We start from the raw sequence: 144,179 nt of genomic DNA, 5'->3' as shown, positions 1-144,179 counted from the left end.
AGAAAGAGAAATTCCAGATAATAAAATAATGGTATTCATAGGAACTTAGTTTACATGCAATTCAAGGAATGACCAGTTTTCAAAGAATTTGAGTACCATAATATACTACAGTGAATGTCAGGGTTATGTTTTGTTTTGAGAATTCAGAGCTCTTAATACCTTTATAGTGCCTCTGTTATTGTGAACATCTGTGACCTTTTGTAATGGAGGATGTTGACAGTTTCAGATCCCCTCACTGGGAGGTGCATCCAGCCTAGCTGTTGAGAATGTTAGCTGATAACCCATAGCTACTTCCTTCTCTAAAGAATTGCCCTTCTTATGAATAGTACTGCCATACCTAAGAGGTTATGGCCCTCGCCATCAGGAGGGCATCCCACAGCCAATGGCTGACTCTTGGATACAACAAGCTAACCTTTGACTGAAGGTGAGCTAAAGCCAGTGTCCATGTAAGACTACATCCTTGCTTACCTATCTTCTTCCCTACTACCCTAACCTGTTTCCCTTAGTCATGGAGAGTCATCTGTAACAAATCATTTACACCAGAATCCCCCTCTCAGTCCCTGCTTCTAGGGAACCGTCCTTTTATAGATATATAGTAGTGCCAATTTAATGACCTACTACTGTTACTAAAAGTTATTCTATCTCATGCCCAGCTGTACTTGAGTTGATAATAACAACACAGAATATTAACCAGTGCTTTTGATAATTCTCTACATTTTCATAGGGCATTTCATTTTTGAGAAGCTTAGTATAATACTTCAGTCAATGGTATTCAATAAATATTTGCTAAATGACTGAATAGATATGAGTGAATGGTGTGGTTTTCAAAACAGTTCTTTTGGGTAGGCAGAGAGATTTTATGTATTTATTTTTTAAAGTTTATTTATTTATTTTGAGAGAGAGTGTGAATGGAGAAGAGGCAGAGAGAGAAAGAGAGAGAATCCCAAGCAGGCTCTGCATTGCTAGGGCAGATCCCAATGTGGAGCTTGAACTCACAAACCATGAGATTATGACCTTAGCCTAAAACCAAGAGTTGGATGCTCAACCAAGTGAGCCACCCAGGGGCCCCTAGAGAGGTTTTATTTAATGTTTAGGGTTAATATACTATGCATACCATTTTCTATATACTTTGATGTTGTTCTCAGAACCTACCTGTGATGTTATTCTTCCCATTTTAATGTTGAAGACAATGAAATTCAATAAGACTAAGTGACTTTTTCAAAGTTACAGTGAATAGGTAGTGGAATTGGAATATATAAATAGATTATCTGACTTGAGATTCATATACTGTAGCATAACTACTTTTTCTTAATAAGAATAGTGACCCTGTTGAGAATGACAGAAGGGAAGGCATTGGATTTCTGTTCTCTCAAGTTTCAGATCAGGAAACAGAGAGGACTGATAAACTGTTCATGGAATGAAATAAAGGCAAACCATCTGAGTTACTCTTTATTTCCATAAGGACAGAATCAATGTGTGATGGTTAATTTTATGTGTCAACTTGGCTAGGCCACAGTTTCTAGACTAGATTTGGTGAAAAATTATTGTGGATGTTTCTGTGAAGGTCTTTTCTGAATGACATTAACATTTATTTATTTATTTATTTATTTATTTTTAATTTTTTTTTTAATGTTTATTTACTTTTGAGACAGAGAGAGACAGAGCATGAACGGGGGAGGGTCAGAGAGAGAGAGTGAGACACAGAATCTGAAACAGGCTCCAGGCTCTGAGCTGTCAGCACAGAGCCCGAGGCGGGGCTTGAACTCACTAGCCGTGAGATCATGACCTGAGCCGGAAGTCGGACGCTCAACCGACTGAGCCACCCAGGCGCCCCTGAATGACATTAACATTTAAATTGGAGATCTTTGGGGCACCTGGGTGGCTCAGTTGGTTAAGCATCTGACTTGATTTCCCCCTGCTTGGGATTCTCTCTATCTCCTTCTCTCTCTCTCTGCTCCTCCCCTGCTCGCTGTCTCTCTCTCTCTCTCTCTCTCTCAAAATAAATAAACTAAAATTTTTTTTTTAATAAATCAAAAAAAAAAATAAATTGGTGGTCTTTGAGTAAGGTAGATTGTCCTCCATAATGTAGTGGTCCTCATCCAATCAGTTGAAGGCCTTAATAGAACAAAGACTGTCTTTCCCTGAGTAAGAAGGGATTTGGCCTTTGGAGTCAAACTATAACTCTACTCTGGATTTCTAACTTATGACATAATCCTGAAGATTTTGTACTTGAAAGCTTTCACAGTCATGTGAGCCAGTTGCTTAACATAAATCTCTTTTTCCATATGTATGGACTCCATATAGACATGTGTATATGTATGTATGTATGTAAGTATATGTGTGTACACATATGTGTACATCACGTATACATCCTTTTGGTTCTGCTTCTCTGGAGAACCCTGATTGATACATCATGTTTACCCACAGAGGTGGGTAACCAAAAAATAAAAACCAACAAAGTAACACCAAGAATATTCTCTGGAAGAATTCAGAATCTTTATGTAATCTTTGCCATATTAAAATACCCCATTGGCTGCTTTCAGTTGTTAGGGATCTCCTTTGTTTCTCTCCTGTTTTTAGAGAGATATGTATTTCACCTCTTTGTGTATCAATTTGGACACTGTAGAAGAGGAAAACTATGGACCAATTTCAAAAAATAAATTTTTGAAGATCTTAAAACTCTTCTTGCATTACAACTTTATTCTAGAAAGGCCAAGAAAAATTTACTAAAAGACTGTCCAGCATGGATGGTTGGTTAGCTAAACCAAGGACTAGAACTCAGGTCTTCTGTCTTCTGGCATTTTGCCTTCCAGGCTATAATTTTGTGTCTCATTATATACACAAATGTTTACATAGTTCAGCTCTAGACATTAAAAAAAAATGATGTGACCTCAAGGAACTTAAAATATAGTTAATAAAGCAAGAATATGTGAAGAATATAATGACACATGACAAACAGCAAATAAATAGCATGTTGGATATAATTAATGGCCAAATGAAAGATATAGGAAATAAGTATTAAATATACAAAGTAGAGAGATTATCAGGGGCTGGGTTTCCAGAGAAGGATTGATGAAGAAGACTGGATATTGAGAATGAAGGCCTACAGATGTGTATAATCTAGATGAGATGATTAGATATAAAAAATGCTGCAAATACAAGGTCACACACCCAATGCTACACTGCTAGAATGAAAAGTTTAAGTCAAAAGAGGCAAAGGATCTATAGGGGAAAATGTCAACATGGTTTGGAATTGGGAAAGTTTCTTGTAGGAAATACATTTTGTATTTATTCTTAGCAGATGTAGAGGATTATGGCAGGTATTTTGGGTAATGGGTTGATTGCAGGATAAACAGAGGGGAAAAAGTAGCAATGATAATTGTCCAGGTCAAAAGACAGTTAAGAACATGTTGAAGACGGAAAATTAGTTAAGTAAGTAGTTACTGAGCAGCAATTGTATGTGGGAAATTTATATTAGGCCCATATCACAGAGGATCATGAGTGTGAGGCTTTCAAACTAAAATTTATTTCATAAACAGTGAAACATCTTCAGCTTTGATGATTTTTGTACAGGGTAAAACATTTTTTAAAAAGTATAATTAAGATGAATATTTCTGGTAGAGACAGTGACCAAGGTAATCATTTGGAAGGAACCAAACCTAACAAGATGATGGTCTGGCCCATTGTTGGTAACAGAATTGGTAGATTCAAGGGTATGGTTTATAATATTTAATATTACTATTGTCCAGGGCACAAGTGTACAAATCTTCCCTTCCTAATTATGTCAGCCACCAAAGGGTGGCTTAAGCAGATCACCCACAAAAAATACTAGTAAAATGTGAAACAAAATGCTATTTTTTTTATTATTGGTTGGGAAAATGTCTAATACTTCCATTGTTAGAATTATAATAAAGCTTAGTTGGACTGTATAGCATAAGCATTATATTAGTCAGCTTGGGCTACCATAACAAAATACTGTAGATTGGGTTTAAACAACAGAATCTTATTTTCTCACAATTCTGGAGACTGAAGTCTGAGATCAGGATGCTGGCAAGATCAGGTTATGGTGAGGCTATCTTCATGGCATATAAAGAACCAACTTCTTGCTGTTTCTTCCATGGTAGAAAGAGAAAGATCTCTCTCTGTCTTCCTCTTCTTATAAGGCCACCAATCCTATTAAAGTAGGACTCTCACCCTTATAACTTCATTTAGCCATTATTGCCTTCTAAAAGTAATAACTATATTCACGTATGGTAACTTTGGGGGATTGGGCTTCAACATATGAATCTGGGGGGGACACAATTCAGTCCATGGCAGCATTTATGTAGACATAGTATTGGAAAATTAAAAAGTGACATACAATGTGTATGGCAGTGTAATTTACAATGACTTCTCTTATTGTTAAATGTCACCTAAAAAGAGTGTGTATGCAAAAGATGAAAAAATAAAGCAAAGTGTGTCTTAATATAAGTATGGAAATTTAAGGGTACAATAGATATTTCAGGGGAAGGAGTCAACATGGCAGAGAAGTAGGGGGACCCGAAGTTCCCTCGTCCCTCCAACACAGCAGTATTGAGGCTAGAAGACTTGTAATTCCAGGAAACCAGGCTACAGAGTGACAGAAACATCTCCCGGGACCCACGAGGACAACTTGGAGGGCCATAGGTGCATGATTATGGAATTGGGAGAGATAAAATGGGTGATGTAGGCACAGGGGGGAGGATACCTTAATGTGGAGAGACAAAAGGAAGAGAAAGAGAGGCTACGGAAGTGTAGGATTGTATTTGGACAAGAGAAAAACCATGGACCAAGGAACTGAAAAAATGGAGAAAGAACCAGTTTCTAACTTGATCCAGTGTTGTGGCGCTTTCTCCAGACTGAGGCCTGCCGCCCTGTACATGCACCTTGTGCCATGCTCATGGATCAGAAGAACAAATATTGTTAAAATGTCAATACTACCCAAAGCAATCTACACATTCAATGCAATCCCAATCAAAATTGCACCAGCATTCTTCTCAGAGCTAAAACAAACAAACAAACAAACAAAAATGTATGGCACCGCAAAAGACCCCGAATAGCCAAAGTAATGTTGAAAAAAAAAAAAAAACAAAGTGGGAGGCATCATAATCCTGGACTTTAGCCTCTACTACAAAGCTATAATAATTAAGACAATGGTTTTGGCACAAAAACAGACACATAGACCAATGAAATAGAATAGAGAACCCAGAATTGGACCCACAAATGTATGGCCACTAATCTTTGACAAAACAGGAAAGAGTATTCGATGGAAAAAAGACAGTCTCTTTAGCAACTGGTTCTGGGAGAAATGGATAGCAACATGCAGAAGAATGAAACCGGACCACTTTCTTACACCATACAAAAAGATGAACTCAAAATGGTTGAAAGACCTAAATGTGAGACAGGAAACCATCAAAACCCTGGAGGAGAAAACAGGTAACAACCTCTTTGACGTCAGCTGCAGCAACTTCTTTCTCACTATGTCTCTGAAGGCAAGGGAAATAAAAGCAAAAATGAACTATTGGGACCTCATCAAGATAAAAACTTCTGCACTGCAAAGGAAACAATCAACAAAACTAAAAGGCAACCAACGGAATGAGAGAAGATATTTGCAAATGACATATCAGATATAGGGTTAGTATCCCAATCTATAAAGAATTTACCAAACTCAACACCCAAAAAAGCAAATAATCCAATGAAGAAATGGGCAGAAGACATGAATAGACACTTTTCCAAAGAAGACATCCAGATGGCCAATAGACAAATGAAAAGATGCTCAACAGCACTCATCATCAGAGAAATATAAATCAAAACCACATTGAGATACCACCTCACACCAGTCAGTGTGGCTAAAATTAACAATTCAGGAAACAACAGATGATGAGGATGTGGAGAAACGAAAACACTCTTCACTGTTGGTGGGAATGAAATAGCACACTGCATACACTGTATGTTAGCTAACTTGACAATAAATTGTATTTACAAAAATTGATATTTGAAAGAAAGAATTCACAGACCTCACTGATGGGTCAGATGCATTTTTTTCATGTCATTCGTATGCAATTCTCTACTTCTTGAAGTATGAAAGCAACTTCTAGTAACATCGTTAAAATATAATTTAACCATTAAGAATCTGTGATTAAGAATCACAGATATAGAAATAAAGTTATAATAAACACCGGATTTAACATATATATGTATATATATATGTATGTATATATGTATGTATATATATATATATATACATACATATATATATATATACTTAATATGTGCTCAATAGGTATTTGTTGAAAAGAATTTATCTGTCAATTTTACCCAAACTAAGATAAAATGGCTATTATAATTAAGGATTAACCATAATTCCAAGACTTTCTGGCAGTTAAGGTTACCCAAATTGAGAAGGAACAAACTGAGTCACAGATCTTTTTATCAGATATTAGGAAGTATTTTGATTCTTCAGGAAATTTTCCTCTAAAACTGAATTATAAAAGCAATTTATGGTGAGAGAATAGAATCAAAGGCAAATTAGAAAATGAAGACTAGTCTGGATGATTAAAAGAATGTAAATACTAGTGGGAGAAATAGGGAGATTGGCAAAGAAGTTCATCTAAAACAAAAATATAGATTTGGTATTTTATAATAATGGGAAACTTTACAAAAAGTAAAGCTAAATGTGGTATTTTCAATAATGCATGAAGTATATTTGTCAAAGAGAGATTTGTGTTGCTTTTTTAGAAATGAATTTTTAGTCATTGTGTTTTTAGTAGATATTTCTGTAGCAAGATATGAAGAACTAAAATTTGGGGGGCTTACTAACAAGTGAAATCATTTGTATATGGGAAGTTACAGAATGAAGAAAATGAGGTCTTACTGAGTTAACTGTCACAAGATCAGTGGGTAGATTTAATCATCATTTACAACATAAGATTCAACATTAAGTGAACAAACACACATTTCCAAACCAAATGTGGTTTCCTATATTGCCTCAAAGTTATAAGTAAAAATTCTTTAAAACTCTAAATAGTATTTTCACCATTGTATGAAAGCATTTTGACTCTCTTAAGTAAACATAAAAATTAAATGGTAAGTTAAAAAAACAACTTATGATAAAAAAAAAGATTAAAATAAATACAAAAAAAAATTTTGGTATGGAATTATATAAATATCTGTAAACTTTTCCTTATCTATCTAGCACAATATAATGAGCCCTCCTTTTTTAATTCAAAAACAAATATGACAATAGTTTATATTCAGTCAAGATTTATCATTAGGGGCGCCTGGGTGGCTCAGTCAGTTAAGCATGACTTCAGCTCAGGTCATGATCTCACGGTTCGTGAGCTTGAGCCCCACATCGGGCTCTGTACTGACAACTTGGAGCCTGAAGCCTGCTTCAGATTCTGTGTCTCCCTCCCTCTTTGACCCTCCCCTGCTCACACTCTCTCTGCTCAAAAATAAATAAACATTAAAAAAATTTAAAAAAAAAGATTTATTATTAAATTCTCAACTGAGACTTGTAGATTCTGGATTCAGATATATTTTTGCAGTCTGAGTTGAAATAATTAATATAGGGTTTATACTTTCTATTTCCACATAGTAAAAAAAGTAAACATGATTGGTTCAGTATTGAGGTATGTGGCATATAAATATGAAGTCTAAATATTTGAGGTTTCAAATGCTTTTTTTTTTTTTTTACTATTTTTATTTCCAAAGATCTCCTAGTAGTACCAATGTGGCCAAGAAATTTAAAGTAAACTTTATTTTGAAATTAAAAATGAGGCTTAAATTATTTATCCTTTACAAATAGACCTTAGAAATGCAAAAATGCAAAAGAAGATTCTGTGCTGGAATTTTTGTTTTTTTTCCACAGTGAAGCATATTTATAACAAACACATTATAGTTCTTCCTAAAAGACAACAACAAGGAGAGATTAGAAAATTACTCCTCACGTTCCAACTGACGAACATTTTGGACAATAATTCTGTGACGTGTTGCTAAAAATTGTAGCAGCAGAACAGTGTTAACACAACTCTAGAACAGAATTGACCTATTTGAAATCAGTGTGTCCTTCAGAAGTTTGTTTAAATTGAACACTCTTCTTTTTTCCCAAGAATTTTGCCAATTTATAAATTTTATATTCTCTTGGTGATGTCTGATTCCAAGGACATAGTTTTGTTGGATTATCAACCTTACCCCTGGTGCTCGGTCTTCATTCCCCATGCTCCTGATGATCCCAATGTGGAAGCCAGACCCATTTCTGTTTTTGTTCCCTCAATACCATTCTCAGAAACATCTGCACGTATAGATTTGTGAAAACTTAGTATTAAGAATAATACACTGAAACCACAGTTTTATGGTACTTAGAAACTAATATATTAAAGATATAGTTAAAGTCACATATAAGCTTCTCCAGTTTGCATGCAACACAGCTATTAAATTTTGGTTTTGAAACAATTATTTTATTTAAATCTTTATTTTTATTATTATTTGTTATTTTAGAAAGAGTGTGAGCACACTCAGCATAGAGCCTACTTGGGCTCATGACCTGGCCAGAAACCAAGAGTTGGATGCTCAACTGACTGAGCCATCTAGGTGCCCCTTAAATGACAAATTTTTTTAAAATTTTTTTTTTTAACGTTTATTTATTTTTGAGACAGAGAGAGACAGAGCATGAACAGGGGAGGGGCAGAGAGAGAGGGAGACACAGAATCTGAAACAGGCTCCAGGCTCTGAGCTGTCAGCACAGAACCCGACGCGGGGCTCGAACTCACGGACCGTGAGATCATGACCTGAGCCGAAGTCGGATGCTTAACCGACCAAGCCACCCAGGCGCCCCAATGACAATTTTTAACAAACTTATGACACAGGTGAACTTACCACTAGGTGAAATTAAAACAGATATCTGTGCCACATCATTAATTAATCACAATTTTTTAATCATTGCAAGTTTTCATTTTAAGTTAAATCACTTCTTCAAATTTTAGAAAATAGGAGATAAATATCTCCTTTTTATTATTTTATTTTTTAAATGTTTATGTATTGTAAATGTTATATAAAGAGATGGAGTGCATGTGCAGGTGTGGGATGGGCAGAGAGAGGGGGAGAGAGAGGATCCCAAGCAAGCTCCACGCTGTCAGTGCCCCGGGGCTTGATCTCACACTGAACCATGAGATACTGACCTGAGCCTATATCAAGACAATGATGCTTAACTGACTGAGCCACCTAGGCACCCCTCCTTTTTATTATTTTAGATGTATTTCCAGATAGAACTTTCATAATAACCAAATGATGTTTCACATTTTTTCACATCTCAGCCCAATATTTCACTCTTAAGCAGCAATATCTTCTAAGAAATTTACTCTAATTTATAGTAATACAGGATATATAATTGAATGAAATTTAATATTATGTCTTCCAAGTAAAAAGGTGAACATGAAGAAGACAGACTAATGTGTTAAAATTTAATATATTTTGTGAATCCCAGGATACTAAAAATTTATAAATTGATAGAATTAGATATGAATGCCATTTGAATTTAATAGAATTTAGAAAAACTTACAATAGGATTAAGTCAAATAATGTTTCATGCTATTTTTCTCTAGGGAAAGGAATGTTGAATTCACTTTTTTTCCTCTTCTATAAACTATTTTTATCATTTCTTAATCCTTCAATTCCCTTTGCCATTTCTCAATTTCTCAAGTCAGAAATTCTATTTGACTGCTTGCTCAACAGCAGCTTCCAATGTAATTTGTATTGATGTTAAGAACTATTGCCTGAAATCTCAGAAGGCAGCAGTGTTGGTGACCATTCTTGCATAATATTTTCTGGCTGGTTGTGTTTTTCTGCAGAGGTATTTGACTGGAAATTCATCTCATTCACTAAATTATAGGAATTGTTTAACAAAAAATAATGAAAAATAACAGCAAAATAATGGCCAAAATCTCAAATTAAAAACCCATTTTGGAGGCACCTGGCTGGGTCAGTGGGTTAAGCATCCTACTATTCATTTGGGCTTGGGTCATGATCTCTTGTTTGTGCATTCAAGCCCCATGTCTGGCTTTGCATCACACTGACAGCACAGAGCCTGCTTGGAATTCTCTCTCTCTCTCTCTCTCTCTCTCTCTCTCTCTCTCTCTCTTTCTCTTTTTCTCTCTTTACCCCTCCCCTGTTCTCTCTCTCTCTTTCTCTCTCAAAATAAACTTTAAAAAAATTAAAAATCTATTCTGATTTTAAGAAGTACGCTTATTTCTAATAACATAATGTAATCACAACTGATTTTAGTTTTCTGTTGTACAGGAAAATAAGGTCAAACTCAGAGAGCTAGGTGGTAGAAAGATGATTATGTGGGAAAAAGAAGTAGTGCAGAATAGTGATTAGACCTTTGGTCTCTAGAGCAGGACTGGCAAACTACAGTCCATGGATCAGTTGCCTGTTTTTATAAATAAAGTTTTATTAGAATATAGCCATCCACATTTATTTACAAATGACTGTTTTTCCACGCTACTGGCAGAGTTAAGTATTTACAACAGAGATTGTGTGGCCTACAAAGCCTAAAATATTTGCTATCTAGCTGTTTAAGAAAAAGTTTGCCCATCTACCCCTACATAACAAACCTGAATTTGTACCCTTCCTTTTCTTGAAAATGGATTGAGCTTCTGTGAGCCACCCATTCTACACTTGTAAGATATAGATAATAGTAGCTTCTTACAAGGTTCCTATGAAGATTAAATGTGGAAGTTCAGGTGAAGCACTTAGTACACAGGTGTTAACAAATGTTAGCTGGAATTATGAGCTTGTGTTAGGCCACATCTTGTTTTGTATTATCTCGCAGGTATATGTATAAATGCTGCAATTATTAGCCAACAAAATTCATGATGTTTACTAATGTTATAATGGATAAATGGTTAGCCTAAGTAGAATATTTTCAAATCCCCAAAATATGCCATATTTATTCATAAAATTTAATATATAATACATAATTATGTTTCTTTTTAAAAAAAGTTTTAAGTTTATTTATTTTGAGAGAAAGAGAGGGAACAATGGTGGAGGGCCAGAGAAAGAGGGAGACAGAGGATACGAAGCAGGCTCTCTGCTGACAGCAGAGAGCCTGATGTGGAGCTTGAACTCAAGAACTGTGAGATCATGACCTCAGCTGAAGTTGGACACTTACCTGACTGAGCCACCCAGGCACCCCTATAATACATAATTATGTTTCTTAACGCAGGTAGTTTTATTCTGATTTAAAATATTGTGAAGAACCTCCAGTACTGGTTAAGGACTTTCTACCCTGTCTCTCCCACCTAATACAACTAAAAATCCCTGTCCAGAGGTATGAATCAGCTGTATGAAGACTCTGAAAAATATATGGTAGCAGTGAGATTGGGGCAGAAAGGCACTACTCAGAGTATGAACAATTTGGCAATGAGTTTCCTATTATTGTTTTTGTTAACCTCCCAGCCTGAACTCAAAGGCAGTGCAAATCTCAGAACTGTACACCAGCACGGACAAGAAAGAACTTCAACAGAAGCACTATCTTTCTGGTTTGAGGAGTGAGAAGGGGAGTGTCCATGGAATAGAGAGAGTAGGGGAGCCTGTTGGATGTTTTCCCTTCTGGCCCTACCATCAGGCAAGCTCCAGTCCTAAAGCTACAGTCTCATGGTGGCAGAGCTATTGCAGAGGCCCAGAAAGCCCTAAATCTCTGAAAGAGGTCAATCCTTGCTACTGACTAGAGTGACTATGGTTGGAAGACTATGGACAGATCCCCATTGCTTTTGTTTTTTCTCTCTATCCTCTTGCCACAAGTCACAGGATGAATGTGGTAGAGTAGGGAGACTAAGACAAGATTACTCAACATAAACACACACACACACACACACACACACACACACACACACTCACACAAGGAAATCTCAAGAAACTTCAAGGGAAAAGTCTAACAGACAAATTCTGAGATGACCTAGATATTGAAAATAATCAAAGACTTTAAAGCAACTACTATGACCATGCTCCAAGAAATAAGGAAAATTACCAATGAATAGAAAGATAGAAAGTCTCAGTAGAGATAGAGAAGCTATAGAAAAGAATGAACTAGAAATTTTAGAAGGGAAAACAGAAGTCGCAATCAAACTGCTGAAAACCAAGCAAAGTAAGAATCTTTAAAACAGCCAGAGAAAAAGATTAACTACATGTGGGGGAATAGTGATTTGAATAACTGAATTTTTCATCAGAAACCATGGAGGTCCTAAAGCGGTAGAAAAACAATTTTAAAGTACTGAAAGAAATGACCTGTGTTGGTTTCAAATTCTCTAGGAACTTCCTAGGTATAATCTGAAATTGACCCCCATATGTGGAGGGCATAGCGAGACCAAAAGACACAGGCCACTCTAGGTTGTTAGGTGGCAGTTTTAATAAGCAAAGAACACTTACATATGAGGCTTATCTTGGGTGGCAGTAAAATGAATGGATCCTCATACCTGCCCACCAAATCTTAAAAGTTTATAGAGAACCCTCAACTGGGTTCAGTCACATATGCTATGCAGGTATTCTCAACAGCACATCACTATCTCAAGGCTAAGTCTTTGGAACAGCCTCTGGGAGCAAGAAAGGTAAGTAGAATCTACACTCTGCGTTCTCAGGTCCGGCTCACAAGTCACTTGGTGGTCACATCTTTTCGATGACATTCCTCAACAACCTGTCAACATAAAATTCCACATTCAACAAAAATATTATTCAGGAGCAAAAGGAAAATAAAAACATTCATATATGAAGGAAAACTTAAATAATTTGTTGCCAACAGAATTGCTCTAAAATAAATGCTAAAGGAAGTTTTTCAGGTGAAAGGAAAAGATATTAGAGGAAAAGTTGGAAGCTCGAAAGTGCAGGAAAAGCAACAGATCTGATAAATCTCTGGGTAAATATAATAGTAGAGTAATTTTCTTCTCTTAAAGTCTTTAAAATACATATGATGATTAAGAACAAAAATGATCACAGAATTTTCTGTGTTTATAGGTGAAATACATACAATAATCACAATATAAGGGGGGAGTAAATGTATCTCCAAAGTGGTAAGATTTCTACATTCCACTTGAAAGTGGTAAAATATTTTAAGTATAATGTAATAAATGTAATAAGCAATTGTATACATTATTATCCCTAGAACAACTATAAAATAGTTGTACAAATATTTACAGTCAAACCCAAAAATAAATTAAAATGGATTACTGAAATGTATTCAAATAATCCAAATGAGAACAGGAAATGGAAAACAGAATAATCAACATAGGAGACAAACACAAAATAAAACAGGCATAAATCCATATTATAATTACATTAAATGCAAGTGGTTTCAATATACCACTTACAAGATAGACTTAGAATCAACAAAAAAGAACCATCTATATGCTACTTACAAGAAATCCATTTTAAATATGGTGGTTTAAAAGTAAAAGAATGAGAAAAGATAAACCATGCAAACACTAATCACAAGAAAGCTTGAGTGCTGTATTAACAACAGGCAAAGTATACTTCACAGCCAGAAAAATTAGAAGGAATTGAGTGACATTATATAATTATTGAAAGTGTTAGCTCACGAACAAGACATAACACTTAGATTGTGTAACTAACAACAGAGCTTCAAAATGCATGAAACAAATACTGATAGAACCAAAAGAAGAAACAGAAAATTCAAAATTAAGAGTTAGAGATTCCAACTTTCTTCTATTAATTAATAGAACAAGTAGACAAAATAATCATCAAAAATTGTTTTAAAAAATTGAACAGCCAATTGATTCAGTCAGTTGGAACCATTTGACATTTGTAGACACTCCACTCAACAATAGCAGAAATGCAAATTCTTTTCAAGGCAGTTGGAGCATTCACCAAGATAAATGATAATATTAACAAATTTGTAAGAATTGTAATCATCAAACTATATCTTTGACCATAATGAAATTAAATTAGAAATCAATAATATAATACACGGAAAATCCCCTCATAGTTGAAAATTAAATAATACATTTCTGAATAGCCCATGGGGCAAATGCAAATAAAACTACAATGAGATAGCACTACACAATATCGTACATTTCCTAGCATGGCTAAAACAAAAACAGAGGGTAGTATGGATACAAAGCAACTTGAAATCTCAGATTTTGTTGAGATTCGCAAAATGCTACAGCCACTCTGAAAAACAGTTTGACAGTCTCTTATAATGTTAAATATAGATTTAACCATTTGACCTAGCTACTCCTAAGTATTTATCCTAGATAAATGAAAACTTATATTCACACAAAGCCTGCAAATAAATTTTATAGCAATTTTATTCATAGTTGCTAGAATTGGAAACAACTCCAAAGTCCTTCAGCAACTTAACAGATAAACTGGCATATCCATACAATGGAATACTACTCAGCAATAAAAAAGAACAATGATTGATGCACTCAACAGTATGAATGAAACTCAAGGGCATTATACTGAGTAAAAGAAGCCAGTCTCAAAAGATTACATTCTATATTATTTTATGTATTTGACATAGGAAAGGTCAGTTTACAGGGACAGAGAATGGATTATTGGTTGGTAGGGAGTAAGGGTGGAAGGAGGAGAGTATGTTACTGTAATGGAATGGCACAAGAGAGTGTTTTGTGGTGATAGAAATATTCTGTATCCTGATTGCTACAGTGGTCACATAAATCTGTACATCTGTGAAAGCCCAGAGAACTACACCAAACAAACAATTTGCATATAAGTTTTTAAAAATTGTGACTGTAAACCAAAATACCAGTTTGTGATTATTTTTCATTTACTTCATTCATTAGAATAGAAATAACTAGGAAGCAGACAGAGATTAGGTCAAAGATGAATTTATTGTTTCTTCAAGTAGATTAACACACCTAGTTGGCTGACCCTTTGACAACATGTTGGAATTAAAAATGTACTTTTTAAATTGTTGTAATGGATCTGAAGATGAAAAACAAACGTTATAAGTAACTTCTTGATAAAATTTTTCTCTTTAGTGGTCATATTTGGGATTTCTTGGTACGTATGCTATTCCACTGTAATTCAAATATTTTATAATAGTTTTAGTAAAAAGTTATTTTAAATGTGAGGTTCCTTTCATAGTACATTAGACATAACTGTTAAACAGTGTATGCCAAGAGGCTTGACATTAGTGATCTCGTTCCTTTTGAATTCTTGTACTTCTAGCCCACATTCTATCACTAACTAGCCAGGCAGTCCTCGAGCAAATCAATCAACATCTTTGTCTTCAGTTTCTTCTTTTATGAAACAAGGATTTTATACTAACTCCAGGACCCATTCCATCTTAAAACATCAACATTTTGTGATTCTAGTAGTATTCTGTAGCCATTTATGAAAGGAATAGCTCTTGGGTAGGTTTTCCTTCAACCAAAAATATCTTGTTAAAAGCCTATCTTTGCATTGTTTGATGTATTGCTACATTAGGCAGTAGAAAGCCAATTTTAAGAATTATTAGTAATATCTTGACTCTGAGTCAAACTGTTAAGGTAGGGCAGATTATCTACTTCAAAAGGCTTTTTTGATTAAATGCCAAGTCTTTAGACAAGGACAGATCTGTTAGAATCATAATCCTATCTATCTCCAGTGACTTTTCACAACTTCATTGATTTCTGTTTGTCCGTTTGTAAGCAAAGGTAGTAATAGCTCTTCAAAAGGTTGCTGTGAAGGCTAAGTCAAGTAATACATGAACATACCTAACAGAATGTCTGACACATAAGCATTTACTATCATTAGGCTCATGTAAACTCCAATTTCTATTTTTTCTTGAAGTTAAGTAATTGAAAACTCAGAACAATACTCTGTATTTTCACTACTCAAGAGTGATGAGCGTGTCACTAATCAGGATTCATCAGTAAACAAGGTACTACTGCCTCTATATTTATGGAGGAGGAGGCCAGGCAAATGTGTCTATTAGAAATGCAATAGAACAGTGAGAAAAACCAGGTGAACAAATCAGTCCTTTAAAAGGGAAACTTTACTCACCTTTTCTGTAGCACCAACAGTGGACAGAAATACAAAAATCCAGGAGTACTTTGGAAAACTCAACTGTCACTAACACTAGGCCATCTCTATCCAACTGCAAAATTTTGCATTACTCAGAACACACATTTCTTGTATATAGCTTTCAGTTTCCTAGCCATAATTATTTATGTATTCTTTATTAATAACTGTGATGATTTGAAAAGAAGCTCATCGGTATTAATTTCCTAGAGCTGCTGTAAAAAATTACCACAAACTGGGTGGCTTAAAACAACAGAAACTTAGTTTCCTCCCCTACATCCTCTATCTTCCCCTTCCTTCCATTCCCATTAACTATACTTGCCCATTCTTATTTTTGAGGGTAGAGATCATGTTTTTATATTTTATTTCAATCCCTCATTAAATCCAGCACCATGCCAGACCCTAAGCATGAATTTATAATCATTATAATTTTATTTTATAGTTCCAACAAATTTCATTGAGTTGAATTAAGCATCAAAAATCTTTGAAAAGGGATATTTTGAGGAACCTGTGAGGGAGAATTTGAAAGCTAAGAGGGGGGAATAGTATATAATGATAACTAATCTGTCCATGAGACAATGGCAGGAGTATTGTGAAGATGATGCATTTTGTCCAACTCATACATCAAGATGCAGAGCTTCCCATATAATAGTAATTCTCCATTTTTGAGTGGGAGCTTTGTGCCAGGCATGCTACTTAATACATTACATATAGTATTTCAGCTAATCCACCAAGCAATCCCATGAGAGAGGAACTATTTATTTCTCAACTGTGGCTTAGAGAGTTTTCTCAAAGTCACACAATTAACAAATGACAGGGCTTGATTTCAAAGCTCAGTAGTTGACTCCAGCAGCACATTTTGTCTAGAAAATAAGAGGATAATATTGACTTGCTTATTTATAGTAGCCTGCTTCCTGGTCCAAAAGCTGGGAGAATTGAGAGGTAAGTACTTTGTTTAACTGCTTCTCTTTCTGTTGTCATTGATTTAAATACATATTTATTCCATTTTTGTAGATAAAAGACTTCTTTATAGTTGCTCATCATTTCAGAAATGTCAATAGGTAATTAAATTGGTATTTTCCAAAATTTCTTATTAAGCTTCAGACTTTTGAGAGTTAAAACTATTGAAAATATTTCTTTTTAAGTAAAGACTACTGTAATTTTTCTATTTGTGATTACTAATTTGTATTTTATTAAAGTTTCTCAAGGTAAACTTCAGGAAAAAATAGAATAAAACAAATTTAGCCATGTGCAAACCGATTCATTACTTCTCTCAAAAACAGACTTACCATTTATTATAGTTCATTATCTTTATGTTAGCATATAATTTTTCAAATGTTAGGAAATGCTCTCAAGAATCATTTTCAGATTGTGTACTAGATTTTCAAGCTTTTGGTTAATTTATATAATTCATAATCTCAGAGGGAACACAAAATTCACTTCTGCTAGAGTAAATAATTCATAGTTTACATTTGACCTTTATTTATATTTTAAGAGTATTTCAATTCCTTAAATCCTTTAAGACTGAATAACATGGGGTATTTAGAAGTACTTAAACTTCTTGTGAATAATTTGTGTTGAATTCAGTTTTATTTAAACATTTCTAGTAACTTGGAAAATCTTGAGGAATACCAATGAATTAATTGATTGTAAAACATTTATAGAGTGTTAATATTATGCAAATAATATTAATAACCAGAGCCAGAGAAGAAAATGAAATGATGTTTGGTCACCCCCTAGTGGTTTTTCATTGGGAATTAGTATTGTTTAGCCTATGCCCAGAAAGAATTATAAAAGATTACATATAAAGTGCTGCTATGATTTAGAGTTTCCATGGTCTATAAAAATACTCTGTTGTTTCAAAACCTGAGAACTTTCTGTGAAATGGAAAGAATAGTAGATATATAATCTTTGCCAATATTTATATAAAAGAAGGAAGGTAAGGAAGTTATTTAAATGGTATACTTGGATTATTCTATTTATTACTGATTTCTTTAGAGCAAAAAAATTGGAGCATGGAGTTAACAAGAATATAGATAAATCTTAGAAGAATATTTCTGTACTATATTTTTAGTATAGAAATCCTCTGGTGGCACAACAGTTATTTAAGAAACACATGCTCAGTTCTCATGGTTATATGAAGAGTAATCATAGTGGTAACATAGTTGTTAACAAAGCTCTAGGCATTCCCATTTCTGATAACCTGTGAGATTTTTTTCTCTTAAATATCATGTCATGGTCCTAAACAAAATATGTAGTACTTAAAATTAAATCTATTAACATCCCCCCTGAATTCTTTCTCCCTTCAGAGCTTCCCCAGTTTCTGTCAGTGATTAGTACCATCCTTCAAGGCTAGAGGCCATGATTAACTTCAATTGTTTTTTTTTTTTTGCCTTATGGTAAAATTATTTTGAAAATAAGATTTCATATCTATGAAGAGTTTTGACTATGTATTTTAAAAATCCTACATGACATAAACTTGGATCTATATAACAAAGGGGCTTTCAAACACATTACTTTCTTCTTTAATTTTCTTTAATTCAGAAAGCATATGTAGCTGATACTATATCAGATGGTTATTAGGGATAATTCAAGTTTGTAAGTAAATCAGTTTGAAGTACTAAGAAACACTGTAACTACCACTAAATTCATACCAGGAAAGGAAAATAGCTTTTTATACATGGATAGTCAATGTTATGTGTTAAAATAAAAAAATTAAAATACAATTATGTTTCCATTATCCCTCTCTCCTAATACATGGAAGAAAACCAGAAGGCAGAATCTTTTAGAATAATATGGCAGACTTAGAGCTTTTCCTCCGTACTGAAGTTTTCTCCCTCATAATCATACATACCATAAGCATGGCTTTGAGAATAGTTTCAGGAACTGTAATTCAAAAACATATCAGAAAAATTGAGTAGATCTGGAAAGGTTCAGTACAGAAGTCGAAGCAAGGAAAGAAACAAAAAAAGCAAGGGCTATGTTGCTAAAAACTATCCAAAGGTAAAAGGGCACACACACAGTGTAACTTATAGGAGATTATGATAAGGAGGATAATGCTAAATTGTATTCAGTGTCTTTCTAAAAATATTTTGCTTTATCCTTAATATTTTTGGATAAAAATAGTTTTTCTCTTCCGTTCTTTTTTTTTTTTTTTGTCATTATGTACAAGATGTGAGGGCAAATCTGGTTCCTGTGGCTCCATCGTGGTCAAAAGTAAAGTCTATATTAACAATTTGGTTTAAAATATGTGTAACAAATTTTATAAGCCAATGTGATAGAGATTTGTTGATCTAGATTTAGAATAATAGGTAGTAAAGAGACCCTTATTATTTGTTTAATGTACAGTCAGTGCACATGAATATTCTTTGCAGTACCCTGACCCCATCTCTTCCTGTTCATGTTACAGAACCATCTTGTCATGTTTGTTGTGAAACAGTGCCATTCTTGGTTAATGGCATGTCTCGCATCACAATAATTGTTATGACAATGCCTTGGCTCTCTGAAAATTATATTGAAAATATAATAGGTCTTTTTGCCTGTGCTTCCCAAATATAATTTTAAAACCATTATGTCATTACTCATGATGCTGCTGCATCACTCATCTTGCTAGTGTGAATGAATATGTGCTTCTACTCTCTCTCTCTCTCTCTCAGTTTTTTACTATGCTTCATTGATAATGCTACAAATTCAAAGCTTAATCAGAATATGCAGGAAAATGTAAACTATATACATTTCTTGTTCATCTTCAATTTAACATATTTTTAATTTTATAACATATACTAAGCACCATATCTTCCAACCATGTCTCCTCTTGAACTCTTTACACAGAAATCAGTGCATTCCTAGAATACAGCCTCTTCTGATGTTGACTATATCTCTGCCTTCTACACATCACCCCCAGTGGTAAATACGTTCAGATTTAGAAGATTTGTCCATTTGGACAAAACAAAGGTTCATTCTTTCTCTGTCAGCATGATGTCACACATTGGTCAGAGACAAGAGAAGACACAAATTAGTAGAAAGTTTTCAGGGTGTATGTTACAGTCAAGCAAGTATGTAGAAAGCTGAAAATCAGAACTTTTGAAGAAATAGAAATTGAAATACTAAATCCCACTAGCTTTTTAAAAGAAAGCTACTCTTAAAGCCTTACTGAGTAAAATTAGATCAGTAAACATTAAAAAAGTGTCCCTTGGCTGGCTTAGTTGGAAGAGCGTGTGACTCTTGATTTCAGGGTTGTAAGTTCAAGCCCCACATTGGGTATAGAGATTACTTAAAAATCAAATCTTTAAGGAAAAAAAAAAAGCGTCGTGTGTGTGTGTGTGTGTGTGTGTGTGTGTGTGTGTGTGCACGCACACGTAAAACAGTATGTTAGACATGGGTTTTTTTCCAGAAGAAATTAGATATTACAGTCACTCTCCTCAAAGAAACTTACAAGTTGGAAGATATATGTGTACACAAATACACAAAGAAACAAACACATGCCAACAGTGGGAAGGGAGGGAAAAGAGGAGGATTTGGGTAGACTGTCTTTTTCCTAATATGCTTTAGACTGTCAAAGCAAGAGATACTTACAACAAAAATCTGAATAGTTTATGAATAAGAAATAGATCATAAACTGGATGTCATGTTAGTTTCCTATTGCCAAAATTATCGCTCTACTATGGCATGTTTAAGTGTCCTCCCTGGAGCTGTTGTTATAGGTCCTTTTATGGAGACTCAGTGGGGGAACTGAGTTTGAAGAAACAATGGTAACAGTTACTGCTAAATATAAACCTGATACTTATGCGAGCCATTATACCAAGGGTAGGGGTAGCTGTTTAATTCCTTTCTGTGGGACATGTACAAGAATATTTCTAACAGAATGAACTGAATTTTAGCATGCAATCCACCATTAATAGTTGATAGCTTTGGAAAAAAGAGCTAATTCTATGTCTTAATCTCCTAGATGAAAGGGGATCAGAGCATTCAACACTTAAAGACCAGGTGCAGAGACCTTTAATCCACATTGGTCCCCCCTCTGCTTTTTGACTGTAAATTATCCATTTGTAACACATTTATTCTCTTCAAGTTGTCCTTGATAATTCATTTTATTCTGTTTCTATCTGTATCATTTTAGGGGCTAAGAAGAACATACCTCATAATTTTTCTAGCAACACTCACTGGATGGCTCTTTTTATACTCAAATTTTATAGTTCACAAAACTTGCACAATATTTAATCTGTGACAGTTCCAGAGCAATGTGACAGGGTATGTTCAACCACAATTGGAGTCAAAATAATTGCTTCAGACCTTTAATATTATTTTATCCCGTATCCTCAGGATAGTAAATCTTTTGAGGCAACTGTAGATACGAGTTTATTTCCTGGGGGAAATACTTTCTGTGTATTTGTAACAGAAGCTCTGTTACTAAACTCTAATGTTATTCTCAATAGGATAATTTTTTTTTATAAAATAACCAAAATTAGAAAAGAATAATAATTCTGTTATTCTTTAAATTAAGCTGTTTTCTAAACAAGTAGCCTATCCTAATAGGCAAACTGGGACATAAAGAGGCCATTTGGTGGTTTGTTTAACAGACAAAGGCAACTGCAGGACAGCCAGGAGACACATTTAAATTCTGTTAAAAATAGCAGGAAGTATTTTGGTTCTCAGCAGTATACACCACTTGTGGTTTCCTTGAGCACACAAGACAAGTCAGCTCAAGCCTGTGAATTTTTTGGGTGAATGGAAACAACTCCCTTCTGTCCTTGTTTTTTACTGGAATGCTGACATGTGCAATGCTTGAAAATTCAGATCATTTACTGTAATCAGCCAGAGTTTACCCTGGCACTTGAAAAGGAGAAACTATTTCAATAGTACAGCACCGTCCATTTTCCTGTTAGCAGAAAACGTATATAAAAATGTTTAGAAATGTGAGATTTGATGGTTGTGTTACCTTTTGGGTGATACAAGTACAGTATGGTAGGTGAAGAGATGAGAAATCTTGGTTAGCTGTTACATTCCTTAAACTTGGCAGAAATGGTAGACAAGAGCAATCATTGAAATACCATCCCTTATACTAAAATTCTAGAATATAAAGAACTTATGAATCTTAGATTAAAATTCTTCATACGTTTCACTAGTACTCCACAAATTTAAACCTTTCCAAGTCTGACTATGGAAGTGGTTTGGTTTTTCAAGTGCTTATGGGTTTTATTTGTGTTGGCTACCATGAACACAAATGCTACCCAGTAAAAAATCAAGTGGAAAATGGAGGTATGTGATTGGCAGTTAAAATAAGAATAAAAATTTATTGAGAACCATGGATGGGTTTACATTCAGTCAAGTTAGTGTTAGGGTCAATGGTGGTTACTAAGTAGAATTGTATATCCTTTAATCAAAGCCACTCCCAAAGATAGCCAAAAGAAAGAACCTGTTTGTCCCAGGCAGGCAGAAAGCCAAACCCAGTTATGCAAATGAGAAAAAAAGAGAAGACAATAGCTATCTCTGGCAGTGAAAGGATCAATAATCAGTGGGTCTGGATTTGGAAAGGAAGGGGCAACATGAAATTTTATTTTCCTCTTTCAAGTGGACACTACAGACAGATGTAGCAAAGCTGATTCTGGTGAGAATTTTTGCCCTCTGCTGGTTTTGGTATTTACCAGAATTTCCCCTTGGCTATTTAAGGGAATAACATAGCAGTTTATCAGAAAATCCTTCATTTTGATAACTCTGAGAGGGACCCATATGGGGGCCCTCCTTTGAAGGTAGATAGGGGATGTCTTTAGGTCCATTGACTTGGCAGACTTTGGTTTATGGTTTAGTCTTTTTGGAGTAAAAAAACAATTTAGACAGGGAATGAGTACTTAATGGAGGGGAAAAGGAGGAACAGTAAGAGTTACATTAATCTTACTGTCTTGTTTTAGGTATCTCTTACTTTTTTTTTTAACGTTTATTCATTCTTGAGAGATGGAGAGAGACAGAACATTAGTGGGGGAGGGGCAGAGAGAGAGGGAGACAGAATGTGAAGCAGGATCCAGACTCTGAGCCGTCAACACAACCTGATGCGGGGCTAGAACCCACGAACCATGAGATCATGACCTAAGCCAAAGTCAGACGCCTAACCAACTGAGCCGCCCAGGCACCCCAGGTATCTCTTACATTTTTAATTTTTCATTAGCTTTTTGTAATGAAACTTTTAATGAAAACTATTTTCAAATTTGGAAAAACTTTTGGAGATTTCTGCTTGCCAATTAAAACAGGTATCCCATTCTGTTTAATTTGGGAACTGCTGTTTTTAAGTGCACTCCTTAAATGATTTTATCTAATTGGAATGTTTTCCATAATGGCCATTATATTTCTAGGTTGTAATTCCCCTAAGGACTGGCAATAGTTTAGTAGGATCCTGGCTGCAAATGGAGTTAGCTCATATTTTTGTCCAGCCATATCTAGATGCAAACAGGGTGCAATTCACATTTCTGTCTGGCCTTATTTTAGGACTTCCAACCTGACAGTTACTAAGCCAAGTTCCTCAAAACATAAAACAAGTTTAGTAAGATTTTGCTGTTTTTGCTAGATATCTGCAACTCCCTGAACATAAAATAAGCAGATGTGCTGGCAGGTGGCATACTTGGCTCTTTAGAATTTAAGGATCCCGTTAGCTAAGCCTTTGGGCTTTTCAGAGCTGAAATAACACCTAAAAGGGACATGCTGCCAGGTTGGGAGTTGTGTGTGTTTTACAGTGTACCTCATTGCATGGAAGTTTCCTCGAGGTTGGTGGCTGACCTAGTGTTAATCTAACCTGTTCTGAGACTAACTTATACTATTGTGGGAAACTTCTTGAGGTGGTGAGTGCTCTAACAGCCTTTAAATACTCTACCCGTGCCCACCAATTTTTGAGACTTTTTGGCCTCCAAGATCCCCCACTAGCAATAGCCTTTATTTACATAAAATAAAACAAATGTGCATTTTAATGTGTCGGCAGTAACCAAGAGATGTTACTGAGTGCTGGCCACGAGAAGGCCCTGTGTGCACCAGCACCATTTCCTGTGGAACATTGCTGAGGTTTTCTACCTGGGGAATTGTGGTCTGAAAGGCTAGGAGCTTAGCTCTGGGCATATCCTTCTGCCAGTTCAGTCAGGCTCCAGGCAAAACTGCCAGCTCAGTTGGCTCCAGGCAAATAGGCCAGCTCAGTTTTCTCTGGGCAACCAGCTGAAGTTGGTCTGCCTTGTAAAGGAAAGCCAATTATATAGGGAGCTCAAATACACACAAAGTAGAACTCAGAACCAGAGGAGTTTACCCACAGCCCTCAGAAGTGGCAAGACAGTGAATTCAGGATTCTGGGGTGCCTGTGTTTTCTTGTTGTCCCCAAATGCTGCTGAAAGTTCACTTCCAATCCCATCACTGCCACTAAATCTGTTAAATAACAAAAATTCAACTGAATACATTTAAAAGATTTAATTGGCTTTATTAATCAAATCAAGCAGCATCTCATCTAGCAAATAGCTCCAAAGGGCTACAGAAAAAGAAAAGTTTTTAAAAGTAGAGAGGAAGTACAAAAAAGGAAATTATTAGCAAAGAATCCATTGTTTTAGGCAAGGTTGCCCTTCCATGGGGAAGGGAGATGGTCTATCAGTAAATTTCCTAGTGCTGACCACAAAATTCTCATGTTGACTAGTTAAAGTTTACATTCCTGGGGAGTTGAAACTACCCACCGTTTAGGTATTAAGTCTTGGTTTACTGACTTGGGGTCTTAACCTAAGTGATGCCATTTTGGGCCTGTGGTTTTCTTTTTAACAAGTCATCATCTCATTAAAAAAACAAACAAGGGGCGCCTAGGTGGCTCAGTCAGTTGAGCATCTGACTTTAGCTCAGATCATGATCTCATGGTTCATGAGTTCGAGCCCCACGTCGGGCTCTGTGCTGACAGCTCGGAGCCTGGAGCCTGCTTAAGATTCTGTGTTTCCCTCTCTCTGTGCCCCTTCCCTGCTCATGCTCTCTCAAAAATAAATAAACATTAAAAAAAATAAAAAATAAATAAGTAAAAAATAAGAAACAAAAGTGTCACGGAAGAAGTATAGCAATTAATTCAGTATGTAACAGTAGCCTTTGTACATATTAACATAAATTTAATGGAAGAAAAGATTCTATACACTATAATAAAAATGAAAATCAGCCAACCATTCCCCACCAAAATATCTCAAAACCTGGAGTGCACTTGAAAAGAAATGTCCAAACCTATTTGGGAAAAACTATAAACTGCTCTTATAAGATGCAAAAGAAGGATTAAATAAATGGAAAACAGATTACGTTCTTGAAAACAGTATCAAAATGATGTCAACTGAGTTAACATACACATTTTACATGATTCCAATGAAAATATCATCAGAATTTTTTTCTGGAGCTTAAATTTTTATTATAAAGTTAACTTGGAAGAACAAATAAGCAACAAGTAGTGAGGGGAAAAAATGGGGGAATGGGTGCAAGAGTGTATATGACAGACTAATGGCCTTGGCAGATGTTAAAGCATAGTATAAGATCACTATAATTAAAAGGGTATATGGTTCTTCACTGTGTAGACATACAAAAAATAGAAGAGAAAACAAACTTCAGAAATAAACTAAGTTGTATATGAATATTTAATATATGGTAATGGTGGCATTCCAAATGTATGCATATTATCTTCATAGTATTTAAAAAAAAAGGCTTTTTAATAAGTGGTGTTGGGATACCTGGGAAGCCAGATCCTATCATGATACATTCTACATGTTGTAGATATTTAAATATATTATTATATTTATATACATATAAATATATTAATATACTAAATATTTTAAAAAGTGAAATCACAAAAGAACCAGAGAAGGCATTAATTCATCTATAAATTGGGAATAGGAAAAACTCTCCTATGACTCAAAATCCAGAAGTAATAGTGGAAAGGTTTGATACATTTTACTACATCAAGTGAAAATATTTTTACGTGGTAAAAACACCAGAATAAAAAATTTTTAAATGACATTGTGAAAAATATTATACATTAAATATGTTAATGTTTTGTTTGTGACTTAGATCAGAAACAAAATACTGACATATCTAATATATAAAGAGATTTTCAAAAGAATAAAGTAAAAGACCAACAATACTATAGAAAAATGGGCAAGTAATCTATATATTTCTAAGAAGAAGAAATACAAATGGCACACACACTTAATGAAACAAATTAAAGCTGTACTACGATACCATTTCTCATCTAAAATACTCTGTTGGCAGTCTGTGGGAAAATAGGCACTCATACATTCCTGGTGGAAATGCAGAATGGTTCACTCCTATTGAGGCAAATTTGTCACTATCAGACAACATTATATATGCATTTGCACTCAGATCCAGAAATCCTATTTATAGGAATCTATTCCTAAGATGCATTGAAAAAAAAATACAAAAAGATGTGTCCACAATATTTGTTGCTGTACTATTTGTAAGAGCAAAATATAGCAAACTCTGCAGATGCCCATCAATGGAGGGCTGTTTGGTAAATTGGATGATATACCCAAATCAAAGGAACTCTGCAGATATAAAAAAGAATGTAGACTATTTTTATATTCTATATGAAGTAATATTCAGCAAGTATTGTCAGGTGGAAAGAGCAATGTGGAAAAAAAAAAAAGTGTGTATCTTAAGTGACCAAATACAAACACACATTATTTAGAGGAAAATTTTAAAAATACTAAAAAAAAAAAAAAACTATCTATAGGTATAGGTTACCTATTGGAAAAATAGAAAATTGTATGAAGGGCACAAAGATAGAGGCTTGATTTCTTTGAACGAATTTTGTTTTAGAAACATATATACAAAATTAAATCAATGTGAAATTAAAATTAAAACAATGTAAATAAATGAGCCTAATTGTGTATGGAATTGATGACATAATTACACAGAGAAGAATAATTTCAAGTGATTTATAAGACATTAACTGTACATTCATAGTAAGCTATACACTAAGGATAAGAAAACTTGTATAATCCTACATTCTTTTTCAGTAATCATAGTGTCTGTGTGGTTGTGTGTATGTACATATTCTACATATATGAATAGCAAATTATTTGCTTTGACATATTATATATAAAATGTCATTAAGAAAAAAATTTTAGTATAAAAGATGCAAATATCAAAGAAATTAAGTAAACACTTTAATTTTAATTTTGAAATGTAAATACCAAAATGAACTTATGATGTACTATCTTTGTTTAGTTATTTCTTGTCTCTTTTCACTGATGTCCCTATGAAATTATGCCGAAGCCAGTAACATTGAGCATCCTTAGCCATTTAGCACCAAGATCATGGTCTTTAAATAGAGAAATGGCAGGACACTTGGGTGTCTCAGTTGGTTAAGCTTCCAACTTTGGCTCAGGTCATGATCTCATGGCTTGTGGGTTCAAGCCCCATGTTGGGCTCAGATCCTGGAGCCTGCTTCCGATTCTCTCCCTCTCTCTCTGCCCCTCCCCCTGCTCATGCTTGCTTTTTCCTTCAAAAATAAATAAGCATTAAAAATTTTTTTTAAAATAGAGAAATGGCTAATTCAAGATCTATAGCATAAAAGGGAAGCCTGCAACATCTTGTTGATGGGAAGCAAAAATTTAACAAAGACTGCTGGGGTCTTGGTAAAAAGAACTCTAAAGCCATTAAGGAAGGATAATAAATGCACTGTGTGAACACACAGTAAATATTCTAACACTTATATGTGTATAATGTCATTTTAATATAAAAGGATATAGAAAAGAAAAATTTCCTGGTCACTTGTGCATGGGAAAACTGCCAACATAGTTTGTTTGAGATATGTTCAGTTAAATCTAATGTCCCATTTTATAAATGGGACAGAATTATCCAGAATGTTGTGTCTATCTTGGTCAAAGTTCCATGTGATCTTGAGAAGAATATGTATTCTGCTGTTGTTGGATGTAGTCCATAGATGTCAATCAAATATCTAATTGATTGTTGATGATGTTGAGGTCAACTATGTCCTTACTGATTTTCTGACTACTGAAACTTCATTTCTGATAGAGGAGAGAAGTCTCCAAGAATAATAGTGGATTCATTTCTTTCAGTTCCATTAGTTTTTGCCTTTCATAGTTTGATGCTCTGTTGTTAGGCTCATACATATTAAGAATTTTATGTCTTCTTGGAAAATTGATCTCATTGTTATTATTATGTAATGCCCTTCTTTATTCCTGATAACTTTTTTGATTTGAAATCTGCTCTGTCCAAAATTAATATAACTACGGTTGACCCCTGAACAACACAGGTTTGAACTATGCAGATCCACTTTTATGCAGATTTTTTTACAGTATGGTACTGTAAGTGTATTTTCTCTTTATGTCTTAATAACATCTTCATTACCTTACTTTATTGTAAGGTTGTAATATATAATACACATAATGTACAGAATACGTTTTAATTGACTATTTATATTATTGGTGAAGTTTCCAGTCAACACAGGGCTATTGTTAAGTTTTGGGGGAGTCAAAAGTTACATGTGGATTTTTGACTCCATGGGATTTGGTGCCCCTAACCTCCACATTGTTCAAGAGCCAACTGTGTTTCTATTTCTTTTGATTAGTGTTAGCATGGTATATTTTTCCCCATCTATTTATTTATTTATTTATTTATTTATTTATTTATTTATTTATTTATTTTATCTATATGCGTCTTGATATGTAATGTGGATTTCTTGTACACAACATATTTGTGTCTTGATTCTTGATGCACTCTGAAAATCTCTATCTGTTATTAGGTGCATTTAGAGCATTAACATCCAGGATAATTATTGATTTAATTGAATTAATAACTATTACATTTATTATTGTTTTCTATTTCTTGCCTTTATTCTTTGTTTCTATTTTTGTCTTCCACACTATTTCTGCCTTTTGTGTATTTTTTAAATGTTTTTATTTATTTTTGAGACAGAGAGAAACAGAGCATGAGCAGGGGAGGGGCAGAGAGAGAGGGAGACACAGAATCTGAAGCAGGCTCCAGGCTCTGAGCTGTCAGCACAAAGCCTGACGCGGGGCTCGAACTCACAGACTGTGAGATCATGACCTGAGCTGAAGTCGGACGCCTAACCAACTGAGCCACCCAGGCACCCCCCTTTTGTGGTTTTTAATTGAAGATTTTATCTGATTCCATTTACTCTTCTTAGCATATCGATTTATACTCCTTTACTTTTTCTCTTGTTACCATTTTTAGTAGTTGCCCTAGGGTTTGCAATATACATTTACAATAATCCAAGTCCGCTTTAAAATAGCACTATATTGGGGCACATGGGTGGCTTAGTCTGTTGAGTGTCCAACTCTTGATTTCAACTCAGTTCCCAATCCCAGGATCCTAGGATTGAGCCCTATTCCGGTTCTGCACTGAGTGTGGAGCCTGCTTAAAATTCTGCCCCCCCCCACCTCTCCCTCTGCCCCTCTCTCTTGCTCATGCACCCTCTCTCTCTGAAATACAAACTAAATAAAAATAAAAAATAAATAAAAATAAAAAATAAAATGGCACTATGTCATTTTATGGTTAGTGTGAGTATATTATAGTAACAAATAATTCTAATTCCTCTTTCTTGTTGCCAAATCAAAACATTATTGCTATTATTATTTTAAACAAGCTGTTATCTGTTAGATTAAGAATAAGAAAAATAAAAGTTTTTATTTTACCTTCACTTATTTCTTCTTTGATTTTCTTTCCTTGTGTAGATTCCAGTTTATGATCTTTATTATTTTCCTGTCTCTAAAAAACTTCTTTTAACATTTCTTGCAAGACATGCATGTCTGGGGCGCCTGGGTGGCTCAGTCGGTTGAGCGTCCAACTTCGGCTCAGGTCACGATCTCGCCATCCGTGAGTTCGAGCCCCGCGTCGGGCTCTGGGCTGATGGCTCGGAGCCTGGAGCCTGCTTCGGATTCTGTGTCTCCCTCTCTCTCTGCCCCTCCCCCGTTCATGCTCTGTCTTTCTCTGTCTCAAAAATAAATAAACGTTAAAAAAAATTAAAAAAAAAAAAGACATGCATGTCTACTGGCAACAAATTACCTCATTTTTATTGTCTGAGAAATTCTTTATTTCTCCCCTTTTGAAGGATAATTTCACAGTTCTTTTTGTCAGGTTTCTCCTTTGTAAAGTTATTCTTTTGCTTTCCCTTTTTCTTGTCATGAATAAATGAATGTTTGTCCTTGGTAGCCAAATATATTATTTCTTTTTATGAATTTATTGTTTCTTCAATTGTTTAAGAGAACATTTTTCTATGATAATACAACTCATTCTCAAAACAATAGTATAAGTATAATAGTATAGTATAAGATTTGAGTTCAGTTAATTTAATTATTGTCTATTACTTACATTAAAATAATATCCACCAATCCTTTCCCTTCTGCAGACCAACACTAATCAAAGGAACACTATGAGATATGTGGAATAATGCATGAATATTTTCTATATCACTTTCCCAACTAAATCCTCATGTTGCAATCAAAAGTGTAAGTGCTAGCAGTGCCTGAGTCACTCAGTTGATTCAGCCTCTGACTCTTGGTACTGATTCTTGGTCATGACATGACACCCGGTCATGATCTCACGGTATGTGAGATCGAGCCCCATATCAGTGCAGATCCTGCTTGGGATTTTCTCTCTCCTTCTCTGCCCCTCATCCGCTCTCTCTATCCCTTTCTCTGTCTCTCTCTCTCTCTCTCTCAAAACAATAAATAAATAAACTTTAAAAAAAGTGTTATAAGTTCTTAGTCTTGAGTCAATTAATCTAACAATTTCAAAATTAGATTTTGTCAAATTAATTTTAGCCACTAAGTTTGTCTATTGAAACAAGTGACTTCTATTTAAAAATTATTCTATGTCATAAGCTTATAACTTAGGTTAAATATTTATTAGTGACATGACATATAACGTACTTTACTCTTATTTCTACTGAGGAAACTCTTCAGAAATTGACTCAGATTTTCATAAATCATAGTTTTAAAAATTGCCTCAGTAAGTTATTATTTTGACAAAACCTCCTGCATTTCTGACATGGTTTTAGTGAGCAATACTATGTTCCTGTCAGGGCATGTTTGGTACTTCCCAGGTTTTATTCTATTGCCAAGTACAGGTGCTTAATCAAACAAAGAAGCATACGTTTCTAGGCCATATGTGATTGACACAAGAGACCTTACATCAGGAGGTATATATCAGGAGGTAATATATATTATGAGGAATATTCTGTTTACTAATAAAGGCATATTGCACTCTAACCTTTGGATTTTGAGGCTTAAGGGAAGATATTTGTAATAAGCATATTAGAGTTACCAGCTAAGCTCTTTAATTTTATCAAAACTGGTTTTCATGAGGACTCTTTGGAGTTTATGTGCATATATTTATGGCTTACAAGCCAATTGAGTCTAAAAGGGAATTCTGTTTCACAATGTTCTTGGAAGGCACAATGTCCTATTGGCTGCCCCTGCTGCTTTTTCCCTTCTTGGTACCAATCTGACCCATCATTGCTTTCCAGAGTGAACAGCTTTCTAAAAAAAATTCTGAAACAAAATCACTGTTGTGTTTTAGAGACACAGGGTATTTTTTTCCTTTTAGAACTGCATATGGCCACCAGGAGGCAGATATCTATTACTTATTATTTATCAATATTTAGAAATACAAAGTAGAAAATAGAAATATAGAAACATAGAAAAATATAAAGGTATATTTTTATTTTTCACTTGAGACATGTACAAGAAAATACTAGTTTAACTATTGTTAAATAACTTGATTTTCCTATCTGACTGAGAAATGTGCCATAATATAGAAATATTTATTCAAGGGCAATTATAGTCAGTCTTTGATTAACCAGAATATTTATTACAGAATTCGCTTCAGATTAAGAAGAAAATGCTTTTGGGGCATGTGGGTAGCTCAGTCGGTTAAGCTTCTGACTCTTGATTTTGGCTCAGGTCTTGATCTTATGGTGGTGGGATCAAGCTTTGGGCATGCAACCTGCTTAGGATTCACTTTCTCTCTCCCTCTGCCCCTCTTCCCTGCTCACTCACTCTCTCTCTCCCTCTCACTGTCTCTCTCAAATAAACATTTCTTCTTTTAAAATACAAATTTCTTCTTTTTAAAAAGAAGAAAATGCTTTTTATTTAAAAATTATTATTTATAGCAATAAAATTTTAAAAGTCTGCTTTTCTGATTGAGTAAATAGACTGATATGCTTCACAACCCCTGTGTATGCTGGTTGAGATTCTGAGGAATTTGGGACCTTTTTTCTTTTTCTTTTTTTTAAATTTTTTTTTAACATTTATTTATTTTTGAAACAGAGAGAGACACAGCATGAACGGGGGAGGGGCAGAAAGAGAGGGAAACACAGAACCTGAGCTGAAGTCGGACGCTTAACCGACTGAGCCACCCAGCCGCCCCGGGACCTTTTTTCTTTTATTAATCAACAAGAAAATAACTTTAGTATGTATGAATAATGTGGGTTAAATTAATCATGTAATTATTACTGTATGGTGGAAATAGATATTTATTTTTTAATTTTTTTAAGTTTATTTTTATTTATTTTAAGAGAGAGATAGAGAGCAAGCAGTGGATGGGCAGAGAGAGAAGGAGACAGAATCCCAAGCAGACTCCACACTGTGGAGGGCTATGCAGGGCTTGAACTCAGAAACTGTGAGATTATGACCTGAGCCAAAATCAAGAGCTGACACTTAACCAACTGAGCCTCCCAGGCACCCCTAGATACTTATTTAAAGATAGTTTTCATGATATATCTAACTAGTGGAAGAGAAAATTCTTAATCTAGGAATTGTGATAGGAGGAAGTCTATAGATTAAAAGGGAGAATTACCTGGATGGTGTCTCATTACTCTTCAGAGGATCTTATGAATAATGGGAGGACCTTGAGATTCTGGACTAAAGTCAACTAGATTAAAAATGAGAAACCTTCCTTTAGTAAGCCAATCAATGTATACTCTATATTTTTCTTTTCTTTGGTCTCCTTGGTGTTTACCAGACTCTGCCTGATCTCAGTTTTATCAAGGGGAACCAAGAGGATATACTTTTGTCTGTACTTGAATCAGAAGACTAAAGAGAAAACAGCTCTCAGAGGTGCCAGTAAGAGTTGACAGAGGAAATCAGTGTCATCAAATGACTAAGCCTGTCTGGTGGTTCCCCCAGTCCTTCTAGTGCCAATCCCTCATGGCTTTGCATTTTATTTTGTTATGAGAACTTATGTCTCCTTCTACTATTTTTTTTTTTAACATTGTGACACTCCAAAGGTAACAGGTGTAAGAAAAAAAATAGACATGAACTTGAATTCACCCTAAGGCAGTCCTGAAATAGTTTCCCTTTCTCTCTTTTCTCCTGATTGGAATTTTGCTCTCACAATTTGGCTTTCCTCATATAGGCTAGAGGAAATGCTCTAAGTATTCCACTTGCTAGGATCCAACTAAGCCAGGCTTTACCAGTCTGTGAGCTCTACGTGGCTGAAGATCATTCCCTATAGTTAAATTATATAGTTAGCATCCTGAAAGTACCTGCTACATAGAAGAAACTCATTCATATTTGTTCAGTGGATGAATAAGTTAAATCTTTGTGCCATTGGGTGGCACTACTCATTAAGAGGTAGAAGAAGTCATTTGACTATGTTCTCTGAGTTATCTGAGACTGGATATCTCATATAACAACAATACACCAACAGTAATGTTAATAGCTAACATCTACACTAAGTGCCAGACACTTTTCTCAGTGCTTTATGTGTATTAACTAATTTGAACCTTTAACATTATTTTTAATATTTTTAAATGTTTATTTATTTATTGAGAGAGAGAGAGAGAGTGAAATATCACACAGGGAATGGGCAGAGAGAGAGAGAGAATCCCAAACAGGTGCCACGCTGTCAGCATAGTGCCCGACCCGGGGCTTGATCTCGCAAAGTGTGAAATCATGACCTGAGCTGAAACCAAGAGTCGGACACCTAACTGATTGAGCCACTCAAATACTCTATGACATTACTCTTAATATTATTCAACATTGCTAACAGATGCTATTATTATTTCTTCTTACAGACAAGAAACTGATACCCAGAGTGGTCGAGTAAATTGGGGGAAATGATACATTTAGTTAGTAAGGAGTCTGGGTTTTGAGCCTATGTTATTAAATTCAGTCTCTCTTAAATGTATTTTCCAAGTGTTACCTAAAATTATCAATCATTTGGAGTTTCAGTGAATGGACAAATGAAAAATTCAGGGTCTCTCTGATATTTGGAGTGGTTGGCAGCTGGTGGCAACTGGGTATCCTCTACTCCCTCTCCTGTTGTTGTTAAATGACTTAGTGGAAATCTGTAGTGATAGAGGTGAAAATTACTCTTGCCCCCAGTGTTATTTATGTCTTATGCCTTTATTTTTTGTTTCTTTTTTTTTAATTTTTTATGTTTATTTATTTTGGAGAGAGAGAGAGAGAGAGAGAGAGCAGGGGAGGGGCAGGGAGAGAGGGAGACACAGAATCCGAAGCAGGCTCCAGGCTCTGAGCTGTTAGCACAGAGCCCAATACGGGGTTTGAACTCCAAACTGTGATATCATGACCTGAGCTGAAGTCAGCGCTTCACTTACAGAAGCCACCCAGGCACCCTGCCCATTCTTTTTTTTTCTTATGCCTTTCTTCCTCCCCAATGCCTAAGGGTTGGTTATTCCCATACTTCAGGCAAACTTCAGATTGGTCTTAGAAGCCTAGATATGGAACTCCTTTCCTTTTTTTCTTTTTCCCACATAAAGTTAGGTAGGGCTAAGTAGAGTGTAGAAAGTGCTAGGCAGGGGGCTTAAGGAGAAAGCTGGACTTGGGAGGATGGAGAATGGAATGCAATTCATTGAGTATTCTTGAGGATTGTGAGAATTATGAAGCAATAAAATGGAGGAAAGTAGTGATATGTGAGCAGGAGGAGAGGAACGTGGAAAGACAAAGTGTAAGTGAAGAAGCTCAAGTGGGAAACTTGTGGAATGAGGCAGGTGGGCCGAGAAGGAGGGAGTCAAGGAGGAAGACAACTGTGTTAAGATATTGTCAGATTGAGTCATGAAGAGAGAGAACAGATGGTCATGTTTTGCTATTTTCAGCTGCAAATGCTGTCTTTGCAAAGTCAGACTCATTCAAAATATTCTTGTATGGGCTGGAAGTACAACAAGGCACTGTTCTGAGAGCAGGGAAGAAAACAATACTGTGAAGCAATTGTAATTCCAACAAATGGCAGGCCGAATATTGCTGGATATTTAATACTTTGAGAAGTTGTTTACTTAGGACTTATTGTAGCATGGGACTCACAGATTCCATTTGCTTTTATATTTGCTCAGGTTGGCTGGAGTTAGGAAATGTCTTAATGTTTTGTTTTGTTTTGTTTGATTAAGCCAATGAGGGAACACCTGTTGATGACACCAAGTTTACCTTTTGTTAGAAATGTACCTAGAAAGAAAGAAAGAAAGGAAGGAAGGAAGGAAGGAAGGAAGGAAGAAAAAGAAAGAAAGAAAGAAAGAAAGAAAGAAAGAAAGAAAGAAAGAAAGAAATGTACTTTAAATCATTTGAACCTGGGCAGGTAAAAGACCAGTGGGAAAAACAAATGCTGTTTCCAAAGAACTGAATTTTATAAGACCAGAGGATCTGTGTGGTAATGAGAAGGGCTGGAGCAGAAGGTTGGGGAATTATGTACCAAGGAAAAGGACATTAGTTTGTGACTTACATTAAAGCCTGTTTAGCAGGAAATTGAAATCTCTATTACTGGTGTCACAAAACTGTTATCCATTTGATCTTTTGCTAGTGAGAGAAGTAAAACTCAGATGAGAAAATGGGTAGATTGTGCAGAAAAGAGGGAAGAAGACCCAATCTTTGGGATCATGCACCTAAAAAGGGCTGCATGGAGACAGAGCTAGCGGTTTAAGGCTGAGTGGAGATAGTACCTGTGTGAACCAGGGGATATAATGGTTTGAAGGACCTGTGTTTCCTTGGGTAGAGATCCTCTAAGAGATAGATGGGTTGGCATGTGGTTTGTTATTTCTGGGGCTACCCACTGACCTGAGAATCCCAAGCATAGAACCTTGCAAAAGAGCAGCCTGCAAGGAGCATTAGCATATTAGGTGACAGTTCTGGGCTGAACTCCAGGGCCTGCTCTGTAAGAACAGATGGATGTTCACCATTTTATTAGTTTCAGGGGATGCAGCCCTTTGCAGGAGGTGGTGACCGGAAGAGAACCTGATGAGGACTTCTAGAGTATTGGAATATTCTGATCTTTGATCTGGATGATGGTTACCTGAGGGTGTTTGTTTTATTGAAATATGGAAAACTGCACAGTTATGAGCACTTTCTAATATTTGTTATACTTCAACAAAGTTAGAAGAAAGTTGACGTCTTACCTTGCAATAGAGTCAAAATAGAGATGAGGCTAAGTTCTTAATATGTTAAAAGTTTTTCTGGTGATTCTGACAGGAGGCCAGAGTTGAGAATCCATGAGAAAGAACTATACACGAACATGCACCCCCTACACCCCTTTGCCTCAAAAGTCAGTCCTTTCTCTGCTTAATCCATGGAAAACAGAATAGGGCATAGAGTTTATGCTCTATGATATGTGCCCTATGGTATGGATGTCCCATAAAGTAGCTAGCCCACTTGAAATGTAGCTAGCCTGAATTGAGATATAGGCATAAAACAGACCCTGGATTTTGAGGAATTGGTACAAAAAATGTGTTATTAATTTTTATATTGATATATTTTGGTGCCAGTATTTTTGAAAGCAGTTGTTTACCTTTATTATTTTAATGTGACTACTAGAAAACATAAAAATGCATGTCTGTTTTGTAGAATTGTTCTATTGGACAGCTCTGGTGTAGTCGAAGGAGCATGGGAAATTATTATCAGAGAAGTTGAACATAGGTTTCAGTCCTGGCTTTGCAATACAAAAACTGCATGACCTTGGACAAGCCACTTAACTTCTCTGTGCCTTAGGTTGGTCATTTATAAGGAGAGAAGTATATCCATATTTCAGAGTAATTGTGAGAAATAGAGGCAATTTAATGAAGCATCCAATACACACTCAGAACCTTAGAAAAGATCATCTTTCTGTGGTGCTGTAAAAAGACCTCTTTCTCTTATACTTGCGCCACATGTCAGCAGAGAAGTATGGTGCCTTTAAAAACTGAGGCGTGTGTCAGGGCCTGAGTGGAAAGCATGGGTAAAGGACAGCAGCAGCTGCTGTGCCTCTTGTATGCATTTCTGCTGCTTCTCACTTTTCCTCTGACGTTTGGTTTTCTCAGCGGCTGGAATCTTAACCTTGGAATACGTCCTTGTGTCTACTTTCATCTGTTAGCCTACCTTCAAAAACCTAACTCTCAAGTTCAGAATTCTTCCAGTTCTATGTTAGGCTCCTTGGCATGGACCTCCTCTTTGTCTCAGGGTCTTTGTGCCTGGAACCTGCTCAGATGCCCACACTCTTCCCTCTGAGTGATCTTGTGGAAGCTGGTCTGTCAGCTGCCAGGCACACCCTGAAGCCCTCAGTGGCTTTATCAGCTTCTGGGACTTCCAGGTCTTCCTCTTGAGGGTCTCAGATTTCTACTTCTCTGCCTGACCCAGTGTCTCACCTCAGACTTAACACATGTACTGTGTTCTAGCTAACTTGGATTGTTTGAAAAATATATGACCCCATGTTTTCCTACCTGTTTACCTCAGTTTACGTCATTTTTTTATTCTATGTACAGTGTCTGATCTCTTTTTCTTCAATGAAATAAGTATTTTAAGGAATCATTCTATTGCATCCTTCTCCATGATCTTTCCTGTTGAGTGACATTTCTCCCCCAGCATATGCATGAGATGTTCCTGGTTCATCTGTTATTGTTAATCATATTAAGATGAATATGTGATTATGTATGTACTTGTCTTGCCATTGCTATTTGATGAGTATACTTTAATAAGTCGTAGGGTCTCATGTGGCCCTGTCTTTGAATGGAACCACATTTTAAAAAATCTCATCTAAAAACCAGAACTAATTGAAAAGTATTCCCAATATTTGCATGTATCTCTTGGAAGGTCTAGTTCACAACGTATAGAAATGCTGTTTACTATCCTTTCTAAAATTTTCCTTGTTTCTTCATTGAAATCTCCTGTGAACCCTCTCAAACTGTCTTTTAGAAACCCCAGTGTCCGGGCACCTGGGTGGCTTAGTCAGTTAAAGCAAATGACTTCAGCTCAGGTCATGATCTCAGGGTTCGTGAGTTCAAGCCCTGCATTGGGCTCTGTGCTGACAGCTCAGAGCCTGGAGCCTGCTTCAGATTCTGTGTCTCCCTCTCTCTCTGCCCTTCCCCACTCATGCTGTCTCTGTCTCTCTCAAAAATACTAAACAAACATTAAAAAAATTATAGAAACCCCAGTTTCATTGCTTTTGTAATTTCCCAATTCTTAGCTTTTTATTATGCAAACTGATTTAAACATATTAGCTTAAATCTTTTTCTGGTGTATCTTCAGAAAAGAACAACTCTTGTGTTGATTCTTCATGAAAAAAATCTTTTTCCTCTTATCAAGCTAACCTGTGTCTAGATCTATTCTTCCAGTTCTGTGTTATAAAGGCCTAGGAATCACCTGAGCAAAAATAAATTCTCACTACACAGTGGAATTGAAGGAAAATTCCTTATAATAAGTGATAAAGTGACAATGGGAAAAGGCTGGGAATACTGACAGAAAAAAAAAAAAACAAAACTATGGTTACTGTCACATGTTCCAGTTTCTACTAGTCAAAGATTTTGTGGTATTAAAAAAAAATTACTCCTTATTGCACCTAACACAGTGACTTAAACTTACTAAATGTTCAACAAATATTTCCTAAATAAAATTGATGATTTACTGGATTTTATTTAGGACTATGCAGGAAGATAGATTCTGTTTAAGTTGTTACTGCCTAGCTATAGCTATTTTTACATAACTTTTTGCCCTTAAAATTCATTGTTATATATTATTTTATGGATTTTAAAGAATATGTGGGATAAAAGAAAACTTAAAAATTAAACAGGACAGTCATACTGGTCACACTATCCTACTCAAGTGAAACGTGTAAAATTAATCATGGTAGCCAAAGTGCAAACATGTGTTCTGTTAGGAGTAACCTATATCATTTCCTTGGCCATTCTTATTTCTTAGTTTCAGAGTCCAAAAGCACACAGTCCTTCTTTAGTATTGCTAGATTTCAGTGTTAATTTGGTTACTATTTTTCTCTGTTTTCCAAAAGATACAGTGTTCAGGAAAAAGACCTTAAGTTTCTGTACATAAATATCAGTGTCCTTTCCTTTACATGTTTCTTGGTCCCTTCGTATTATTTTCTCCTTTTTATTCTATGAATTCCTACCAAGTTCATCATATTCTATCAGAACGTTCATTTTTTTTAGCCTATTAGAGTACATTATATTTTATTAGTGTAAAGCATATTCTTAAAAACTTGAGTGTCCCCTTCTGTAAAGACCAAAAATCTCCCCAAAGATCTTGTTCTCTGACTAATGTGTTGCTAAGACTAGGAGACTATGATACAACATCCTTTTTTTGGGGGGGGGGAGGTATTCTTAGTTTTTGCAAACTGAAGGGAATTTATACTACAGAATGTCAAGAAATACCTTTACCAGGATCACTATTTAGCTGGAAGACTTACTCTGATTTGCTAATTTGTATGTATGTTTTCCTATTGGACATCTCTTATCTGTATGTCCTATCAAATCTGTGTGAGAGTGTGTGTGTGTTTGTGTAAATGTGCAGCATACAGTTTGAGAACCAAATTTAGAAATAGTTACGTTATTTTAATAAACTAGAAAAAAAGTGATAGAAATTAAGTTTTTATGTTCTAGAAGGCAATATGACACAGATTTCACTATTTTCAACTATCAACTGTATCTCTGAATTGCACGTTTCCCTAATCAGTGTGTAAATTTTGTTTGACTACATTGTGAGCTTCAGAAAGCAGACATTCATTTACAAATATTTATTGAGTATTAATAGACAATGAGGGTACAGAGATGAATAAAAAAGGGCTGTTTCCATCAAAGAGCTCATATTCAAGTTGGAGAGATACACATGTAAACAAATAGCTGTGATCTAAGGAGATACATTTGCAGATAAGGTGTTAGAGAATCAAGAAGTATAGAATAGCTAATTTCTAGACTGGGGCTTCAGAATGGGAATATAAGTCAAAAAGGCTCCAGAGAGTGAAATGGGACAGGGTCTGCAGGGACCAGTGAGAACTTGCAATAAAGCATAAAGAAGAACATCTTAGGAACAGAAAAACAGCTAACACAGAGCAAAGAGTTAGGTAAAAGTAAAATGTGGCATTTATATCAAAAAGTTTTATCTGGCTAAATTTAAGAATTTTTAAAATTAGGGGAGTGAAACAATCAAATTTATGTTTTAGAAAGATACGTGTGGTTGCCAGATGGATAGAAAGAGTGCTGGACAAGGCAGGTCCTAGTGAGCAGGCTATTGCATTATATTAGATAAGTGATGATTTAAAGGATTGTAATACAGGGGTGCCTGGGTGGCTCAGTCGGTTGAGCATCCGACTTCGGCTCAGGTCATAATCTCACAGTTCATGAGTTCGAGACTCACGTTGGGCTCTGTGCTGGACTCTGTGCTCAGAGCCTGGAGCCTGCTTCCGTTTCTGTGTCTCCCTCTCTCTCTGCACCTAACCCACTCGGGTTCTGTCTCTGTCTCTCTTAAAAATAAATAAACATTTAAAAAAATTTTAAAGGATTGTAATACAGACAAAAAGAAGTGAGAAGTTTCAAGGAGTAGTAAGAATTAGAATTGATGGACTGAAAATCAAACTGCAGAAAGAAGAGTTAAGAGAACTGTAAGAATTTGGATTTTTAATTTGGTTTGAATTTGGGAAACCAGTGCCTCCATATATGAGATCTACAGCATATTAAGAAAAGCAGTTTTGGGAATGGGGTCATATATTGGATTTGGTGTTGGAATATTGAATTTTAAGATGTTTTTGGGAAATCCATATTGAGCTGGATCCAATAAGTCAGCTGATCAGGAGTGACCTCTGGGATTTATCATGGTAAAAGTGGTGATTGATTGTGTTGGTCACGAATAAGTCATGTGAAGACTGGGATTGTAGAAGAGGAATAAATATATAATCCCAGGGAACCACAGTATTTAGTAGGGAGGTAAAGAAGGTTGAACTTGTCAAGGAAAGTAAGCAGTTGCCAGAGAAAAAGGAACAAAGGATTAAATGCATACATACATTCACCCAGAGGGTGGGAGGTGGGGTAGGAAGGTAAATGAAACATCTCAAAAAAGATTCCGTGGTGAATAGGATTAAATGCCATGTGGTAGACTATAAAACATACATGACCTATCCATTATATTTGGCTATTAGGATTGATATACTCACTTAGGTCTAATTCAGAGAACTAGAGTGGGACTAGATACAAAGAAATTGAGTGGTTTTGCTTGTACATGGCTGCTGTGGAGAGGAGCTAGTGATACCACTGGCAGTCATCCTGGAGTATAATATAATGGAACACAGAACTCTAAAACATCACATCCTAATCTTGCCCATCTCTCCATATCCAGTCTCCAGGTTAATGCCTAGATACGTGCAACCACCCCTATGTAGAAATGAGCACTGTAGGATCTGGGGGTGTGGCAAAAAAACCTTATGGAGAGAATATTCTGGAAGAGAAAGGGCATATCTATATATAATGGAAGACTTGTGAATCTGGAGAATTTGTTTCTTAGGATACATAAATTCTTTCCTTTAGGAGGCTTTATTATGTAGCCACATGAATATCAATTGGAATTATAGAACCACTATATTTTATTTTAGGAGAAGTTTGAGTCCTTTGGAACATCATCACTTTTTAATTTCCACATTGGCCAAAGCTTCAGTGACAATTACTGAGAGTCCAGGTGCTACTGAAGACATTGTTGGTAATAAAAATTTGATTGGAAGTTAAATTGCAAAAGGATAAGAAATAAGGAAGAAAGACATGAAAACAGACAGCAATGATGCCTATTTTCAGAAATACAAGTAGTGAAGTTAAGAGGGGAACTGAGAACTTGAGTACATTTGTGAAAAAGGGTAAAGTCGGTGAAGAAAAAAGGATAATTAACAGACCTCCTGAAAGAAAATGTTTAAAAAACCTCAGATGTGAAAACCTGTATCTTAGAAGTGGGAAACTTCCTGTGTACTGAGAGACATGACAAAAAAAGCTGTGCAGCACTTATGACTAAACTGAAGTTGCAAATAATGAATGAGCATTGTTATAAACTTTTTACAGTCACTCTGAAGAAAGTAGAGTGAAGGCAGATGGCTTGAACGGTTTTGATTGGGCAGAGATGGCACAAAGACAAGAAAGGAAGAAAAGCAGGAGCATTGAGAAGGATTAACAGTAGATTCCAGACTGGAGGAGAGTTGCTAAGGAAATACCGATCTTGATAAAAACAAAGTAGATGTGGTGCAAACTAGAAAGTTAACCAGTTATAGTCAGATAGTTTTGTTAATTTTGACTTTATAGTGAGAGATGGCCAGGATCCCAAATCCTCACATTCTGGCCTAGATAGAGGCAACAAATATACACAGAGAAAAAAACACCAGAGACAATACAAACTTGTTTTGCACTGGCTAGCATTTTGTTACAAATCCCTGTGTACTGTTTTATCCTTGTGACCTGAGTAAGATGAACTTAAAAGATTTACATCCTCTTTTACCCCTTCTGCCTAAGACCTTGCCTGAACTCAGGCTGTGCGTTATTTGATGCTTACTTTCTCCCGAGTCCCACCTTGGATTCTGCTTGGTTTTTGCTGCCTTTATGTGATAAAAATAATACAACGAAAAGAGAGCAACATCAAAACAAAAGAAGTTAAACACTCTGCTTTTCTACCCCAAGATGTTATCCTTAATATAGTAAAACCATGGGTGTCTGTGAGCACTCCATTTAGTTACTGACTGATTTTAAAGATTTTTAGTCAGGTGAATAGGGCTGGTGCATCTGGAAACTGCATTTTTTCTAGATCAGTGATTGACAGGTTGTAGAGGTGAGGGTGTGGGCAGAAAAAGATGCCAAAGTTGCACAGGGAGTTCTTTCAAAGGGGAAGTGTGTATGTGTGTGTGTGTGTGTGTGTGTGTGAGAGAGAGAGAGAGAGAGAGAGAGAGAGAGAGAGAGAAAGAGAGAGAGAGAGGGAATGTATATGGGTGGAGGAGAGAGTGTTGTAAAACTTTCAGGGGATTCTGATAAACACTGGTCTTTCTGCTGACTGAAAATCTTTTACTGCCCTACAGATGAGCAAGTAAGAATGATAGGAGTGATATTGGGGCTTACGATTTAACAGTTGGGTCTGGCAGATGATGAAGTCCAGGAAGTGGGCCACCAGAGTGGAATGGAGGTAAAAATTATTGGAGTAAAATCCCAGAAAAAGAGGCTAGAATGCCGGTATGTCCACCACAGGAAGGCTTTAAACTTCTCCTTTATCACTCGCAGCACTTTCTCAGGATCAAATACATAGTGTATGTTCAATAAATACTCTTCATAGACTATGCACATTTCAGAAAAAAATGTATTACTTTTAATATCAATTATGTGAGCATGCAACATTACTAAATACAAAAGTCATACAAGCTCACAATGACTTCAGAGACTGCCACTCTTTAATTAAAGAACAATTTGGGGCCTATTAAGACATCATAAATCATAGATGCTTTCTTATTTTTACTTGGTAACTATACATTGTCTTCCTGTTACTACAAGCTTCACTCAGAAGCTTGGCTACCTGGCAGTTACATTTCTTTACCCTTTATTGCTTCTCTGAAGAGAAAGAGCAATCTCATTCATCTTCTAAAATGGTGCATTTTTACTGTGTCTGAGTAAGACTCAAGTGTAGGGCATTTGCAGCGAGCAGTTTTGGGGGTGTTGCCTAAAAATTGAAGGCTGCCTATTACCTATTGGAAAAACATTTCTATAAATTATGATAGCAATATGTTGGCATAGGATGTTTACAGTTGATAAAAGGTAAATTTGACAAGTTCATACTTATTGCAAATGAGTTGAAAAACTGAAACTGTCATACATATTTCTAGTTAATTAAACAAAGCGAGTAGCATGGGACATAAAAAAATCTGAACCATGTTAAATTTATAGACTGCATGCCAGAAAAATATTTTGGGGCAAGTATAACACAAAAAGTAAATTCTAATTGAATTTCTTTTTTTTTAAAAAAAGTACACTTTCTGTGATCTAGTCACATCTGTGTCATTACTCATCTAGGTAACCTTGAGAAAGACAATTCCTTCTTTTGAGACTCAGTTTCCCTCTCTAAAACAATGGAGGATGAACCACTTCATCTCTAAATGTTCCCTTATAAATAAATATGCTCTATAAATTGGCTTTAGTTTTATGGCATGTGTAGTAGAAAGCTCCTTGGAGACAGACCAAGATAGGTTCAAATCTTAATTTCATCATTTATTAGCTTTTTAAACTTGGAAAAGTTATAGTTTATTGAGACTTAATTTCTTAATCTGTGAAATGGGATAGTACTACCTTTTTAATCAAATTGTCTGAGAAACAATTAAATGGAAGAAAATGTGCTGAGAAGTTATTAGCATAATGTCAGTTGGTTAGTAGGCATTAAGTGCATATTATCAAACCTAATGTCTTAGTTTCCACCCTTTCCTCCTTAAAAATTCAATACCATGTATATTATTGACTTGCAAGAAAAAGATACTACAGTACAATTTGGGAGACACTGTGAACTTTTGCTGAGCAACATTTGTAGGTTGTAGGCATTTTGGAAAGTAGATTTTTATCTTCCAGCTTGGGAATGCCTCTGGGTTTGAATATAGCAGACAAAGTAGCAGTAAGAGGTCAAAATAATTCAAAAAGCTCCATATGACTTTGCAATTTAGCACTATTATATATTCAAAGACAAGCATGACACCACATGCATTAATAATAATATATCACATAGGAATATAAACTCTCCACATACACTCAGCACTAGTCTTACCGAAACTTTACAAAACTACATGAAATCAGTTTGGAATTCCACAACTTTAAGGATGGAGAGAACTTTACCTAGATTCACAAGAAAGCTATGAGAATAGTAAATGAGGATGTTGAAAGAGTGATTTTATGGGTTGGATGTTTTAAATGGACTATGAGAGATTGTCTAAAAAAGCCTCAGGAACCTCTTTTCCCACTTGTAAGATTATTAATAGGTGGATTTATTTGAATTTTAACTGGGTACTTTGGACCTTAATGGGTTAGAATGAAGTACTCTAATATTTAGTCTTCCTTCTATTTTCTGAGAGACTCACCCTATTGACATTTTTTTCTAGTAATACATGATTGAGGACAAATGATACCAATGCCCTTATCCCACTCATTTGGAACATACTGTAAATTTCATCCTATATGCAGCTATAGAGGAGAGCTGAGTTCCCACTATGTCCATGGAGATTATCTATGGAGATTCTGCTTAACCTACTTCATATGGGACTCTATCTAAGACCTCAAGGATAATTAATTGGGCTCTTTATTATAAAGGGTCTTTCTGTTACTTATTTGTCCAGTAATCCATGAGCCACTGGCATATTACTGGTTCCTTATTTATTACCACTGATAAGTGATTTTATAATACTGACCAGAGGGATTACACAGCTCACAGAAACTTTCCACATAAGAACCATGATGTCAAAACACAGCAGAGCCTATCAACAGTATTACTGAGGATTTTGTTAGCTTCTAATGATAATTATTATTGTATCAGAATGCAATTCACACTAATTATTAGTAAAAGTTTACAAACATTAAAAAGTGCATAATAACATTTGTATCTGATAGGGCTGAAAAAAGACATGGAAAACACAATGCAAGGGCTTTACTTTTGTGATTGGTGGCCACATGATTGCAAGATAATTTTTTCCATCTGTTACAGCTCCATGCAGATAAGTTGTCCTCCAAATTTAAATAGTACCATACAGCACTGAGAAATTTGATTCCATAAGAACAAAATATTTCCTGTTCTTAGAATTATCTTGTATTCTCTTTCCCACCATCTTGATTCTCCAAAATCCTCATAATTAAAAAATTTTTTAAATGTATATTAGTGGGAAAAGTTCAACAATGGAAAATAAAACAAAATTTACAGATTGAATTCTGGTCTGTGCAGACACCAAACAGACTGAATTCAAGTAAAATTCACATTAATGGATATTTTCAAATGCCTGTTTAATAAAGCAAAGGACTCTTGGTGAATTGGTTAGACTTAATCCATCAACAGTGAATCAAAGGGAAAGATTAAGTTAAAAAAAATTGTGATCTATCCTGTGTACACCACCATACTGTGGAGAAGGAAAAAGGCAGCCCTTTTAAAAATGAGTGGTATAAAAATTCACAGTAACGTACATTGTTTTTGTTTGTCATTAGCAATCAAAGAAGGGGGCAGTGCTGAGTGTCTATATTGTACAATACAAAACAGTGTAAATAACACAGCAGGAACACACAGATACATAATGCTAAAAACAGTGCTTTCTGGATGGTTCTTTTACTGGATGAATACTTGGACCAGAGATATTTAAACTCTGGGGTTCAACCAACCTTTTGCAATTAAACACAATTAAATCCTCTGACATTGTGAGGGGCCAGATGCTACAGGAAGAATCATCATCTAGGTCTGTGCTACTCTCTACAAGCATTTTATCATATGGTCAAGTGAAAGGATCCATTCAAAAATGACATCCAAACACAAGCCACATGATTTCAACCATTGCTAAAGACAGAGGTAGAGAAAAGTCTGTCTGCAGCCACAGCCTCTGCCCCCATTTTTAATATGACAATGAGCAGATTCCTACAATGCAGCACAGCCATTTTTTTCCCCCCCTTTTCACTCTTGGAAACAAATTCATTCCAGCCAGGCCTGGAGATTTGAGACATTGTCAGCTGTTGATGAAGTTATCAAAGTGGGGCATTAGCTTTCAGATTTTGCTGCTTCCCCTTGGGCTTCCCCACTTTGTTCTGTGGAATTTCGTTGTGCATCTTCTTCACCTTCTGTAAGAAACAATGAAAAAAGGGTAAAGGCAAATAAAAGCTATTGCTTATATTTACCAACTCTTAATATATCATATTGAAAATTTCAGAAATACTCAAAAAGTCATAAATTCTACAGAGACAAGTATATTTTATTGGTGATCAATTTCTCATGAAGAAAACAGTATAAGAGTTTCAAGGGATGGCTAATTCTGGTGCTAAGAACTTGGGACAGCACAAAATAATAACTCAATTTTTATAGTTGTTAGTGATCATCTATGCTTTTGATAAATAGCCAGGAAATCTCAAGGTCAGGTGATGGCACTTAATAGTTTCACAGATTGCAGAAATCAGTAGTGATTTTAGGCAGAAATCAGAAATAAGAAGCAAGTCTACCATTTCACTCCTGTTTTATTTTAAGAAATATTTAAAAATTTCATTTTACATTATTTATAGTACTTGTTGATAACCAGCTGATTTCTCGGAGGTTTAGTTAATTAAATTAAAAGCAACAGTGGAGTATGAAAGGACATTATGTCAGCTGGTCGGTCCCTTGCTGAACAGTTATGATGGCCTCTGGTCTGCCCTTATAGAACATATGTACAATGCCAATAAAACCAGCATCCTCAGCAGCAATCTCAGCTCATGACATAGCAAGCACTGAAATTGAATAATGCTTTCTTTTCACATAGGTAATTTTATCTAAAGTTCAAACTTACAAGCTGTAGGCAATCCTTGATTCAAAGATTCATATGTTTGCATGTATTAGTTCATCATTAAGCAACCAATAAATATTAGTGGATAAAATATTTTTGGGCGTTGCAATAACGTAAATTATATCAATGTTTGCTAAATGTTTGTTACCATAATTCAAATGGATAGAAGTAAGTGGACTGTTCCATTTCTTTAGATGGAAATGTTGAAAGGCAATTTCTCTTTTACTCTTAACAAGTATACACAAAACATTTCACTATACACCATACTTCCAGAAATTAAAAGCAGTTCTACATAAATTATATCTATATCTATATTCTTATATAGATATATTCTGTTCTAAAGGGGTTCTCGGGGTTTACATTATATATTATATATCATGTTCATAAACTACTTTCATTATTACAACAATGAACAACCTCCCAAGATGTGCAGATGGCCTGAATGTGAGATGTGTAGATTAGCATGCAGCAAGAACTTGATAAATAGGAAAAGCTCTTAATAACCAAAGGAATGAAGTCAAATTAGGGCAGATGCAAGACAGTAGAATATTTAAGGATGAAAGTGACTGCATAAATACAAGATGAGGAACTTGGCTCCCATGAGGCTTGTGATTTCTGGGTGTCTGGGGACACTTCCCAGGGCTTCTTAGCATAATGCTGCAATTACAGAGGTGTGGCTAAATAGATGCTTTTTAACAAGTCATGTAAACATGGGACAGCAATATTGTTGAGTATAAATTAAAAAGAAGTTGAAACACTCATGAATTACAGAGGAAGTCCCTTACAATACTCAGCTACTGATATTTTGTTTGTCATTATATGTCAGTGTTGTACAGTTACTATTTTTAGTTCTTTGTACTTAGAATAATAAAAAAAGTTACTACCGCTTATATTTTGCCTGATTCTGGACTTTAGGATTTAAAAAGAAACAGAAAAATTTTTAGGAGCCTGGAGAATGGCAATTAACACTTAGAAATGTTTAGAAAAGAAGACATTTAGAAGCATAATGATATTTGAATTATTTTAAACTGTTTAAAAATATAAAATATAAAATTATTTTATTATATTTGTTAATATAAAATATCAGTTTATTATTTCATTTGCTATATACCAAGTTAATATATTCTCTTGTATAAGAAAGGTCTTGATGCTGTTGAGTTTCAATTTCAGTGAGGAGAAAAAGAAGAAATGTAACTGTACTATGAATATATTGAGGGTGGCTAAAAATAATGCATATTATTTAGAACAGAATATTAATATACAAATAAAAATATAAATCTTATAAAAGAAATTAATTAGCAACTTCTCAAAGACCACAGAAAAAATTTTACTTACCTCATACCACCAAATTGCAATAATTCCCTAAATCCTTTCTGAAGCAACTTCTGGTAGTAATAATAGGGAAACAACAAAACCTAAAGTATACATAGGTCTGTATATTCCAAGGTGGTGATGTTAAGTTTTATTTTCAATCTGAATTTTAAAAGACCAATCTGTGACCTGCTGACCTTTAGCCATTGAATAAAGTACTGTCCCTAGGTATTTTAGGGTAATGTTGCTGTTTCATTAACATATACTCTGACTCAGTTTTCCAATAACTGGAAAGCTCTTCCATAAAAATTCTAATAGCAAAGAAGTACTGAATAGTTATCATGAGTCAGAAGCTGACTTTTCACGTACACAACACTGTGGTTCCTTAATTGTGAACTCCTCTTTTAATTTTAAAGGTTATTTTTGCACAAGATTTGTCAGAGAAATACATTTAGCTTTAATACTTGCAAAAGCTGTGGGTGAAAGAACTATTGGGATTCATTTAAATACTCAGAAGTACTTTGACATCTACATTTGCTTTACTTTTCCATTGGTAAAGTTAGATTGCTTGGGTAAGAAGAGCACCAAGGCCCAATAATAAGACAAATTTTCCACAAACCCATTCTATTAAGAAAAGAAAACTGAAAGATCTTATTACCTAAGACATTGATATAACAAACTATTTTACTCCCATTCTCAATAGAATTGATCCTGGAGACCCTTTTCCTTTGAAGTGGTTATTGAAATGTTATAGGTGGCCAATATTGTCAAAGGTAGGAGCTCCAACTTTGTTAAATATTCTACATAGAAATTTCAGAGCTTTTATAGAGATTAGGATTTTTTAAAACCCATGTGCTTTATTCATTGCATTAGTAAAATCAGATTAAGGATTCTGCATTTGAGTGGGAACCCTATAAAGAGAAGTCACTGAAAATGAAATAGGAGTGACTAAGGGATTAGTCTCTGACTTTTATCTTGTCTAAGATTGTTTATAACTCTACTAAATTATTTTCAAAGGTAGTTTTTCATGTTTTAATCCTATGCAGTGAAATGGTACAAATCATCTCATGTTCATAGAGAGATGTGTGTCAAACAACTCACCTGTCTTGTTGATATCAAGACCTGCTAATTTCAAGGCTAATTCATTGCTGTTGCCACTTGCAGAGGAAACCAGGATATCATGTATTGCATTTCTTCTACCTGTTCTTCCAGAAGCAATGAAATCTGCATATGTAGTTTCCACATCAGTCATTGCTAACAAATATCCACATAGCAGGGACTACAAAACAAAGAAAAACTAATAGGTAAATATAATGTTGGTCGATGATAACATTTAACAAAGATGCTTGTTAGCTTACTGGTCTACAATATGAATGTTAAATAGTTGTCTTGCTTTCATGTTCAAAAAGCAAGTAATGCTTTAATTCTTGATCAAAGGTCAGGGAATTTTTTCTGTGAAGGCCTGACGGTAAATACGTTAGGCTTTGAGGGCTATATGGTCTCTATTCCAACTACTCAATTTTGTGATTATAAGGCAAAAATAGTCAAAGTAAATGTGCTAAATACATGTAATAAACAAACTGTGTTTGCAAAAATAGGAGCGAGAGCAGATTTGGCCTGAATACCATAACTTGTATTGGTTTAGATCATAAAATTCTCCTTCTCTAATATCACTTTAGTCAGTCTTCAACTCCAGAGAGAACTTGAGATCAATGGCATACCAAAATTGGGGGTGGAATCGAAGTGGTCCATCCTAGACATAAGCAGAATGCAAGTTACACTGTCTACAGACTCTAAGAATGATAATGAAATTGACCAAAATTCAGTTTGCTTTTTATTAGCACTATTAACCAGCAAGTCTAATCAATGTCAGTGACCAAATAACTGCCCCCAGTCCAGGAGAACAGCTCCCTTATGGTCCCCCTTGTTAAGTCATTGTTTGAGAGGAATAATAATATTCTTGACTGAATCTTCGAAATAAAATTTTCAAGTTTAAAAAGGAGTCAATGAAAGTGAGTTTCCCCAAACTTGTGATACACATACTTAATTAAAGACTTAATGCAAAAAATATTTTCAAGGTAAAATATGATATGTGTATTAACAGAAGACCACCAAATGCAAATCTTTTAATATTTTCTGTTTAAATTTATGTCCTTCCCTAAAGGTCAAAAGAGGAATGGGTAGTAATATAGAAAACAATAAACTTCTGTTGTACTAATTTGTTGAAACAGAACTTGAAAATAACATAATTTCCCTCCTATTCCTAAACATTCCAATTACATTTTACTGTAGTTTAAGATTAAAAACGCATCAATAGTCAAGAGAAAGGAATATTTTCAAAATGTAAGAAATATGGGGGAAGCAAAAATGGTGGACCCCATACATCATCATGGGCATGCACACTGGCACTCTGAAATAACTTGATGCTATCTACACTGTAATTTAGGATGGCAGTCAGTAAGTAGCACATTCTTTTAGGTTTAGTTCCCCCAAAGCATATTGAGGAAGGAGCTGTTCTTTCAATCTGGAGAAAAGTTACATTTTGCTTCTTTAAGAGGAAGCTGAAACAAGAAAGAGGGAGGAATAGCATAATGTACTTTTGAAATAGGAAATACATGTATACTACATGCTTACTGTGACTATATTATGGATAACATTGCTTTCCATTCACTCACTATACGTACCATTATTTTGTAAGGGAATATGCTTTAATGGTTATTATTTTATTAAAATTTCAAAATTCTCCCCAAAAGATCCTGGGTTTAGTCATGGAGTGACTTTTGAAAATCACATGACCTCCTGGTCTTCCATTTTCTAATAAGTAATGGGAGAGCTGAATGGCATGATAGTTAATAACAGCTCAAGTGAAGCTGTAAAAACAATGATCACTCAAAACTATCGCATTTCTAAAATTATGAATTTGGAGATTCCCTTTGTGGTCATAACCACCTGCCATTTTTTCCCCTCTTACTCTTAATGAATCTGTTCTTCACACTGGTAAAATCTTTAATTCCTTTAACTTTTTTTTAGCTTTCTTTAGGTCCAGTCTGGATCAATTGCTGACCATTTCTTATTAGCCTCAAGAAATCCGTTTGACCTACTCTCACCTTGATTTTCCTAAGCCTCACCTAGGAAAACAGCATGGTGCACTTTCTCTGATCTCATTACCTGGGTAGCTAAATGTTACCAGAAAAAGTTACAAAATTGTGCCAATTGGCTCAACTGAAAATTTTTGACTCTATTATTAGTATACACTCTTGGTTGTTCAGAAATTCTTTTGTTCACCTCTAGTTGACTCCTCCTTATGCTTTTCTCTGTGGGAAGGATTCCAAATGCTTCGCAGGCCACACAACCAGATACCCCCTGCATTAAGAGATGATTTTGCATCTTCTTTCTCTGAGAAAATGTAGGACATCTGCTGTAAATTCTCTTAACTTTCTTCCTGTCTCAAACACATTTCTCTGTAAAACGCTATTCTTTCTTTTCTAGATGAACTAGCTGCTCACTTTCTAAGGCATTCTCTTGATTCTGTTTCTTATCACCTCCTGTAGGACCTTGCTCCATCCATAATTTTTTTTCGTCAATAATTTGAGTCTTCTTTCTCCCCTGGATTTCTCCTGTAAGTTTGTAAGCATGTTCAAGTCCCCTTACTAAAAAAAAAAAAAAAAAAAAAAAAAAAAAAAGCAAAAACAAAACAAAACAAAAATCAAAACAACTAAACCAATCATTTAACCAAATATTCTTTTCTCAATCTTTATAACTCTTTGCACTACCATCTCTTTCCTTTATTAAACTTCTCACAAGGGTTCAGCTACTTTTATTTCACATTTTCCTTGAACAAACCTTTAGAATTGCCATATTCCATTGGCTTTTATGTAGAATATTTTATGGACATTACTTTGAAATGATCTGTATTAACATTAAGTAACTGATTAATTATAAAATTTCTTGCAAGTGCCCATCCTGTTTGAACTCTCTACAATATATGACATTGCCAGTTACATTCTCCTTGAAACTCTCCCCTACCACTTACAGCAAACTACAGAGGCAAGATTATTATAGGTATTGTCATAAGTATTATTATAGCCATCTGTATTTGAATTTAGATTTTCCATTTAGTTGTTATGCTATATTTAATCTTCCTGTACTTAGTGTTTCATCTATAAACTGTGATAAATATACTTAGTTTTCAAGGTGGCTATGAGAATTTATGTGGATCATGTATCTAAAGAGCCTAACACAATGTTTGGCACATGGTGGGTAGGTGCTGTCATCTTACTCTCCTGGTTTGGCACCTGGTGGATAGGTGCTGAAACAAACAAACAAACAAACAAACAAACAAATAAAACAGTCTGTCATCTTACTATCCTGGTTTCATCCTATTTTGACTTTGGTATTCTTCACAAATTTCTTTTCCTAGGGGACATTTTTATAGGAACTTAGGTCAGTCCTTGACCTTTTTTTTTTTTTTTTCTTTCTAACTTGAATAACTCATCTAATCCTGAGGCTTCTGATTCCTCACTATGGATAATGCAAAAGTATGCATCTCTTTTTCCCAGGCTCCTCACACACAAGGTCAACTGCCTGCTAAATAGGTATTTTCACCTGGTTTTGCATAAGCATTTCAAATTCAATAAAAAAGAGCAACAAAACACAAATAGAGTAAACTGGCCTCACCAATACACTGTGTTGGAACATACTTTTGCTTATTTCTCTCACTTGATATCCATGTCTAATAACTTGCCAAGTCATATTGATTTTTATTTGATGTCACTCATATTTACTTTCTGTAAAACAGGAAAAGCTCGTCCTGGGGTTATAGCTGAGTTTTTCCATAATCTGGAAAGAACCCACTTTTGTTGCTTTAACTTCAACTACTAGCTCTCATACTTCATATGTTGCTGAATAGCATACACTATTTCTCCAGAGCTTCTCTGCTGGTGTATTGCTCAAGTCTGTTATTCCACCTGGAATGCCTTCTTCTAACAAATCTGCTCAGTGAAATGGATTTAGCCCTCAAAATTCAGCCAAATGCCATCTTCTCTCTGTCTTCTTTCCCCTGTCTCCTCAGCTGGCATTCCCACTGGCCTTGATTTGTGCCTGTACAAGGCACTTAAATTCTAAGTAGCACTGTCTTCTTCTAGACAGATCACAAGCTCTGACAAGACAGGAACTACATTTTAATGTTTTAATTACATACAATTCCTAGTAGAGTCCTTTGCACAAAGTCAGTGCTAGATAAAAGTATGTTGCATAGAATTGAACAATGAAGAAGAAATATATTACATCTTTCATTAGTAGCCACAGAGAACCTCCCTCTTCCCTGTTTATACTAAATTACCAAATCCTAAAAATCCAGAATTTTTCACATGTACATAATCTGAGGACTTGAGAGTTCTATGGTCTGACCATCTTCACTTAACAGTTAGTTAAGTTCTGGAATGAAGGTCTAGAAAGTCCCAGTTTACTTTTTCTGTTTTACCAGATTGCCTGTATGCGAGTAAGTTATGAGTTTGGATAAAGATTTTGACCTTGGAGTAGTTTAATGTTACTTAGTTATAAAGATATTTTCATTATCTACTCTACCACCAATTAACCAACACAGTATCTAGGTTCTACCTTACTTTGATGATTTAGAGTTTCACATGCACATCAACCTAATAAATGTTATGTCATAAAAGTTTCAGGAAAGGTGAGTTACAGGAATAAATTCATCCCACAATCACTGTTACTGTCTTTCACTCTTAGTCTCTTTATGGCTTTTTAAAACTCAGGCTTTTAAAAAAGCACAACTGGTATTATTTCCCAAAAATATCCTCATTTTCAGATGAAGAAAATAAATCCCAGAAATAGTAAGTGATTGCTAAATAATACACAGAACTATGACTTAACCCAGGTTGATGGGTTTTGCATAAAAAGGTACTGTATTTTGCAACAAAATCCTTTTTTTTTTTTTTTTTCCATTATCATTTTTCTTGGTAGACTGTCATAATAATACATGTGCCTGTGGGGGTTTAGTATCTTATTCACTTTGCTAATAGTAGTTTGAAGGAGATTTGAAATGTCAAGAATGAGACAGAAAAAAGTGGTGACATTTTCCATGAGAAGATATGAATTAAAAAGAATGTATACTGTGTAATGATTTGTATATCTGGGAATGTTAAAAGATCCTGGCAGTATTTCTATTTATAAAGGGGGGAGCCAACAACTTAATTTGAATTTTCACATGGTATTCTCTTAAGTACCATGAACATGAAATAAGAAACAGGGTTATGACATATGTAAATGTATATTGTGCTCACCTTTAAAATGTGTATATATGGCTTTCAATTGGATTGAAAGACACTAATGATGATTGTGAGAAGAGTTTATTCCTATAAACTTCTCCTCTCCTTAAGCACTTATGAAACATATTTACTAGGTTGATACGCTAAGTACTGGACATTCAATTATGGTAGCCATTATAATTATTATTATAACAATAGTTATCACAAAAGTAGCATTTCATTTTTATTACATTTTATTTCTCCGGACAATAGACTTATTTTTCAGTAAAAAGAAAAATAGCTGACAAATAGCATACATATAAATACATGAATGAAGAATACAATTATATTTTTAGACAAAATATATAGATGCTATGGACTCTCTTTCTTTTTCTCTCTCTCTCTTTCCATGACTATATTTCTTTTAGTGAATTCCCCTTAGGTGCTCAAAAAGAGTTATTTTTACATGCAGGGTAGCTATGTTATTTTTTCTTTCAGTTAAACATTTAGACACAGCTCTTCAGTTTAGTCCTATGACTATCAGAGACCGGAAATATCTTTTACACTGAATACTCCACTGTATAATGACTTGTAGTTTTGCTTAGATATTTTGGGGAACCTATTGCCAAATGATTATGTCTAATTGATACCTACCAAATAATGATAAAAGTTTTAAAAAAATCTAATAAATATCAGCAGCTGGTAGACGTTTAAAAGAGTAGCAATTAGCACACATGGCCTTATAAAAAAAACTAATCAGAATAAAACCTGCAAAATTTACCAAAAGTGGGCTTCACTAGAGTTTCCTGTTTATGTTGCTTTAATTAGAATTTTGTAGATACCACAAAATGGTAGTACTGGATACAAACAAGATAAAATGTTATTTTTTTATCCAGTTATACAAAACAGCCAATTATTTTAATATTCACAGTCTGATTAGAGAGAGAGAGAAAAAAAACATTTTATTACTTAAATGCACCATTTAAAGTTAGATTAAATTATAAAACATAAATTTCCAAATACTGATATCTAAAAATCCAATAAAAATTCATAACTAAGAAACAAGCTTGCTTTTTCTTTCCCCCTTCTTAAAAAAAAAATCTTACTTTCTCACTCTTTAACAAAAGAAACAGTATATTGGTATTCTAAAAATTCTTCATTTGTATAATGGATTTCTGAACTGAGATTCAGATTCATGTTGGTCTTCCCCTTGTTTATGCTCTTTACCTTTTTAAATATCATATGGACAAATTATTTGCAAAAATAAACCAAAAGATTTTACCTTAGCAGATTTTACAGATTTAGACAGATTGCAAGAGGATAGGAAAAGTATGTACTTACGTCTCCTATATTAAACAAATTGAAGCATTCCACACAGATGTGTATCCTAAAAGAAGTTGGGCCTATGAAGCTGCTAAAATGATTTTTATAGTGACATTGAGTCATGAGCCAAATGGTGACTGGATAACATGCTAATTTTACTCCTGTAAATGGGGACACATGAAATGAGACTCACAGACTTGGAAGAAAGAATGGAGAGAATGCCATCAGCAAGCACTGAAGTCTTCTCTCTAATATGAATGGTATGATCTCTTTTAAGTTTAAAAGAGAAAGAAAATTCTTCCTGTCCCATATACAAATACAATTACATAACTTCTCAATTGTTCTTTATGAAATCATGCAAAGTGTGTTAAAAGCCCCTGAGTAGTTTACTGTGTGCTTAGGGCTTAGTCTACATTAGTGTTTCTGAAGCATTTTGGTCTCAGATATCCATTACATTCTCAAAAATTTTTAAGAACAGTAGTGAGTTTTTGTTTATGTGGTTATATCTGCTCATATTTACCATATGATATTAAAACTGAAATTTTTAAAAATATTTATTAATTCACTTAAAATATAAATAAACCCATTAAATGTTTCCATAAATAATATATTTTTAGTGAAATATATATTTTTGAAAGCGAAAAAAAAAAAAACTAGTGACAAAGAATGGCATTGTTTTCCATTTTGCAATTCTCTGGCTTAATTTTGTAAATGTCTGGCTTTATAAAAGACATCTGGTTTCTCATGTCTGCTTCTGCATTCAATCTGTCTCAATATGTTGTTTTAGTTGAATTATATGAGGAAAATCTGGCCTCATACAGATTTTTTTAGTTGGAAATGTGAGGAGAGTTTTAATAGCCTTTTCAGATGATTGTGGATTTTTTTTTTCTGCAATGTGGAATCTGTAATCATATCAATATACTTTCCATACTCTTTTATTGAAAGTTATTGTCTACCTTGTACTTTAAATGGATCTTTGCTTATGCTTATTAAATATATATATGTGTATATATATATATATATTTTTTTAATATCAAGCATTGGTCATTTGGAGGATATTGGTTCACTAGGTTATACAAAATTGCCAAATGGTACTACATTGTACAATATCACATTTGTTGGTAACACCACCTAACTCATTAGCAAAGTCTTCAAGAACTGGGAAACTGACAAGGTCACAGGGACAGATAATAAGTTTTTCAAAATTATAATTTTTGTTTGAAAGCTCAGATTTAATCATTGGCAACAGACACAGTTGGAGTTTGCTCCCCTTGAAGTGACAAGCTCACTTTGTTCATTTTCAAGAATATCTCTGCCAAATATCCAAGTTTGAAAAACCACAGTTTGCCTGTTAGTTGTTCTTTCAAGTAAAAATGGTGATTTATGAAAAGTGGCTAGTTCAGCTCTCAACCCAAGTAGTCACCCAAGTACTTGACTTGAGACAGCCATCTACTTTGGTACCTGGCAAAAATGCTTCATGTGACTTTCCATTTCATCACAAAGAATATTCAACAGATCTGTATTCGAGGGCCAAGATTTGACAAAATTAATATTTTTTTACTGCTTCATCAAGTATATCTGTAGGTAAATCTAGTATTTATAAAATATTAACTGTGAGTGTATGGTGGTGTATAAGAATACCAGGGTTACTAGTGGAGTTTGGTGTTGCTGACTTGATTCGTGCTAAGGTGCCAGCAGTTTTTCCCACCATGCTTTTGCACCATTTGTGCAAATGTCTGCCAAGTAAAAAAAGCAAATATCATAATTATGAAAATAATTTTGAACTTGTGAACCTACTGAAAGTATCTCAGAGACTGACTGAAAGGGTTTAGGAGACCTACAGGAAAGTTTCCTAGAAGGAAACTCTATTGTAATGAATTGTAAAGAATTTTGCAAAGAATTTAGCAAGCAAATTGTTCATTCCTAAAATATTCTGGAAATATCAGCTGTTTTATTTCCATGCTAAGTACTACCGATCTTTTTCTCTTTTCTTTTCCTGTATAAAGGTACTAATTATTTATCTAATTCAGGGTTAAGATTCTAGTAGCTTATTCCCAAAAAGCAAACCCTTAATCTCACAAAATCAGAGGGCTTCAGACTAGGTCTCTTGAGCTCAAAACAGAGTTCCAGAACTTGATGCTGCCTCAATTACCTTTTTCCTTGAATTGCACTATATTCTAGTTACACTTGGAGCGAATCTCAGCAAGGAAGAAATAAAAAGACCACAGCCCTATAAATAGACACGATTTTAAAAATTCCACAAAAGTCTCCTCTCTTAAGGCGTAATTCTAATTTCTGCACCAAGTCATGACATTACATGCTGTAAAGTATCATTTGGTATAATAGGGACAGGTATTGCACTTCAGAAGAGTTTGGATAGTGTCCTATCAAAAGCTTACTTTCAAAAAGTAATCTCATATACTGATTTATATCACAGAGAAGAGGCAACATGTATTAACTAGGTGAAGCCAAACCTTTTTTTATTCTGATTCCAAGGCAGTGATCTTTTCATTACATTCAAAACATTGCTAGAATGCATTTTACCCAATATGAGAAAAAGAATAGAATGTCTTTTGATGGTTTTCACAATAAGATTTTGACTATTAGAGATGCTATGCCATCGACCTTCATTGTAGGAAGTTCTTCAATTTCTCCCTGATTTTCAGTATATAAAAAAATTCTCAAGTTCAAAAAGTTTCCAATTATTTGCTACTAATGATTTTTCTTCTCATTCTTCTCTCTGTTCATCAATTCATCTCTGATCTTAGTGATGTGATAATTGTTACTCTTATGCCTTCATTCAAGGTTCTATATATAGAGAGAGATACAGATCTCTCTGTATAGATAGATAAACATAGATATATATATACTTCCTTTTTTAACATGGGCAAATTTTTACATTGTTTTTGTAAATTCATAATCTAGTAATTTGTATCATTACTTAATTTCTTGTCTGATTCAAATCTGTTTTTTTTTTTCCTTTCCACAATACTTAGCAAATCAAAACTTTGTAATGAGAAATCTAAGCCTAAAAGTGTTATAAAGCCAGAAGCACAGGGTATATTCCTTTAGGAAATAGTTTCACTAATTAGGCAACAAGTGACTTCAAAGCCACTCATAAATCCCTTTGTTCATTTCTTGCTGACCTCTTTATCATCCCTAACAACAGCAGTTTCTTTATTTGTCTGTGTTTCTCAAGTCTTATTTATATTTCAAATTCTTTCAAATTCTTACTCTTCATAGAAAATCTTGCCTAATGACTCTATGAGAAGATCAAGGTCATCCTATATAATTTTCTTCAATTCCTCTTTCTTTATCCTCACATCAAAACTGTCCATCTCTTTATTCAAGAGTCTTTTGCCCAACATTAATATCTGACTGGTGTTTTTGATTCTATCTTCTCCCCATTATTGTTCCTTCAATTTTGCTTCTTTTCCCTATTTCTCTAATGCCTATAAAATTGCTTACACTTCCCCTGTTGTAAAATATATTCCATTTTTTAACGCTGTATGTTCTTTAAGTCACTCACTTGTTTTACTTTCATTTCCTCCCAAACTCATAGGAAAAGAGGTAGATACTAATTTTCCCTGCTTCCTCTATTTTTCTTTGCAGTTTGACTTATGTTATTTATCAATTTACCAGAACTGCTTTCTCAAAGAAAAAAACATAGATTAATCACAAAATTCAAGGTTTTTCACAGTAATCATCCCTATCAAACTGTATACAGAATTTTACATTGTTATTTCTCTTGAAATGTTTTTCCTCCTTTGGCTACTGTAGTTACTGCTGTTAGTTTCCCCATAATCTTTTCCTTAAATTTCATCTTGCTGTTTCCCCCACTTATCTCTTAAATAATATTTATTCTTCTTGTTGTTGTTCTTTATGTTCTGTTTGGTAATCCCATTTACCCCAGTAGTTTTTTTTTTTTTTTTTTTTAATGTTTATTTATTTTTGACAGAGAGGGAGACAGAGCATGAGCAGGGGATGGGCAGAAAGAGAGGGAGACACAGAATCTGAAGCAGGCTCCATGCTCCGAGCTGTCAGCACAGAGCCTGACACGGGGCTCAAACTCACAGGGTGTGAGATTGTGACCTGAGCCGAAGTCGGACGCTCAACCGACTGAGCCACCCAGGCGCCCCTACCCCAGTAGTTTTAACTGCCACTTGTATATATAGATGACTATCAAATCTATAATTTGGGGGCCTGATATTTTTCTAAAGTATAGCTTGAGAATTTTTATTGCCTATTGAAAATCCACCATGATTGTCTTCAAAAACACAAATTCAGTAGGTTCAAAATGGAATCCCTTTGCTGTATCTCCACCTCCACCTCCAAACTATTCATTCTTCTCATTATTTTAGTGTATATTACCACTATTTCGTCAGCCACCTACGACAGAAATCTTAAAATTGTCTTCAATTACTCCATCCAATAACTACTCACATCTCATCTTTGCATCTAATAATTTTTCAAACCTCATTATTTTAATTCTGTCTATTCAATGTCTCTCTTACATTCTTCATTTCCATTTTTTCTCTGGTCACTACCTTCATCATCTGTTTCTTGACTATTGGAATTATATGCTTACTACTTACTTATCTAAACATATTCTTCTCCAATTTATGCTTTCCACTATCACCAGAATTAACTTTATAAAACATAAAGTACTCAAAAATCTTCAATGGTTCCTGGAAACCCACTAAACATAGTTAAAATTTTTTGCATGGTCTTCTAGAATTTGAAGCCAACCTACTTTACCTTTCCCTACAACTACCTCTCTCATGCATATTAAGTTTCATTCATAGCTAACATTTGCAATATGTCTGGTGTTCTTATGGTTTTCTAATCCTGTTTTCCTAACCTAGAATGCCCTTCTTTCCCAATAACAAAACCCTGGTGATCTCTCAAACCAAATTTATAAACTACACCCTTTTCCCATCTCCAGGTATAATGAATAATGTATTACAGTGTTCATTTAATTTGGTGCTATGCAAGAATTATTATTTAATTATTTTCATATCACTCTTCTCTGTATATTATACTTTTCCCGAGATCTGGGTCTTTGAATTTTTAGTCCCTAACAGTGCTTGGCACAGGATTTTGTATATTGTTCTTATATCTATAAGAAATATTTTGTAGATTTTTTAAAAATTATCTTACTCAAAATCCTCATTAGTTAAGTAAAATTATCAAGGTTATATACCATTGTCAATAGTAAAAGTAGGCTGAGGAAGCACGGTTCCTTATTTTTATTCATTTCTTTTCCTGTCTTGAAGACTTTTCATAAATTTAAGGAGGTGAACTATAATCATTTCCTGTAATACACTTTTTTTCTTCTGTATATTCTTAATTATAACAGGATTTAAAAAAATAACAGCAACAAAAAGCACTCTAGAATTCCTAGTAATCTATCCTATTTTCACTGTGCTGAGGGTTACCTTTTTTCAAGGTTTTTTTTTTTTTATATATAAACATATATAATTAAGTAGCAAATTAATGCATGGAATGATTTGTTCTGTCCTCTTGTTAGAGCTTTTTACATCATTTACTTAATATTTCAAAGGGTTTATAAATCATTTATCAGCTAATCTTTGCAACATCCCTGCTGAGACAGTCAATTAGCTGAAGAAATACTGCTGGTTGGCAAGTGACAAGTAATATTACTTGCACATTATAGATGAAGAAACTAAAGCAGAGAGAGGTTAATCAAATTGACCATGTCTTACATAGTCTCTGGTAGTACTGATGTCAGAATGGAAGCCTGGGGTTATTCACATCAAAATTATAAAAGCATTAAAAGCCTGGGGCTGGTGCTGTTCTTTGTTATATAATACTTTCTAAATCTTTTGTCTTTTCTCCTCCTTTTCTGGGTCTGTATGATTCCAAGGAGGAAAGATAATTTGAAAACCTATACCTTCTTATTGAACTAAGACTGTTTTTTTTTTCTATATCGAATAAATATTTAGCTTTTGAAAGGATGTTAGAACACTGACACATTTCTTTTCAAAATAACTCATTCTTAACTTTTCCATCTTTAAAATAACAATGAAAGGTCAAATCAAGCTCAGTCGTATTTTCTGGTCTGCTCCAAGTTGTAACAATGACCATAAAAAGAATGAAACAGTTATTGTTTACTACTGTTTTATCAGTAATAACAAAATATCAGCTATTTGCCAGATTCCATACTAAACAGTTTATTAGGATTATATAATTTAAATTCTCAACAACTCTATCAAGTAGAGTATTCTCATTATCTCAATTTAAAGATGAAATAACAAGGGTCTGGAAACATTAAGTCATGAAACCGGTAGGTAATTTAACCACTTACAAAACCAGTATGCCATTTAAGAGCGTAAGAAACTTAATTTTCTGTTGATGGTTTGTCAGCAATATTTCTTTTAAAAGTATGTAAACAGTTCACATACTGTTTTGAGGCATTACTTTATAGGATGGCATTTTATTAACATCCCTACAGTACCTTGTTTTTTAATACTATCATCTGATACACACATTAAATGACACTACCATCCCTTCCTTGGTTTCTATATTTGTTCTAGAAACATTTTGCATTCCAGCTCCCACAGATCTGGTCTACTCATGCAGGTAATGGTCCTCATCTTTAGCCACCTCAGTCAGGGCTGTTCAGCCTTGTGACACTTCCCAGCGACACTTACCAGAGTTTGAAAAGGACTTATTGAATTGACACCTTAAAAAAATGGTTTCAAAACATGAAAAAAATCTGCAATACTGCGATAAAAACTTGTCTAACTAGTTTTTTTGAACACTAATATTTGTGCAGCTTATCAACTATAGTGTTGCTCAACTCTCATAGAGTTATCAATAAATTACAGTGACTATGTGATATGGATACTTTTTTTTTAAGTTTATTGTGTGTGTGTGAGAGAGAGAGAGAGAGAGAGACAGTGAGAGTGGGGGCGGGGCAGAGAGAGGGAGAGAGAGAATCTCAAGCAGGCTCTGCACTATCTGAGCAGAGCCTGATGCAGGACTCAATGTGGGGCTCAAACTCCCTAACAGTGAGATCATGACCCAGGCCGTAATTAAGAGTTGGATGCTTAACCAACTGAGCCACCTGGGAGCCTCTGATATGGAAACATTTTAATACAACTGATAAGATGTCATGTGAAGCTTCCAAAAGTGCAGTTGCCTAGGACTGAGGAATCTTTAAAAAAGGCCCTACTCACAACGAGCTGGAAGTGACTTCAGTAGGAGGCTAAGGCAGAGATCTTGGGCCAGGGAGTGAAAAAGCAGGCCTACATTGGAGAGAGCTGTCTAGTATAGGAGAGCCAGGAATTTGACTTTTTGAGTGGGGAGCATGAAGGTAGGTAGGGGGCCCTTCAGTGAGAATACTGGGATTGCTTCTAGAATTCTAACTTAGATGAATGACAAGATGGCATTCTTTGGTGAATGCTAAAGGAAAAGCAGCAGCAGCAAAAGTCTAAGAATGGCACGTTAAGGTATCACAATGCCACATTTAAAGTAATTTGGCATTCTTTTCCTTTCTGCATGAATGAAAACGCATTAACTGAAAACCCACATTTACACACATGCTAATATCTGCTCTTCGGCAATCAAGTATTTTCTGCATAATGTCTAAATATCTATTCCAACTGAAGTAGTACTTAAGCACTCCAATACTCCTTTTTTCAGCCAAAAAGAAAAACAGGTGCTATGATTATGTTTCCATATATTTAAGTATATATATCATCATTGCCAATTCATCTGCTTTGCAGATATGAATTTTCTATATGGTATTCAATATCTCCCTTTATTGAAAATGTCCTGTTCAGTGTATTATAATAAATGTTTTTCATATTTATTATATGTCTGAATGTTATCTCTTTATTAATGGAATGAACTTCAGCACAATGTTTCATACTGTTTTTCTCTACCATCATTATATTTTAAGATTTTCCATACATTACTATGAGATTTTCAGATTTATCAGGCTTTTTGAAGTCAGTGGGATAGGCTCCAGAGAGAAAAGTGAATGCTAAAGAACAGCAACATGCATTAAATACTTTAACAAATTAAGAAAATATTAATGTAGCCATTGAGAAATATATGTGATATTTATGCCATATACAGTGGATATATAAATCGATAGTTTCAAAATGAGGTAATACACAGAACTATATTAAAATATGAATTTTAGGGGCACCTAGGTAGCTCAGTGGCTTGAACCTCTGACTCTTGATTTCATATCTTGAGGTCATAGCTCACAGTTCCTGAGATCCAGCTCTGCATATGGCTCTGTGCTGACCATGTGGAACCTGCTTGGAATTCTCTCTCTCCCTTTGTCTTTGTCCCTCCCCCCGGCTCTCAAAAATAAATAAATAAACATTTAAAAATAAGATATAATAAAATTTTAGTAACTTTTTATAAGGTGAGAAGACAAATAATAAGTGCCTTTTTGTCTAGGAGACAAGTTGTTATTCTGGAAAACCTCATGACATTTTGTAGATTATCAAAATCATTTTGCTATCAATATCAAGCATCTCTAATATCAACTCTATTATCAGTAGTTTAAATTATCATTATTACTCAATTGCATTATTAGTAACATTTAAGAAACTATTTAAAGTGGTAAACATTGGTTTTAATAAATAAAATACTACTTATGAAGTTACAGTAAACTGAAACTAAGAGATCTCAAGAGGGTGGAGAGTTTCTATTTTTGTTCATCTTCCAAATTTCAGAGAAGGATTATATGTACAGTGTAGGGTACTAACTAAATATTTAACAAATAAACTTTTAGACTTTATTACCTTGTGGTATAAATTAGGATTTCTTTTGTATTGACATAACTAGAAGATTTTTTATTTCAGCACTATGAATTATTAACGTCTTTGGCTAATTTCCAGAATGTCTGTGTCATCCAAATTTATTTGAGTGTTAATTAGGAGACCTCATGCTTATCTTCTAGGCTTTCACTTTTGCAAATCACTTCATTAATTCACACCAACTTTTGATAATTTATAGTACAGCCAAATAGTATAAAAACACATAGAAGCATTTGCCAAAGAACTCTAAGTAAAACAGGTCTCAGAAGACAAATACCATATTCACTCATATGTGGAATGTAAAAAAAACAATTGAATAAACAAGCAAACATAAAACAGAATCAGACCTATAAATACAGAGAACAAACTGATGGTTGTCGGGGTGAGTGGGCAAAATGGATGAGGGGGAGTGGGAGATACAGGCTTCCAGGTATGGAATGAATAAGTCACCGGAATAATAGGCACAACATAGGGAATACAGTCAACGATATTGTAATAGCATTGCTTAGTGACAGATAGTAGCTACACTTGTGGTGAGTATAGCATGATGTGTAGAGATATTGAATCACTATGTTGTACACCTGAAACTAATGTAACATTGTATGTCAACTATACTCAAATAAAATAAAAAAGAATAAAAAAAACAGATCTCAGATATGAAAATAGAGCCATGCTTGGTTATACTGCCATCGAAGTGCTTCAGCTGAAGTGAGACCTTCAATCCTGCTGTGTGTATAAATCACCTAGGGTGGCTTTTAACCTCACCAGTGGCTGGCCCCACTATTATATCTGATTTTTGTCTACATGACAGTAATAATTTTTTGATTGAAAACTTTATTTCATTGGTTCCAAAGGCAGCACAATAGTTGATAGGAAATGGGTGTAAAGTCACAATCTCTAGTGACTTTAAAATTATGGGACAGGGTTAGGGCACCTGGGTGGCTCAGTTGGTTAAGCATCTGACTCTTGATTTCAGCTCAGGTCATGATCTCATGGTTTGTGATATTGAGCCCCATATCAGGCTCTGCGCTGATAGTGCAGATTCTTGGGATTCATTCTCTCTCTCTCTCTCTCTCTCTCTCTCTCCCCCCTCCCCCACTCATGTGTGTGCATGGTATGTGCACACACTCTCTCTCAAATAAACATTTAAAAAGTTATGGCACAGGGTTAATCATAAATATTCAGCTAAATTCCATTTGTCAGCTTATTAAAGTGCAAGCCAACAGAGAAAATAAAGACAAGTCTTGTTTTTTTATTTATTAAAAAAAAAAGTCTTGTAGAAATCATTACGAATTTAATACAAAATAGTGGAACACAAAAATTGTGTTGCTTTGTTTACTCCCTAGTCTATGGCAATGCAAACAACAGAAGTTAACCTGGAATTTAAATTAAGTTCGGTTATACTGCATTAGGTATAGCCAAACATTAACTTGCCGTTAATTTTTTCCAAACAAATCACATTTTTGTTCTCTTCTTTTTCTCCCCATCTCCCTTGGAGTTACTACTTACTCTACTCCTTACCATATTGCCCCTAACACTTGTCTCCTCTACTAGAATGTGTTTCTATGCTTATTACTATTCAATAATTCAACAGTAAAATACTGTAAATGTAGGCAGAGGCATTTTAAGAAGCAAAGAAAATGTCCTTACACATTTTTAACATAGAAATATCATATAGAAAAATTTTAAAAATTTAGCATAGCTAAATTTTACAGATTGTTGTCAACCCTCTTAAAGAAGTAAGAGGGATAAGGCATAGAAAGAATGTGTTGTTGAGGGTGATGAAAATAAGCAGGTATTTCTTTTTTTTTTTTTTTTAACATTTATTTATTTTTGAGACAGAGAGAGACAGAGCATGAGCAGAGGAGGGTCAGAGAGAGGGAGACACAGAATCCGAAACAGGCTCCTGGCTCCAAGCTGTCAGCCCAGAGCCCGATGCGGCGCTCGAACCCACGGACCGCGAGGTCATGACCTGAGCCGAAGTCGGACGCCCAACTGACTGAGCCACCCAGGCGCCCCGATAAGCAGGTATTTCAAACTACTACCTGCCATCCATGTTCAGTGGATTTAGAAGACAGAGGTTTGAGTGCCATCATTATTACTTATTTACCATTTGATGCTAAGCAAAATACTGAATTTCTTGGGCTTCAGTTTACATGACTCCAAAATGTGGGTTCCCAAACTGAGAAAATACTTCAAAGCTTTTCTAGGCCTAAAAGTCACCGACCTTAGTGTCCATGTGTCCTTTATAAAGGCCAAGTTTTCACAAAAGATAGTATACTTCTAAAAGCTTTTAGAGAAAGGAAAGGCTATATTTAGAGAGTCTGTTGAGTGTCCCCGGGTGTTCTCAAGTCTTACTACTATTTTTAGCCAGGTGTAGGCCAGTAAGACAACACATTTGCTTTAACTAATGACTGTCCAGTTTTCTTAGAGTCAAAGGTAAGTTTTTCATTATTCCAAATTGTTGAAAACAAGAATTGTTTCAATTTTTTTACTGAATTGGCCTGCTGTTCCATGGCCTGACCTGAAACGTGATTTAGAAGGTTGTATTTTGGTTTGGACAGACAGTCTTTATCCTGCTGTTTCATTATAGACATCTTACAGGATAAACACGTGCAACTGTTTTGAGTTCCTGAGTCCAAGTGTTCCTTATAGTGTTTTGTTTTGTTTTGTTTATGAATTGCAGGCCAATTTACTCCAATTTGAATGCAGGTAGGAATTTATAAATTTCTTCAAGAACCTATTTTCATTCTTATGTATCGTATTGATTTTATTTTAATACAGAGAAGACTTTGCCAGATTCATAGATATTTGATAGAGCAAAAAACAAAAGAAAAAAAAAAACATCATTAGGAAAAAACCCCAGAAACCTCAAATGGAAAGTGATATAACCAACAGAAGTATATAGTGCTAGTAAGAGTAATTAGCACATGTAGACTGAGAAGCAGACTATCATTGAAAGTTTTAACTATGCTAGTTGCCAGCAGGAGGAGGATTACTTGACTCAGAAATCTTTTCCTTTATCTTTGTAATTTTTTTTAATAATCTCAAAACTAACGGAAAAGTTGAAATGACAATGAAAATAATTCATCACCCAACCCATTTGAGAGTAAGTTGCCAACATAATGCACTGTCACCCTCAAAGACTTTAAGATTTCCTACAAACATATATCCAAGTATAATCATGAAAATCAAAATCAAGAAATTAACATGACACATTACTACCATGCTATCTAATCTAAAGTTTTGTCGACTATCCCAGTCATTTCCTACAAAATAACAGAATCAATCCCAAGTCCACATGTTGCATTCAGTTTTCCTATCTCTTTAGTTTTTTAATCTGGAAAATTTTCTCATGCTGACCTTCATAACTTTGAAACTTTTAAAGATTACAGATCCAGATATTTTGTGGGATTTAGCTGTTTGTATTTGTCTCATGATTAAATTTAGGATATATGTAGTTGGAAGGAATATCACAGTAGTAAATCTCTATTCTTAGTGCATCCTATCAAACAATTTTGGCAAACTTTTAATTTATACCCTTACTAGGATATTAATTTTATGTGTTTGGTTGAGGGGTGTCACCCAGTCTTCACTATAAAGTTATTTTTTCTCTTTCCCTCATTCATAAGTTTTATGGTAAGGTACTTTGTGAGTATGTAAATATCCTGTTTCTCATCAAACATAATTTATTAAATTTAATTATTTACATCAGTATGAACTCATAGAGTCCTATTTTATTCAATGGACTATAATTTGTTTCTATCATTATTTATTTTGAGACTTAGATTGTTCAAGATTTGCCCTGTGGGAACCCCTTCAATTTGGTGTATATGTCTTTGGGTGTTTCACCGTTCTTTTTTTTCTTTTTTTTTAATATTTATTTTTTGAGAGAGAGAGAGAGAGAGAGAGAGAGAGAGAGAGAGAGACACAGAATCCGAAGTAGCCTGCAGGTTCCAAGCTGTCAGCACACAGCTAGATGTAGGGCTTGAACTCATGAGCTGTGAGATCATGACCTGAGCCAAGTTGGACGCTGAATTGACTGAGTCATCCAGGTGCTCCTCACCATTATCCTTTAATATCTTCCTTACTTCTTGAACCCATAATATGGTCTACAGTCATTTTATATTTTCTGTGCCCTAGCTTTGGAATCAGTCATTTCTCCAAAAAGCTTTAGTTCCTTCAGTTGGAGACCTGTAATTTGAATCAAAGATCTGGACACTCGGTGTGCTCATTGCTATTGGCAAGCAGCAGCCCCAGGTACTTCAAACAGACAGAACTAGAGCATTTATGTACATATATACGTACACACATATGAAAAAACATATTCATAAACATTTATATGTTCATGTACACATTCACATTATATCTGTGTTTATTTCTCTGTCTGTGTATTGAAAATCATGAGTTCACATTAATATCCTTGATCCTCATTCAACACCACAAAGTTCATTCTAGTTTCCGTCCTTTTCCTATTTTAACACCTTCCTCAGATAATGAGAAACATTGATTACCGTATCCTTAATATCCTTACTTATTGGATCAATCTCCCTGTTAAACACATTCTTATAGCTGACATTCTCCCATCCCATACATTTTCCTCACCTAGTACAAGTTATGACTATCTGTATTGAGTGGTTGCCATGACCACTTCTTCATAAGGATGTCCTTCTCATGCCAATCAGACTTCAACACTCCACACTTTTGCAGACATCCTTCTCACCCTTTTCAGGCTCTGAGACACAATGCCAAACCACTGTGGTTCCCTGCATGCCCACCATCCCCACACCAACAAAGGCTAACTTGATCTCATCTAATAGCTTCTGGACTACATTTTTCAAGAAGGGAAGGGATAAGGAAGTGGATGAGAAAAGAAATAGACAAGTATTTTTCTTCCCAAAACAATATTTGAAGAGGTTCTTTATTCAGAGAATTATAAAGACATTATGAAGTATCAGCTGAAGAACTGAACCTAGATTACATATTTTTACATATCTATATCCTTTAGCTATATCTATGACACACATGTACACATAATTTTATAGCAAAAAATATGTAACAAAAATATATTTTAATACACAACAACACACGTATATATAGTGCTATTTGACTGTTAACTACCAGTCCATTTCTATGAATGGATTTGCCAAACTCCTAGCTTGGGATAGCATCTATATTGGTTCTTATTGGATGCTCTTCTTCTTTTATCACTTAGGTTTTAAGTTCATCTGTTTGGTGAGTCACAGTTGCATCTCATTAGTGAGTTGTACGATCATTGGTAATCATGTCTGGTCTCCATGTATCTAAGAAAATACACCAGCTCGGTGTCTCTCAAAAGGCTGTCTGCAAACCATTTGCAACAGAATCAGTTGAGGTACTTGTTAAAATTCAGGTTTTTGGATCCTGTCCTAATTTCCTGCTCAGCATCTCTGTAGAGGGTAATGGATATTTGGGAAACATCTCAGCTGATTCTTATGCATTAAATACTGAGACTACGGTGTACCTCACATGTCTATAATTCTTTAAAGCTCACTGTTTAAAACACATAGGTCTTACTAACTATAACAATTTTGTTTTAGCTCTGTTAGTTCACATTTGTTATTTAACCAACTTAGACATTGATAGATATATGAATAGTCTCCAAAGTAAAATATATCTATCTTATGCAAAAATATCTTCTACAAAACGTCTCCACAGAGTGAAATATAAGTGCCTTCCAAGATCTTGTTTGGAGGAATCTTACCGATTTTCCAGATTTTAGGGAGTGGCAAATGCAAAGGCCCTGATCCTGGGAAAACCATTACAAAAAGAAAAATCCTTAAGAAAAGTGTGTGAGGATAGTATTATAAATGAAGAAACATTGAATGCATGTAGGAAGTGTACAGCAGCTTAATTTTTACTCTAAGAGTGATGGAAATGGGTTTTTAGAAATAATGTGATCTGATGTATGTTTTTTAAGATTGGTCTGGCTATTGTACTGAATAATAGACTATAAGGGTTGGGGCAAGAGAAAAAGCCAGGAGACCATGGAAGAGGCTGCTTATTGCATTAGATAAGACAAGCAATGGTGTCTTGGAGTGAGTTGAAGATGGTGAGAGGTAGGTAGATTCAGAATATATTTTCCTGTTAGATCTGGCATGAATTTCTCATGGACTGGATGTGGGAATTGTGGGGAAATGAGATTTTAAGGATGATTCCAACATTTTTGGTCTGAAAAACTGGATGAGTTATGGAGCCAGGAAAAACTGGAGTGGAAGGGGTGAATCAGAGGAAAATATTTAGTTTTATCTGCTGACTTTGAAATGTCTACTATGCATAGAGTGGAGGTAGTGGGAAACTGAAATAACGAGTCTTGAGCTTGGATGAGTGGTTAGGGTTAGAAGTACAAATCTGGGAACCACAGTCATCTACCCATGAAAGTGATGGGACCAGTTTAAAACTCATGAGTAGTGAGTGTAGATGGAGAGTGAAGAGGGAATGAAGGTTAGGACATTCTAAAGTTAGACACTCAGGATGGAGTCATGACCAAAGTATACTGGTAAGGACTGACAAGTGAGAAAGGAGGAAATCTAGGAGAGTATGTAACATTAGAAATCATGAAAGCTCATTTTCCAAAATTTCCTATGTTAAGGATAAATTAATGCTTGATATTGTAAAATGAGCTTTAACAAACAGAAAAGCAAATAGCTCATGATTGAATGCAGTGTCATGGGGAATGGAAAAGTTGTGAAAAATTAGGTAATTTTTAAAATTTTAACAATTTTAAACAATTTTAAAATTTTTAAACGAAAGTATCCATTTTAAAAATTAGTGCACCATATTTATACATATTTCGTCTTTGTGTCTACTGCAGCTATAGTATGCTATAGGTGAGGGATGAAGAATTATAATTTATATATCAAATTTATGGGAAAAGGGGGAAATCCCTACATTTTTTATAGATTTTTTGTAGAATTCAAGAGTGTAATAGACTTTGAATCTCTTCATATTCAAACACAATTTTCTAAATAATCATTATGATTTTAGAATCAGAACAAATCTTATATATAAAATGACTTACTTGAATGCATTTATTTCATTTTTATAGGTAAAGACTGGACTCAGATTTTTTGGTTACCAAGTATAATTTCTTATCATAACACATTATTTAAAATATATAAATAATTTTTTAAAAGGAGCTTACCAGAATATTTTAAGTTTTTTAGAAAATATTAAGTAATTAAAGTCAGAGGAAATAAATCTCATGAGGATTCATTTACAGAAAGAACACAGAATAGGGTTAGAAAAAGTAGGAGATGTATTTCCACATGGATAAATATGAGATTTTTAGGAGAAAATAATTGAAACTACCCTTAGAAGGGCGTAATACTAGCTGAATGAAATAAAGATAACTATCATGGGAATAGTCGATAATTTTCAAGGTGGATTTTGAATATGAAGGCTGATACAGATTAATATGTGATTATAAGAAAGACCGAAAAGGTAGTGGAACAAGGGCATCTTCATTCAATCATAGTTTACCAGTAGTGAAGGGAACTTTTGATACTGTGGTATGTGCTACTTTAGGACAGTAAACACTTAATTAAAGAAGTATGTTATGTAAAATATAAATAAGATTCAAAATATTTGTGAAAGGGGGTGCCTTGATGGCTCAGTTGGTTAAGCCTTGGACTCTTGATTTTGGCTCAGGTTATGATCTCACAGTTTTTGAGTTTGAGCCCCGCATTGGGCTCTGTGCTGACAGTGCAGAGTCAGCTTAGGATTCTCTCTCTCCCTCTCTCTCTGCCCCTCCCCAACTCACTCACACACTCTCTGTCTCTCTCTCTCTCTCTCTCTCTCTCTCTCTCAAAATAAATAAAATTAAAGAAAAATCATGGATGGTGAAAGCTACGTGGGATTATTTTAAAAAGTTAGGGATGGATGGTTTAAGTGACTTTTCTTTTTAATAACAAGAATAATTGTCACATATAAGACCTCACTATAATTAAAAATTATTTAATTTTTTAATAAAATTAAAGAAAAATCATGGATGGTGAAAGCTACGTGGGATTATTTTAAAAAGTTAGGGATGGTTAGTTTAAGTGACTTTTCTTTTTAATAACAAGAATAATTGTCACATATAAGACCTCACTATGCCACTGACAAAAAATCCTGGGACTGCATGGCTCCACAGTCTGATTATCTAGAGTTACGCTGTCCAGTATGATATGCATTACCCACATGTGGCGATTGAATACTCGGAATGTGCACTAGTTTGAATCAGGAACTGAAATCTTAATTTTGTTGAGTTTAATTTACATTTAAAATTTAAAAACATGTGCAACTAAAGGCTATACTGTTGAATAACACTAAGAACATTTCCATAATCACAGAAAAATCTATTGACCAGAGCTGACCTAAAATTTTAAAAATTACATTTATTAATTATATTTATTAATTACATTAACAAATTTTACATTTATTTCTCTTTGCTAAGAAAATCTTCTCTTATTAATAAGCAGTACTAGCAAGATGGTTAGATATAAGCTCAAGATGCAAAAACCTTTTGCATTTCTATAAGCCAGAAACAGAGTTCTTAAAAATCATTTAAAATTTAAAGTTCCTTAGGAATAAGCCCAAATAAAGATGTGCAAGACATTTGTGGAGAAAATAATAAAGCCTATTGAAAGATATTAATGAAGTCCTAAATAAATGGAGAGATACACCTTGTTTATTGATAGACTCATCATAATGATGTAAATTCTCCCCAACTTCATTTATATATTCAATACAGTTTCAATCAAAATACTTAACAGAGGTTTTGTGGAGCTGCTACTTCTGAAATTTTTATGAGTGGTCAAATGGCCAAGAATAGCTCAGAAACACCTGAAGAACATTAACATGGAAGGATTTACTCAACAGATATGAAGATTATTATAAGCCTATATTAAGACAGTGTGGTGTTGTTTCAGGGTAATCAAATAGACTCATGGAACAAAATAAGAATTTCAGACTATAATATACAGTATTTGGAAATCTGACATATCACAGAGAAGTCACTACAGATTATTCAGATAAGGACGGACTATTTTGTAAACAGTCCTGGGAAACTTAGTTATTCATCAGGAAACAAAGAAATTGGATAATGCATACAAATACATTCTAGATGAATTAATGGCTTGAATACAGAATAAACAAAAAATAAAAATAAATTTTAGAAGAAAATCTGCTATATCTGTGTAACATCAAGCTAGGAAAGGATATTTTAAGACAAAAAGGCACTAACCTAAAAGTTAAATTTGATTTCATTCAAATTAAGAGCTGCAGTTTATCACAAGATCAAAAAAGTGAGAAGACATAACCTATTTGTACCATGTATAGCTGATAAAGGATTATTAATTTGTATTTAAAGAATAAAAAGAAGCTAATAAGAAAAGGATAATACAAAAATGGACCAAAGATATTCTCTGGAATATCACAGAACAGGAAACATAGTAACAAACAAATGAAAGGATTCTAAACCTACTGGTAATTAAAGAAGCACAAATTAAAACTGTTTTAGATGGAATTGTAGTCCCTAAAATTCATATTCAAAGTCCAAACTCCCATTGTGGCTGTATTTGAAAATAGTGCCTTTTAAAAGGTAATTATGATTAAAAGGAATCATAACAGAGGACCTAATCTGACTGGTGTCCTTATGAGAAGAGGAAGGCACATATACAGTAAAAATGGTCAAGTGAGGACACAACGAGAAGGTAATAGTCATCTGCAAGCCAAAGAAAGAGGAGTCAGGAGAAACCAAACCAACCAACACCTTTTTACTGCACTTCAAACTTGCACAACTGTGAAGACTGAAATTTCTGTTTTTTAAGCCACCCATCAGCAGTATTTTGTTAGGGCAACACTAGGAGACTAATACCAAGACCAAATGAGATTTTATACCAAGGAGATTGGCCATTCTAACCTATGAGATATAGAACAAAAGGACTTCCAATTGATTCCATAACTTGGGAAAACATTTTGTCATTTTCTTTAAAGTTGAATATATAATTCCCTATGACTTAGCAACTCTACTTTTACTTAAATATGGTTAAAATAAGTCTTGCACATGTGTACCAGGAAACATAAAATAAATGTTCATGGAAGCAGTGTTCATAATATGTCCAAAACAACCCAAATATCATCAATAGAGTAATAAATAAGCACATTTTCTTACATTTACAATGAAATACGGTGGTGAAAATTAATGAACACTAATACAACACGCAAAGATGAACCTTAGAAACATAATGTTGAGTGAAAAACAAGCACAGAAGACTATATAAACTGTGAAATCAATTTTATAAAAATCAAAAATAAGCGAAATCATATATATAGTAAAAAAAATACATAAAAATTAAGTGAATGTTGAACATAAAGCCAAAATCAGAGTTATTTCTTTGGTGAAAACTGGAAGGTGGGATAAGGGTAGAACAAAATGATTCAGCAGTTTGATTCCAGTTCTCAATTTTAGTGGTGTGTTTGCAGGAGTTTATTATTATACCTCATAACTTAATGTATTTGAATATTTTCTTTTGCATGTATTAATTATTATATAATAGCATTTTAAAAATTAAAATCCTCTATATATCAACGATAACCCTTAGTCATTAATTATAGAAAAGGGAATCTACTTTGACACAACATACATATTTAGTAGTTAATCTTTTACAGTTGAAATCTTTCAGCTATGAAAGTTTTCCCTCTTCACATGAGGGCTTTTTTTTCCATATAAAGACATCCTACTTTGGGATAATTTATTGTCATTAATTAAGTGATACTAGTCCTGTGGCTGCCTAGGAATGTTAAAAACAACTGATAACTACATCTCCTGCCTCAAGAGAGTACAGAAAAAAGATGGAGTGGGGGAGGTAATATCATACATTATTGATAAATACATATAAATACAAAAGCATTACAAAGCTATTTCCCCATTAGCAACTTAGATTTTATTAATAAGTATATCAGAATATCATATATCAATTAAAGAATAAAATAATTAAGTATGAGTGGATTTCCTCTTATTTTGCAATGAGTTCCAAGGTGGTATTTTAGATGGTTACTTCCTCTTCATATCTGAGAGAGAGAGTACATGTGGTTTGGTGGAAGCTTCATTATGCTAAAATTTACATTTCTTTCTTTAATGAAATGACTTTTGTTGTCTCTTGGAAATGCAGAAGATAGCAACAGCAGATTATAGAGAAATAGCCACTCATGCACTACTGTGGCTATCCTACCTACCTGTGGAAAAATATAAATACCAATTTTAGAAGTTAATGATTCTGAAATTGCCCTTATCTTTGTCATTTTAAAAATGCTCCAGAAATCATGTTTTGCAAATAATATGGCACAGAAGCTTATCAGGGGATATTCTATCCATAATTGAGTCATTTAATAATATGTCTAATGTAATGGGATGATATGTAAATAATTAAAACTAAATAAATTCTCTACAAAGCTGTAGTAATCAAAACAGTATGGTACTGGCACAAAAATAGACCTAAAGATCAATGGAACAGAAGAAAGAGCCCAAAAATAACCCCACAATTATTTGGTCCATTAATCTATGACAAAGGAGGCAAGAATGTACAATGGGAAAAAAGTCTCTTCAGTAAACAATGCTGAGAACACTGAAGAGCTACATGCAAAAGAATAAAACTGGACCACTTTCTTATACCATACACAAAAATAAACTCAAAATGGATTACAGACCTAAATATGAGATCTGAAACCATAAAAATCCTAGAAGAGAGCATAGGCAGTAATTTCATTGACATCAGCAGCAGCAGCAGCAGCAGCACTTTTCTAGGTATGTTTCCTAAGGGAAGGGAACAAAAGCAAAAATAAACTGTTGGAACTACATCAAAATAAAAAGCTTTTGCATGGTGAAGGAAACCATCAACAAAACAAACAGGCAGCGTACTGAATGGGAGAAGATGGTTGCAAATTATATATCCAATAAGGGGTCAATATCCAAAATATATAAAGAACTTGTACAACCCAATACCAAAAAGAAAACCAGTCCAATCAAAAATGGGCAGAGAACTAAATAGACATTTTTTCCAAAGAAGACATACAGATGGCCAACAGACGTATGAAAAGATGCTCAACGTCATAATCATCAGGGAAATGTAAATCAAAACCACAATGAGTTGTCACCTTACACCTGTCAGAATAACTAAAATCAAAGACAAGAAATAACAAATGTTGGTGAGAGTATGTGGAAAAAAAGGAACCTTTGTTCAGTGTTGGTGGTAATATAAATTGGTACAGCTACTATGGAAAACAATATGGAGAAATACCATATGATCTAATAATTCCACTACTGGGTATTTACCAAAAAAAAAACCAAAAAAACACACACTAATTGAAAAGATATGCACCCTATGTTTGTTGCAGCATTATTTACAATACCAAACTATGGAAGCAACTTAAGTATCCATCAACAGACAAATGAATAAGAAAGATGTGGTATACACACACACATGCGCACGCACACACGCACACGCGCGCGCACACACACACACATATATGCACAGGAATATTACACAATCATCAAAAAGGATAAGATCATGCCATTTGAGACAAAATGGATGAACCTAGATGGTAGTATTAAGTAAAATAAATCAGGTTGAGAAAGACAAATACCATATGATTTCACTCATATATGGAATCTAAAAAACAAAAACAAATGAATAAATAAGAAATAAAAAGAATCGAAACTACAAATACAAAGAACAAACTGACAGCTACCAGAGGGAATGGGAGTAGGAGAATGGGCAAAATGCATGAAGGGGAGTGGAGATATGGGCTGCCAGTTATAAAATGAGTAAGTCAGGAATAAAAAGCACAGCATGGGGAATATCGTCAATGATATTGTAATAGTGTTATATGCTGACTGACGATAGCTACACTTGTGATGAGCATAGGTGAGAGATGTTGAATCATTATGTTGTACACCTAAAACGAATGTAACATTACGAATGTTACAACTATACAACAAATGTGTCAACTATACTCAAAAAAAATTAAAACTAGATAAATTCTTCAGCTATATCAGTAGTGTGAGATCTAGACTTTCAACTAATGGATACTTCTGTCATAGACCTTCGCAATATGGGGTCTGTCTTGGTCTTATAATTATCCTTAGAATCATGGGGACTGATCCATTCTTGCAACAAATTTTATTGCTTACATTCAAAGTGTCAGTTACAGTGCTGGATCCTGAGAATACAGAAGTCGACACACAAGGAAATATAAGGATAAAACACATTTTCTAACACATTAACTTTTCTCATTCATTCATCCATAAGTCATTCAACATGGGTCTTATATTGAGTACTGAGTACAGACCAGGTGATATGGTAAACGCTGAATATAACTGCGAATGAGATGGATAGGCCCTGATTTTGATGTCACTACTGTCTTTTGTCTTGCCATACAATGAGATATCTTTATTAAGTTTGCTTTAGGGTTTTATCTGAAATTGCTAATGAAAAATACAGTGGTTAGTGCAGTTTTGACATGCATAGGTAAATTCCCATGCCCCATTTTCCTCCCTTTTAACTCCCTATGTACACTTACTTTTTGCCAAGACCAAAACTAAGTGTGCCCCAACAAGAACCTTCACACCATTGACTGCAGCTGTTCCTTACTTAGACTTGTTGTCATCATAGCCCTTAATTTTGATAAGTAACTAAAAGGTCATGAAGACAACCTAGAATATGATTTGTCTTAGGAGAAAGTAACAAAAAGATTAATCTGCTGCTCCACATGACTAACCTCCCAGGATTAAACCAGTCACCAAGATCACTATATGTACTAGGCAACAGTGAGCTAAAAATGGAAAAAAGCATCATACTGTTATTGTATTCATTTCCCTCCAAGGTACTCTCTGATAAACACCATAGGGAATTGCAGACAACTTCCTTGTATGTTATATATCCATCATTTTCCAAATAGTCATGTCTTATCCAGCCATCAGTATACTTTTTCTGAGGTGGTTGAATGTGAGACTAAGTGTTCCTACCTGATTGGAAACCTTCTTGTCCTTAATTCATTGGCTATACTTGATTTTTTTCCCCCCTTGGGTCAGACTTTAAGACTTCTATCAGAAACTGCTCCTTTGGGGAAACCAGGCCTTCCAGAAACTCAGGAAACTAAAATGGAGACAGCAAGAGAAAGGGACATTTATTTTTACTTAGAGATCTCAATTTTTTAAAATTTTAAGTAAATGTCCAAATGTAGGGTTCCTAAGCAGTATAAACTTCTACGTTATAAGTTTATATCCAGTTTATAAGTTTGCTAACTCAGAAGTGAATATGACAAGGGTTTAGGTTGTATTTTGCCTTCAAGCCAAGCAAAAAGAAAGCCCCGTTATCCTTTGATCATTACAACACAAAAGGCAAAAAAGGCAAGTTTTCTGTTTCTGTAAAATTTACTTCCTTTCTTCAGTCTTCACCTAGATCTTTAGTAAACTATTACTTTGATTAAATTATTCATAAACATAGGAACTTAGAGAAGTATATTTCACAGAGACCTTTAATGTATAATATTCACTGCACACATGTACCATGAGCTCCTCTTTTCAAGCACTGATGGATACATAAGAGTGTGAATGTCTCTGGGTAGCACAAGGATGTGTCTTTTCTTGAGATGGGGAGATGGGGAGAGAATAAATCTGTTGAATGCTAGTCAGTGATTTAGAAAAAGAGATATTAGGATAAAAGGAAAGGCTGGCTACAAGTGAAGCAATAAAGTCCTAAAGCTGTGCTTCCAAAATAATAATAGCAGTTTTCTGAGTAGTTGAGGAAGCAATCTCCACAAATTATAGTCACACCTGTTACAGACCATCTGCTGATAAATTCCAAAGCATCATTAATGGAAAACAAATGGCACTATCTAACTTACCTTCCCTTTATCCATTGACCATTCTCATATAAATTATTTTTCTCTTCAAAGTTATGTTCTTTCCTATCTGTTTATAATAGGATCTAGGAAGAGTGACACATAATGTGCCATGCCTTGATACTTTTACAGTGAGACTCTGCAAGGACTAGTGAATCATTACGAGGCTATAAATTGTTTGAGATTGAATTCCCTTAGAAGCAGAACTTGAAGAGAATTTGAATGCAAACTGTTTATCTGGGAGGTAGTCCCAGGAAACCCAGAAGTGGAGTGGGAACTGAGAATAGAGGCATGGGAGGAAGCCAGTAGTGGTGCTTTACTGAACAGATTACTGCTGGGGAGAACTGCTGTCAGTCCTTCAGGGGAGTTCTGTGAGACTACAGAGTGTGATTCAGTTACCCCAATAGTGGGTGAGAAACTGTCATTGGTTGAAAGCTACAGCCACATACATCATCTCTTGGGCACTTCTGGCCTGTACAGGGTAGATAATTGCAGGTGATAGCATGATTCTATCAGTCTTTACTGCAATGATGAGTGCTGGGGAGCACCGACAGCATCTGATACAGTGGGGATGGGGATATTAATGACTAGCTAGAAAGTCCAAGTGGAAAACCTTAAGTTCTTGGGTTAATGGTTTTACTTTGAGGCATTTAAGCACTAATAGATCAACAATTTCCATTATTAAATCAAGTCTAAGATCTCAAGTCCCCAATCTTTTTGGAAAACTGGGTGTCTTTGATAGATATTTAAAAAGTGAATGATTAAGATTTCAAGTTGATCATTCATTCATTCAACAAGCATTTACCGAACACCTAAAATATGCCATAGGTATACTAGACACCAGTGTTACCATTATTAAAAGCATTATCTTACCATCTGGAATGCAATGCATTAGGACACCCAGATAAGTAAATCCATAATTATAACATAAGTTATTACAGCATGTTATAGGAAGACATAGCAGGACCATAATTCATGCTGTGGGCAGTGGTATGTGAGTATCAGCAGGGTTTATTGTAGAAGGCACTATGTGAGATGGGTATGTAACATGAATGAGGAGTGGTTTTTGAGATAAAGAGGAGAGAAATTCATGGTAGCAAGAAAAAGAATAGTTAAGGATTAGACTAGAAAGGAATTACATATACAATCAGTATACTCACTGGAGTATAATAAGAACATGGAGAAAGAGTTAGAAACCAAATCACGAATGGTCCATGTAGTAGTGCCATGGTATGAATGTTTGTGTTCTCCCCAAATTCATGCGTTGAAATCCTAATCCCCAAATGTAATGGTATTAGTTGGTGGGGCCTTTGGGAGGTGATTAGGTCATGAGGGTGGAGCCCTCTTGAATGGGATTGGTGATTTTGTAAAAGAGACCCCACTGAGCTCCCTACCACTTTCTGCCACTTGATACAATGACAAATTTGTGACCCAGAAAAGGACCCTCACCCAGCCATGCTGCCCTGATTTTGGACTTCCAGACTCCAGAACAATAATTCCATTGTTCATAAGCCACCCACTCTGTAGTATTTTGTTATAGCAGTGCAAATAGACTAATACAGTTAGAATGCAAGATTTTATCCTAAGGAAGAGGTAAATGCACTGAAGGATTTTAACTGGAAAGTTAAAGTTAGAAGAGAGAGAAAAGTTGATTTTCATAACATAATCAGAAGTTTTTGTAAGAAAAATTTGCCTGTGTTTTCTTTCAGTGGCTGGATTGTTGGGGAAGGGTGATGGCAATTCTGGATATAGAAAGATTACTTAGTAGTCCATTGATATAAGTCAAACAAGAAAGTAAATATAGAATTTCTGAATTTGTGACTGACATTTCTTTCAGTACTTGAAAAATATTATGACAATGTTCTCGCTCCAAGCTTCAAATTAGAAATATTCTGGGGGCGCCTAGGTGGCTCTGTCAGTTAAGCATCCGACTTCAGCTCAGGTCATGATCTCATGGCTCATTGAGTTCAAGCTCTGCATCAGGCTCTGTGCTGACAGCTCGGACCCTGCAGCCTGCTTCAGATTCTGTGTCTCTCTCTCACTCTGTCCCTCCCCTGCTCACGTTCTCTCTCCTCTCTCTCTTAAGAATAAATAAAACATTGGCACAAAAACAGACACATACACCAATGGAATAGAATAGAAACCCCAGAACTAACCCACAAACGTATGGCCAACTAATCTTTGACAAAGCAGGAAAGAATATCCAATGGAAAAAAGACAGTCTCTTTAACAAATGGTGCTGGGAGAACTGGACAGCAACATGCAGAAGATTGAAACTAGACTACTTTCTCACACCATCCACAAAAATAAACTCAAAATGGATAAAGGACCTGAATGTGAGACAGGAAACCATCAAAACCCGAGAGGAGAAAGCAGGAAAAGACCTCTCTGACCTCAGCCGTAGCAATTTCTTACTTGACACATCCCCAAAGGCAAGGGAATTAAAAGCAAAAATGAACCACTGGGACCTTATGAAGATAAAAAGCTTCTGCACAGCAAAGGAAACAACCAACAAAACTAAAAGGCAACCAACGGAATGGGAAAAGATATCTGCAAATGACATATCGGACAAAGGGCTAGTATCCAAAATCTATAAAGAGCTCACCAAAGTCCACACCCGAAAAACAAATAACCCAGTGAAGAAATGGGCAGAAAACATGAATAGACACTTCTCTAAAGAAGACATCCGGATGGCCAACAGGCACATGAAAAGATGTTCAACGTCGCTCTTCATCAGGGAAATACAAATCAAAACCACACTCAGATATCACCTCACGCCAGTCAGAGTGGCCAAAATGAACAAACCAGGAGACTATAGACGCTGGAGAGGATGTGGAGAAACGGGAACCCCTTGCACTGTTGGTGGGAATGCAAATTGGTGCAGCCACTCTGGAAAGCAGTGTGGAGGTTCCTCAGAAAATTAAAAATAGACCTACCCTATGACCCAGCAATAGCACTGCTAGGAATTTACCCAAGGGATACAGGAGTACTGATGCATAGGGGCACTTGTACCCCAATGTTTATAGCAGCACTCTCAACAATAGCCAAATTATGGAAAGAGCCTAAATGTCCATCAACTGATGAATGGATAAAGAAATTGTGGTTTATATACACAATGGAGTACTACGTGGCAATGAGAAAGAATGAAATATGGCCCTTTGTAGCAACATGGATGGAACTGGAGAGTGTGATGCTAAGTGAAATAAGCCATACAGAGAAAGACAGATACCATATGGTTTCACTCTTATGTGGATCCTGAGAAACTTAACAGAAACCCATGGGGGAGGGGAAGGAAAAAAAAAAGAGGTTAGAGTGGGAGAGAGCCAAAGCATAAGAGACTGTTAAAAACTGAGAACAAACTGAGGGTTGATGGGGGGTGGGAGGGAGGCAAGGGTGGGTGATGGGCATTGAGGAGGGCACCTTTTGGGATGAGCACTGGGTGTTGTATGGAAACCAATTTGACAATAAACTTCATACATTGAAAAAAAAGAATAAATAAAACATTAAAAAAATATTAAAGAAATGTTCTGTCATTGGAACTGATGTTTCTCTGTAAGTAGTACATTGTTTCTCCTCGTCTGCTTTCAAGATTTTTTTGTCTTTATGTTTTCTAAGTTTAATAATGATGTGTCTTGGCAAGGATATCTTTGTGTTTATCCTATTTGGAGTTTCTCAGATTCTTGAATCTTCAGGTTTATGTCTTTTACAAATTTGGGTACCTTTTAGTCATTATTTCTTTGAATACTCTGTCAGTCCTACTTGCTCTCGTTTCTTTCTGGGACTTTGGTAATATGAATGTTAGCTCTTTTTTTTTTTTAACATTTATTTTTGAGAGAGAGAGAGACAGAGAGAGACAGAGCATGAGTGGGGAAGGAGCAGAAAGAGGGAGACACAGAATCAAGAGCAGGCTCCAGGCTCTGAGCTGTCAGCACAGAGCCCACATGAGGCTCAAACCCACAAAACATTTAATCATGACCTGAGCCAAAGTAAGACACTTAATCGACTGAGCCACCATGTGCCCCGAGTGTTAGCTCTTTTTTTTTATTGCTCTACAGGTTCTTGAGATCCTTTTCCTTCTTCACCTCCATCTCCCAGTCTGGTTTTCTGTTTCTCAGATCTGATGAATTCTATTGATCTATCTTCAAGTTAATGATTCTAGACTTTGTCATCTCCACTCTAAAGCCTATCTAATAAGATTTTTATTTTGGTTATTGTATTTTTCAGTTTTATCATTTTCATTTGTTTTTATTGTTATAATTTCCACTTCTTTGCTTACATTTTCTATTTTTTCCCCATTTGTTTCAAGGAATACATAATTGCTTACTGGAAGCATTTACATGATAGCTTATTTGAAATCCTTTTTAGATAATTCCAACACCTGATTTATCTTGGTGTTGGTGCATGTTGTTTGTATTTTTTCAGTTGTTTTGTGATTTCCTGGTTCTTGGCCTGATGAGTAATTTTCAATTATATTTGAACATTTTGAGTATTATATGAATCTGAATCTTATTTAATCTTATTATTTTAAGCAGCAAGATCCCTATATTGAGATGTGGCATGAAGACTGGGGTGGGAATACGTAGGTACAGCTTTCCACTGGGCCCTATTGACAATACTTCAGCAAAAGTGGGCACTGATTCACATGGTTCACTGCAGACAGATGTGATATAAATTCAGCTCTCCTCTCTCCTCCTGCCCTGCTGATACCTGTCCCCCACCACCCCAAAGTAGGACCATTCATAGCATCATATTTCCTATAAGTGGGATGGAGGTTCAGCTCCCCAGCAGGTCCCCTGACATTAGGGGAGGTGGAAGGGAAGTGTTAATTGTCTTTCTTCATACCATCTCTTTCCATTGATGCTGGTTGTGGGCAAAGGCTCAGCTCTCTGCTGACACCAGGGTGGGAAGAGAACCAGCCCTGCTTTGTGCCACCTCATTCTATCTTAGTGCTTTAGGAAGAGAATAGGCATTCTGCACCCTACTGGGTCTTACTGACACCAGGTGACAGGGTGGTGTCACCCTGTCAAAGTAGAGTGTCAAAGTAGAGTGTCTATTAGCTTCAACTTGCAACATCCTATTATTGATTTCAAGTAGAGGTGGAGGCTAAGCTCCCAAACTGGACCCTAAGACTGTGTGAGGGCAGTCCAGTGTTAACTAGCCTTGTCAGGCCACCTTCTTAAGTCTCTTTGCTGATTGATAGGGGTGGAGGCTCAGCTCACTGCTGGGCCACACTGAAGTAGCCTGGTAGGAGAACCAGAGTGCTGCCTGCTTTTGGAGGGCAAGAGTGGGATGGTATTGAAAATCAGGTCCTCGCTTGGTCCCACGAAAACCAGGGGGCATAGGTGGTGAATTCAACTTTTCCATTGGTATTTGGCTTGAGCAGTGTATGTATTACCAAAATGATTTTCTGGTGTTAGCAACCCTTTTCCTCAGACTTTGGCTCGGTAGACCAGATTTTCCTTGAGACTTTTTTACGTCTCTTGTTCTGTTGGTGGTTATGGGTCAGAGGTTCCTGCAGTGTCCTCTGCAGGATATATAGGGAGCAATAGGAAACAGGGAAGTCATTGCCATATCATTCCTCAAGTCCTAAGGTTCCTAGTAAGTCCACCTTATTTCCATCTTTAAGTGTCTTCCTATGCTTGTTTTTTATGCTGTGTTCAGGGTTTTAGTTTTAAGTGTGAGGACCTGGGAGAAATGGGCTACCCCATCTTATTGGAAGCAGATGTCAGGTAGTCTATTGATGTTGAAAATGTGGATTTTCATACATTTAAAAGTCAAGTGTTTTGTTGGATTTGAAATTTAAAAATAAGCAAGGAATGAGGCAAGAATGATCTATGTGGTAATAGATCAGAGATGGAAACTTCAATATACATTCATGTTTCACTTAATATTGACACACATGATTATGTACAGAAATGTTTATAGATAGGTGTATATACATGGCTAGTATACACACATCTTTCTCTTTGCTCAGTCAGACCTAGAAGCAATGACACCCTAGCAGGAATGAGCATACCTCCCCCCAGATCTTAGTGTCTAATACCATTCCCCAATAAAAGGATCTAGGGCTCCTTGGAAAAATGGCTGATTCTCAGACTGGGACAGTTAAATATAAAAGATGAGCCTAGACCCTCTTTCAAAAAACAATGAAGTACTAAAAAATACAGACGTATATGGATGGGGACATAGCAAAGTCGCACAAGAGCCAACTGAAAGTGTTCAGATTGGTCACAACCAGAACAATTTCGGCAATAAAGTAGCATTACATTATAACCCAAAGTATAAAATAAAAATCCATGAGTTCTTACTGATAAAAACGAATAATGGAATGCATAATTAAATGGGGGAAAACAGATAAATCTCCAATGCAAAATTCCAAATAGTTTATGCAGATACTCCACCTTAAGCATAACTCCTCACTCCTTAGTTGTGGGCTGAGCATAATGATGTTCTTCCAACATGTACAATATGGAATTGGGGAAAAGAGTAACTTTACCTGAAAAATACTACCTCATACTACGCCACCTTTATATGACTAATATGTACCATGGGCATGATTCCACTTCAAAGGGCAGAGATTATCATAAACATTGATTGTAAGCAATGTCTAAAGTACAGTGAAATTTAGAGTACATAATGTCATTGAACGTGATTCTACCTCTAATATGGCTAATCTCAGATTATTTTTATTGGTGAAAAATACAAAAATCATCAGGGAATGTTATGCTTAACTTTTAAGAACAGTTAAGGTATGTTATTTAGCAAATTCTCCTTCATGCTTTTGAAAACAGGGCAGTTCTTCTACTCTGACACTGGGCACAAAAGTGAGTTTGCCATTTTTTTTCCATTGACCCCTTTCTCACCTTTTCCCCTGTGTTATATTTGTTCTACTTTCTCAAGAACTAGTATTTATTCTCATTGATATAATGATATAATTTATATAATAAATGCACTCATTTATTCATTCAATTATTTATTAAATGAATCTTTACTGAACACCTACATAAGGCAAAAAAAAAAAAAGGCAGAAAACTAATCTGGGTTGCACTGAAAAATAATCAACTCAGTTAAAATCTTTGCTAATAACAAGTGTTACTCAATTTACTGGAAATTACATTTCATTATGGGGGCTCACAGACTCAGGGAAAAGCAAAACCTAAATAATAAAAAAGTAATAAAAATCCTATCCATATATTGAGTGCCTGCTTTGTATCTGACTCTGTAAAAGAAACTCTAAAATGATTAGGGATGTTTTGAGGATTGTCTGTTATAATTGGAATCTCCATTTTATAGATAAAAATAAAAAGACTCACAGATTAGGTTACTCGCCTATAATGAAATGGCCCAGAAACAGCACAACTGGAATTAGAACTTTAGATTTTATGATGCCACAGCCTATGCTTCTAATCACAATGTGTGTGTGTGTGTGTGTGTGTGTGTGTGTGTGTGTGTGTGAGAGAGAGAGAGAGAGAGAGAGAGGAAGTGGGAGAGAGTGAGAGAGTAATAGGGAACTTCTGAGAAATGGTGAGTACTGCCAGGTATCCATCAATAATTTAGGAGCTCCTAACTATGCAAATAATTGTTAATCATAAGGCTGAACTAAGGATCTCTCACTTTTGAACTAAGAGCTTAAAAGGTTTCCATAAGTTGAGTTGAAATTTTACACTTACATAAGATACTTATTGCAGACAGTCAAAGTATAATTCAGTAACTGAAGAGCTCTGAAAATACTGGAGGCATTCATATCAGTGCGGTTTCATAATGTGGATAATAGAGGATTTAAGAAATTGGCAGATGTACCTGGAAGACTCATTTGTTTCCATTTCTGTGAAGATAAGTGAATAAAAATAAGAAAAGTAGAAATGAATGGCTAGCAATTTTAAGTAGTTTTCTTAATCTCCATACTAGGAGAGACTAAGCAAAAAAAAAAAAAAAAAAAAAGGATCTTGAAATGATATTTTTGAAGCACTTACAATTGCATCTGGTCTTTTTATATCAAATAACTTGGAATATGAACTATAAAATAAATCTAATCCCTGATGATAGAATTGTTGACTTGATCTGAAAGTATGAAATGTAACATGATGTGGTAATCAGAAAGTCTTAAGAAAAGTGGTAGAAAATTCCTCACTGCTTCTCTTAAAAAGTAAAATTATAAAAAGAACCATGTTAAATATTATTTTGAAACAAAAACAAAATTCTCATACTGTTACAGAATTTTAAAATTTTTATTTTGGTTTAATTTATAATAAATATTCATATATTTACATAGTTGTCACAAGGTAAACATGATTTTGAAATCAGATTTCTTCATTAAGCATTCTATTTTGCTGCATTTTCTTGTAATTATAATAATGAATTTTCTACTAAGGAGATATAACTAACTAAAATATTTTCTTATTGTTGACTATTAAAGATGTTTCAAATTTTTTGTTATTAGGTATGACCTGACAATGAACACCTTTATATAATAATTTTCTAAATATCAATTATTTATTAAAGCTTCCAGACTTAGAATTATTATGTAAAACCTATGACCTTTTCATCTTGTGAGATATTGCCAAATTACTTTTCAAAAGATGAAATCAACTTATATTACCAAGATCTTTGTCAACACAAAATATATATAAAATTTTTTATTTTGTTATATTAATAAACTGAAACCTCACATTCCATTTCTTTGAATTTTTACACAACTATTGAGGTTGAATATCACATACATATTTCAAATACTAATCATGTTTTCTCTCTTTTTTTTGAGTTTATTTATTTTGAGAGCAAGAGAGCATGAGTGGGGAAAGGGCAGAGAGAGAGGCAGACAGAGAGAATCCCAAGCAGACCCAGCACTGTCAGTGAAGGGCCGAATCTGGGGCTCGAACTCATGAACCTCGAGACCATGACCTGAGCTGAAGTCACATGTTTAACCAACTGAGCCACCAGGTACCCCATAATTGTATTTTCTCTTCACTGCCATCTTTAACTTTTCTACCTCTTCATAACTTATAGCCAGGTAGTTGGAGAGAAAAATTACATGGCAAAGGCAAATTGGTATTCCAATAAATTAAAGATTACCAATTTCAAATGGGGTTTTCAAGACTGGAAATATGGCTCTGACTTACTAGTAAGTTCTTTTTAATTGTCCTTAAAGGACTAATTTTTTTTTTTTTACAAATCTTCCCCAGTCTCCTGAAATTTCCCTCTATCCTCTCTATCTCCCTTGTTCTTAGGAGATGAGTTGTCTCATATCTCATTAAGAATATAGAAGTCACTGGGGCACCTGGGTGGCTCAGTCGGTTAAGCATCCGACTTCGGCTCAGATCATTATCTCCTGGTTCCTAAGTTGGAGCTCCACATCAGGCTCCGTGCTGACAGCTCAGAGCCTGGAGCCTGATTCGGATTCTGTGTCTCTCTCTCTCTTTGACCCTTCTCTGCTCGCACTCTGTCTCTCTCTCTCAAAAATAAATAAACATTTAAAAACATACTAAAAAAAAAGAAAATAGAAGTCAGTAAATAACTCACTGTCGAATCCATTAATTCATTAGCATTCGTACAGATCTTTGTATTCCTTTTTGTTGTAAGAGTTAAAGTAAAAAGCCATTTTCACTATACATAGCGGGTATTCCATTTTCTCTCATCTTCTCAAGTACTTTGCAGCACTGCATTTTCCACAACTTGAAAACTCCTTACGAATTATTCCCATCAAAATTCAACTTCTAGACTAAGTAACTCCTACTTAAAATGTTAAAAAATATACTCAACATCTTCTCTTGATCCCTGCCTATCTTCCTTATCTAATTCATGGCTGAGCTTTTCAAAAGTATCTTCATATACTGTTTCCATTTCTTCACATCCCATTTATTCTATAATTTAGTTCCATCTGGCTTCTCTCACCCCAACCTCTTTGCCCACTGCCTTGAAATTTTACTTATAAATGTCACCAGCTATCTCCATGTCAACACAACCAATGGACAGTTTTGGTCCTCATATTTCTAGGCTCTTTCTTCCTTAAAAAAGAAAACAAAAGCAAAAAACTTTGTTTTTATGCTTCTATGCTTTTATACCCTCGTAATCTTCTATCTCGGTATATTTTAGTGGCTCCCCTTCTTTAATCTCATATCTAAATATTCTATTAGTTTTAGTTATCTTCATGCAATATACAACTAATGAGGGATTGTTCTCAACATTTAGTTTTCATAATAATGCTAATAGCAGTAATCAATACTTCTATAATGCTTCCATGAGCCAGACACTATTTTAAGACAGTTTTGTATATATATATATATATGTATATATATGTATGTATATATATATATATGTATATATGTATGTATATATATATGTATATATATATAAATTTGTATGTAACAGTATATGTATATATATGTACAGGTACATATATATACATATACTGTTACATACAAATTTATATAGTAAATTATATACAAATCTATATAATTTATACATATTTATATACTGTTATATATATATACCATTATATATATTTATATACATTATATACATTATACACATTATATATGAGTTTACCCTCCTCATAAACCTATGAGATAAGTCTTATTATTATTCCATATTACAAATAAAGAAACAGGCACTGAGCGGTTAAGTATGATTACCCAGTGTCACATGAGCAGTAATTGGTGACGTCCTGAATTGAGTTAATGCTGGGTAAGTTAAAGAGTTTAGAGAAGGGAAGTTAAATGATGTCTCATGGATTGGCCTTAAAATGAGCAAAATTTAATTAATGACATATAAAGTACCAGAAAGCAATGAATGGAACATTTTTACTGAATGCAAACTACTAAGTCATAAATCAGTAACTAAGTGTGATTGATTCTTATTGAATGAAATTATTTCTCTGTTCTTTTGAAAGAGAAATATTCTTATTCTATTGTTTCACATTTTTTTCATTCATTCACATATTTGCTCATTTATTAAACACACATTTCCTAAGCACTTTCCATGCCCCAGTCTCTGTTGAAAGCCTCAGAGGATTCAATGGTGAAGGAGAAAGCACCAAGTCCTTGCTCTTAATCAAATGCCCCAGAGGTGGGGGAAGAAGAGTAAACACATTGATAAATTTCATATAAGTGACAGAAATATAACTGGATAATGGGATAGAGAGGCACTGAAGAGGCAGGTATCTGGCCAAAACAATAGTGGCCCTTTGAATTGAAATGTTAATGATTAGAGGGATGATGGTCTAGGTACAAGTACCAGCAAATGCAAACCTGTGAGGAAAATGTGCCTGGAACCAGGTGAAGGTTGGGGAACGATAACAAAAGTGGCCAGAGCATACAGTGCTCCTAAGCCTCACTCAATGGTTTATATTTTTCTCTTCACAGTAGATAGTTGTTAGAGGTAAGAAGCAGGCAGTGATATCATCTGATTTGTGTTTTTTAAAAGATTACCTTGACTGTTGAGTCTACTACAAAAACAGAATAGCTGTACCTCTATGAGGTGTGGATAATAAATTTTAAAAATCCCCAATGACTCATAAATGGTTCATTAATTATCACCATTAGTCTCAACTATATTGCATTAATATAAGCTTGGTGACTCTGTGGACCTGGGGCATGATAAGTTAGGGAACCCAACTATTTTCAAATAATGTGATTTGAAAAATTCTCAAACTTGTTGAGGTTCAGGAATATCATTTTATTGATCGGGGCTGGATGAGAGGTCTAGAGTAAGAAAAGAGCACATGCCAGTTCTCTTCCTCTGTCTATTCTTCCTTTCTGTGGGAGAAGTGGTGGGAGGGATGTGGATGCAACACTTAAATTTCAGAACTAGTTCGATTTCATTAAGTATTTGCTAAAAAACTACTATATGTTAGGCACTAACTGAGACTGGGAATACAGAGTGAATAGTAATAAGAGCAGCTATTACTAATAAGAGCAAGGCACTGTGCTAATGCATAACATGTACCATCTCATGTTATATTAATTTACACATTAACTCTATGCAGTAGGTGCATTTATTATCCCATTTTCCACATAAGAAGTCTGATACTTTTAAGGGCTTCAAGGTTACATAGCTAGTCAGGGGTGTAGGCAGTCAGTAGATCACTTTCTTTTTTTTTTTTTTTTTTTTTTAATTTTATTCTTACATGTATTTATTTTTGAGAGACAGAGAGAGGCAGACTGCAAGTGGGGGGGGGGGGGGCAGAGAGAGAGGGAGATACAGAATCTGAAGCAGGCTCAAGGCTCCGAGCTGTCAGCACAGACATGGGGCTCAAACTCACGAACCATGAGATCATGACCTGAGCTGAAGTCGGACGCTTAACCGACTGAGCCACCCAGGTGCCCCAGATCACCAACTTTCTTAACCATTACGCTGTATTGTCTTCAAGGACCCTACTGAGAAGTACAAAATTTTACATATAATTCAAAATTATACATAAGACCACCTGGTACAAAGTAACTGCTTGAAAAGGCTTGCGTTTACGAAAGATGCACTTGGAGAGAAGACTGTGAGAAAGGATCACAAAAATGCACTCTCTGTACTAAGGGGCAACAAAAGTGAGAAAGAACTAGCCCAGGGCACCAGGGTAGGCTAACAGTATGATGTTTGGGACCGAGAGACAGTGTTTCTCTCTTCTTTTTCCCTCACAATTTTTAAATTATATCTACTTCACAATAAGAAAGAAGACACAGCATAGTGGGCAGTTTGTGGACACAGCTTGGATGCTGACAGATGTAGAGTATATAGTACAACACTGGCACCAAGTATAGTTTAAAACACTCATTTTTTTTTTAGCCTTGAAGCAAAATAGCTTTCTGATATGTATAATTTAGGAAAGTCTTGAGAGAAAATATTGAAAGCATACTATCTCAGAGGAAAGTGATTTTGCAAAAGCTCTACCAGCAGAAGCAACTCTAAACCCACCAATCATTTAGTGAGCTTTGTACTGTTATATCATCCCATGTGTTGTTTCTTTATGCATTTTTTCTAGAAGAATGCTCATAAGAGTTCATCAATTCTCAGAAATAAAGATCCACACTGATGGCAGAAAAGAGCTTTGCTCTGGAATTAGATCAGTTTAGGTTTTGCTGCTTACTAGAATTAGGTAACATTCTTAATCTTTCTGAGCCTGTTTCCTATATGCAAACAGGGATAACACTATTATAGAAGGATGTGGTTAAATTAAATGATGTACATAACCTTCAATACTATGAGAATATGCCTAGTAAATGTTAAGTGATGAGCCAGTATTCTGCTTCCTTGAAATGAATGAAATCTGTTTTCATGCTCTTCATATGATTTCTTAGTTAATGGTCTAAATATCAAGGCAACGTGTAGTTAAAAATTATTTTTGTTCTGTCACTGCCCATCTCCACTTCCAGTACATTCTCCTTGATAAATCATATCTCCATGCCAGTAATATTTATCACTTAAGCTATTACTGTTGGTATGTATTAAGATATTTCAATGTGAGATAAGTTATTACTCAAAGGGATGGCTAAGCTAGCTTTTTCTTGATTCCAATGGATAAAAATATATCTTATTCAGAACTTTCAAAGAAGAGAGCCAGTGATTCAAGATGCGGGTAGGAAAACTATTTTCTTTTCTTTCCCTTTCTTTCTTTCTTTCTTTCTTTCTTTCTTTCTTTCTTTCTTTCTCCCTTTCTTTTTCTTTCTTTCTTTCTTTCTTTCTTTCTTTCTTTCTTTCTTTCTTTCTTTCTTTCTTTCTTTCTTTCTTTCCAAAGAATGTTATTTTCTTTTGCTTTGGTGGGGAAAAAAGACAGATTATAGTTAATTTACAATATAGTTATATTTATAATATATACACTAATTGTCAGTTTATATAGTTCATAGTCTAATTTACATTTGATTAGCAAAAAGAAGTGTCATAAATTTACAATGATAAATCAGTTTTCTTTAAGCAGTAATGCAGATTTGGAGATATTTTCTGAAAGTGCCAAAAGGAAGCACTGTTTTTCTTTCAAGTCCGTAGACTCTGCTAGTTGTAAAGGCTAGTAAGTCTCAAATGCAAATAAAATCAGCATTCCACATGTGGCAACCAGGAAATGATTTGTGTACCAGCTATTTTAACAAAAAAGGCTTGCAAACACAGTAAATGAGTAGTGAAAGTCAAAATGATGCCAAATATGTGTGAAAGCAGAGAATTATAAATTTTTTTGGGCAGATTAATTATAATATTCCTTCAGAAAGATTCATGTAATGTTATTTAAATGGAGAACACAGTCAGATGATCTAGATTATCAAGCTGATACTATAATACTACCAAAATTCTTTGTGTGATAATATATGTTGTAGGGATAAATAGAATTTTATGGGAAGAACTAATTAAATGAATAATAAATTTCATTTATACTTTGGCATAAATATATCAAGTTGGGTTTTCTTGACTAGATGAATAGTAACTATGGATAAAAGGAAACTGTGTTTGTTGTTGCTGTTGTTTGTTTTTCCAGAGTGTAAAACACTTTAAAAAGGAGGGTGGGGAGGTGGGGTTGTATTTATGGATTTGGGAAAATGGCTCCATGGACTCTACCTCTGTGATATAAACATTTATTCTAGAGCTGAAAGAGAGTTTGGATTAGTTATTTCAACACATCTAAAAAACAGTCATGTTTAAACACTAGGAGATGAAGAGATACCAGTTTATATATTTTTTCAAACTGTAAGAAGAAACCTCCTTTCAGTTTTCATCGGAACCCCACAGGGTTCACAGTTCTTCTGTATTTATTTATTTATTTTTGAGAGAGAGAGAGAGAGAGAGAGAGAGAGAGAGAGAGAGAACATGCAAGTGGGTTAGGACCAGAGAGAGAGAGAGAGAATCCCAAGCAGGCGCCTCACTGTCAGTATAGAAAAGCGGGGTTCGAAATCACGAACCATGAGATCATGACCTGAGCTGAAGTCAGATGCTTAACCAACTGAGCCACCCAGGCACCCCTTAGGGTTCACAGTTCTTAAAGCAGTACAATGCTTACATGAGTGCTTTCTCCTGCTGTGAATAGCTTTCCAGTCTTCTCACCAGTTCTCATCCCTTCTCTTAGTGTCTTGGTCAGAATTCAAAATTCAACCCAGGAAATTTGTTCCCAGTTTCACTGCTGGTACCTGATCATGTTATTTCAATCACCTTAGCACATTTATACCATCTACTTCCTAGAAGAGGTAGTATACATGTGAGATTTAAATAAAAGAATGCCCATAAAGTGTGTAATGCTTAGCTTCTATCACAATATGAATATTTAGTAGTTGCTAGCTAGCATTATTATTACACCATTTACATGAAAACAAGAGGGGCCTGGGTGGCTCAGTCCATTAAGCACCAGACTTTGGCTCAGGTCAAGATCTCGCGGTTGGTGGGTTGGAGCCCTGCAGTGGGCTCTGTGCTGACAGCTCAGAGCCTGGAGCCTGCTTCAGATGCTGTGTCTCCCTCTCTCTCTACCCCTCCCCTGCTCATTCTCTGTCTCTCAAAAATGAATAAACAAAAAAAACAAAAAAAAAAAAAAAGAAAAAGACAACTAATTTGTACTAGTTGCTTTTTGATTTTAGATTTCTTTCACACATCTGTGTTCTTCCTCTCCAAATGGGATAAAGGAAATAAATAGACATTTATTGATTATCTACAATGAGAGGCAGTGCAGGGTATAGAATTAGTGATTCTCAAGTTGAAACGGACCTGGATTTCAATTCCATCCCTGTGATTTACTTGGACTTCACTATGTCTCACTTTCCTTACTGTTAAATGGAGATTGTAAGGGACATTGCAAGGATTAAAAATAATTATAGGGGTGCCTAGCTATCTCAGTCAGTAAAGCACGTGACTCTTGATCTTGAGGTTGTGAGTCCGCGCTCCATGCTGGGTGTAGAGATTACTTAAAAATAAAATCACATAAAAATAATAATAATCATTATAATAGTATTTGGATTCAGAGGAGTATTCAATACCTTATTTAATGTAAACTATTATATAGTAGTTGATTGAGTTTTGAGAATCTGATAACAGCTATGTATTCCTTCCCTAAAAGTAAACAAATAACCCTTCACAGCATTTTACATGTAATTCCAGGAATTTGTTAATATAAAAACCAATCAAAACCCTTAGTTGGCACAAACAACTCAGTAAAATTGTTACAGGGGAAAGAATTGCAGTTCTTCTTAAAATACAGACTACCATCCTGGAGAAAGACAAGCAGTATTTTAATGTGCTCAAAATTTGGATCAAAACTGTGAGCTTACAGAATGGTATCTCCACCAGGTCGTGAGTTGACCAGGATTGAAATTCCTGACATGATTGTCCCCATCACAGGCTTGAAAACCTGGCACGTGACCAAGTGCAACCTGGAGCTGAAGAGCTTCAGTCACTTGTCTATAAAACGTGTATGTTAATACCATTATAACAATGGCATTAAGATTAAGTAGTAGAGCACAAGAAAACTCTCCTAGCACCGGGCAGCCCAGAAAGAAATCTTTCAGCTCTTTCATTTCTCTTTTTCCTTCTTGCTTTACTCATTTCCTTCCTTGCCCTGAGTTCTCATTTTGTTTCATGTTCTAAAATGGCGAAGTCATTGTAATGCTTTTACTCCAATAATGTCATATAACTTCTAGCTTAATAAACAAAGAAAGCCTAAGAAATAATTGAGGTAAATTACTTCAGTTTATTACCCTCATTTGTCCAGAAATGTATCTCTTTGATTCTCCTTTACTATTCGTTGTTCATCATCCATGGGCACAAATTGGATGTGTATCAAATACATTAAATCTCTGGAAAATTCTCTCTGGTGCCATTTGGGGTTTCATTTATATACTATATAGCTTTCCGAAATCTAAACTATCGTTTATAATCCTCTTCTGTTTTAATACTCTAAAACATGGCTTCTAATTAATGGTTATAGTGGCATTACATTCATTTCTCTTTGCTTTTTCTCTGATCATTACAGGTACTACCTGACAAGTTAATGACATGGGGTTTCTGACTGTGAGGAAGGTCAAGGAGGAAAATATGATGAGTAAGGAAGATAATGAATAGAATTAGTGGAACTTTAGCAGTAATAAAAACAGTAAAATTACAGTTAATTTAATTAATTAGAAGTCAGGAAAATTTTGTCATGTGTTGTCATTAATTGGTCAACTAGAGTAGTCTCACAAACAATAAAGACCAAAGAGTGGAAAATCTATTGTTTCTGTCATCTTCTTCTTGTTATCAGAGCACTTTTCTCCTAGTTAATGAAACAATAACAATGTTTCATTGTTATGTATCATTTGAATTTAATGTCATCAGTGTAAGATATGGAGATATATGAAGCCTCTTATACTTTATTCACAAATTTAGTATTACAGCATCATATATTCCACAGTAAAAATCATTTAGGAGAAATGTAGAATTCATGCAAAGTACAATAATTTTTAAACTTAAAAAACTTTTAAAAGATTGCTGACTATGTCTTGGCACACTTTCCTTTGTAGAATATGTTAGAACCCGCCTTTTTTTTTTTTTTCATTAAGAGCTACTGTACTATAGAAAAAGCCTCTATTCATATTCATAATCATCAGTCAAATCAAGGATCTGGCTTGCTTAGAATTAGTAGCTCCTTTTTTCTTCATTTCTTAACAAAGAAAGGAGCATCTGATAAGAAAACTAAATCCTACTTTTGTTAAAAAAATAGTAAATGATGGAATATTAGAAAATTATTTTTCATGAATAAATATCAATAACTACTAAATACTGGTCCATGTAAATTAAATAGAGTCTTTGTCTATCAGATTCTAAATATGAAATGCATCCATATTCAGGAATCATTTCAAAGCAAGTATGGTGTTATTGTTGGGGTTTTTTTGGTAACTGAATAACCATAATGAGGAATAAGATCAATCTGTTTTAATTTACATAACTGCTAAATATAAAATAAAATTTAGAGTTTTTTTAATTTTTTCATTTTAATTTTGTAATGAGACAAAGAAAATTAACTGTGCTTTCTATCATATTTTAGTTTTTGTTCAACTACTGCTGCCAAAATTCTTGACAGATAGTATTACCTGTCTGTGTCCTTTCAGAACAACTTCCTTGCATACCAGTGCCATTAAAAAAAAAAAAAAAAAACCACATCAATAGCCTTAGGAGACCTTTCAAGTATTGATTCATCCCTCAAATATGATCCAATTTAGCAATAAAATGATGTGGAGGTTTATATCTTTTTCTCAGTGCATTAAATTTGGAAGGTTTAAATGTCTTTTCCTAGGTGACAGAAATGGCTTTTATACAAACACACATGGATACACACACACACATATCATTTGACATACTTTCCATCTGTAATTCCACACTGAATTTTCCTTGCCATTCACCAACACCAAGGCCAGTTTATCAAACTCCTTTTCCCTGCTAGCTGGTTTGCATTCAGGAAACAGGGAGACATTTTTGTGTCCACTTTAGTTAACCTACATCTTATTTATGAACTAAGAAGAAATTATTTTTATTTACTGGTATCTTGATCCTTTCATATAATTATTTTTAACTATATGGCTTGCAGGACTAGTCTTATGATTGAAGATACAGGAAAGATCTGATGCTAAAAACGTCTTCCCATCTACTAACAGATGCTTGACGGTCACTTCGTACCTGTTTGTCTCTAAACCTATCCCTTTAGCTTAAATCTTTCTTTCCTGTTGAACTTCAAATACCTGTCGTACCTTAAGATCTTAGTCATTTTTTTCTTAGCCTGAATGATCCAAGAGCAAATTTTGAAGATGTGTGGGAAGGGAGAGAACTTGAGGGCGCAGGCTTCTGCAGAGAGTATTCGGTAACAGAGGGCATAGAAATGATAAATAGACTCACAGGGGAAAGAAACTCAGACAGTGGAGCTTGATGAAACCGAAGTCAATATTGTAGTTTTGCCTCAGGTCTATTCTAATTAGTTAGACAAGGAAGTTCTGAAGGTGACTGCTATTTTTGTGTAAGAGTTCACCTGAAAAGCATAACTTATAAATACTTTGTGCCCCTGCATATTACAGAATGTGTGATTCAAATTGCAAGAAACAGGCAGATTCCCACAAGGCCTTGGCCATACACCATTTTGTAGCCTGCTCACTTTGAGCATCCGAAACTGGCTTGTAGAAATATGGTTCTTATTTTAAATTTCTCATTTCCCAAATTGAAAGAATTTTTATTTAAGAATTAGGCTTTTTTAAAAAGACCACAAAAAGACTAAAATTATTCCTTGACAAGAATCTAATGTTTACCACTATAATATATTGTGTACAATTTACTGACTATTTCTCCTAAGTATATATTTAGGTATTCCATAATCTAAAATTTTTAGGTGTAACTACAATATGATTCTGGTGTCAACCGTCAAATCCTCTCTTATAAAACTGGTGAAATCCTTGGCTACAAAAATATGTTTCTATTTTATATCACTGTTTCTATATTAGTGGTATCCATATTCCCTAGCAGGTTACTTTTCAATCTGGTAAACTTCTCCTATGTCACTTCCTTGAATCATAGATAAAATACAAATTGCAGACAATTCTCCCATTCATGTTTATAATTTTTAAAATTTCAACTAACAGTGCAAAGTTTTCATCGACGATTTCTGTAGCTTTCTCTCTTCCCAAACTTCTTATGTCGATATTAAATTCCTGGATTTAAATATGTGACTCTTTTCTAATGTGTTCTCTATTAAAAGTTTTCTTTTTCTTAGAATTATTAGTAGAAGTGGTATTTTTATGGGAAGAAAAGAGCATCTTCGCTACTACTTCTCTGTCAGTGCTTTGGGACTACATACTCAGTTGCATGATAAAAACAAAACAAAACAAAACAAAAAAAAAACCTGGCCTGGCATCAACTGGTGGGATTAAAAACCACTGTTTCACTTCCTCGCAATTAAAATATTTACATCAATTTCTCTTTGTTTTATAAATGGCATGTAGAACCCAGCGTGGGTGTGGCTCATGAATCTGCTTCTCTGACTCATGATCTTAGACTTGTTGCTTCCAACTTCTTTATAAATACACCTTTTACCAATAACTGGAGGCCAGGTTTGTTTAATCTGGTTGGTTCTCAACAGTTTAATAGTATGAGGCATCTCTTGAAGCTACTTCTTTGCTATATCTGTAAAGTAGCTCTCCCATACCCTCCCCCAACTCTTGTATTCTGCCTGTTTAAACTTAAAATCTGCAAATAGTCCATTGGGTTTGTTTTGTTGGTGGACTGGCTGTTTTCCAAGATTTTGTTGTTGATCTTGTCTGACTGTTTAAGGATGACCTTTTGGTGATGTTATAAAACTTCTTAAGAAAAGTAAACAGATGTGCTCATCTAGCCTTCTTCGAAAGACTGCAAAAAAGCCAGTTTTAAAACAGAATGGCTTGGTATAGAGAGCTGCGGCATATTACATCTGCACCTGCATGTTTTCAGCGTTCAGAACTAAAAAATTAGCTCTGCAGTATATAATCAGACACAAAGTAAAAGCAAAAAAGAAACCAGTAATGAAATTTTTCTGCCAGATACTTCAACAGTATTGATGGATAGGCCTGCTACTTTTAACATTCACATGAAGACGGTAGCCAAATAACCAATTCCATAAAACAACCAATTCTTCCATGAGAAGAGTTAATGGACATGGACATCAGGAGTATTAGACCTGGTGAGAATTCTGAAGGTCTTCTTTTTTAGAGGAGGGATAAGAGGTCTAGAATGGTTAAGTGACTTGCTGAAACCAGAGGCAAGACCAGGATCAGAGTTGGGATTTTCTGCCTTTTGATCCAGAAGACTGAGCTTATTCTTTGACTGAACCAGCTGTTTATGCATTTACATCAAGAGAACCCCCATGTACCAGATTTGTTTCCATTGTTACTAATAGAAGCAAGTCCGTACTTTTACAGGTATTACAGCATAAAATTAGCCCATTAGTCAAACTTGTCAAAAATTAGTCAATCTAATATTCCCAAAGAGACAGTGCTTTGTAGATTCTTTTTTTAAAAACTGGAAATAGGAATTAGATAACGTATGTTTGCATATATGTGTGTGTGTTCAAATTTAAAAGAATATAATTTTTGAATTTTTAATTGTCTAGTTATATACGATAGCCAAAAATAGAATATTCTAGCTAATCAAATATACCTGTAGTATTTACTTATTTTTGTAAGGACCTTTATATACCTGTATGGTTTTAAGGATAATTAATGGAACAGCATGGAAATATTATGTATTTTCAAGCTAACACTGCTAAATCTTTTTAGGTATCCTAAATTATGTGAAGACTGAAATACTATTGCTTTACCCACTGTACAGAAGGCAGTTCATGTTTCACCTTGAAATAATACTGCATCAATCTCAGGAAACAATTCGTAGATTGAAAAGCTCATTCTCTGCATGACGCATTAAATTTTCACAAGGATTTAGTTAAAAGAATTTGCCTTTTAAGGTTTTGATCACTTTTCACCATTGTTTCTATGCATTTTCCTGTTAAGGTTCCCTGATCCTGTTGCTAAGCAACCCTGCATTCTTATTGGGGAATGATGATGAACTAAAAATTATTTTAAATATGCCTGAGTGTATATAGTCTCTTTAAGAATATCTTGATACTTTTGTCTAAGAGGTTGTGTAAGAGGATTATTCACTGCAATTCAGAGATCTATAGGAATATAAATGATAGAATAGAGTTTTCCAGGAGAGTTGGAAGAATGCCAATGGTACATTGGAAAAGCACTAGATATTACTTCCTCCCTGTATGCTTTTTTTCTGGAAAGGGTAAAATCCATAAGATGACAAGTTAAAGGATTCACCAAAGGATTTCAAATCAACATAAGGAAGATGTTCCTTTTATTGACTAGATTAAATTATTGTTTTTCTTCTCCAAATTCTGAAGAAAAACTATAAAGCCACATTATTTTGAAAACTAAGTTCCATATAAGCCTGACATGGGTATTTGAATTTTATCAGGCTTTCAGATCAAACTGAATGTTAATTAAATTCTTTCCACCTGTTTGCTCTTGTCCCAGACATCCCTCCTCAGTTCAGAAATATCCTCCTTTCAACAATTTATTTAGCCAGATGGGACTGGCACCAGCAGCCTTGGTATTTCCTGTCCTGATATATAGGGAGATATAAACAGACTACCAGCATATAGCCAGCATACAGTGAGAGTTCATGTATACCACTCCCAATGTGAATCTGATAAAATAAAAAAGGTTGTTCCTTTAAACAATCTTTTTCGGTGATAACAGAATCAAAGGAACAAAGATATTTTGTTACTAAAGAATCAGAGAGAGTGTCCTAAGTACAAGAGGAGAGCCCCACTAATGCCAACCCAATAATGTATAGATGACAGTGCAGCCAAGGGATAGTCTCCTGTGGTGATACCACCTTCAAAAGTTTTGAAAGTTACACCAAACATCACCTGTTTTCTTTATAACCTTCCATGTCTCTAACATTTAAAGATACATCTAATACTATACTGATTCTATTTCTATTTTGAGGGTGATCTCTTCTTAGAGGTATGATCTAATATACAGAGCTTAAAGTGTTGATTATTTGCCCCTTCTTCTAAAACTTTATTGCAACTTAAGTTTATAATCATATGACCACTCTAGATGTCAGTTTCCTTGCTTATAAAGTGTGGTTTGCAATGCTTTCCCTACAGAGAAAAGATTAAATCTGATAATAGCATGGTATCTACCATATAGTCAACATTCAATGTGAGCTACCTTTCCTGTTACCTTCACTGGGTATGGCCTACTTCTAGTTTTCTAGGAGTTACTAAAACAGGTCATACCTTCTAGGAATACATGGTTTCTATTCCCTTACAATCTTCAGTTTTATCAAACTAAAGTCTCTTAATTCTTTTATAATTCTTGCATTCCTATTTCCCAGCCTGGCTACCTTTTTCTGATTTTTTTTAGAATTTAGATTAATTTATCAGGCATCTACTTAAGTACTGTAAGATGAGGGGCATTACAATAGGTCCTGAGTTTACAAATGTAAGCAAGATTCCTGTCCTCATGAAGTTTACCGTCTAGTGTCGACAGTAGTAAAAAGACAAAAAAATTGCAATTATACCTGATAAGTTCTGTGATATTGGCAAAACTGTGGCCCTGTAAGAACACATAAGTGAAACATCTAAATCAAATAAGGGAGAATGGGAGATTAGGGGAGCTTCCTGTTCTTATAGGCGTTTCTCCAGAGTTGCCAAACAGATCTGTATTTGCATTCCAAATTTGGATTGACCAACCAGTCAGCCTTAACATTCCTCTTAGCTTGACTGAACTTCAGACAGGTTTCTTCCTAACTGCAGGCCCCTAACCTCTTCTTATTTAAAGCATTTGCTTTAGAAAACTTGCTACTGTGAATTTGATCTCTGACCCTTTGATATGTAAATCTTCTTCCAACCTCTTGACACTTTCAAACCCAGGAGTATCTTTCTCAATTACCTAGGAGCCATTTGCTTGAAACATAATCAAGAAAGAGAGCAGCCCCATTCTCTGTGGGACAGTAAGAGTCTACTTCAATAAGTGCCAATTAGAAAATGCAGAAGGCCTAATTGCCACTGACCAATCTACTGCCTTCGTGTCCTCCAGTACTATTCTACTAGCTCACCCCAGCACTGAAAAACTCTACCACCTTTCGTTTCAGCAGAGTTGAGCCCAGTCTCTCTCCCTTATTGCAGGAGTCTTCAATACACTTTCCCTTGCCTGTTTAATTCTGTCCTTTGATAGGATGCAGTCTAGGTTTTGTACAAGGAAGAAGAGCTGATTTTTGCCTGGTATTCTACTCACTGATGTCTAGCACTTGTCAGTCTTTGTAATTGCTGATTAAAATAAGTCCACCATGTCAATCAATGTCTAGAGGGCTCTAAACTCTCACCAGCAATAAATGAAGCCCCAGAGTTGACCACTTTCTGATTGTAACTAGAATTTTCCCCCCATAATATATTTCTTTACACTTATGTACAAAATATGCCTTTGCTTCAGAGAGACTGTGAGTAAGCTAAAATATTCACTCTTCCTACTATACTCATTCTTTTGGTACTTCAGTGATTTCAAGGGATCAGAATCCTGGGCAAACATGGGAGCAATTCATCATGTTCACTATCTATAAATTACTCAACAAGGACTCTACCTGCCATACTCTCCATGAAGCTCATTATAGGATCAATGGAGACACTGAATTCTCAGACTGAAAAAGAATTTCAGATAATTGATGGTTTTAGCCCCAACTTTAAATTCTAAGATGGATGGAAATTTCTAAGTAAATCATAATAAATTATACATTTATCTTCAACAAAGATTGAATAATAAAATTTTCTAAAGATTGTTGTAGAAATTAAGCTTCAATTTAAATTTAATTTTAAGGTAAATAAAAACATTCCATTCTGATACCTTTTTCATTATAGAATTTATAAAACCAAATTTATTTTTATAATGTGCACATTTGCTATATCAGCCTTTTCTCTTTCAAAAAAAAAGTGTTACTGGGGCGCCTGGGTGGCGCAGTCGGTTAAGCGTCCGACTTCAGCCAGGTCACGATCTCGTGGTCTGTGAGTTCGAGCCCCGCGTCGGGCTCTGGGCTGATGGCTCGGAGCCTGGAGCCTGCTTCCGATTCTGTGTCTCCCTCTCTCTCTGCCCCTCCCCCGTTCATGCTCTGTCTCTCTCTGTCCCAAAAATAAATAAAAAATGTTGAAAAAAAAAATTTATAAAAAAAAAAAGTGTTACTAATTTAAGCATATCATACAGCATATGGTACCTGAGAATTAAAGAAATATGGGAGAATGATTTGATTACCTCCTCATGCTACATGAAAATTCATTACTCCAAATTTTCCTGGACAGTTTTTTAAAAGATGCCTGTCATCTAACTCACACAAACACCCATATACATATATTGTTCTTGTTGGGGAACAGATTTAGTGTAATAAGTGGTAATTAAAGTTAGTGTGATCATTTTATGTAGTTATAATTTACAATATAGTAGAAATGTTGTTTTTATATAAAGATGAATATCTTTTTCAAATATACTGTAGACTCATATAACTATCTCACAATATATATATTTATCCATTATATTAGGTTTAGAATACTTTACTACTTCAGTGAGTTGAGTATGATATCTTATAATTATACCTTTGTTTTTATCATATATTGTACATACAGAGTCTGGTGGGAAACATATCCCCTGAATTATAATAGTATCATTAGTGGAAAATGCAATATTCTTTTAGTACATAATAACATGAAATTAGGACAGATTTTTCAGCAAAAGAAGGGAGTTGCATATGTTGGCCTTTATTGGCAGGCCTATTTCTAGCCTGGTAATTACCTAGTCTACATGTTATAGTGCAGTGCTCTTAAGGAAATCCAGCTTTCTTCGCTCTTTAATCTTCTCTTCCCACAAAATACTTGACAAACATAGCTATGAGCTTGATGTGAAGTGGTTGTATATATCAAAATTTCTTTACAAGCTTACTTAACCAAGGTACCAAATAATTTACCCAGAATCCAAATCTGTTGAAGAGCCAAGTGTGCAAAAAATCCTGTAACACACTAGATTCCAACGGGCTGCAGTTTTTATTAATTTTATACCACTTAGCAAACTCAGATTGGGCTTTATGTTGGGTTTCTTTAACTGACAAATGCTTAAGAGCACACTTTAAATGCAGTTACACCGGGAGACTATGACAGAAAATGCATTAGGAATACAGACAAAGAAAAAAAAAATCACTTACATATGCCATGTGTTCTGCTGAAGGGAGAATTTCAGCTCCAAAATGAGTTTATTAATATGTTGAGTGTTTGGGATAGAAAGCTCTTATCTTTTGAGAAAGAACATTAAATATTATACTTACGCAGTTTAACACTTCTTGAGATACACCTTTAGAAATAATACTTTGTTACTACAGTTTTGAGAAATTTCAGTTGTTTCATAGCTATTTATCTCAACATTCATGAGAGATACTTATGACAATATTTTATTAATAACTGAGATAGTTAACAACAATGTAGTATTAGAATTTCAGAAAATTAATAAGCCAATAAAGGTACATCTCCTGGTTCAAACTGTAGAAATGAAAATTCTGAAGTCAAGTAAATTGGGCAAAGTATTTTGCTGTTTAGTTAAAGAAACTAAATTTATTTATTTATTTATTTATTTATTTATTTATTTTTATATGAAATTTATTGTCAAATTAGTTTCCGTACGACACCCAGTGCTCATCCCAAAAGATGCCCTCTTCAATGCCCATCACCTACCCTCCCCTCCCTCCCACCCCCCATCAACCCTCAGTTTGTTCTCAGTTTTTAACAGTCTCTTATGCTTTGGCTCTCTCTCCCACTCTAACCTCTTTTTTTTCTTTTTTTTCCTTCCCCTCCCCCATGGGTTTCTGTTAAGTTTCTCAGGATCCACATAAGAGTGAAACCATATGGTATCTGTCTTTCTCTGTATGGCTTATTTCACTTAGCATCACACTCTCCAGTTCTATCCACGTTGCTACAAAGGGCCATATTTCATTCTTTCTCATTGCCACGTAGTACTCCATTGTGTATATAAACCACAATAAGGAAACTAAATTTAGATGTCCCCCATTCTTTTACCACATTTTTTAAATGCATTCAGATTAATCTGGAAAACTTCATCAGGAGGTTTACTGATATTTAAAGTAGAACATTTTTTATTGTCAGGCTGATTTTTAAAAGATTAACTACAGCAAGGATATATAAGTCAAATTAGTGCAAACAACATCCTGGCTAGTCTACCTCAGTCACTTTCCTAAATTTCAAGGTTATTAATTACTCATCTTATGAATTTAATTTTAGAAAAGCCTCAAATTAGCAACAAGTTTTCATATGACTCAAAGCAGTAAAGGTTTTACAGAATTGTTTAATTTTTCTTCAATTAAAATATAGATTAAGATACATATTAATATTTTATAGAAAAGTCACATATTTTTCAATGAAAGAAGTCTTCCCTTCTGTGCTCCCAAAGGGCATTTGTGTGCAAAACTTAATATTGGTTCAACTCTGTTTCTTTTCTGATTCAAGACTTCAGTATGAGTGATGATTAGCTACATGATTAAATGGCCAGGAATCTCCTCAAACATTTTTTTAACTCCCTAATACAATATTTTATATCAAGCAGCAGCTCACCAAGTAAGTGTTGGATGAATGAATGGACAGATCCCATTCATACACTATCATAATGACTAAATTATTCTTTAAAAATCTGAGGTTTAATTTTGTGTGGTCAAGTACTAAAAAAAACATGACCTCTGCCCTCAGAAGATGGTGAAAAAGGCAGTTTTCCCAGTGGCTTCAGAAAACATACTAAATGGTTAGAAGAACTAAGATATTTATGATATATATTGAATTGGTTTGGGAACTGAGTGAACAGGTATTAATTCTAAAGACAGTCCAATGCCAATTTCAATGATGAGGACTAAACTGCAAAGGTTTCAAACTCAGCCCCACAATTTGTTAATTTTGGCTCACATAATAATGCCTCCTGATACTGCCAAACAAGCCCTTATTTTGAGATAATAGGTGATTTGACTCTGTATATGTGGGTTTTTAAAATATTACATAGAGGGGCGCCTGGGTGGCTCAGTCGGTTGAGCGTCCGACTTCAGCTCAGGTCACGATCTCACAGTCGGTGGGTTCGAGCCCCGCGTCGGGCTCTGGGCTGACAGCTCAGAGCCTGGAGCCTGCTTCCAATTCTGTGTCTCCCTCTCTCTCTGCCCCTCCCCCGTTCATGCTCTGTCTCTCTCTGTCTCAAAAATAAATAAATGTTAAAAAAAAAAAATTTTTTTAAAATATTACATAGAAAGCTACACTCAATATTTTGTATGTGTATGAGAAATATGATACTTTGGGTATATTGTTATTTATGATAAACCCAGATTTACATAAGTTTACCTCAAACTGAAAAAAAAAGCTAATTAATATTTTCCCCTTTAATGTAATTACCAACAGTCTCTTCCCCCTTAATTATGTGGCCCTGTGTCTAGGCTACTGATTTGTGCAGGATGCCAAAGTTATTACCGCTGAAATATGCCATCAAAGAGGCAGATGTTCCAAGTGAAGTCAAGGAATTGGTTTTAGCATGATAAAAAAAAAATAGCAGGTTTTTTTAAGTTTGTTTATTTATTTTGAGAGAGTGAGAGAGAGAGAGAGAGAGAGAGAGAGAGAGAAACAGGTCAAGTAGGGGAGGGGCAGGGAGAGGGGGGTACAGAGAATCCCAAACAGGCTTCCTACTGTCAGTGCAGAGCCTGATGCAGGGCTTGAACTCACAAACCCTGAGATTATGTCCTGAGTCAAAATCAAGGGTCGAATGCTTAACTGAGTCACCCAGGCACCCCCCAAAATTAGCAGTTTTAATGCATTAGTTGCTATACAAAAGTATTGATTTCATTAGCTATTCAGGAAACCTTCAAAACAATACATGACCAGTAGGCTGGGCCAGATTTTGCTAACTATGGCAAACCGGTCTTCATAAAATAATCTAAGGGGCATTCTTGATCTAAACTCAAACATCTACAAAACCTTGCAGGAAGATTGGACATGGAAATGATTTATCATGAAGGATGGCAATTCAGCTTAACAACTGAGGCAATGAGATGGATGGAATATGCCCTTTCCAATGAAGTTACAATAAATTCTATTGATGGTAACAGTATTTCCATAGGCCTCTGTTTCCAAGAGGTTATATACAGTATCACAGAAGAACACTGCAAACACATAACTGGGTCTTTATGAAGGATCAGAAAAATACATCAAATCTCTCTTGACCAGAACTAAGCTTTTGCAATGAAAATAACCATTATTATTACAGGCTTATTATATTATTATTAAATAAATGATTATTATATGCAGGGAAGACAGATTGGCATCATATCAGCATTACATCACTAAAACCTAATCAGTACACAAAACATGCTAAGCCTAAACTAAGGATTCTCACTTCTGATCTCAAGGTTATGCTGATTTATCACAATTCTTCAGAGAAACTCATTATCAAACTTATCGTATCTTATCCTTCACTGTATCAGAACTGTTTCAAAAGGGATCTTGTTAGTCATCTCCATAAAAAAAAGTCATAGTCTTTTCTATGAAATCTTTGGAGGTTGCTATGACAATGGTATTTCTAGCTTAGCTCACAATTCATATTCTTTAGTTCTTACCCAAAGTAACCTGGTTCTGCTTGTTAGATGTTATCTTCTAAGATTCCAAAAGATATTCCCAAAAGTCTTCTTCAGAGATTGGGATTGGAAAATAAAGAATTATTAAATGTTGAACTTAAAAAAAAGTCGTTTGTATTTTGAGCACCCTAATATAGCTATCTTTATTTTGCACAATCCCTTTTGTTAACAAGGATGCACATTTTCACACGGTCACGTTTATAGCAAACATACAGTTTTGCTTTATCCTTCTACTATTTTCAATAGTGAAAGCATTTTTCATATTATGTAGTTTGGGGGGGTTATTTAATATTAAAGAATAGATGACATTTAGTGGATATCCACATTTAATAAGTTTCCTATTACTAGTTACTTAATTTGTGTTCATCCTCCCCTTTTTTACATATAAACTTACAAAGAATATTATTATGAATATGCATTTTTTTCTTCTAAGGAATTGTTTCTTTAGAACAACTTAGTAAGAGTGAGACAAGTGTTATGATTTGCTTGGCTTGCATTTACAGTATTTATAAAAGTGTAAAATTGAATGTGTTTAGGTGAGGCATGTACAGTATCCTGTTTCCACTGCCTCCCCTCAGGCCACAATGCACATTTACATTACTTACCTGACCCTTGGAAGCTTTCAAATTTTTGACTCCTGAAGTAGTGGATCAAAGGTGTAAGTATTTTCATGACTTTCAGTAACTAGTATCACTGAACTCGTCAAAACCAATTATACCTATTTATTTATTTATTTATTTATTTATTTATTTATTTATTTTTTAATTAAACTGCACGCTCATTGTGGGGCTTGAACTCACAACCCCAAGATCAAGAGTCATATGCTCTACCAACCGAGTCAGCTAGGTGCCCCTAATTATACCTACATTTCAATGTCACCAACTTTCATTCATTTGAATGCTTGCACAGTGCTCTACAGGCATTGGGGAAACGATGAAATAAGACAATGAACAGGGAGCTACAATGAGGTGTGATATAATAGAAGTTGGAACTAGATGCCAGGCCAAATTGTGAGAAGGGTAGAAACCAGCCGTTTCCAGTTAGGGTCATCACATGGGGAAGGGATAGCAAGCAGATAAAGTATGGAGGAAAGAGAATTCCAGGTAAAGAAAGTATCATACAAAATATTCTAGAAAATATAAAGCAAAGCACATCTTAAGTATTATGTAGAAGGTGTGGTTAGTGTTGAAAGACATAAATATATATGAATATATATACCAGTTTTATAATAACATAACCATCTTTAGGTGTCAATATTTTTCATTTAATGTATTAACTGTATAAGCATGTTATAATAATGTGTTTTTAATATGTACTGGATATGAGAAAATCAAATTCCTGGCATGATCAATGGAATGAAAAGTAGACAGTGATTAGGAATCTCGCTAGCTCTTGAAAGAAGACAGGCTTGTGTGGTTTGACAGCAGCATGGGCTTTTATATAGGAGAGGAGAAGGTGATGGAATTGTAGCAGCAGGTGGGAACAGTCAAGGTACCTGAAGTGCCAGGCAAAAGAGTTTATTTTGGATTTTTCAGTGGTCAGTGAAATGACATAAAAATTTTAGAGAAAACAAAATCATAATGAAAGTTCACACTGATTCCCTTAATTCAGGCAAAATTCAGAATGTTCTGGTTTTAGCATTGGAAAACAATCTCCAGGTAATTGAAAGAAGAAAACCACATCCATTAAGGGGTTCTCTCATTTCGACTATCACTGGGACCCCCATACCAGCCTCTAAGCCTCCATTCAACACTTTTGTGAAGATATAGACAAAAATATCTTGTTTTGTTTCACTTTAGTACAAATGATATAGAAGAAACATCAAAAGAATTTATGAAATGATAAGAGACAATAAGTGGGAAACAGGGAGTGTGAGAAATACAAAAAGTCTGGTTTACAAAGAACTAGTTTATTTTTGGGGCGCCTGGGTGGTTCAGTCAGTTAAGTGTCCGACTTCAGCTCAGGTCATGATCTCGCGGTCCGTGAGTTCGAGCCCCGCATCGGGCTCTGGGCTGATGGCTCAGAGCCTGGAGCCTGCTTCCGATTCTGTGTCTCCCTCTCTCTCTGCCCCTCCCCCGTTCATGCTCTGTCTCTCTCTGTCTCAAAAATAAATAAATAAATAAATGAATAAAGAAAGAAAGAAAGAAAGAAAGAAAGAAAGAAAGAAAGAAAGAACTAGTTTATTTTTTATAGATCATTGTTAGCCTAGAGTCCATGGAACTTTACTCTGGGCTCCAAGTATCTGTTAAGCTATGAAATAGTATGTAAGATATTGTGTGCATTTGTACAGTCTGTATAAAGGATGGAAGAGCACCTCTACAAACAGATAGAAAAGAAATTCTGGCAGTTGTCTGTTATGCAAGCCAAAAGCAGATGGGGCAATTTGGCAGAAACAATACTATAAGGGATATAAACAATTTGGTCCAAGTACACAGCTCTCTGGGTTGTGTTGAAAGAGTTGTGTTGCATTATTCAAAAGTAAATTTTAGAATGTCTGGAACAAGAGTTCTTTCCCCAGTGTTCAAGACATAGTGTTTCTGAGAATCTCTTTGAAATCACATTGAACATTCTGTGCACATGTATATGTGTATGTACATTTTCTGAGAAGTCATTAAGAAGTTCATAAGCCCTTCTATGGTACTTCCTCATTCCCTTTCTGTGCTGGGTCTCCCATTTCTGAAGGAAGAAATTCTAACTTCTGAGACCTTGGGCATAAATCAGCAGGTGGTGAGAGCCCTCCTCTCCAACTCTGCATCTTTGAAGTGTCCTTAAGCAAAGCAAGCAGCCATATTTTTTTCGCAATTATTATTGTGAACATCATTTTTCACAATTGTTATTTTAGAAGATTAACAGATGGGGAAGAGATGGGAAGTAGGTAGATAAGAGACTCTTATAAGGGCCAAGGTGAAAAGTAACATAATTTAAACTATGATGGTATGAATGGGGATACAAAAGCAAGCATGGCAGGAGGGACAACTTGGTATTTGGTACAGTTAAAAAAGAAACAGGGCACCTGGGTGGCTTAGTCAGTTAATCGTCTGACTATTGATCTCAGCTCAGGTCTTGATCTCAGAGTCGTGATTTCAAGTCCCATGCTGGGCATGAAGCCTACTTAAAAACAAAACAAAACAAAACAACAACAACAACAACAAACACCCAAAATGAAGTCACTTGGGCTAAGCCCCATGCCAGCAAACCAAGACTTAATATCTACCTAAACTGACTGCAGTTTCAACCTCTTCTAGGAATTGAATCCTAAACTAGTCAGTCTGGAATTTCCTGGCCAGCTAGTGAGGTAATCCACCCTGCCTTCCCCCAGAGGAATGTGACCTCGCCTGTAACAATCCTTTCTTTTATGATTCCCTTATTCCACCCTTTCTGCCTTTAAAAATCTTTCCTTTCCAGCAGCTCTTGGAGTTCCCTTCTATTTGCTAGATGGGATGCTGCTTAATTTATGGTTTGTTGAATAAAACCAATTAGATTTTTTAAAACTCAAGTTGTCATTCAGTGTTTGGAAAACAAATTGTTTTTAAAAACTGTCACCGGGGCACCTGGATGGCTCAGTACGCTGAGTGTATGACTGTTGATTTCAGCTCAGGTCATGATCTCAGGGTGGTGGAAATGAGCCCCATGTCAGGCTTTGCACTGAGTGTGGAACTTGCCTGGGATTCTCTCTCTCTCTCTCTCTCTCTCTCTCTCTCTCTCTTGTTCCCTCTCCATCTCTCCCTCTGCCCCCTCCCCCACTCGCTCATGCCCTTTCTCTCTCAAAAAATTAAAATAAAATAAAAATTGTCACACTTGGGAAAAAGAAGGAAACCAAAGAGTTAATCAGTCCCTGGCATATAAAAGGAATATAATACATTTTGGAAAGAAGCAGACTATCATGGTGAAACTGCAAATTTTAGTAGTTTTAGTAGTAGCCATATATTAATTTGTAGAACAGACAGCGGTTGGACTTTATTACTAATGCTTATAATACTTGAACTTCTGGTCATCTCAAGTTCACTGGCACTGATTATTGTAGCACTGAGTCCTATAAGTTTGAATTTTGAAATGTGGATGAGAAATGAGGTCATGGCATAGATAAAGAGAGATGATGAAACTATAAAAATGATAAGGATCTTGGTGCGTTGTAGTTGACCTCATTCAGGAAGGTGTAAGTGGGCACTGGTTCTGGAGGATACAGGAGTAGCTTGAACAGAAAGAGGGCCAACATTACTTCCTAACATTAAATTCAAATTAGAATTTAGAGAAGGTAGAATAATAATCAGAAAGTGACATAAACGTAAGCAGCGACTGACTTTCTTAGGAGAAAGAGAAAGCTAAATTTCTGTTGGAAATGGTAGGGAACTCATTTGAAAAATCCAAATTTCAACTAAACTGAGGAAATCATAAAATATTAAGAATAAAGAAAGCTTAGTTGATTCAGGAGGAACATGGAAGTTGAGTTAGTAAAAACTAGTGTTAAAACATGTCTTTGCCACTCATCATATGAATAATTCTGGACTAATCAGAAAAAAAATGAACTCTTATTCACAGTAAGTCAATTGAGAAAAGTGATAAATTTATGTAAAGTGCAATACAGTTGGTAATTTGCAATGCTTGAATAAAACTTTATGTTAAAATATAGAGAAAAAATTACAAAGCTATCTACTCATTTAAAAGAAAGCAATATTATCCTTTCTCATAAAGGTCTGAAAGTTAAAGAGAAAAAATATGAAATGTAAATTATTCACTGAAGTTTCTGAAATATTAGAAAGTTTGAATCACAAAGAGATTATGTTTGGGGTGCCTGGCTGGCTCAGTGGGTAGAGCATGCAGCTCTTGATCTCTCAGTCATGAGTTCAAGTCCCAGATGGGACTGGGCATGGAGCTTACTTTAAAAAAAGAGAGAGATTATGTTTATCAAGGATGTGTTACTGTTTAATGCAATGGTGAAAGAAATAGAAAAGTTCAGTGGGAATATACTTCCATTAAACGTTCCCCACCCCCCTTGCAGCTGTTACACAAAAGGGAGCCAGCATCTGCCCGTCATTTCCTTTGAATAGGGGTTAACTTCCTCCAAGAGGCTTAACTTTATGGTTAAGACCATGCCCTCTGGTATTGAACCCTTTCTGCTTGAATCCTAGACCTGCCCACTTGCTAACTGTACAACTTTTGACAAATTGCTTACTTTCTTTAAGTCTCTTTATTTTTATTTGTATAATAGAGGCAATATTTGTGAGGTTTAAATGCCACTAAAAATTAATCAGTATGTATTTAAGTTCCCAACAAATGGTGATTAAGAACATTATTTGTCATCGGGAGGAGTTTGGAAAGTTACATGGAGATAGTAGATGGATTCACAAGGTCATAGGGGAAGTGCAAGTATGTTGAGGTTAGGCCAAATTGGAATAGAATGAACCATTTCAAGAAAAGTAACAACTGAAAGGTGTCCTCCTTTCCCTTCAGTTGCCAGAAAAAGAGGTATGGTTAATAGAAAAGAGAGAACAGATTGAAAACTAGTGACTTCTAAATGCTTTATTTCTTTCCTTTAAATTTAATATAATTTTAGTTCTTTTAGGAAGGGCACAATCTCTCCATTTTGCCGCAGGCCTCTTCCTTCTCTCTTACATGTGACCTGGCCCAATTTGCTTGGCCCTATGGGCATTTGATTAGAGGAAGCATGTTTGAAGTGTTTTACACACAAAAACAGAAAAAGCTATTACATACTAACATCCAAAAGAGACATAGATATATATGTATGTATGTGGGTCTACTTGTTCAACATCTCTCTTAACAAATCAGCAAGAGCTTCAAAGATAGAGTTTTCATCCTCTCTGACACTTGCTTGGGGCAGGGAACAGCAGCAGGGGTAGCAGAGAAATCTCAGATTGAAAGACAACCTACCAGTATTCACAGGGACCTACATTACCATTTCTTACTTTCTTCCTACCATCAGAGCTCTCAAAGAAGTCATTTATACCCTTTCATTGCCTTTTTCATTCATTCCATCTATGTATCTCCCACAATCAGGTTTACATTTTTTACTGCATTTTCTTCTGTAGTATTATAATTGCAAAAATGAAGTGAACTTGCCTCATTTCTCTCTCTTCTTGACCCCAAAGAACTATAAAACCAGTAAGTTTTTTTCCTCTTTCTCTTTTCCAGCAATCTACCCTGTAGGGTGTGAACCCTACAATGTGTATGACAAAATTGCCCTCTTAAAACATATTGAACTTTGAGTATATATGTATATTCAACTGTATATATAATTAAATATATATATCGAACTTTGTATATAATATTCATTTGTTATTCATTATTTATTATGTTCATTTATATGTATAAAATGAATGAATATTAATTTTATCCCTTAAAATTTAAACTCTCCAGGTAACAAATATTTTTGTCTTTGTGAGCTATATAGGTCTCTATCAAATACTCTACTTTTTTTTCTTGTTCTTTTCCTACAACTTTCTAAAAACATAATAACAATCCTTAGCTCATGCATGGATTTGGCCTGGAGGCCACAGCTTGTTTACTACTGCTTTAAAACAGCTCTAGCTTGGGGCCCCTGGGTGGCTCAGTCAGTTAAATATCTGACTTCAGCTCAGGTCATGATCTCATGGTTTATGGGTTCAAGCCCCACACTGGGCTCTGTTCTGACAGCACAGAGCCTGGAGCCAGTTTTGGATTCTGTCTCTCTCTCTCTCTCTCTCTCTCTTTCTCTCTCTCTGCTCTCCCTCCCATGCTTGTGCTTTCTCTTTCTCTCTAAAAAATAAACATTAAAAATTTTTTAAAAAATAACTCTAGTCCAAGAAAAATATGACAAAACTAAGCAATCAGTTATTGATGTTGAATATTCCGTATTTTAAGGCAGGTGAGGGACAAGTACTATAATGAAAATAAACTTACCACTTCTCAAGAAATACAAGAAACAAGATAAATTGAGTCCAATTATTTATGAGTAAACCAGGCAAGTTCTCATCTCCCAGTTGATGCCTCTGAGTCTCCCTTTTCTCATTCTATGCAACTGTCATTTCCTGACAATGATTCCTTGCTCTCATTGAGGTAGAGTTCTCATTTTGCCTTAGATGTAGCCTTCTGACAAAGGAATTGCTGTACTTGTTTTCTCAATCTCTTATCATGTATGGGCTTTCTTCTTTGATAAAGCACAGATATTTCTATTGAGAAAACTGCCTAGTCTGTTAGTTGATATCACCAACCTTTCTTTTCCTCTGCATTTTCTATGCTATGTTTAATCACCTTAAATTAGTCACAATTGATTTCCAGGCCCACCAGTGTACCACCTCTGCCTTTCAATACTCACTCACCTTATTTCCCTGCATTTTTTTTGTCTATTATTTTTGCTTTAGATTTCCCTGTATTTAAATTCTTGTTAATATTATGCATAATATACTGATAGATATAGGAGAAACAAATATAATAGCTTTCTGCCAAGACAAACACTCTCACGATGCACAGTTGTTTCTTCTCAATTGTGTGAAGGATCTGTCTGCTGGGATGGGTCATTTTCATTTTCAAATAGGCAAGACTGTGTCACATACCAGCTGAACATCTCCAAATTCTGCCTATCTCCAGGCTATGAACGTTAGAATAAGCTTTGACTCTTAAGTATCTATTGTAGTCTGAATGTTTCTGTACCCACCAAATTCATGTGTTGAAATCCCAATGTCCAATGTGATAGCATTAGTAGATGGGGCTTTGGGAGTTGCTGAAGTCATGAGGCTGGAACTATCACAGATGGATTTAGTGCCTTATAAAAGATGCCCCAGACAGATCCCTTCCCCTTCTACCATATGAGGACACAGGGAGAAGGTACCAGCTTAGGAATCTCAAAGAGGACCCTCAACAGAAGGTGACCATATTGTCACCTTGATCCTGGACTTCCCAGACTCCAGAACTGTAAACAATAAATTTTTGTTGTTTATAAGATACCCATTTGGTGGTATTTTGTTGTAGAAACAAGGTCAGACTAAGACCGAATCTTTCTTTCCCTAGGGGAATAGTTACATTCCCTAGGGGAATGTAACCAATTACATAGTGAAATTACTGTATTGCCTCAGCACACACCAAATGATACCTAAAGAGGTCAAGTCCAGAAACAGGTTTTCTGAAGAGTTTCATGATCTACTACCACATACTTGAGAGATACTATACACTGTCATTAGTATTAGAAGCTTCATGTGGCATCGGTTTTCTTCGTGGCAGTGTGGACACCAGTATCTTTCTACCTCTAGCTAGATGAGCTTGAATGCCTCTTTCTTTGTCCTTGTTTGAGAATTACTCTAGTTTTGAGACTTTGACTTGGTTGATCTTCAGACTGGTTACTGTTACAGGTGTCTATTCTCTTGACTTTCAGGAACATTCCTTATTACTTTCAGACCTCCAGGGCAACTTTAGAAGTATAGAGAAATGAAGAGTAGCTTATCATGATGGTGAGGGGAAGGAGGATTATTGTTCATTTATTCAACATTAATGAGTAGTTGCCATATGCCAGGCATTCAGGCATTGCGCTTTTGATGCTAGAAATAGTGAACAGACCTTGTTTTCAAGTGGTCCATAGTAAAGCTGGGATGACTTTCCAGGCAGACAATGATATGAGTAGGTTAAGTGCCAAGATAGGGGTTTCAGTCAGAAGGGGGTTTCATTACTATGAAACACTTTTGGAGAACAGTACATCTGATATGTAATTTAAGAAAACAGAGGAGTGTGAAAAACAACAAAAAAGTTTCAGAAATGAACATTCAATGCAGAGGCGATAGCATGCATAATGAGCATTGGTGCTTCTAAAGAAGTGTCAATAGTTAAGTATAACTGGAGTATAAGTCTTTTGAGTAAGTAGCACAAGAGATTCCAAAATTTGCAGTGGATAATCTACTGTAACAATATATCACCTTTTGGAGCATCTGGGTGGCTTAGTTCGTTAAGCATCCAACTTCAGTTTAGATCATGATCTCACAGTTTGTGAGTTCAAGCCCCGCGTCCGGCTCTGTGCTGACAGCTTTGAGCCTGGAGCCTGCTTTGGATTCTGTGTCTGCCTGTCTCTCTGCCCCTCCCCAACTCACACTCTGTCTCTCTCTCTCAACAGTAAGTAAACACTAAAAAAAAAAAAAAAAAAAAAAAAAAAAAGAATGTATCACCTTTCTTTTGTTCATTCTAGAAATATTTGGTGAGACTGAGTGGCTCTTACATGCAAATGACTGTTATAGATTCTGCAATAAAAAACCAAGACCCTACCATCATGGAATTCTGGCTGAGAAGGAGACAGTAAATAAACCAGTACAAACATATATTGTCTGTCAGATGGAAACAAATGTATGGAGAGAAATATATCAGGAATGGGATAGGTGCATGCGTATTTAATGTATGCAAGGGTATATGTGTTTGCTTTGTATGGTCATATGCAAAAGTTATTTTTTATGGAATGATTAAGCCCTCATTGATGAGGTGATATTTGAGCAGAGACTTGAGGGTAGTTTTATCCTATTATTACACCCTCCATTATAAAATTCTAGTTGTGTGCATATGGATTATTTTGTAGAACATTTCCAGCAGATAAAATTGTAAATGTAAGGACCTTTGGATGGATGGGAGAGTACTGTGTTTTGAAAGCACAGCAAGGACGTTGGTGTTCCTGGTGTGGAAACCTTAAAAAGAATAGTGGTTAAAGTGGAGATGGTGACAGTGGAAGGCGTACAGATTAGATAGTGCTTTTAAGAGAGTCTCTTTAAGTACTTATATCCTTACAGTTCCCTCCCTCTTAAGGAGAGACAAGTTCTAGCCCCAGGAAGTAAAGAACAGGTATTTGGTACTTTTAGCTAAATTGTTAAGCTAAAAAGCCTAAAATCTTCATGGAGAGAGATTTTGCTAAAATTTTATAGCTTTTTTTTACTACATCAGAGTAATAGATAAATAAAAAGAATTGTCAATGTTGGGAAAATACCAAAGGATTTGTGTGGGGTTTTTTGTTTGTCTTATTTTTTAATAACAGAGAAGAGAAATTACCATTACTACTCTGAATCTGAGAAAAACTTGAGCAAAGAGAGGTTAAATGGCTTATTAAAACTGTAAACCTGGGCTTGAGAGTAGAAAGAGTAGGAGGGCTCTACATGCTGACCTAGTTCAGTCACCTACTCAGAGAAGGGCCGTTTACTTTCAGTAGGCTCCCCAGGGCAGGAGCAATTCTCTTCCCAACAGCTGGGATGGCTTGGTAAGCAAGATCTGATTCAGCTTCCCAAGGTCTCTCATTCCTCTTCCCAAATCCCTGAACCCTTTTAATTTGAACTGTGGTTCATCAAATGTGTACCAGCAAAAAAGTATTTCCTAGGAACTTGTTACAAATGCATATTATCAGGCGGGGGCCCCCAAATCGTTGTTTTGACAAGCCTTCTGATCTCCTGATTCGCGCTAAAGCTTGAAACCCATTGCTCTCCTTCTGGTCTCAGAGACAGAGAGACAGAAAGAGAAGGTAGGGAGCGGCGGAGAATGCCCAGGAAATTGTGCTGGAAAGTGAATCCAAATAGCTTTTTATATTGGGTTTTTACGTGGTAATTTACAAGTGATTGTAAACAACCACAAATTGAAACACACAGTTACTTTGAGGTCTCTTTAGCAGAAATCAATCTTGTATGGTGGCAGTTCTCCTATACTTTGGTCTATTACTTGATAGGTCATTTCCTCACAGGGATGACTAACAGCAGTTCAAACGAAAATGCTCTTTATATTTAAACAGCACTTTCTGTTCAAGGATGTCAAAATGCTTGACAAGTAGTGAAATGCAGCTCACTAATTTTCTCAACCCCATGGCAGTAAATAGCATCTACCATCATTGCTGTTTTCTGGTGATTTCTTGACAGGGAAAGCTAAAGTGACTTGGCTATGTATGTCTGTTGAAAGTCAACGGCTGAAGGAGAAAATATCATTCATTTTTGTTCCCATAGGGCTATAGTTGATGTAGTACTTACTGACTTCTATTATTACATCCCAAGGATAGATAACTATGCTCATCAAGGGGAAAGCCCAAAGAACATTCTTGTGCTTTCTTTGTTAAACCTGGTTTTTAAAAAATCATCTGGCCTAATCTACATTTAATTATGATACAAATGCTACTTAAATCCCGGTTACTTTTGTTTGCTTACAATTGATGCCGCTTGGGGGCACTTGGGTGGCTCAGTCGGTTGAGTGTCTGATTTCGGCTCAGGTCATGATCTCACCTTTGGTGAGTTCCAGCCCTGTGTGGGGCTCTGTGCTGACAGCTAAGAGCCTGACGCCTGCTTCAGATTCTGTGTCTCCCTCTCTCTCTGCCCCTCCGCCACTCATGCTGTCTCTCTCTGTCTCAAAAATAAATATAAACGCTAAAAAAAATTTTTTAAAAAAGACACAATTGATGCCTCTTGAAGAATATGAAGCAAAGGCTCATTACATTGGAGAATCCTTGAGAGCCACGTTTTAGTCATCTTTGACTCCTTTGTGACCATTGCCATATCTGGAATAGTATGTATGTTCAGTATTTTTGAATGTATGGTATGTAAATAAACCAAAGTACTTTCAAAGTTAGAGGCCACGTGTCAGAGAGCAGGAGAAAAGGTAGTTAAAAACCTACTAAACTATCAAAACCTAGTGCTGGGTGAGCGCTGATAAAAACTTGACCATGTCCTCTGTCATTGCATATGATGCTGTGACACTAACATGTACTCACCAATCAAAAAAGGTTTCAGAACTCAAATTTGGGTGTTTTCAAGATGAGGATTCCTCTCCTCTACCATTTCTTATAATAAAACTTGGAACCCTAGAATCAACAGGCAATATACTGGTTTATAACTTAAAATTGGAACGTTTTCATCCAATTTTAGAGGCATGAGATAAAACTGATGCACAAATATTAGAATTTTCATTAATGAAAAAAACTAATTTCCAAAATTCTTAAGGTTGGTTTCTCAAAATATTAAAATGACCACATGTCATGAGCCAAGGGCACCCTATTTTTAAAAAATAAGAGACTGTAGGGGCACCTGCCTAGCTCTGAAGGTAGAGAGTGTGACTTGATCTCTGGGTTGTGGGTTTGGGCCCCACATTGGGTGTGGAGATTGCTTAAAAATAAAATCTTAAAAAGAAAAAGAAGAAAAGAAAGGACTACAAAGTTGCATAATTACTGTTAATTATTTGTTGACTTTGTATGAAAAAAAGCTCATTTTAAATAAAAGGAAGTCCAACTAGAGTGACATACATTAATCTTAAAAGTTCCTGTATTAGATTTTTTCTATCCCCAAAATGCCAACCATGCATATTAAGCTGAAATTTGTTTTTTGCATATTATTTTTGTACCCCTTTGCCATTTGAATTTTAACCTTTCTTAACAATCTTGCTGAAAATCACTGTGGTTTATAACCACTCTGTTTAACACACCAGTACTTAGGATACTGGCTAGTACATAACAAACACATAATACAATTTCTAAATCACCTTGATTAAAAATCTATACTTATCTTGGCTTTAAGCATGTGAAGACAGAAATAGTTTCTCACTGCACAAGAACATGTGAATGATCCAAAGTAAATATTAACTATAAATAGAAATTATCTATTAAGATACAGAACCACCTCTGAGATTTGGGATTACTTCCTGATGACCCTGAGTTCAGAGCTATGGTAAAGGCTTATTTGAGGTGTGATACTATTTTCTAATATATACTAAAGGAAGAAGCTGGTAAGAGAGCATGTAAGATTTTGCAGGCTCAAACAGAGCTCGACTTATCTGCATGGAAACAACCAGTAAAAGACAGAAGCGTCCATTGTCTGCTGGATTAACCACTCCCTGGTGCAAGGCATGCAAGAGAGAGGAGACTGGGGTCTAGCTTTCAAGGATCCTCACTCCACTTATTTGCTCTCATAGGGTCAAATTATAGGCAAGAAAGAATGTGAGAACTATTACTATGTACCTTTATGCAGTAACAGTAAAATGTGGTTCAATGAATGTTCCATTAAATCTGACCAATTGGAATAATTTCTCCTTTCTTGGTAGAAAATTTCTGGTGGAAATGGACAAAGGTGGGCATGGAATGGGACGGGGGTACTTCCTTTCTGTTACAAATTCTAAACTTCAATTTTCTTATGATTTAAACCTAACTTAAAATCTTACTAAAACTCTTGGGCTTTTTTTTTTTTTTTTTAAGGGCAGGTACTAAAATTAAATTAGCTGAGTGTTGAGGGTGAAAAAAAAAAACCTGATTATAATTTTAAGAAAAGATAGATTTATTGCTGTGAAAATTACCACAACTGTTTTTGTTCCAAATATGAGACTGCTATAACATTTCAATTATGATTATAAGTAAATAGACATTCACTGGCTGTCTCCATCTGATAATATTACCAGAGATTTCACTTGAGGAAATTTAAAATTACTTATTGTATTGAAAATGCTACAAGACCCTAAACTGAAGTTCATTATATAGCACACAGTATCAACAAGCTGGCAGAATTTTGACATCTCTCCTGCCTCCCGCTCTTCCTCCTTTACCTTTTTCCCTCCCTCCCTCCCTCCCTTCCTTTCCATAAGCAAGTAAATGGGCAAATAACAAATAGTGGGGATCAAAACCCTTATATTCATTACAGCTGTTTGGAATGTTGACTCTCACAATAACAGGTTTTAAATACCTTAAACTGGTTTTAAAGACTGTATCTGTACCTGTATTATTATTGTACTCAATCGTTTTGGGTGTCTGTTTGCCTATCTGTAAAATAGGTAATAATAGTGCCTACTTCTTAGGATTGTTGTGAGGGGGAATCTATTTGGTTTCAGAACAGCATTTGGGGGTGGGGGGGGGAAGAATAGCATTTAGCACAGAGTAAGCAAAATAGTTTTATTTTTCACTTGTCTAATTATGTAAAACATTTAGTATTTGGATCCATAGTCTCAAAATCTAATCTTCATTAGTATGGATAGCTGATTAGCTAAATGGAGGGGAAACGTTTCTGTAGTAATTATTCCTTTAGTTTCTCATTTTATTAATTTTTTAACTAAAAACCAGAGTCACCATTTCCTGGCATTATCTATTACTGATAAACAGTTCAAAACCATAATGTTGTTTTTGAGAAGGCACTGGATATTGGAAATGAAGGGAACTAAGAAATAGTAGAAAGTAAACTTTATTTTTTAATCTCAAGTTAAAGATGAAATTAATGGTGATATATGTGAAAACTATGGAAAAGTCCTACAGAATGAACCTCGAGTACTTACAGAAGAGGTGAAATTCAAATGACAGAAAATGACTAATTCTTAAATCAAGAACCCTTCACTAAAATTAAAAACATAAATGCTTTCTTTTTCTTGCTTTCTTGTAGGAGGTGAAAGAGTACTTGGTAGGTGTCAGACTATTTTAAAAAGCAGATTATAGTGGTGATATTTCAGAAGTACAAAAATACTAAGGCAGATCTTATAAATGACTTGTTTAAAATAATTTTATACCTAACAGAAAGTTAGTAGAAATGCATTAAAACTGTCCAACGTAGTTATGGAAGAGAATTTTCTGTGAATTTTAGTTCTTACCTTTTAAAATGATTATGCGGCAAGTGCTCCATTTAGGTTGCAAATTATGTTCTAGTTTACAGCAAAAACTACTACTTAACTTTCACCTAGTAAGTGTGTGTGTGTGTGTGTGTGTGTGTGTGTGTGTGTGTGTGTGTGAATGATATACTCTCATGAATGTCAGCATTCTGTCAATGCAAACTAGATTAGTATATTATTTAATTCAGGTAATCCATCAGCATCATCAATGTTTGTTTATTAAGCAATGAAATCGTTAGGTAGGAGGCCTGGTTCTCTGCAAAAGAAGTTGGTAATCACAAATGTACAAACTGGAATATGGTGAAAAAAACAGACAAGATAGATTTTTTGTCTAATTAAACCAGAAGTTTTTTTTTAACATGACTACCTCTTTGAGTTGAAAGTAATCCATGTAGATTTTCCTGGTTCAGGCTCCTGTGAGGTCTACAAATTTGGAAGTAGGAGCAGATCTAAGCCTATTTCCATCTTCATGCTTACTCTTTTTTTTTTTTCTTTTTTTTTTTTTTGAGAGAGAGAGAGAGAGAGAGAGAGAGAGAGAGAGAGAGAATATCCCAAGCAGGCTCCACGCTCAGCATAGAGCCCAACGCATGACTCAATCCCATGACGCTGGGATCATGAGCTGAGCTGAAATCAAGAATGGGATGCTCAACTGACTGTTGCTTACTCAATATTCTGTTAATAATTGGTAATAGGCATATGGGGAATGATAAAACATTAATAGTCACCTGTCATATATTAAGATCACATTTGTGTGGTATAATGAATTTACAGAATGGAACATTAGTTATATTTTATTGTCAAAGGTTACCTGCCAACTGAGAAGTCATTTCAGAGGCTATGCTCTAAAATATATCATTTTACTGATATCCATGAGACATCCCAGGATGTGATTAATAGGCCAGAAACATTAAGCCAGGGATATTTTTGTCTTGGTAATGCATTTGTTTGAGATAGCAGTTATTAGAAACCAGAATAATAACACCAATAACCTTCAAATTAATTTTGACCCTAAAGTTACAAAAATGTTGACGGAAGTTAGCATATTTACATACTGAGTTAAAATTCCTAAACTAGTATTATAATTGATGCAGTTTATATGAAATACTTCACATATAACACTTCAATAAGCTAATAAAATTAAAACAGTAAAGAAAGTATCATAAATATTTGTGTCCTAAAAAGGATTTCAAGGGAATTTCTGATAGTAGAGTTAATGCATGATTAGTCATATTACTTTTATTTATAAAACATCCAAACATACATCTACAAGATTATATGTCTTTAACATTAAGAGAAATGTATTCCAGAATTAATTTTTGAAACATTGCTTTTATTGTGCTTATATTTTCTAATTGAGAGATTTGGCCTTTTAAGTGTTTTAAGTTATAGAGCTATCAGATATAAAGCAGGAGGAAACCCAATAAGCCAATGGTGTTTGTTAATATAAGCCTCTGTATAAAAGTGTTATAAAACAGTTAAAACTTAGCAAAACCAAAAATAGACATCATTAATCAACAATGGCTATTTTAAAAATCTAGTTAATATTATACTACCTGTGTTAGGATGATGAGGAAGACTGAAAAAATGCCAGACCAAGTTTGGTTCTTTTACTTGAAAAAAAGTTACAGTATATTGGGTCTATGTCCTAATTTGGGGATATGTAACTGCCACTCTCATGTTTATTGTTTGCATTTTATTAGGTGTAAGTGTAGAAAAAGAACTAAAATGTTCCATAGTGCAGAATCTCCTTCTTCTCTTTCCCTACTCATTTTCTAACAGAAAAAGCAAAGAATACCTAGTGAACAGATAGACCTGATGATTTTCAATAGGACAGTGTTTCTTTTCTGAAATACTGGTAAAATGAGAACACTCTAAATTAGGATTTGTGGGACACCAGAAAATTATAACATGAAATACCAATATAGAAGAATGCATTTTATGCCTTCTAAAACATATTTTTAAAGCGGAAAAGATGATGGACAATCAGAGAACATAAGACATAAAAAATAATCAAATGGAACAGGAGTATGTTCCAAGCTGACAGGCAACTATACTATTATTCTCACATAATTGGATAGTAGTAATAACTCAGTAAGATTAAGTTTAAAACATTTAAAGAAATAAACACATACACACATGCACATGTATATATCAATCTGAGGTACATAAATACATATTCGTATATTAAAGAATCACTTTGAAATTTTTGAAATATTCTTTTAACTTTTGAAAAATAAATATCCAGTAAAAAGATAAGGTTTTTTCCCCAAAATTTGACTCTGGAAAGAAAGAATGTTCAAACGCATTTCCAAGAACTTGTCTGTTTATTTTAAATGAAATCCAACTATAAAGTAATCAAATATTTGAAATAGAAGGAAAATGTTCATGAAAGTATACACATATACATGTATATATGTATGTATATATATATTCACACATTATTGATTAAATATAATTAATATACAATACACATAAAATATATAAATTTACTTATATGTGTATACATGTATGTACTATATGTTTAAAGCAGGTATTTTCACTATTTATAACATCTCATCTTAGAACCAGACTATGCCAACAATCTATATGCCTGAAGCCTTTGGTGAATAGCTAATGAATTCAGGATCCAAACATGAATTAACAATATGGGTTTGGAAATGTAGGACAGGCTTACTCATACAAAGAATAAAGTTATTCTGTTCCCAGGTACACATAGGTTGACTCAACCAAACAAAATAAATTATTGCTAATCTGGCTAGTGATCACCAGTCAGTTCTCACTTGTGAAGAAGTGTGGCTTACATATTAAACACAAGCTCCAGACAGTTTTTGTACTGGTTTCTTTAAACCAAAATGACTCATATTAATAATAAAAAGCCATATAAGGAAAAAAAAGTAAATTTATGTGTTTAAGCCCCAAAATTTATCATACTAAAGCATGTGTGTGTACTAACAATGCAGCTTTTATAGGCAGTGTTTCTACTAAAGTTTTCACACTAATTGAGGCTTTTTTTTAAATTTCACAGTTTAAAGATGTTGCTATTGATCACATCTAATCAGTAGCACCCAGTAATGAACAAGACCTGGAATATTAAAATGCTTATGTGTTCCTGCTAAATTCATTGAACTTCAATAAAACAGAAAGACATCATGTACCAAAAAGAGTCCTTGGTATATGATGTACAATGGAGTTACAAGTTAATTTTCCTTTTTGGACAACTTAATATATTAACAACAAGAAATTTCTTCAATACTTGCACATAAAAATATATATACATTTGGTTATAAGGCAGATAATTAGCAGGTTCTTCAAAGACATTTGCAAGTGGAAGTGAATGTTAACAACTCTCTATAAATTAAAGTTGTTCTCTCCAAAGAACTTCCATATTATATTACAAAAATAAATAAATAAATAAATAAAAGTCAACTGTTGCTTTTAAGTAAGGGAGCTTCCCCATTTTATCTGACACTTGCTTCTGACATCAACACCTTTCTTCAATCTTAATATCCTTTCTGATAATGAGTTAGTGACAAGAGTGATTAGACATATGGTAAAATTTCAAAAGAAAATAAGATGCAGAATTAATAGCCAACTGACTTTTCCCAGGTCATCCAATCAACTACTTGCAGAGGTAAAAACAGAAGTTAAGTCTAATTCCCGCAGCTATTGCCAGATCAGAGCCTGACAACTTTGCTTTGTGTTGGCTTCAACCTCTCCCACCGGTGGCATTACCTGCACAGAGACATCTTCCCGTGAGGTTCAAGGTCATTTCAAGGCTTAGTTTAACTAACATGGGAGAGGTAGGAAAAGAGTTCATAAACATTTGGGAGAACTTGTGGTAATGAGGTCTGGTTGTAAGTTGCCCGTGAGAATAAAAATGACAGAAATTAAAAACATTTATTAACCCTTACAGTGTTTCAAAAACTGCACTAAATTCTCTTTTATATCTTCTTTAATCTTCACAACAACCCTGTGCTTTTCCTGTTTTAAACACCAAGAAACCAGTCACGGAGGTTAAGTAACTTATAGTAAGTCATATAGCTAGTAGATCGTAAAGGTGGGATTCAAACTCATTACAATTCAAAGCTCAAATTCACTTCTTAAAATACATGATTTCAACATAAGTGGTAGCTAAAACTCCCAAAATAAACACACAAACAAGGGAAGGGGAAGGTCTAGTGATCAGCATACTTTGAAGATGATGCGTAGAGCTTTTTTGATTGGTTCTGAAAGTGATCAAAAGCTGCCTGAGAGCTCTGAGTAAAATTATCAAATTGAACAAAAAACATTAATTTTATAGTCAAACATTTTGAGATCAACCCAATTGCTCTGCTTTCATAACCCTGTTATATTATTTCATATTACCCTGTTACTTCATTTTCCTTTTTATCTATTAAGGGGAAATTCAAACATTTAAGGTTTTTGCCTGAACAAGTTAGTGATTTTTTAAAAAATGATAACCAAAAGGCCAACCCTTCGTCTGCTTAGTCAATGGACTGTTTAGTGTCAGGTCATTTTATTGTCAAATTTAATTTTTCTGGTCAAATACTGACTTTATGAAGCCCCAGTGAAGATGTTACAGGATGATTATCTCAAACCTGCATATTTTCAATCAACCAAAATTTTGCTTTCTCTATCACTGTGTTCCTTACAATAAATGAAATTGAAAAAGGCACGGACATAAGAGAACCATTGATTAATATTTTATTATTTTATTATTAAAATCTTGCATTTTGAATTTTTTAAAGTCCAAATCCATTGAAGTTAAAGAAAGAAGGGTAATGTCATGTCTTCCTGTCCCGGGTAAAAGGACTGTGTTTGGCTGAGTGTCTTAAAGTGCTTACTAGATATATATCAATCTTTAATATGCATTACTTGTAATTTGCACCCTACAAAACCTCAGAGGGAAGGGACTATGGTTTGGCAAGAGAGGAGGGTAATCCCATTCATAATTCATTGCCACTACACCTACAAAAATAATCGCAATGAACATATATAGAATGCCAATTATTTTGTGTTGGGGAGCAGCTTTCAAAACTAAATGGTACTGATTTATTTTGTTGTTCAACAAATATTTTATAAATGCTTTTAATGTCAAACATGAAACTAATCATTTGAGTTGCAGAAATTTTTATGATTCTGATATTTTATAGTTTGAAAATGACTGTACATTTATTGAGTACTTACCACAGTGTATGATACTAGTAAGCTCCCTAGAAACCTTAACACCTATAAAATATACTAAACACTACTGTCTCATGCTTTGGTTTGCAATCCTGGGTTGTTCCCTAATATGCAGATGATGTAAGAAATGAAATTTAGATTTGTCTTCTACAGGAACACCAGCCATGTGTTGACTAACTTTTATCAATGGACATTCTCAGGTTATTTTAAGACTCTTGTGTACTAATCATTAGGTAATCCTAGTAAATAAGGTGTGTTACTGTAGTTAAGAATGTCAGCCTTGTTGCATTTCAGCTTGATCCACTGCAGGAAATCACAGATTACTTGAAGGCAGTTTCCCCATGAACTCACTTCCTTGAGATGAGATATTAATTTGGATGAACAATGATTTGTCACAATTTATTTTGGAAGGTAGTGGTTAAAAAAATGCAGTCTTTTCAGAATGAATCCTTCTAAAAGTGCACTGTTCTCTAGTGAGCTTACCTTATAAATAAGCCCCAAATTTTAAAATCTTTAAAATCATTTTAAATCTTTGCAATATTTAAAAGTTGATGATCTTTAAATCTGTATTGGGAATTGGTGAGTCTGACAGATTATTCTCATTATTCCATTGGGGTACCCACCAATTCAGATTCAATATTATTTTTGCAAGTCCTAGCAGGATTAAGTTTTGTGAATGGATAGAATGAATTAACACCCTTGTTGTTTTTCACTACATTTCAATTATCAGAGAACCTGAGTGTGAAAATCATGGAGAGGAGCGTAAGAAATGGCATGAAAGATATTACTGACTTCTCTGTTTATGCAGCCAAACTCTGCAGTATAGAAGAGAAGCAACAAAGTGGGTTGTACTGCTGCTATGATTGCAATGACCCAACAAAGCCAATGCTTGTACCCTCAGTCTCATAAACATGGCAGTGCGTTGATCAAGATGTGAGGTTCTTGTTGCTTATTTAAGCAAAGGTCAGAATGTTTATTTGTTTTATGCCTGCTTTTTAAAGAAGGTTTGATCAGGCAGCAATAAAAGTAAATAATAGAGAAATGTTTATTAATAGGTTTTTCATCCCAATCAACCAAAGAAAAAGCATTATTGTGAAGTGTCTAGGGTATGTCTATCTATGTTCTTCTAACACTTCAGTTTTAAGTAGCTTTTAAAAAATATGTTATAAACATGTTGCTTCATCCTTGACATTTTAGCATGTTAATGTCTAATTAGGGTAAAACATGATGCAATCCCTAGCAAGCTCTTTGTTTCTCCCCTTTCGGACAGTGCAAATCAAGAAAATCTTCTGAGAAGGTAGTTAAAAGTCTTGCCAATTCTGTTTTACTTCATACATTCCAATATTCTGTAGTTTAGCTTAAATACGACACTCTCACCAGAACAAAGTAAAAAGAATACACTAAAAGGGGCGACTGGGTGGCTCCGTCGGTTAAGCATCCGACTTCAGCTCAGGTCATGATCTCACGGTTCATTCGTGAGTTTGAGCCCTACATTGGGCTCTGTGCTGACAGCTCACAGCCTGAAGCCTGCTTAGATTCTATGTCTCCCTCTCTCTGCCCCTCCCCTGCTTGTGCTCTGACTCTCTCTCTTTCTCAAAAATAAATAAACATGAAAAAATAATTTTTTAAAGAATATACTAAAGAGAAACTAAAGAAAAAAACCCAACAAAATAAAAGATTTACTATAATGCAGTACATAAATTTGAACTAAAAAATGGACCAAATTTTAGATTGGGCTAGATTCAAATGACCCATTGCTGGAGCTTAAAAAAAAAAAAAAGCTAACTATAGATATTACTAGTTTTTCTACAGTGTTGTTATGAGACTTGACTGACATCTGTGATGTACTCTGTAATATCTTTGAAATGATAAAAATGTGTGTCTGAAAAACTTGAAATCTGTCAATACTCATGTATAGTATTTTTTCCTCCATGAATTAGAAATGAAAAAAGTGAAAATATTTCCTTGCTCAAATCATGATAAATGGATTCCTTTATATTAGTTGCATTCATTTTTAAGATAGTTAGAAGTGGCTACAGAAAATACAGAAATACTATTTTTTTGAAGAAGTTTATGACTTTTTATAGCCAATATACTTTTTCAAATTATAAAAGTGCATGTGTTACCTCTGACCCAACAATACCACTCCAAGAATTTTCCCATCAAAAGGAGAAGTGCCAATCCTGGGTCTTGGCACCATCAAGAACAATAACAACAATAACCAAAAAAAAAACCCACACAGACAAAAGTAAAAGCAACAACATATAAAGACATACACCTTTGTGCCGGTTACCACATACCGTAAAATCACAAAACAATTTGGAACTTTATAAATATTTATCAGTGGGTTTTCATTGAATAAAATTATGGCACATTCTTAGCACATCTTACTAGGCATCTACTAAAGGTGATATGGTAGTGTCTATGCTAGATATCATTAATATAATAGAAATATAATAATTACAAATATAAATATAATTAATTAATATAATTATCATTATATAATTAAAATATTATTTAGCCTTAAAAATAATGAAATTTTGACACATGCTGCAACGTGGGTAAACTTTGAAAACATTATGCTAAGTGAAAAGAAACCAGACATAGAATGACAAATATTGTATGATTCCACTTGTATGACGTGGCTAAAAACAGGCAAATCCATACATGTATAGAATAGAGTTTACCAGAGGCTGAGAAAAGGGGAAAATGAGGGGTAACTCTTTAATGGGTACAAACTTTCTGTTTAGGATAGTGAGAAAGTTCTGAAAATGGTTAGTGGTGATGGCTGCTCAACATTGTCAGTGTACTTAATGCCAGTGAATTGTACACTTAAAAATGGTTAAAACAGTAAATTTTGTTATTCCTATTTTACCACAATAAAAATAATACAAATCCACTATATTTTAAAGTATAAATTTACTTTGTATTAAGCATATTATAAAGTTTTCATAAAATTGCCCTGATTTTAGGAGCTTATACAGTTATCATATTTTGGGAAGTGTAAAGAAAACAGCAGGTTAAGTTGGCCTCTTGAGTTTTCTTTCTCTCCATCTATGTTTTTTCTAGATTAATGTTGTCACACTTTCCTTTGAATAGCATCAGCAAGAACCATGCTAGCTTGTACCGGTCTCTCCAAGTATCAGTTAAGAATTTTTAATGTATTTTTATGCTGGCAATTGTTTTAGAACCTAGGAGGGATGAATTTGTCTTTCTTCCCCTAACTTGGCAAAAGCAAATACATTACTGCAGACAGAATTACCAGAAAGAAATAGTAACTTTGAGGCAGACATACATCCATCTTAAGAACACTGAATATGTTTCAAAGTAGACTACACCACTCAATTTCTGGCAATGTTCTTCTACATATTTGGCACTACAGTACTCTAAGTCTAGAACTGTTTCTTTTTTTGTAAAAAAAAAAAAAAAAAAAAAAAAAAAGGTTTTGATTGGAAAACCCTAAATAAATCATTTAGAATGTGTTACATTCAGAACTCCTTCTGGGATTCCTTTTCCATGAATCAGGGTTCTTTGAATACTCCTCTCACTGGCACTTGCTTCCGAATCATCTTTAGCTGCCTTTGTGCCAGTGATAGTGAAGAGCTCTCATTTTAGGTTTTAAAGCAGGGAGAACAATAGAAGGAGAACCTCATTTCAAGTGCCAAAAATGTCTGGGCTAATAAAGGACACATATATTGTCAAAGTTGAGTCCGGAGTAGATGTTCTTAAACCATTTGCTAAAGAATACTTTAGTGGGTCCTTAAACACCTACAATTGTATGTGTGTGTGTGTGTGTGTGTGTGTGTGTGTGTGTGTGTGTGTATGCACCTGGGGACTGGAGGCACCGCCTTTGTTGAATTATCAAAGGGGATGTTAAGACCCAAAAGTTTAAGAAACACTGGAAAGATTAATTACAAAACAATTTTAAACTACTACATTTTTATCATGCTTTCCTTGGCTCTTAATACCTCAAAGGGCAACATGGTAACTTGGAAAGAATGTTTGCTAAACATTTAGGTGACATGACTTCTTTGAATCTCAGTTTCTTCAATGTAAAATCAACAGCTAGTAGAAGGTTGAAATTTGATACCACAAGTGAAAGTACCTGCAGAGTGCCTTGTAACTGGACAAGTACTTATATATGTAAGGTACCTTCTTCTGCTTATTCTTTTTCAGAAAATGCAAGCATGTTGAAAGCAAGTAACAATTTCTCCTTTAAAGTTTTGTTTTATTAATCGTAGCATACTATTAGTAAGTATGAACTAATGTACATTTAATGGCATGGAAACTTACAATAACTTCTGATGAATATAATTATTTGAATTTGCTTTCACTTATTATTATATAAATATTTTTAAAAACTAAATGATACTTGCACACATACTGGGAGCTAAACTTGGCTAATGGAGAAGAGTAGGTAGAGATATATCCCTGGGAAAGAATAACTAATTTCTCCACTAAAATCAAATTACTTAACATCTATGCATATACAAAAGGTTCCTGACTTAGGATGGTTCAATTTATGATTTTTCAACTTCATGATGGTACAAAAGAGATACATGTTCAATAGAAACTACAATTCAGTTTTTGAATTTGGATTGTTTCCCAGGTGAGCAAGCACTATCATACTCTTTTGTGATGCTGGGCAGTGGCAGCAAGCCACAGCTCCATTAGCCACGCGATCATGAAGGTAAACAACGGATATACTTACAACCATTCTGTACCCACACAACAATTGTTTTTAACTTTCAGTAGAGTATTCAATAAGTTATGTGAGATATTCAATACTTTTATTGTAAAATATGCTTTGTGTTAGATGATTGTGCCCAATTGCAGGCCAATTTAAGTGTTCTGAGCTCATTTAAGGTAGGCTAGGCTAAGATATGGTGTTCAGTAGGTTAGGTATTAAGTGCATTTGATTTACGGTATTTTCCACTTACGATGGGTCTATTGGGATGTAAGCCCCTCATAAGTTGAAGATCTGTATGTAGCTAGACACTGTACTATGAGTTGCAGGTAATAAAAAGTTGGCCATCACAAACCATGTTCCCCAAGGCTATTTTAGAAGAACAAGTTATGTTCACACTAAAGAACAGACCACAATAGAAAGTACAATAGGAATTTAGACAAGGGAGAAAATTTATCTGATGCAAAGACAAGTGGGTATGGGGAAAGCCTCATGGAAGAGGCAGTGTCTGATGTGAGTAAGGTTTTGACATGTACAGGAGGAGTGAAAGGAATGAATGAAGACATATAGGCATGACATCATGGGGGCACAAACTGGAAATAAAGAGCACTTGGTTCAGGCTGATCGTAGGGTAGCTTAAGGGGATTACTGAGAAACTAGATAAGGAGATATCTCACTGCCTGATGCATATTACTTATTAATAATACTTTTAGACACAAGTATTGGGGCATCTGGGTGAGCTCAGTCAGTTAAGCGTCTGACTTCAGCTCAGGTCATAATCTCACGGTTCATGGATTTGAGCCCTGTATCCAGCTCTCTGCTGTCAACATTGAGCCCGCTCTATATCCTCTATCTCCCTCTCTCTCTGACCCTCCCCAGACCCTCATGCACTCTCAATCTCTCTCCCTCTCTCTGCAAAATAAATAAACATTAAAAAAAATAATAAACACAAGTATTTAACTTAAAAAGAACATGGATGAGAACTTAAAAATAAAGACATAATGAAGGGGGTGAAATATTACATAAATCTGACCGTCAGGAGGCCATTGGCAACTTTCAAAATAGCACTTTTTATAAGTGTTTTCACTGGAAACACTGGTTGAACAGAAATACAGTTCTTGAGCTTTATTATTCCTATTTTTTTTCTTTTCCGTGTTTCAAAATCTCAAAATAAGTCTATTTCAATTGTAACTAATGAAAATAAGGTAGCACCAGAAAATGCCTTTTGTTATGAGAAGTCAACTTTGACTCCTAAATTTGTACTGAGTTACTGATAACACTGCCCACCCACTAAACTAAATATTTTTTTTTACATGGTTAGAAAGCAGTAGATTGACTTCATGCTATTTTGTCAAATCTACAAAAATGCCTGCAGTTCATTTGGCATCTAATAGTGCACATCCTCCTGTTTTTCATTCCTCCTCCATCTCTTGAACAGGCAATTAATTTTTCCTTTCCCTGGGAAACGTTTAAAGGAAAGGAAATAAAGTCATAAATCAGTTTCAGTCATGAAGTCATACATATATTTCTTCGTTGGACTCTGAATTTGGTCATTTTTCTCAGAAAAAAAATTATTTCAACATAACAAAGACTAAATTCGGAAATCCCTTAAATTTATTTATCTTCCTCAGTTGCACTGAAATGAAAATTTAAATTTTCTAACTTATTTTCTCTCTTCGCAGAAAGGCTTCTCAAAAGCAGGTCCATAACTTAGTGAATTCATTTCACCTATGAAGCCACTGGCAGTATGATGCCAGCTTAGGCAATACCAGTCTTGGTATTCTGACCCGTTTCTTGCCAGAGAATTCAGTTTCTTCAGAAACCCAGCTAATAGACACTTTCAATTTCTAACTGTTATTAGGATATTCTCATGCACTAAGTAGTCAACATAAAGAAACCTCGAAATTATAGAAATTTTTATTGTACTTAAGATCAATTGTACTAATCTATATTTCGTAATTTCTTAAAATGAATTATTATATTAACATTTATTATCACTTATTATTCAGAATCATTATTTATATAGTTAAATATTTGAAGGTTAATAAAGAAAGATAGTAGAATAAAGGGTTTTGCTGTTCTTGCTCTTTGTTCCCTCTTCTATTTGGTGTGCCTGTTTCAAAATCGCAGAATCTTGAAATTTTAATATTTCAAATCCAAACCACACTCAACACGTAGTAATAATGATAATAATAATAATAATAATAAAACAAGCCAAAAGAAAAAAGAAAAAATTGATGCTGAGGTTTTCGTGATCCAGGGGAAGAGTTCCCAGAGTGGGCCACTTGGATTTGCCTACCTCCTCCACTCCCTCTGCCTCATATACTAAAGGTAGAGACAAAGAAGCCAAATCAAATCCTTCTTTGGTGTATTTTATAAAAAGAAATTGTATTCAGAAAAGCAATAATGGTATATAATAGAATGAACATGATTTTTCAGAACCAGTATCTTTGTCTAAAAGCAATATATAAAAAGGAAGGTAGACAGAGATCAATTTTTAGCTATAAACCTTGCCTTTTTCATTGATCTCCTATTTTAATTTGCTAAAATAAAATTACATGGCTATCGAGTCAGACTATCTAAATTTAAAGATAACAGATCACCTGTTAAATAGTATATTGGCACACAGATGCCCCAGTCTGGCTTATTGCAACTACTCTCTGTTGGTGAAGTGGCACATTTGCAATCCCCATCACAGCCATCTTAACCATTTCAAAGCGTATTATTCAAATATACATCCCTACGTGGCAGCACTTGAGCTCAGCATCAAGAGGTTTGTGGGGAAATCCTAGAACAAGTGGTCAGAAACCCTAACTGGTGAAACTGACTTGAGGATGCTCAAATAACCTGAGGTTTAGATTGGCCAGCTCCATTGGCTTTCTAACTGCCTGTGGGGAAAGCCTCTCTGGAAACTCTTCTGAGGTTATTGGGGAATCCTAGGACAAACACACTGCTTGCTTTTTGGGGAGGACCTGCCCCAAACCCTACCCAGGTAGGTGTCTCACAACCCAGCTGGACTAAAACGCTTCAAGAAAAACTGGATAGACACATTCACATTTGTACTTTCACCTATGCCTATGCACAGGGAGCAAAGATATAAGTATGGTCCTCTTTCTCACACCCCAACAGATTCTGCTGTCCTCAAAATCCTCTTGTAGCCGCAGTGACTACAGTGAAGGGAGTTATCAGGATCCATGTTGGTACTGGGCTAAAAGCAGGATTTTTCATGCCTTGTATTTGGGGGAAGGACGCAAGTAACAGTATACAGAGAGAATACTAAAGTGGTATAGGGCAATGCCCTTTGTAGGTCCTTGACAAAATCAGTCGTGGAACAGAGGTTGTGGATAGGAGCTGACAAGAGCTGGCCTGTGAATGGACCCGGCATTCCGGGGAAAGGGAGTGGGGGGTGGAAATCAATGAAGTAATTGACGAGAGAAGATGATAAATGAAGGGAGAAGCAGAGACAAGTGCTGCTCAACCCAAGCTGAACTCCAGGAGATAAGAGAAGTTTCTCCTCTAATCTGAGACTCTTACTAAAGGTTCAGTATTGAAGTCGGTGTTTGACATTGAAATGGGCACAGACCCATCCTGACAACTAGGGAGGGAGAGGACAGAGGAAGGCAAGAGAGGAAAGCTTTCTGATTACTTCATCAAGCTACCTCCAAGGACCTGCTGCTCCAAAAACCAGAAAATAACCAAGTGAAGGCTGAAGTAGAAAGATAAAAGTGCAACTCCAATTATTTCACATTTTGAATCTTCTTCAGTGTCTAAGCAAACCTGGCATTGCAACGGTCGGTTATCTTGAAGAGTATAGAGGCTGACCGTCTTCTTTGTTTGCCCAGTAACACCGCTCCTCTAATCTCAGGCACTTGGCTGATTAACATTTCAATCCAGTTGTTGCTCCTTTTCCCTTTGCAGAATGCAGCAGAGATATTCCCCTTCTTCCCCGTGTATTGCAAACCCCATTACTAACCGCGCGGAAAGAACCTAGCGACGTGGGGGAAGCTAATAATAGCCGGGCGGCTTACCTTCTCGGGATGGAGTCAGCTCAAGTCCCAGCGCCCGCTGCCCCCGGGCCGCAGTGCCGCGGAGCCGGCCGAGTGCCTGGTCAGCTCCGCCGGCCCCCACCCCACCTGCCGGCTGCAGCAGCTGCTCTCGCCGCCGCGCTCCGGCAGCATGAAGTCATCCCCCGCCCCGGGCCGGATCACCACATTCCGTGCCAGTCGCGGGGGGAGAGGGACCTCTCCCGGCCGCGGGAAGGGAGTCTGGAAACTGCTCCCGACGATCGCTACCCCTCCGGGTTTTAGGTTTCTTTCCTATTAATGCTTTTACGGAGGAAGCGTTGCCGGATTGTGGACCGAGAGACAAGAGCCAGAGGGACTTTCTCTGCATAGCGCCTTTCCTCCGAGAGCTCCCCTGTCACGCCCGCTGTATGGACAGCTCCATTTGACTGTGTGGGTTTCCCACCCTCTTCATTTTCCTTATCAGTATTGTTCATTTCGCTGAATTTGAGACTGGGATTGTCTTTTGAGATAAACATTCAAACGCTCCGGAAATGTTTTAAATTGGCAATTAATCTTTCTAAACCCCTTGGAGCACGCCTCACTTTCCCCCAACTCACACGCACAAATGCGCACATGTACACACACAGCCAAACCACTCACAATCATGAAAGCTGGGACCTCTCACCCTGTCGCCTACGTAATAGAATGGGAAACTCCCAAAGGAGTGGAGAAGTAGGACCGACCAAAGAAAGCACTCGAGGAAACAGAGAGGGGTGGCCCTAGGATTTTGTTGCTGTTTAGTGGTGCACTTAGTGTACAGATGTTGCCTCTAACACCCCCCCACCCCCACCCCCCGCAATTGGGCTGGCTGCTCTGGTGACAGCTATGATATTTGGAAGCCAAGAAGCAGAATCCACATTGGCAGATGGCTGTATCTTCTTTTTGCCTCCGAAGGATTTATCAGAATTGGCCTTAGGAATAATGTAAGCAAATACACATATAAGCCCCTTCTTAACCTTTTTTTAAAATTGGCACCAGCTATTAATCTGTCTCTCTCCCTTCCTCTCTCTGTCTCTCTCATTTTTTTCTCCCCGACAACCCCCCTCCCGTCACTACCTCTCTCCCTTTCTTTCTCTATTCTGACCCACTAAGTGGTTTGGGGATTTAAGGGGGAAAAAGGGCCAAGGATTGCCCTCTTTATAGCAAAGCTGGTGCTTTTTTTCTCCCAGTGTTAAGCCATTCCCAAGTAGAGATGTTCTTTGACACTAGAGTTCAGTGTGAATGGAGTTTCCTCATTTAACTTACTTTTGGAATTCCCATCACTAGGTACAAGCCAGTTTTACTTTGTGGATTTGAACAGCAGCATAAGCATTGCATTGCATAAGGCCAGGGAAGCACATTTGATTCATGAAGAAAGCTCCCTCCCATCCCTCTGTTTAGCAGTTCCAAAATTGGGAGGTAGTGTAGCAAACAGAATTCCAACAAAAATCATTAAGAATTCTTGGTCCTAGAATGCATGCTTTTTGGAAGCTGCAGCAACCTAATTTATATCTCTGAGCCTCAAATTTATAAAATTAGGCCATTAATATCACTGAGGTTCTTAATCTGTATCACAGAGTATGTAGAATCTGGATGGGAATATTACATCTTTAGTTTTGCTAATCCGTAATTGAAGTTTAGCATTTAGTATTTCCTTTAAATATAAATGCAGGCAATGAACCACAATAATATTAGGGGAACCTGTGACTTTGTCACCAACAGAAGTCCCAGATAATTTCCTATTTCAGTTTTTGTAGATATCTCAAAATCACTATTCTGATGGTACAATCAAATCATCATCACCTTTTTTGTTTTATTTAATACATTATATATATTCTTAGAATGAGTTTAGATATATGGAAAAATTAAGGAGATAGTACAGAGTTTCCATATCCCACTCCCAGTTTCCTCTATTATTAACTTTTTACATTAGTATGGTTGGTACCTTTGTTACAATTGATGAACCACTATTGCTACATGAATATTAACCAAGGTCTGTGCAATTTCCTTGGGATTTACCTAATGTCTTCTGTTCGTTTCCAGGCTCTCACCCAGGACACCACATTGCATTTAGTTGTCACGTCCTCTTAGACTCCTCTGAGTTATGATAGTTCCTCAGTTTTTTCTTGTTTTCGATGACCTTGACAGTTTTGAGGAGTAGTGGTCAAGTATTTTGTAGCATGCCTCACTGTTGTAATCTGATGCTTTTCTCACCATAAGACTGGGGTTATGGTTTATTGGGAGGATGACCACAAAGATAGAGTGCCAATTTCATAATGTCACATCAGGAATTTATACTATAAATGTGATTTATGACTGTTGATGTTGACCTTGATCACCTGAGTACGGTGAGCTCAGATTTCTCCACTGTAAAGTTACTCCTTCCTTTCCATACTGTGCTTGTTGGAAGAAAGTCACTATGTGAAGATTATGCCTAAGGAGTGGAGAGTTGTCCTCCAGCTTCTTGATGGCAGAGTATGTACATAAAGTATTTGAAATTCTGCACAGGAGATTGCCTATTGTCCCCTAAATATTAATTTATGCAATTTGTTTATATCAGTATAGATTCGTGCATATTTACTTTATACTTTGGGTCATAATCCAATACTGCTTTATTTTGTTCAAATTGTTACAGCTTTATCCATTGGGAGCTCTATTTGTTGGCTCCTGTGCTCCTTTGATGTGTGCGTGTGTGTGTGTGTGTGTGTGTGTGTGTGTGTGTGTGTGTTATTACTTTTTTTACTTTCTGGCATTACAAGGTGCTCCAGGCCCATCTTGTATATTTCCTGCCCCAGGCCTACAATCAGCCATTTCTCCAAGAAGTCCTGATTCCTTTTTATTGGAGAATGGTAATAGAAAACAAGATCTGGGCTTAAGGTGTGGTGGTTGCTAAGGGGATATCATTTTTTAGGCTCTCTGAGCAGAAATATATATTTGTAGTAAAAAAATATATTTTTACTATAGATATGTGTACATATTTATAAATATTGCTAAATGTAACTATCATACTTATATTGAGCTAAATATGAGTTCATACTAATGTCTTCAAGTGTAATATGTTAACACATAGCTCATTTTAGTTTCTTCTTGCTAATTCATAAATTCCTACAACGAGAGTGAGAAATGTGGCTCCAACAATCTTTCATCCATTTGCTCAACTGTTCAATTCCAGTGTACACATATAGCAATATAAGAATTGTTGGCTCATTACCTCAATATCACTATTTTTGAGTATAGTAGTTTAATAAACCATTGTTACATCTTGTTATTTAGTGAATTTAAATGCTTGTATATTTCTATATCACAAATTTTGTTTTAAAAATATTTTAATAACTGCATTTAAAAATTGGTAATTAGTTTCCTTTGAAGTTACATATATTATATGTATGAATTTTAAAAGTGTTATTTTAAGAAGAGTTACATAAACTGCTCCAGATTGTTAAAGAGAACCATGGTAAAAAGGAGGTTAGGATCCCATCCACAGAACATTTTTTTTGAGGATATTATGAGATGATGCGAAATTGCCCAGTGCAGGCAATGAGGGGAGCTCATGCTTGATAAGTGTTACCCTTGGCCACTTGGGCAGGCTTCCATCTTCCTTTAGAGTTTTGAACACCTGGAAGACAGAATATGCTAAATCCTGTGCTTAATAATTTATAATTTATTTACAGGATTTGCTAAGTATCAGGTGCTAGAGGCAAAAGTCCATATAATGTTAAGGAGAAGGAGGAAGGAAAGGTGAGGGAACCAGAAGACTGCGATGACTCCGAAGTTCGGGGGTTTTGTAGTTGAACAGATCTGAGCTCAGATCCTTTTATTCACAATCTGATTTTGTCTCATTTTTGAAATAAGAAGAACAACAGCTATTACATTGGCTTGTCCTCGAAAGTGAAAGTAGATATTTGATCTTTTCCTTTAATTTTTCTGAGGCTGTGGAGATTAAGTGTGGCAACTTGGGACAGTCCTAAAACATATTCTGTTGTATATGGTATAATTTCCATTCTATGAAGCCAGACTCACTGGAAGTATAGACAGTTTCTCGTGATAATTTAAGTTCCTTCATCTATCAAAGTACTCTTGTCAGGTGTTTTTACTCATGGTAGAGAATCAGTGTTGATGGTGCTAGAGAAAAGACAAAAATTAAAGATGTAGAATGGCAGAAACGAACTGTTCAAGTACTATACCATGACAAGAGGTAAAAGGGAACTAGAAAGAAAAGGAATAAAAAATGAGAAATGTTTCATGTCAACATATAGAGCTTGAATCTGTCTTTTCAGAACCTGACATACACCAGTATGCCAGATAACTTCATGAGTAGAGAATAGAGTGAAGTGAAAGATCATTTTTTTTTACGCTATGACTTCCTCATTGCACAGTCTTTAAAAAAAAAAATAACCTTTTGATCATGACTTTGAGGTCCGCAGTTCTTCCTTTCAGATATCCTGGAATTAGAGATCAAATGGCCTAATGATATCATGAGTCTCAGCAAGGGACAATGTGAAACCAGAGCCAGAGGCCCTGTGTCCCTGAAGCTGTTGGCAGTGGAACCAGTCCTTTGGGTTAGGGAGTTGTTCCAGAAGAGGCTCATTTAAATGCAAATACACTGTCAAGGAGTGGTAACCAAGTATAGAGTATCTCATTAACAGCCATTAACAATTTAGCAGAGATTAGCTTCTCAGATTTATTATGGAGAGGAGTTGTCAGGGTGATTTGGCTCCAACGTCTGTCACCCACTGACTTGCCAGGTCTCCTGCTCTCATCACTCCACAGGAGTGTGCCTAAAGCTGGAAATTTGGTTTACTAGAAAAGAATTGGGCAGGTAGTACATGACAGTCAATATTGTTTCACATAATTTTGATTTATAAGAAAGGTTAGGAGAATTTCTATGAAGTAGTGTGTGTGTGTGTGTGTGTGTGTGTGTGTGTGTGTGTGTGTGTTGGCTGCTGACTAATCATGATCCACAGAAATCTTAAAAGTTTATGACAAACATTTCTTTCAATGAGGTAAGAAAATGTATCATGAAAAACATATACAGATGTAATTCAAGGGTAGCAAAGTTATAGTTACAGTAAAAGTTGCATTCAAATAATTATACATAGACTAAGATTTCCTGCACTAGTAAAAAGTACTGATACAAGAGTACAAGGTAACAATCGTTCCTATGAAGATGGGTACTAGATAATGAATAGTATCAGCAGATATAACCAAAAGAAAAAAGAGCACTACAAACAGAACAGAAACTGTTTCTTTAGACATTGCTAAGAATTCACCTTGTTTTTACTGGTGAAGATTTGACATATAATACGAGATCAGTATAATACAGGGAGAATTCTGTGATTGGAACTCTATATTTAATTGTGAAATGTATATTTGCTTTAAGTAAAATGCTTAGTAAACGGCGTATGATACATTCAACAGAGTGGTGTAAGTAATTCTCAAGTACACCTTTTTTGTTTATCATCATTATGAAGTCATGAAGTAAAACAATCTACTTAGGCAATGCTCTTTAAATCTTTTTAATTTCAAGTCTTTTAAAGACTCTGACCAAGCCAATAAATCCCTTCTGCAGAAAGTACTCTTTAATGAAAACTTTTCTATTGTAGTGAATGGATTATTAAATAGTATTTATAAAGAATTATGTTTCTACATTTCTCCATTTTTCCATGAAAAAGGAATATTCAATTCTTCAAATCCAATTTAGTCTAATAAAAAAAAGGAATTTAAATGTGATTTAAACATAGTTTTCAGTGAACTGTGTTTGGTCTGCAGAAAGTTGATATTTATTCAGCAGGTATTGATGGAGTGTCCAATACGTGCTGTTCTAGGAACTGGAGATAAAGAAGTGAATAAATGAATCTCTTCCTAATGGAACTTATGTTCCAGTAGAACAGGACAATAAGCGGACAAATATTGCTTTTTAGTTGGTGAGAAGGGCCATGAAGGAACAGTATAATGATGCAAGGGTGGGGGCAATTATATATATTCCATGGACATTTGAGCAGAGACTTGGAAGTGTGAGAGCATGCTATATGAATATAGTCAATCCTTGAACAACATGGGTTTGAGCTGCGTGGGTACATTTATAGGTGGATTTTTT

At 35.2% G+C, this 144,179-nt stretch overlaps 1 protein-coding gene across 3 annotated transcripts; it reads right to left on the bottom strand.

Moving 5' to 3' along the window:
- Positions 1–45,562: 45,562 nt before the first annotated feature.
- On the bottom strand, positions 45,563–138,181 carry PKIA (cAMP-dependent protein kinase inhibitor alpha). Of its 3 annotated transcripts, none has more exons than XM_007073805.2 (3): positions 138,068–138,181; positions 50,218–50,395; positions 45,563–47,110 (listed from the first exon to the last, which is right to left on the bottom strand). In XM_007073805.2, exons 2-3 carry the CDS (start codon positions 50,366–50,368, stop codon positions 47,031–47,033), a joined length of 231 nt encoding a protein of 76 aa, XP_007073867.1. In that variant the 5' UTR covers positions 50,369–50,395; positions 138,068–138,181; the 3' UTR covers positions 45,563–47,030. The 3 variants fall into 3 exon arrangements, with proteins under 3 accessions (XP_007073867.1, XP_042829595.1, XP_007073866.1); XM_042973661.1 differs by lacking the exon at positions 138,068–138,181 and adding an exon at positions 77,237–77,272; XM_007073804.2 differs by lacking the exon at positions 138,068–138,181 and adding an exon at positions 56,724–56,773.
- Between the last annotated feature and the right edge of the window lie 5,998 nt (positions 138,182–144,179).

This window comes from Panthera tigris, chromosome F2 (assembly GCF_018350195.1).
Source record: "Panthera tigris isolate Pti1 chromosome F2, P.tigris_Pti1_mat1.1, whole genome shotgun sequence".
Lineage (NCBI taxonomy): Eukaryota > Metazoa > Chordata > Mammalia > Carnivora > Felidae > Panthera > Panthera tigris.
Note: the sequence above shows the minus strand (reverse complement) of the source record. Positions and strands in the feature narration are given on the sequence as shown.

Bases quoted from the DNA above. Each gene is read 5' to 3' on its own strand.
- PKIA (XM_007073805.2), bottom strand. From the start codon at position 50,368: ATGACTGATGTGGAAACTACATATGCAGATTTCATTGCTTCTGGAAGA. The intron at 47,111-50,217 runs GTGAGTTGTTTG...TGTTTCTTACAG, and splicing joins TCTTGATATCAACAAGACAG to AAGGTGAAGAAGATGCACAA.